The sequence below is a fragment of the Phytophthora cinnamomi genome (genome assembly GCF_018691715.1).
Source record: "Phytophthora cinnamomi strain GKB4 chromosome Unknown Contig104, whole genome shotgun sequence".
In the NCBI taxonomy this organism is placed as follows: domain Eukaryota; phylum Oomycota; class Peronosporomycetes; order Peronosporales; family Peronosporaceae; genus Phytophthora; species Phytophthora cinnamomi.
In genome coordinates this window covers 689159-825663 of record NW_027151037.1, presented here as the reverse complement: position 1 = coordinate 825663, position 136505 = coordinate 689159, and the positions used below count along the sequence as shown (strand labels likewise).

Sequence of the window (136505 nt, the reverse complement as noted above, 5' to 3'; positions counted from 1 at the left end):
ATTTTCGGCTGGGATTTTCGCGAGTTGCCTTCTTCGGAGTAGTCGGCAGTGGAAATGGAAGAAGCAACTCCGCACAGCCATTGGCGTGAACTTGTTCACTCTGGACGACTCGCTGAAGACTCGTGCGACTCGCGAAGAGGTCAATCCGGCTTGCGTACCGCTGCCGACTACTCCGAAGAAGGCAACTCGCGAAAATCCCAGCCGAAAATCCACGGGAGGGGTGTTTAGCGCGTCGGGGGGGGGGGGCGATCCCCGTACTTCCAAGAGTTCCACATGGTGACTGTCGTGTAGGAACACGCGCTAAATTGTATATTGGCACACTTTCCCCACCAACAACACCCACCAAGTCACCGAAGACTCAATGGGCTTGTTAGGGTTAGAACCTGATGGCCCAGGAACTTTCCCTTGCACCGGGTTGGTGTTTCCTCTGTGCACCGAACTTTCGCTAGTCGACCGACGGAAGACTCAGCGTCGCTAGCCACGAGCAAAGGCTAGCACGCTCTCACACACAAAATATACCTCGCAGGCCCTCAGAAGGAAGGGTCCCGGCCTTTACGGCGTGATATGAGGGTGCCGGAGCTAAACTCCGGCGGGAAGAATAAATGGAGTGCGCTCTCGCTCCTTCAATACCTGGTGATGACTCGTCGCTACCAATACACCGGCCACTAACTCTTGGCCCTGCCAGGGATGAACACACGCTACACTAGTAGATGTGCCCACCGACAGTCATAATCCTACCTACCAGGTTTACCTTGAGCTGCAGGTCGTTCACTGCAGGCACCGGTGTCGCCCTTGCGTGGTTGGGAGGAAAAGCTGTTCTGTTATTGTTGTCGGAAGACTTATCTTGTCTTCTCTTAAGTTTCCTATCGATCAATACAGATATCAAGTATAAGCGCGTCCGGTTTTGGACCTCCAGTTGTAACTCACGACTCTTCGGCGCTTTCTCTGCGACGTGGCGGCGCTACCGACGACTCAAACGGCCCTTGAAACGCCACCGACGACTGGGGACAGGCGCCGACGACTCATAAGTTCGGACCCTGTCAGTAGGTTCGCACCGTACTTAGCGAGCTGCAACCGCCCGCGCTTGACTTGGGACCGTCGACGAGTCATCGTCACCGACCAATTTAGGCAAATCAGCGATCGCGGAGTTTGGTCCAATGACTGGCGATGGGTTGTGACTTGCCAGTTGGCGCCGACGCCTCGAGTCTTCTACGCACCCTGTCTCGGCTGGATTTCTCGACACCACATGACTCCACCACACACGGGTAATTCGGACCGCGCTAGAAGCACCTCCGATGACTCAAAAACGTACAGAAGCACGCGAAGCAGTTCCAGACGGAGCAAGAGTCGTCGCTATCAATCCACCGACGACTCGTCAGACGAAGATGTGGACTTTACCGGTGATGGAGGGGCGGAGATGGGCGAATACCTGCATCAAATCCATGAAGTGCCCGAATTCAAGTTGCTGAACGCAACCCCAGGATCGAAGTGGCAACACCTCGATCACTGGGGCAGATCAAAGGGTTCTCGGGCACCCGGAACAAGAGCGAAAAGTCGATGCAATGGCTTCGCGTCTTCATCTACGAGATAAAGGGACGCGAGCATCGCCCAATGAATGGTGCATGCCTTTCGAGCTGAGGCTTCGGGACGGCGTTCTGCATTGGTACCGACAACTGCCCAAGAAGACTAAAAGAACTTGGAGCCTCCTAAGTGAGGCCTTCGTCAAGTACTACTGCTCCCAGTTCAGCCAGTCAGCGGAGACTCGCTACTACTCAGCCAAGCGTGAATACAAGGAACATGTCTGCGACTACCTAAACCGGCTCAATGGCTATGCCAGAAACACCGGGATTCGGTTCGAGAGCAACGACCGGAAAGCACGCGACCACGTCAAGTGGTTCCTCGAAACCTGCGGCGACCGAGGACTCGAGCGGCGCCTGTGCTGTAACGGGGTGACACGAAGGTTACCCGATAGCTACAGAGTGTGGGACACACAGGAGTTGTGGGTTCCACATCTTAACCTAAATCAGTAGGAACATGAGTAGGTGGCTTTATAGCCACTGGATATGCAAGAGACTAGGGCTCACTATGCTAGGTAGTGAGCGTCATACATTTACACCACGACAAAGAGAAATACATTCAGTTTTGGATTTACACTTAATGGTCTGGTGTTGACTCTTGGAGTCCGTGAGGTGTACGGACACGTACGTCGTTCTGGTATTAGAACGACTGCGATCCCTAGCTAAGACTCGGTGAGTCTAACCCGTCTTCCTCTGACGCAAAGCTACGGCAGCGTCGCTGCACTTGGTAGCACTTGTAGTCAATCCGACACCTGAGTCTGGAAAGACTGACCCTCTGTGAGGATGGAGCTGTTCGTTCATTAGCCCCCGAACCAGCAGGAAGCGCTTAAAAATCTTATGGCCTTGCTTGGCCTGGAGGGCGTGACGCAACTTGCGCAGCAAGGCCCCGACGCGGTGAACGCGCGTCTCGAGGCATTCTCCAGCTATGATAATACGCTGTTGGAGCACTATCAGTAGAGGATGGCCGCGACTGCGGCGCCCACGGCGCCCGCGTCGTCCTCCGACGCTGTTCCAAGACCCAAACCGCTCGTGGTGAGCGTGAAGACCTTTGAAGGCAAAGAAGGAGAGAGTCTCCTGTTGTGGACCCGATAGGTCGAGATGGCTATGGGATCAGCCATGCTCCCGACAGAGCAGCAGCGCGTGGCGCTAGCTATCTCGAAACTCGGTGGGCGAGCGAGAGAGTGGGTACGTGCAGGACGTCGGTCGACGTGGCCTTCCCGACGTGGGACTTGCTAAAACAGCAACTGTCCCGAGTGTTCGCCCCGTCTAACCAGGCGTATCGCGTGCGGTCACGTTTCCTGGCTACTCGACAGAGTAAAAAGGAATTGGTGGACTATGTCCAGGCGTTGAGGACCCTTATTGCAGGCATGTCTGCTAATCCTCTACCTGAGGCAGTCACCGTAACGGTGTTTATGGAGGGCTTGCGCACTGGCGTTGCCCGGACGGAGGTATTCCGTGTGCATCCCACCTCTTTTGAGGAGGCTGTGAACATCGCGTTGAACGCTGAGTTCAATTTTAAGTCGTCACGACTTGGGTGGAATGCGTCGTACGCTAACTACTCGTAGAGTGGTATGAAACCCATGGACCTCAGCTATGCTGAAGACGAGGAAACTGAGCTTCGGGCTGCTGAGCAGCGGAGGGGTATCCGCAGATGCTTCATCTGTGGTGACACCCGTCACCTGCGAGTCGGCTGTCCGCTGCGCAACCATCGTCAGGCTTCGACAAGCCATAGCTCCGCTTCGAGCCAGACCCCTGGTTCGTCTCGAGGAAACGACAAGATCCAGTAGGCTCGGGCGGCCTACTAGGGAAGAACTAAGTTCTGTTGAACCTCGGCGAGGTAGAGGTCCCCAGGGCTTAGCCCCGAAGAGAGCCGTACTCTCTAACACGGACTGTGTGTGCAAGCCAGGCTTGCTGGTCGTCCGGGCGACTGTGAAGGGCTTTCAGAAGCCATGGACGCTTTTGATCGATTCGGGAGCGTCGTGTAACTACGCCCGGCGCTCCACGATGGAAGGACGTCAGCTGTATGCTGAGGCGCTGGTAGCGCGTGTTGGTGGCATTATCACTGTTCGTCTTGCGACGGGCACTCGTGTCACGATGCCCAAGGTCCCGGTGGACCTGGACGTGAAGTTTTTGGATTTCAATAGCGTGGAACGCTGTCTGGTCTTGGACCTGGATGCGAGGTACGATCTCATCCTTGGCATGGCGTGGTTAGAACGCCACGAGCCTTGGATAGATTCGCGGTCCAAGACCCTTGGTGCTACGCACTTCTCTCCTGGTGGAGCTTTGGCGAGTCATGAACCCACCTCTGTTAGGAAGCAGAAGCGCTTTTGGCGCGAGCACGGGACCGATGCGGTCCATGTGCTGGATGTCGGAGTTTCCGAGTTGGTGAACAATGAGCGTGTTGAGAAGGAGTGTTCCGAGCGTGGCTCGGTCACTGTACGTGGAGCGGTGCGACTTCCGCTGAGCGGTGAAAGCCCGGAGGGCGAGACACCGCTGCGTGCTACTGAAAGCACGGTCGGCACGATACCGAGGAGCCAGAGGCGATACCCGGCTGAGGGATGTGGAGCGGCACTAATTCCGCTGAGCGGGAGCGCGCCTGAGGGCGGCGCCTCACTGCGTGCCAGCGTTGGCGCGGTCGGCATGATGCCGATGAACTGTGGAGTGGCACATAATCCACAGCGTAGAGACTGTGGATCGAACAGCACTTCGCTAGGTGTCGGTTTAGACACCGGAGCTCTTCCAGAGCTGAATGAGGTGGCAACAACTGGCGCCGGTAGAGGCGCGAATTTGAAGGTCTCTTCGCGACGGACCACGTCGGCAAAGAGGGGGAAGCGGCGCCGTGCGCTGGCTGCGAGGCGCAACGCGTCAGAACTCGCACAAGTCGAGAATGGCGTGTCGTGCGGGGGTGTTCCACGCGAGAGCGAGCAGCTCTACACACTCGTGAACGGAGTGACGGGCGACGTTGATGGGAATATCCGTCTCGACGCGTTGCCGTCACTCGAGGTTCTCTTAGAGCTGGACGAAATATCCTTGGCCGAGTTCGGCGAGGCTCTGAGGACCGGCGAATTAGTCGAGGTGGTCGTGATACGACCGGATGAAGAACTGAGCTCGTCATCGCTTCTTGATGAAGCTGTCCTCGAGGACACCAAGAAGGCGCTGAACGCGCGTAGCGGGTCTGCTATCCTGAAGGACCCTTCTGATCCCTTTTACCCGGTGGTAAAGGAGTACGAGGACGTGGTGTCCAAGGAGCCGCCCTCGGGGCTACCTCCGGATCGAGGTGTGCGTCATGAAATTGACCTTGTTCCCGGAACTAAATACTGCGTGACGAGGCAGTGGCCTTTGCCAAAGGAACAATGTGACGTCATTGACGCATTCTTCCGTGCGAAGCACGAGGCCGGTATGGTGCGTGAGAGCAAGTCTCCACACTCCACGCCCACCTTCTGTGTCAGAAAGCCGAATGGCAAGTGGCGTATCGTGCATGCTTTTAACAAGCTCAACGCTACCACCATTCCGGCACAGACGCCGATTCCTAGGAAGGATGTTCTTCAGAACAACGTGATGGGCTGTACCATGTACAGTGCGCTCGACTTGGTCGACGGATATCGTCAATTGCTCATGCGAGCGAATGATATCCCTCTCACGGCTGTGAGTACCCCGAGCGGGATGCTCTGGGAGTGGTTAGTGATGCCCCATGGGCTGTCGAACGCACCTGCGACGTTTAATCGTCTAGTGACGCAGTTGTTCAGACCCCGTCGGGCGTACGCCCAAACGTACCTCGACGATATTTTCGTCCACAGTCGTGCGGAGCACGGGAAGTCTTACGTGGAGAACCACGTGGAGCACCTGCGAGCGGTGCTCGAGTGCATGCGCACGAACAAGTTGTACGCCAACATTGACAAGTGCATCTTCGGTGCAGAAAAGATACCCTTTTAGGGTGCTTCATTGGGAAGCGAGGCCTGCGGGACGACCCGGTCAAGGTCAAGGCCATTGTTGATTGGTCGGTTCCCATGAACCTGAAAGATCTTCGAAAGTGGCTTGGCCTCGCCAATTACTTGCACAAGTACAGCGAGAATTACGTTGAGATGGCTCGGCCAATGTCTAACCTTCTGAAGAAGGATGCGGACTAGCGTTGGGATGCTGAGCACCAAGATGCGTTTGCGGCTATTAAAACGAGCCTGCTTCATGTGCCTATTGTGGCATTGCCAGACCCCGCTCGTCCGTTTAGTGTCGTCTGTGACGCCTCGGACTTCGCCATCGACTGTGACCTGCTACAAGCAGACGCCGAGGGGCACGAGCGCGTGGTCGCGTTTGAGTCTCGCCAGCTCAAGGCTGCTGAGAAAAACTACCCAGTTCATGATAAGGAGCTACTTGCGATGAAGTATGCGCTCGTCAAGTTCAGGGTTTACCTGTTGGGCTCTCAGCCGTTCGTGGTCTACACGAATGACGCGTCGTTACGCACTGCGACTCAGTCGCCTCACCTCTCGCAGAGAATGGCCAGGTGGCTTTCTTTCTTCGCAGAATATAACTTCGAGGTGAAGTACAAGCCTGGCAGACAGAATGTCCTCGCGGACGCGCTGTCGCGTAGGCCGGACTACGAGCTCGCTCACGTCACGACAGTGGCTTCGTCACTTCCGGATCAGATCCGTGCGGCTTATGCCAAGGATGACACGTGTGTCGCGCTGTTAAAGTCTCTGGGGAGCAAGGAGTTTGACGACTCGGGCGCCGGTTTGTCGGCGCGGCTGCGCGCGTGACTGCATCGCTATACCCTCGACGGAGGCCTGTTGTTTTACAACACGGGCCCCGAGGACACGCCTCGCGTTGTTATCCCTCATATTGAGGATTTCAAGTACCGTATCCTCTATGAGGCGCACGACACCCCGCTGAGCCGTCACCTTGGCCGTGAGAAGACCTACAGCTCGGTAAGCACCCACTATTGATGGCCGGAGATGTACAAGTGGACCAGCACTTATGTGCGCACGTGTGAGACGTGTCAACGGGTGAAGGCATCCCCCCATGGGGCGGCGCCGCTGGCAAGCTTGCCCGTTGCGGCGGAATGCTGGCGTTCCTTGAGTATGGACTTTGTGTTTGGTCTGCCGGCAGACACGGCGGGCAACACGGGCGTCGTGGTCTTCGTGGACCGGCTGAACAAGATGGGTCATCTCGCGGCTGTGCCGGACACAATTGATGGTAAATGTACAGCAACGCTGTTCTTGGATCGCGTGTTTCGGCAACACGGACTCCCGGAGTCGATTGTCTCGGACCGAGACCCCCGGTTTACGGGCCACTTCTGGAGCGCGGTCTTTGCGGTGCTTCGCACCAAGCTAGACATGTCCACGGCGGACCATCTGCAAACCGACAGTCAAACGGAGCGCGTGAATCGCATCGTGGACGACATTCTCCGCAGCATTTGTGCTGAAACGCCGAAGCGTTGGAGCACTATGCTTCCGCTCGTCGAGTTTGCGTTGAACAACGCTGTACATGCCTCCACAGGCTATACGCCGTTTTACGTTAACGGTCTGACCCATCCCCGTGTCCCTTTAACGCCGCCACGCTGTGGCACCGGGCTTGGTGGCCGACCTAGCCGATCGGCTTGCTGAAGTCAGCCCGGCTACTGTTCGTAAACAGGTTGACGATTGTCTGTCAACGCGTCGAAGTGTCTTACGACTCGTGCGTGACGCAATGGCTGGAAACCAATACAGGCAAAAGGAAAATGCGGATGCCAGAGGCAGAGGCAATGTTGACAGTTATGAGATCGGGGACCTGGTGTTGCTAAATGCAAAAAAACTACCTACACATGCAGTGTCATCCGTCTACAAGACGAAGTCGCACCCACGCTTCATCGGACCTTTCAAGGTCGTGGCCAAGAGAGGCCTAGCGTACACGCTCAATCTTCCGAAGAAGATGCGGACGCATCCCGTCTTCTCCGTGGGCTTGCTCAAGCCGTACCGTGATCCGGCACAGGTGCGGATGGAGGCGCCGCGGGCGTTGCGGTCGACGAGATCGAGGGAGCAGTCACAGGCGCCGAGGTCGACGATGTCGAGGATGCAGCCGCAGGCGTCAAGGTCGGCTAGGTCGTCGACACGGTCGGAAGTGTCGGCGACGGGAGTGCCACCGACACAGGAGTCGCCGGAGGCGCGCCTTGCATTCGGGCAAGAAGGTCGACCTGACCGCGGTGCTCGGCCACCTGGCGCTCCAGCGCTGCAACTCGCTCAGCTTGCTAATGCTCCCGGGAGCGAAGGAACTGAATCCAGTCCCCTTCGTCACGAGCAACCTGCTTAAGACCACCGAAGCGGTTCCATACCTCGTCGGGAACCTGGATCCAATCCACCCGATGGTCCAGCGCCGCGACGTCGTCGAAGCATCGGCTTAGACGCTGGTCAACGTCGCCGACGTGCTCGCGGAGCTCCTCGTAGCGAAGGTGGATCTTACCAACCTCTCCCTCGCTCACCGGTCGCCGGTCCGGCGATGGCGCGCCCGCCTTCCGTGCTGCTCGATGATCAGGGAACCTCCACTATCGTGTAGAGCGCCTCCTGGCGAAGCGGAAATGCCGGGGTCAAAACCAGTATCTGGTAAAGTGGCCAGGGTACCCGGAGTCAAAAAACCTCATGGGAGTTTGAGGTACACCTCCGCCAAGACTACCCAGACGTCATAGACGCTTTTGATCAGCTTGATCACCAGCGCCCCGAGGGCTCAAGGCCGGCACGCCGGCCGTACCGCGCTTCCCGACAATAGCTTGGGAAGCTGCTGGGTCAGCTACAATGCTCCGGGGTGACCCTGAGCCACAGCTACTCCTCCCTCGCGATGAGGAGAAGCTGGAGTTCTCAAAGGAGCGTGGTGCGTTGCACCTACCCGCGAATGAGACTGGAAGCCAGCCGACAGGTGACGCTTGGCGCGGAGCTTCGCGTACTCGAAGTGGAGTCGGCGTTCAATGCGAACATCCACTTCACTGAAGCTTGCTCGAAGAGCTTCCATCGACGGCAAATAACGGCTGCCCTCAGCCCAGAGCTCGAACTGAGCCTCGTACACCGTGGGGTCCTCGCTCGGATTGAACACTACGGGATACGTCCGCATCCGCGGCTCGGACTGGCGCAGGCCCTGGGGTCGCAGACGCTCGCGATACTCCGTCACCATAGTGGCCTGGGGAGTGCGCAGCCGCTCGCGGAGCGAAGTCCGCAATGCGATTTCGTCCGGCGTACGGGCCGGAGGCCCAATGACGTACAACGTCAGGCTCTGCGTCGCAGCTTGACGCGCGGCCTCGACCGGGTCGCGGGGCTGGAAGTTATAGTGCGCGCGCCGGTCGTGAGCAAGGGCCGGAGCTCAGGACGCTGAGAGCGCGGTGGCAGGTTCATCTGCGCCACGAGGTGCTCAGCCTGAGCTTCGTCCAAGTCGTTGGTAACGACAGCACCCTGTGTGGAACCTCCGAGTCCACGGAGTGGCAAGTACCGAGGCTCAGTGAGCTCCCGCGGTTCGGGCGGACGACGCGAGAATGGGTTCTGAGTCCGCAAAGGAGCACGCGGCTCTTGCGCTGAGCGCTCGTCCCCACGACGGTTCCGGGACTGCGATGGAGGCGTAGCGAGGCGGCTCGGGGAGCTAATTGTTGCGGGTGTCCCGACCCGCGTTGCGGCGATGGCGCGCGAGAAGCGCCACCACGGCTCGGCGAGTGAGGCGAAGCGGGTGACCCACCCTCTCCAGGCGGGAGCCCGTGTGTGACTCCTCGTAGTCGACTTGACCTTCTTCAAAGCTCGCCGTTGGCCCGTCTAGGCGGTTGGACCATCGCTCGAAGTGAGCTAGTCCTCTCGCAAAGCGAGCCGTGCCTGAGGCGATACGCCGCGAAGTACTGGGGCATTGAGAGCCTGTTAGCCGTCTGTGGTGTCGGCACCGCAGTGGAAGGCGCCGGTGGGCGATCGCTAGCACGGGGTGCTGTGGAACGAAGTGGCTGCGCCCTGGCGTGGACATGGTGCGCCGAACGACAAAAACGCGTTGTGACTGCGAGTCATGCGCGGGCGCTCAGCGCCGAGAAGGTTCTCTGGGTCGTCCACGAGATGTGGATTGACCAGCTCGAGAAAGGTTCTCGATGGAACAAGATCTCACGGTTGATACCGTTAAGCGCGGGCACTACGTGTTAACGGTTTGGTAGGGAAGGGTGTAACGGGGTTACACGGAAGTTACTCGATGATTACATAGTGTGGGACACACAGGAGTTGTGGGTTCCACATCTTAACCTAAATCAGTAGGAACATCAGTAGGTGGCTTTATAGCCAATGGATATGCAAGAGACTAGGGCTCACTATGCTAGATAATGAGCGTCATACATTTACACCAAGGCAAAGAGAAATACATTCAGTTTTGGATTTACCCTTAATGGTCTGGTGTTGACTCTTGGAGTCCGTGAGGTGTACGGACACGTACGTCGTTCTGGTATTAGAACGACTGCGATCCCTAGCTAAGACTCAGTGAGTATAACCCGTCTTTCTCTGACGCAAAGCTACGGCAGCTCCGCTGCATTTGCCACCTGCGCATCTCCGATATCCACGAATTAGAAGAAATTATCCAATGGATATTGAAGATTGGCGAGCGCAATTCGTCCCGCGAGTCGTCGCTGCCTCACTCTCGAGCTCGAGATGCCTCTCGACGACGTGATGATAGGCGCCGCTACGACTCGCGAGATGCTTACAGCCGTCGCGACCGACGCGAACGAGATGATGAGCGTCGTCGCGATGACTCACGCATCATGCCTCGCGTGAGCCTAGCCGAAGCATCTGTCGCCGATATCGTCGCCGAACTTCATGGACGGGACACGCGGGACGTTCGGAACGGCCCGCAACATCAACACCACCGATACAATGGCGACAGTAACAGCGAAGATAGAAGTGAACATGGCAGCGACGACTCACAGTGTTACGGCGAAGACTGGGGTGACAACTACTCATCAGATGGAAGCAACCACTACCTTGCAGCAGCCAACGCCAACGAACGCCGAGTCGCTGCCGAAGGCACGTACGCACGGTCTCACAACCGGCAACCCAGTGGTGACTCAGCGGGGCGCAGCCAAGGCCGGGACACTCGGCTCCAGAACCGCGGCTACCGCGACGAGAAACCTCGCCAGTACGGGCCGTGTGCAGCCTGCGGAGGCCTCTATCACTCGGCGCACTACTGTCGGCGCCGGTGCAAGCTGTGCAAGCAAGTGCACGACGCCGGAAAATGCGAAGTATTCCAAGAAATCACCAAGATCTTCAAGTCCAAGGTGGACAAGAAAGACCTCAAACCCGAGCTCCAAGAATTACTGTTTTCGGACCATTTAAACTAGGCAGCACGCCAACTTCGACTAGGTTGGTCCCAATCGGGCTGCCACAGTTAACCGAGCCCGCAATTGAAACCGAGTGTATCTTTTGCATTTGTGGGCGAGTGCGAATGGACGAAGACTGAACAAGATAACGATATGAAAACGAAGGAACTAGAAAAGGAGAGTGGCGACTGTCTCGGTGGAGGTGTATGGTGTGAAGAAGACGCCAAGGAAGTGATTGGAGATACTGCCGAAGACTGGCCGACAAGTGCAGTGCAAGAAGACACGCGTCGACGACTCGCTCCGGAAGTACGATTCTTAGCCGGAGAACGGATGGGATGGTGGTCGGCGCAGAAATTTGATAAGCGCGTAAGGATGCGGACATTGGTGAATGGAGCCGTGGACGACTCGCGTACGAGGATATTGCTGGACACTGGGGCAAACGTCAGTGTCATTTCCGAGAAACTTGCCAGGCGACTGAGACACCGCGAAGTAGTGGGGCATGGACGTTGCATGGATGTACAAGGAATCACCAAGGGCAAGATGATGACAACTCGCCGAGCGAAGGTGAAAGTCACCTTGGATGGGAGCGCGTTTATGTTTTCGAGGTTTGGATTATGGACCACTGCACCGGGGTAGAGGTGGTGCTGGGCACCGACTTTATGATCCCGACCGGTATCCGTCTAGACATCCTCAGCACGACGGCTAAGCTTCCGGACGAGGTGATGATCCCGCTGATCAAGACTCAAAACATGATGGACGAGGCCGAAGGAAGCCACGTCGCGTACGGTCGGACAGAAACAATGCAACTACCGGGCCACGAATGGGAGGGGTTCAAGCTACAGCGGCGACAACCCGAGCCGACGACTCACGTGCCGCGGATTCGCCGAACTGACACGTTCATCCCGACTGTCACCAAGTTCTACAGGGGACGTCCGGTCAGTATTCGACTAACCAACGCCACGGATCGGCTGGCGAGTTGTCGTGTACACTTCCCGGTGATAGTCTGGGTTCCGATTGGGTCGCTACCAAAGACTGAAGGCCATGTACAGATGGATTCTGCAAAGGAGTGGCAGGTGCTCGCATACGCTACCGCACGAGGCAAGACACTACACAAGTGGGAAGCTGAACTCTACCAACAATGGTTGGCCAGACAGCCTCCAGCGGTGGATCGACCGAGTTACCCGACGCCTACAGGTATCATATAGCGACCTGACGAAGACTCGGGCGAGAAACCCCACGTTAACAGCGAATGTGACAGTGCCGGCGACTCGTCGATGGATGACTCAGAATTGCTGGCGGAGGAACACTACCGACGACTTGACACTACTACATGCGACTCGACGGGGGTGACGACGAAGCCATGACTCCAGAGGCAGCTGGATCAGGACTAGAGACCGCCGAGCCGACGGTAAGCCGCGACGAAGGCCCAGGACTGGAGTACAATCCACAGGGGCATCCACCGATGACTCAGATTGCATCCAGCCGAGACGCCGGAGACATTTCAACGACTCTCGACCAGACGTTTATAGCAGTAATGCGCGTACTGGCCACGGAAGGTACCGTCGACGGAGACGACGAGACGACTGAGCACCCGGCGGCGGACATCGAACTGGAGGACTACGCGCATGAACTAGAATTCCTCCCCGATTTATCGGAAACAGTACCGACAACGCTCGACTACTCGGCCACAAACGTCACGAATCCCGAGTTGTCGGCATATCAGCAAGAGAATCTGACCGAGGTACTCCGACGTCATGAAAGATCATGATTGCAAACGGGAATGCTCTACCTCCACCACCATATGGCGTCGTCTGCGACATAAATGTGCAGGGGCACGCGCCGATCAAACAACGGGCCCGACGGATCCCATTCAAACATCTCAAGAAATTGTACGAACTACTCAAGGGACTGCTCAAGGCAGGGCTCATCGCGTTTTCGGACATCCCGTGGGTCTCGCCGATCGTCATTGTCCTCAAGAAGAATGGCCAGGACATCCGCCTCTGCATCGACTACAAGATGGTCAACGCGGTAATGGCGATCCTGGAGTACGCCATGCCACTCGTCGACGACTTGCTCACGGACCAGGAGACCTACCTGTGGTTCTGGTCTCTTGACGCGGCCAGCGGATTTTGGGCTATCCTGATGACTCTACGCGCGCACAAGTTTTCAGCATTTGTGTGTCCTCTGGGGCATTAGTAGTAATATACTGGTAGGTTTGAGGTAATTTTTTCAATTACCCAAAAACGTACCCAAAAGCCCCATCTCCCCCATAAATAACGAAAGGAATGATTTTAACTAAACCACCTCTCGATACCCTTTCGCGTAAAGGAGCATTCTCAAATTTTAATAACAACTAAAAGTAGGATCTAAGCACTCTGATGCGAAGCATGGAATTTACAATAGAAAGTCGATTGGTCCTGATAGAAGAATATATAAAGTATAATAACCACATATATACGATCAACCGATCCAACCAACCGACACATAACAATGAACACATACGAGGTTCTATCCAACTACAGCTTTGGCTACTACACTTTCATTGATCTCATCGACAACTCTATCGATTGCCTTACCAACTATGTGATACAAGAAATGGAAGTTGGTGAAGACGTTTATGATACTGAGTTTTTCATTAACTTTTTAAAGTATCTCCAGGATGAAAATATACTTAACTTAATTGCTGATTCCATTACCCACGGAAATGACAACCTCTTCGAAATATTAGATCGTGATACCTTCGATGAAATTGCTCAAGAAATCTTCTATTTTGAGGGTGAAAGACGCGTATGAGAAGCACAGCGACGAATGAATATCCTGTCGTTTCGTGTGTTTGATGCTTGGCGAAATGCAAACGTTGCTCAATACGGTATCGATGAGATCAGAGATGATGATGATGATGATGAATGATTCGAGGAACTTTTCGATGCGGCGCTTCCATGATTCGAAGAGAAGCCACAGTTCGTACATGTGTTTCTAAATTTGCTCATAAGAAGTTATTCAAATTGAGAATAGCTGAAGAACTCATTGCTTTCGCTCTACATCCATCTCGCATGATGAGGCAGATTCAAAGTTTAGATGATATCGAAGACTTCTCCAATTCGATGGGTTGCTAACTTAGTACACATATTTTTTTAATTTTTTGATTCTGATAGAAAGTCTTCTATAGTATATAGATACCATGACATACTCACCCGAACAGTACTAACGTAATAAGGAGGCGATCGCGCGTGCAGCGCAAGTATTACCTCAAGAATCGTGAAAAGATATTAGCTCACCAAAAGAAATATGATGATGAGCATCGCGAGCAAATCCGTGAGCGACAGCGGAAAGCGAAGGCTAAAGCCAAAGAAGAAGACAAATATATATATATATTGAATTGAGTTTGACTACTATGATATAAAATCATCCTGATACAAGGCTTCCAAATATAGAAAGTGTTTTACACGTAGGTAATACACCGAGGGATATATAGAAACTATGTTGGGATACGAACTCGAAGGACTGAAGCGACTTGGACTTAAGCCAATCCAATGGGGTACGAGCTACCGACTAAAGGTTCGAGGGCGGAGTGGTAAAATGGTTTTCATCTCGGATGTTTCCAAGCCAAAGAATCAGCGACTCATTGGCAAGCACTATAAGCTCAAAATGGAGCGCATCACTACGTACCTCTCACCGGAGTACCACCACGACCCCAAGTACAAGTTCAACCAAGGAAGTTACTCGGAGACTCACCTATATGAGAACATTCCCGCGGGGGATTTTACGATAGGCTCGAAAACGTATTAATGTCTCAAAAGAAGCCTTACAAGGTGAATCTCGCGTTGGGATATAAGCTATACGACCCGGTTAATGATGGTGAATTCTACTTCTATCCAAATATCTCTAATACTGATGTTTATGACAAACCATTCACTGTGAATAGTAGCTCCGATGCCAGAAAGGTGATATCCGATATCAGAATGAAGGAGTTAGCTGATACGCTCAATTATCCTAAGTCAAGCGACAAGCTCAAAGAGATTACAGCTTTCAAGATTTTCATCGACTATCGTGATCATGCTCTTGGAGATAGCAACGCTCTCGTTCCTGAGTTCATCAAGAAGAATAGATACCTTATCAACTTTCCGACGACTAACAACAAGTGCGTATTCTTCTGCATCACTTACCATCTTCAAGAGGAGAAAATCGGCGGAAGGTCGTATCTGATGTAAAGGAAACATTCCAGCGTTTTTGCAACTACAAAAGGCTCAAGTTCTCACTAAAGTCTCTACAAGAGCTTTAAACCGATTGATATACTTGAATTTGATCAGCTCGAGGAATGTTTCGAGCTAAATATCAACGTCTATGGACTTGATGTGGATACTAACGCTGTTGAGTGCATCCCACCCACCGATGGTAAGTATGAAAATACGCTTAACATTCTTTCACACGACAAACACCCCTTCTACATCACTAACGTTGACAGAGGTCGATCAAGATATAATTGCTCCAAGTGTTCGATGGTATTTGATAGTTCTGATCATATGTTAACTCACACCAAGAATAAATGCGATCAGGTCAACCTCGAGTCGTTTGTTTAGGTACCAACTATCTACAGTCCAGCTGAGAACAAAATCAAAAAGCTTCTATCGAAGTAGTCAATCAAAAGTAAGGACCACTATCTCGATCACTTCATCGTTTATGATTTCGAGCTAATACTGAATTCACAACCAAGCATATTCCTGTCTCGGTTAGTAACTCAGATGGCTTAACCTTTATTACCCAATGAGCCCACGCGTGGTCCGACTTTAAATAGATGCCCCTCAGCACCCAAGAATAGTTAGGCATAGCAGAGCTAACTAAAAGGAAGTAGAGATGCAAAGCCGCCCAGCGCCTTTTGTTCGATCGAAATCGGAGTTGGCGTCATGGTAAAACGTGCTGTTGGAGATCGAGTTCAAGGGAAAACGAAAGCTACAGCTAATAAGCGCGGAGTCGTCATTTCTGTCGACTACAGCACACGTCAGCCTTGGTACAATGTTCGCTGGGAGAGTGGACTTGTTGCGAGAGTGACTGGACGCTCACTGGGTCCCATAGTTGACAACAATATTGAGCCGTCAGCTACTACTCATGCGCCTCTTACTGCTGAATCACTAACAGCATTGCTGCGGAACACGGGTGCGACGTATGATGACTCATCGGCATCCGAGGACTCGGATGCCGAAGATGGAGATGAAGAGGATAATACAGCACGTGAAGTTCCATATTCTGGTATATCTGATGAGGGAAAGATAATAAGTCGTGGTAGGGTGTGGGAATTTTGTGCGGAAGTTCTGGTGGATTCGGCGGCAATGCAGCGGAAGCAAAAAAAAATTTCGCTGGCCTTCGGTACTTCAACTATGTGAAAAAAAACGTTTGTCAAATATTTTTGTTTGATGTACCCGTGGTCTGCTTTGCAGAACACAATCCAGCCCACAAACGCGCAGCTTGTAGCTCGCCGTCTGCGTAACCCCTTGAAGCCCATTCGACCTGTAGCACGTGGGCTCAAGCCTGCCGATGTGGTTTCTCCTGGAGAAATATTCTGTGTAGACGAGTGTATGAGCTCATGGCAGGGTAATGAAGGCAAATACTGCCACGACGGTATGCCGCACAAAACAAAATTTCCTAGAAAACCAGAAGGGGCTGGAGCCGAACTCAAGTCTGTTGCAGATGGAGATTCTGGCGTTTTGCTTGGTGTAGATCTAGTTGAAGGCGTTGAGCGTCAAAACCAAAAGGCGTACCATGCCCTTTTCGGAGAAGGAACCGCTGTTATCCTCCGTCTCACTGAGGTTTACAAGGGGACAGGGCGAACGGTAGTTGCGGATAGTGTTTTTGCGTCGGTCAAAACACTTGTTCAATTAGAGTAGCTGAATGGACTTTTCTTCATGGGTATGGTCAAACGGCATCCTGCGAATACCCTATAATTTTTTTGCCGATTGGTTTTCAACTGATCCTACGCGCGGTGATTTCAAATTGCTCCAGAGCTTAACCCCATCGGGGAAAGCGATGCACGCTCTTTGTTGGGCTGATCGGAAGCCTAAGTATATCATCTCCAACAGAGGGACGTCACTCCCTGGTAGCGATAGCGTTCGCCGTCGCCACAAACTGATCGTTGACGGGACCAGATATCCACGTTGCAATACGAACGGCGTATTCAACGCCCCAAAGGATGGAGCTGTTTTATTCAAAGTTCTCGTGTGTGGATGTCCACGGTCACTACCGACAAGGAAGCTTGGAGCTGGAGCGTATTTGGCATACGAAGTACTGACATCATCGTCTTTTTTCCACTTTGTTCAGTATGGTTGTAGTGGATGCGTACCTAGCATACAAGTACGAAGCGGTTGAATCAGTCTGTCTGTACTCAGCTATCGTGGACTTCAACTCATTCATTGCACAACTTGCCTACCAGTTCATTTTTAACGAGTACAAAATGGAGCGCTCGACCAGGGTTGGTGCTACAGGAGATTGCGTGCCAGCACCAGCACACACACACTAGTTGCTTTCAGCACACGCCCGCAGTACCAGCGCATGACTGAAACGATCTTGCGAGCACAACGTAAGTACAACGTGTGTGGCCGGAAGGCCTCGTTCTATTGTTCCGGTTGCTCTGAACCTGACCAGAACTCTTTCTTCGGCGTATGCGGGCTGAAGACCGGCTACGAGCGCCATTCGCTTCACTTGAGTATGCCATAGCTTAGCTAAAAAGGACTAACAACGCTATTTCTAATACATTTGTTTGCATTGATTATGATCCCACGCGTGGGATTTTTACCGAGCCTACCCGTGGGCTTTGATGCTGGGTAGTAAAGATTAATCATGAGGTTCGATGCTTCATCAATGAGGATCCAAAACAACTTGTTGAAGAAATGATTGTATTCATCAATGCGATACCAAGCCAGATTAGCGGATATCACGAGAAGAAGTTTGCATCTTTCTATAATAGCATTGCCATACGGATGAAGGTACTTGACGAGGCATACCCTAGTATCATGGAAGGTGTTTCACCCGAGAATAAGGCACGGAATCGAAAGGAAGACCCAGTACTCAATACGTACCTGATGAAGAAGGAGACGATCAAAAGAGACCTAAAACTAAACCACATTCTTGATCAGACGCCCGTTGTTGGATACAATACCGGGAGTTATGATATCAACCTCATTAAAACGAGCTGTTCCGAGTCATTGAAACCGATAATATCAAGCATGTAATCAAGAACGGAGGATACATGGCTATAGCCACCAACAGTTTCAAGTTGCTTGATATGATTAACTATGTTCCGGCAGGAACAAGCTATGATAAGTATCTCACTACATATCTGGGAGGTTGCAAGTGTGAAGATAAGTTCAGATGCACCTGTGAGCTAACGAAGGGTGTATTCCCATATGAATACATGACAAGCTATCAAAAGAAGGACTTTATAGTAGTCTTCGATGCTCGCACATCAGTGATGATGAGTACTGGCGCGCTCAATTCGTTTGGAATCATTATGGAATGAAAACCATCGAGGATTACCTGATCTGGTACAACAACCTCGATGTCGTCCCATTCATCAAGGCAATCCAGAAGCAAAGAGAATTACTCAAGGGATTTGATCTCGGCATGTTCTGTGATGGAGTATCTCTACCCGGATTGAGCGAGAAGGTCATGTACCAGACCCAGGAGTTGATTTTCCCTGATTATAAACTAGGCAAACCATTCGATTTCCCGGATAAGCGATACTCGGGCAACATTAAGAGGCTGGACGTGAATTCTCGATGGCTATGCAGCATCTTGATGAGCTACTCAAGAAGCAGAAGTACATCTGTGCATACTGCTGCATATCGCTTAACGAGGAGAATGTGTCAGCCGATCGCATAAACAATAAGGTTGGTCATGTAGATGGTAATATCATCATGCGTTTTGTTTCATGCAACTGTGCTCGCAAGGATATGAACATCAAGGCGTTCCGACACAAGAAGTTGCTTGATTTCAATGCTGATCGTCTGGTATTTTCGATCGATGAAGGAGAATCAGATATATACACAAAGATGAGAGCTAACATCGCAGGCGGTCCGTCCATTATCTTCAATCGACTTGCAAAGCGCAACGAGACTGTGATCCGTGGAGGTAAGATCTGTAAGAAGGTTATTGGATACGACGCTAATGCCCTCTACCTTTGGTGTCTTGGTAATGAGATATCATGCAGACGCTTGACTTCTACTGAAGCGTATGATGGTATTATCGACGAGATTATATCAAACAAGGTGTTTGGCTTTCTCGAATGTGAGATCGAAACTCTAGAACACTTCAAAGACTACTTTAGTGAGATGACTCCCATCTTCAAGAACGTTGAGATTGAGCCTACCGAGGAAGTCATCGGTAAGCATATGTTTGATTATAACCAGTCTCGTGGTAAGGATATGGCTAAAAAGAGTCGAAATCTGATTGGGAGCTACTTTGGTAAATATATACGCCTCTGCTGAAATGGTATCTCGACCTTGGGATGACGATAACTATGACAAACAGCGTCATCAAGGCTAATTCATACAAAGCATTTGAACCATTCATGAAAGCGGTATCCGATGCACGAAGAGAAGGTGATGCGGATAGCTCTAAAGCTATGATTGCTGATATGATGAAACTGCTTGGAAATGCAGCATTTGGTCGAAGTGGAATGGATAAGAGCAAGCATAGGGAAATTGAGTCCCTATCAGACGAGAAGTCCATCTACAACGCAACTAAACACTTCATTTTCAGCTCTAAAGTTGAGCTAAATGATAGTACCGTTGAGATGACCAAGTCCAAGCGACGCATCAAACTCAGGAACCCCATCCATTTATCGATTACTATCTATCAGCTCGCTAAACTGCGTATGATCCAATTCTACTATGATTGTCTCGATTTCTAATTTGATCGCTTTTACTTCCAATACCAGGAGATGGATACTGACTCTGGATACATTGCTTTCAGTGCTGAGAATCTTTTCCCTGATTTGGTCAAGCCCGAGCTACACAATCACTATAAGGAGCATAAGTATGATTGGTTCCCTCCACATGACACAACGGAAAATGCGGCATATGATCGCCGTACGCCCGGTCTATTTAAAGAGGTGTTTCGGTGTAATGCCATGGTTAGTCTTAGCTCTAAGAACTATGTTTGCTACCTATCAGACGAGATCGATAAGCAAGCGAAAAAGCCCAAGATCAAAATGTCCGCTAAGGGAATTCAGAAAAAGAAAAATAGCGACGTATTGACGCCTGAAAACTTTGAATCAGTAGCTAAAAATCGTTTAACATTCAAGGAACAAACAGGGGTTTCGGAATTTCTAAGGAAACTAAGTCAATTATAACGTACGCTCAAACCAAAATATGTCTGAATTACTTCTATGACAAGCGGCAGGTACTGTCCGATGGTATTGCTACAATTCCGCTAGATATATAAGGGGGATACATTGACAATTTTTTTAATGTAAAATAATCTTTTACATTAATTTTTTTTCAAGGTATCGGTCTATATTATAGACCATAGCTGCACTGTTAGAGAATCTCTACTATGACCCAGAAACTGGCTTCATATCAGCGCCTGCGCTCTACAAGAAGGCTAAAGAGATCGATTCATCGATCACCTTCAAGCTGGTAAAAGATTGATACAAGACGAAGCTGGATATTCAATATCATGTCGACCAGAGAGGTACATACGATGATTTCTGAATCGCATCAAACAATGCAAATTCATGGCAAATGGACCTCGCTTTCTGGGAGGGGAAATCGATATTAACCGCTGTGAATATCAACACCCGATTAGATGACCAAGAATAAGCGGGCTGACACCGTTCTGAACGCGATCAAAGAATTCGCCAAGGAACATAAGGTCAATGTACTTACGACCGATAATGGATCAGAAATTATGAATCGCAAGGCTACTACCTGGCTGAAATCACAAAAATATCTATTTTAACAATGGCCGTGGAGATCATGTGACTATGGGTAAGATGGAACGATTCAATCGTACATTAAAAATGAGGCTCATTCGCATGAATCGACCAAACACCGAAAATATTGTAAAGAGTGCCATAGTTAACTACAACAACACGTGACACTCTTCGATCAATAAAACGCCAAATCAAGTTAAGGGTGAAGTCATGGAAGATGATCTTGAGCACAATCGCGAGCTCAGTGAGCGAATGGAATACGAACTTGCAATCGGACCAACGGTACTGTATAGTCTCGCTAAAGGTACGTTTGATAAGGAGAAGGCACGTTGGAGCAAGACTATTTACGAAATCGTTGGTATCGATGGATATCGCGTACAATTCCGCTCTAAAAATGGGCACACACTGTATAAGGGACCTAATGATATCAAACTATTTGAATCGAAGGCTACCAATGCACCATCAGGTAAGAATCAGGTGTATGAAGTAGAGAAGCTACTTGATCACAAAAAGCTCAAATCAGGTAAATACAAGTATTTAGTCAAGTGGAAGGACTATGACGAGCCCACGCAAGTTACGCCAAGATTCCAAGAATCACCCAAGATACCAAGTGGAATCCTGAGTGTGAATGCGAAGCAAGTTTGGAGCCAGTTTGAGGCCAGTTTGCAATCAAGTGATGTGTGGCTTGAAGAACAGTCGAGAATCCACTAAGACCTGTCGACTCGACTTTTTCGAAGAGAAGAAGGAGAGTGCTCGCACTATACTGTAACCAAGACAACGAATTCGCTGCATGGTGAAACCAAGTCATTTGTTAACCCACGACAAAGGTGCGACGACCAAGTCGTCACTAGTCAGGACCTCTGAATCCAAGGTATACTGAAGCCAAGATATTCGACCCGGAGCATAGTGAACCGAAGACATTTGCCCGAAGAAGAGTGCAGAAGAGAGAAGTGATAGTGTAATCGATAACCAAAACAGAGTTCAATTTTCCCTGTAACGCGCAAGTGGCTTCGGCCAAACCTGCCGACGGAAATCCGGAGGACCCGATACTACGACCGCGGGACATTAAGGGCACATCGACTACAAGGACGAGTCGTCTGTGTGAGCTCCACCTACTCTAAGTCCAGTTAGGTGGTGACCAGAGACGCCTTGTGCTTCCTGGGGTGATCCATCTATTTCATATCCTAGTTGGGTCACTTGCTGTGCTCGTGGTAGCCCATTTCGTGTTCCCGGTTGTGTTCTGGAGTGCTAAGTAGTCGCCTCCAGGATATTGTATTGACTGCTGCGTGTGACGGGAAGGTTAACTGATAGTGATTGTATATTCCCTCTTAATTGAGGGTGGTGCGCGTATTGGCGAGTATTCAGGCAAGCTAGGCGCCTGGATTTCAGACTCGAGTAAGCCTAGTGTGTGAGTGACCCACCGTCCGAGGGTCCAAAAGAATAAGTGACGGCTAGTTGTAGTGTTGTATACTCTGTATTTGTTGGTTATCGGACTAAGAGAGCACTTGGGTAAGGTGCCTTCTGAGTTCCAAGCTTCACCCAGAGTGGAAGTGAAATCCTGGATCCTGAATTCGTGATATTCTGGGTTCGGGTGATTTGAAATTCTGGGTTGCCTTCAGCATCGAGGACGCGTTCTGGATTAGACGTGCACCGCAGCGCTTCTTCAAAAGCTACATTTACAACTCCGGTGAAGTGCCGTTCCGTCGAAGATAAACGAGCCGACAGGGATTACGCAAGGTACTCACGCCAAACAAGGAGGAGTGAAATTCAGGGATTGCTTTGCGGCACTCTGGATTGTATTCTTCTTCTGTTGACTCCCAGTATTTTCCTCGACTACGCTATACAAAACACCTCTGGGCGATCAAGGTTTCATCGGCCTCGCCTTAGCTGGTGTGCGTGCCCGGGTTCGATTGTCGAGGGTTTCACTGAGTTCAAGAGTTGAAGATCTGCTGAGTGCTCGTCAATTTCAAGTGTCGAAAATGCCTGGAGAACGAGGGGCGAAGAAGGCTGGACGTGATGACGGGGGACGCGGTAGTGCGGTGCGTTAGTCACGTTGTGTTCAAGGTTTGGAGCCTGAGGAGCACAAGGACCTGGAAATAGTCGTCCGCGATGCTCGGAAGGCGAGGGAGGCTTCTCGTGAGAGCGACGCAGCGCAAGGTGGGGAGGTCGAGGCGTCTTCGATTTAAGATCAGCCGGCTAACGAGCCGCCGACCCAGGATGGCCAAGCTTCGTCCAAAGTTCAAGGCTCATCGGAGGCGAATCCTGGGTCGCAGAGTGCTGACGTCCTGGAGGAGCACGCCCGCGAGGGTGGTGCTCAGGCGTCTGAGGGAGGCGCCAATGCGGTTGAGTCCCCGAAGGTGACGGACTTGGTTTCTGAGTCTTCATCTTCGGACGAGTCTGTGGTGTAAGTGAAGTCGGAGCCCGTGCGTGTGAAGGAGGAGGCGAAACCCCAGGATTCACTTGTGACGTCTGGGCCCGCACCACCTGAACCCAGGATTCCGGCCCCAAGTTCGCGAGCTACGCCAAGGACGACACCGGAAGGCAACGTCCAGGATGCTGCTGAGGCTGCTCCAGAATCGGGAGCACCGGTGCTGGATGGAGAGCGTGCGGTAATGTACGCGCGACGCGAGGTCCGACGCTGGAAGACGCGAAACCTGGAAAGGTGACGCCCCCAAGTGTCGACTACGAGTGGCCAACACCAAAACCGGACGCTAATGCGTATTTCGCTGCGGCCGGCGCCACCGGCGACTACCTCAAGTGGCAGTCGGCTCTGACGAGTCAGGATGATGCCTGGATCTCTGAATTTCATCTCGCCCGGTGGGGCGTTGGTGGGGCCCAGGATTTCACGGCTACTCAGATTCCTCTGAACGTCATGACGCCACGCGAGTGTGTCGCCATCCTCCAGACTCTGTTCGTTGAGACAGGATTCGAGTTCGTCAACTTGATTCCGGAATGGTCCACGACACGTGCATCCAGGATTCCAGACGGCATGGGGCGCTCTGTCATGGAGGAGATCCTGAATTTCCTCACGGCGGAGCTTGTCGAATGGAGACTTGTGGTGGCCGGAGTGCCTTTCAAGGTGAACGCTGCGCCTGAAGATCAACCTGTGGCAGAAGGACCGCCAAGACTGGATTACCACACGGAAGACGAAGACGGTGATTTATTGATGACGGATTACGACGCGGACCTACTCGGGCGACAGATTGTCCTGAAGTTCAGGGTGACTGGACTCAAGATTTCACGGAGCCCGCCAGGGTCGAGTGACAGCGAGCCGCAGTCCAAGCGCACTCAGCTTGGACCACCTCGGCCGCACGTCCCGACGGCCCCGTCCGCGTTGTCCACGCCATCGCTGTCTTCACTGCCGGCGTACAAGGCTTCGGCTGGTGCCTCGCGTCAGGATTCCAACTTCGGCACATCGCGAACTTCAGACGAGAGCTCCGCCTCAGGCGCGCAAGCGTCTCGCGGCAGCTCTTCATCCTCGTCGATAATGTCGCTTGGTCAAAGGGTCGGAGCCTTGGCGCTGGTTGCCCAGAATTCTGGCGGCGTCACGCTCGCTGGTGATCTTGGATTCCAAGTCACCCGGACATTCATCCCTCCGCGTCTTGTGCCGGTCGACCAGGATGACGTCGAGATGGCGCCGTCCGTGCACTCTGACGCTGACGTCAGGATTCCGAAGCATCGTGAATCCAGGATTCCAGCTTCCTCCGAGCCCGTCGACACTGGCGACGTCAGCGGCGATGAGCGGAGTCAACACCGAAGCTCTAAGAGCGAGGTGGGCTCTCGACGCTCGGTGAAATGCAGGATGGCGGCCGCCTCCAGTCGCTCGGGTGAATCCAGGCGTCTTGGGTCAGCTTCGTCCGTGTCCGCGAGGTCTGGGCCTGCCCAAATCCAGCTGAATGTCTTGCGACAAGAGCAAGAGTGGCAGGCCCGCATGGAGCAGGAGCGCCACGAGTTTCTGGCCCGGGAGCGTCTGGATGCGTTGGAGCGTGAACGCCTGGGGGAGCAGCGCGACTTGGAAGTGCGGCACCAGATCCAGGAGCTCACTGCCCGATTGGTCCAAGCGGAGATCGCCCGAGGTGAAACCGAACGGCGCGCGCAGATCTTACAGGTCCGCCAATCCCATGATGCAACGCGCACCCAGGGTTCGGCCTGGAATTCTGCCGAAGCTGCGCGCCTGGACGCCGCCTACTCAGAGCGCTGGCAGAAGCGCGAGGCCGAAGCCGACGCAGAACGCGGACGCTGGGCCTCGGAGGTTCACGCGACCTGGAAGGAACAAGTGTCTGCCCTGGAGAAGAAAGTCCAGGATGTCGAGGCCGAACGAGGCCTTGAGCGGGAAACTGCTCAGAATGTGCAACGGTTCCACGCCGGACAGTTGCACGACCTTCGTGCAACACTGTCCCAAGTTCAAGCGTTTCGTACAACGACCGCCCCTGATTTGGCAACTCGAGTCAGTATTGGTGGAATTCAGGACCCTGAATTCGCAACTGTGAGTCCAGTATCCAGTGGTGTAATCAGTGATGACGCAAGTGTCGCACGTAAGAGACATGCGACAGCTGGCTTGAAGAACACCTCCGAATTCGCGGACGCTCAACTACGAGCGACCGTCGTGCGGTCCACCGACATTTCGCGCCGCGCGAAGCACGTGAAGCAGGAGCATGGCGCGACGGAGGCCAAGGTGACGACGGAGGTCAAGTCAGCGTCTGTGACTGTGGCGAAGACATCTGCCTCCAGAAAGACAACGGACTCCGGTGTTCTGCAGGGCCGAGGCGAGGACTCTAAGCGCTCGCCGGTGAGGAGGCAGACGTCCAAGAAGAAGAACAGCCACGATTACGACCCGTCTTCAGACTCGGACCCAAGCTCCGAATCCAGCGACGACGACTCGTCTTCTGACAGTGCCGATAACAGCTCGAATGAGGTCCCCGGTGTGAACTTGACGACAGCAGCTACAACCAAGGGGAGCATTACACTCTTGACGTTCCGACCGTACATCAACTCGAACACTCTGAGTGAGTTCGATACCAAGGCCTCACTCAGGGAACGCGTACACTGGTGGGAGCGCTTTTCGAATATGGCTGCGCAAGGAGGATGGTCCACCAAGATGCGGATTCAGGAACTCAAGTTGAAACTCTCGGGAGCTGCGTGCGACTGGTTCAATCAGTTGCCGAAACACACTCGGCGTGACTGGAAGGAATTGTCCGCAGCATTCAGGAAGAAATTCTGCAAGGCGCGTTCATCATATTCTAAACGTTATTTCACGATGGAGATGAAGAAGTCTGAGAGGGCCTTGGATTTCTTTTACCGGTTGAATTCTGCGGCTGGCAAGGCTGAAATCGATTTCCACAAGTCATCGAAGCGCCCGGAGAAACATATCCGAAGGTTCATCACGAAACTCAGGGACACGCGACTCAAGACGTCGTTGCAAGGCCAGAGATTCAGGAGTATCGCCGACTTGGAGTACGCCTTGGAGCAGGACGAAGATGTTTGGAGTCGGAGTAACCAGGATGCACCTACATCCAGGACATGGGACTTCAGAGCTGACAACACCCCGCAAGGACGCTTCAGGTTAAAGCGCCCAGGACGAGCCTTTGTGACTAGGGGTGATGACTCTGACTCTGATGTCAACGAGGACTTTGAGTAACACCGTCACTTCCAAGATAACAACGCCGATCTCAGGATTCCGACCCAAGATGTCAATGTGAATTCGGAATCGACCCGCGAAACTCGTGGAGATGGCATTGTCTCCTCTGGGAATGGAAACGCTCCAGGTGTGAGCGGTGCTGAATGGACGCAGACTGTGGCGAACGAAGTCTATCGTGTAATGGATAACATGGGTTGGCGTCCACCTACCCATGCACCTGGAGCGAATTGTTGTTACCGCTCGCCGCGCCGCGACAACCCGAATTGGGACAGGTACTGCGAGAAGTGTGTAAAGTGGGGGCATCCAGAAGACAGCTGCTGGAAGGACATGAAGTGTGACCGATGCTTGGACGTGGGCCATCCGACACACATGTGTCGTGCCCAACCGTGTGGGAACGGTGGCAAATTACATCTTGGAAAAACGTGTGAAGACTGGAAGACGCTAGAAGCTGTGAAGAAACTCGCCGCCAAGGTGCACTGAAGGACATGCCGAGCCAAATCCTGGATAAACCCCTCGATGGCGAAGCAAATTCTGGGAGGCCGTTAAACCAATAAGCCCGCTGGGTGGGGACCCAGTACGCGCCGGGCAGAAGAAGGCCCCAGAGTCATGTGTTCTAGTGTACGTAGGCCCGGAGCTGAGAGCAAGGGCCCAAGATAACCAACAATGTATGGCTACTTTGATTCAGAATTCAACTACGTGTTCAGAATTTCCGCTACCTGATGGACCGCACCCTGATGCAGCTAACTCTGATGAAATTGTGGAGTACAAGCTGAATATTGGAGAGCGCTACGGGTGGTGGGAAGACCACAATCCTGACCCAAAGAAACGTGATGATGCGATGGTGCACGGTGCAGTAAATGACTGTCGGACGAAAGTCCTCCTGGATACCGGTGCGACTGTGAATATTGTGAGTTTCGACTAAGCGCGTAAGTTGGGACTCAAACTCAAGTCGCACAAACGAACCAAGGTTTCCGGAATGGGAGGCGTCCCGACATACATTGGTGCAAGTGCTGAGGTAAAAATCGCCTTCGGTCCGAGGGTGGTGTATATCCTGGATGTCTGGGTTACAAATATCGGCGAAGGGATCGATGTACTTCTGGGTATAAGTTTCATGTTTGAAGCTGGTTTGAGGATTAGCGTTCGCGAAGGTCTTGTGACACTTCCAGACGAAGAGACGATTGTAATGTGTGGATGGTCGCCTGGAGACCGCACAGGAGTTGACTTGCCGGTGAACCCCCAGCGCATTCTGTATCTGCGACCACGAGAAGATGCGGTGGTTCGAATTCAGGATGGCCACACCAATCCCCAGCGTGAGCTGGTGTGGGCTGGACGAGGAGATCGCTGGGTTACACAAATCATCTATGCAGCGAAATCCTGGCCAGTGGCTGTACGAGTGGTGAACATTTCGGATAAGAACGCCTGGATTGACAGGCGGACCCCTGTCGCTAGAATTGTGGAGTATGGGTTCTTCCCAAGAGCAGGTCGCTTTGTGCGTCCGGGGTCTTCAGCCTATCGGGATTGGCAAGTATCTATCCTAGAGAATGTGCCGTCCCCTGAAGCCAAGATGCGTATGCGACGACTCGCCGAGCTCCAGGACTCCACGCCAGAACCGCGGTGCACTCAGACGCCAACGTATCATTACCACTCAGAGTCCTACCTCGACCTGAAGGCGGTCCTGACAGAGCCATGCTGGCTGCAGTGCTTCCAAGGCCAATACTTCGGCGCGTGCGCGTTGCTCAAGATGCTGTGACTCAGACGGATGAAGATGCCCGTGAAACTGTCGTCACTCCACAAGAAGCCGAAGCAAGGCCAAGTGAGGCGGAGACCGCTGGAGAGGGCATTGTGGTGACAACTGGTAGTGAAGACGACCCTGAATTTACCGGCCGGGATCCCGGTGTGTCTAAGGAAATCCTGGATGTACCCGATGATGACGACGATCCGCTGCAGCCTCTGGATGAATACCGGGATATCCCGATCTCTGGCATGCCAGGAACCCCGCTCGAGAAGTTGAAGCAGGAGTACGACCGTTGCGTGAGGGTTACCACCGAGGATCTCGACTATGAACCCGCGGTGTACATGCGTGAAGGCAGTGAGCTGCTCTCGCAGCTGCGAGACCAGTTGGTTATGCTCCCTGAGTTGCAGGACCTGGCACCCGAGTGCAAGATCGAGGAGGCTGACGTCGGAGTTCCTGGGAAAACGACGCCTGAAATGGACGCACAATTGAAACGAATCCTGTAGTATCATCGGAAAATCTTCCTGGGTGACGGTAACGCGGCACCCGCGCCGGTCAGGGGCGTGGTCTGCGACCTGGATGTTGGCAACGCTAAACCTGTTGCCCAGCGCCCAAGGTCTATTGCACCTAACCTCTTGATGAAGGTGTTTGAACTTCTGAAGAAACTCCTGGAGACTGGGCTGATTGAGATATCGACGTCGGCTTGGGCTTCTCCGATTGACATAGTCCTGAAGAAAAATGGCGTTGACATCCGGGTGTGTATCGATTATCGCGTGGTCAACGGATTCATCAAGCTGTCCCATTACCCGTTGCCGCTCATCGACGACCTACTGATTGGATTTGAGTCCGCAATGTGGTTTATGAGACTGGATATGGCGAGTGGATTTTGGGCTGTCAGAATGACAGAGCGAGCTAAGTTAATCTCTGCGTTCATCTGACCTATGGGTCACTACCAGTGGATTCAAATGCCGTTCGGCTTGAAAAATGCACCCCTAATCTACCAGGCAGTACTCAACAACTGCTTGTGGGGCTTTGTAAGACTCTCGCCGGAAGAGGAAGCAGAAGTCGACCAAGATGTCCTGGATTTCCTGGGATTGAACTCAGGTGAACCCAGCATTTCAGCCGAACGACGCTTGACCGTCCGGATCTGACGGACGAGATGACGGTGTTTCAGCGTAATATCCCGGCACCACCCCAAATGGGTCCAGTACTTGGTCGAAGCTCGTATATCGACGACATTGCCCATGGTGCGCCCACGTGGGAGCAGTTGTGCCTGGATTTGAACACCCTGCTCTTCCGCTTGCGCTACTGGAATATCTCCGTAAGCCTTCCTAAGAGCAAATTTGGAAAGTTGTCTATCCCGTACCTTTCGCACGAAATTAGTGCCGAAGGAATTCGGGCGACACCCAAGATTGCCAAGGGAGTCCAGGGTTTACCTTTCCCGTCAACACTCAAGGGGGTGCAGAGCTTCCTGGGAAGTCTGAACTATTACAATACGTTCATCGAAGACCTCCCCGTAATCGCTACCGTCCTGTATGAGTTAACGGAAGATCAGGTGAAATCCAGGCGAGACTTGTCCAGAGCCAAGGAAACGTTCGAAATCATGAAAAGTTGCTGATGATTTCGTTCTAGATTCTCGAGAGATCCTGTATCCCTTGAGTCGCTCTACCAGGGATCGTCCCCAGGGACATGACCGACGAACTCAGGCTCGTTGTGCCAAGGGTTTTACGGCCTGACATCCTGCACTACGCGCACGAAGACTTCCAAGGTGGCCACCAAGGTAATACAAAGACGTATGAGAAACTGCGTTCTGAGTTCTACTGGTCCGGCATGTACGCTGATGTGGAGGTTTTCGTCAAGGAGTGTGTGGATTGTGCCAGCGGCAAGGGGCGTCCACCAAATCACGGACCGTCCCCAGGAAATATTGAGCCTAGGCACCCCCTGGAAGTCGTGTCCATGGATTTTGTGACGTATCTACCGAAGTCGGACCGTGGAAATACGTTCTTGCTCTTGTTCCAGGATGCTTTCTCAGGATTCGTCATGTGTAAGCCAATGAGTTCGACGATGGCGCAAGACGTGGCGGAAGCGTATGAAGAGCAGGTATTCAGGGGGCTGGAGCTAGTTCAATGCTGCGACACGACCAAGATCCAAGATTCATGAGCGAGGTGTTCACACGCTTCCGTTACCTTCTGGGCAGCAAGCAGCGGGCGACGTTGGCGTACCATCCCCATGCGAATGGGCAACAAGAACGGTCTGTGCAGACTGTGGTGCGCAGCATCCGAGCGTACATCGCCGAAGCAGACCAGAGTGACTGGGACGACCACGCATAACGCCTGATGTTCGCCTTGAACACGTCTTTCGACGCCACGCGTCTGGATACTTCTTTCTTTTTAGTGCATGGCTGGGACCCACACGGCACTGTGTCGGCTATGTTGGGACCCAAACCATCCAGCATCCAAGAGCGACAAGCGTATGAGTGGCGCAGGAAATTGCTGCGTGACTACAGTTATGCGCAAGCATGTGCGGATGACCTCCAGAAAAAGGTCAAACGTGCGCGTTGTGCTGAGCAGACCAGGAAGTGGCGAGAATTGTCAGACCGTCTCAAGTCAGGATTTGAGGCCGGGGATGCAGTCTGGTTATACATACCCAAAGTGCAACCGGGCCTCAGTCGCAAGCTGGCTCATATGTGGCATGGCCCTTTTCGAATCCTGGAGATCCACGATAAATTCCGTGTGAAGCTCAAAGTGGAGGATACAGGATATCGTGTGAACCCATGGGTCCACATGAGTCGGCTGAAGCCAAGGGCTCTGTTCCCAAAACGACCAACCGTGGAGATTGACGTGGACGAGGATGACGATTTCGATGCTGCGTTACTGCCCGAAGACAGCTGGGAACCTGATGTCCAGAATGACGAATATGAAGTCGAACGGATTCTGGATTTGCGCTGGACCAAGAGGACTAGGTCGTCAAGACGTACCCGCGAATACCTTGTCAAGTGGAAAGGCTATGATGAGACGGAGTGGCTCCCTGTGACTAGGCTGAATTGTGGCGCTCTGCTCTACGAGTTCAATCAAAGTGCGAGAGCGCGAGCCAGTTTCCAAGCAATGCAAGCCGTAGATGATCACCCAGGGATTTAATACCCATGGCATGTGAAGAACCCAGGATTCAAGGTAAAATTTAGGATGTGGCAAGTTCTGATGGCCTGAAATATTGGATGAAGATCGATGGACTGTGTGAATATTGGAAACAGGAATGTGATTTTTAATTTTTGATATGATAACGAAAAGGAAGTGCTACGACTGATGGCACTGAGGCATCGGCAGAATGGACGAAGCGATATCGCCCAGGGCAAGTGCCCGTGCAAAGCCATGAGGAAGGAGTGATCAGGGGAGCATAAAGTGCGGGACGTGCTGTGGATAATCACAAAGGGACAAGTGAGCAACGAGGGAAAATGAAGGCCATGATGACATGCAAATGAAAATCCTTGATTTTGTGGGAAGTTAACCTATGACAATGGGAAAGCCACGCGTCACGCCCAGGATTTCAGCAGCAGGGCCCGTCGGGGATACTTCGGAGACACTAAGTTGCGCTTGCGAACGTCAAGGGGGCGAATACGGCCTCGGACGTCCGATGGCACGTACTGGAGCCACTCATCATCATTGGCCGCGTACCACTGTACGCGGGCCGGCTCGTGGAAATCAACCTCCGCAAGCTGGATATCCAGGTCAGTGCATCGGGGACCGCCCAGGTCTTCGACATGAGGGTCCTCCCAGATCCAGTGTCAACACTTGTCCGGTATTTTCCACAAGCCCGGTTCATACAAGAGAGAAGACGGGAATCCTGGAGCATTGAACGCGCGATCGACAAGTGCCTTGTGCTGGCGCCGAAGCGAGTTGCGACGAGTACAGCGCTCAGAGTGGAATCGGATATCCTTGGAATTCTCCTGAGGAATTGGCACCCAGTGTCCCCGCTCCCAAAAGGCTTGGCCATGCTTGCGCATGTGTCCCACGAACTCGTTCAGCAACTTGTGAGCTCCAGCATCAAGATCATTCCACTCATGAAAATAGAGGACGTGGATGCGGCCGTCGAACATAGTCTCCCAGGGCTTAGAATCCAGGATTTTCTGATACGCGTCTCGATCCCAACGCGCGTGGACAAGGTCGTAAGCATACTTGTGGATCTCATACTCTGGGAATCCAGGAGTCTGACACGAGGAGTTCTTGGAAGAGCTTGCATACTGCACTAAGACACCGTGAATGCGCCAGGAAGAGTCGCCATCACCAGGAACTTCACTGACATCAGCTCTTCGACCGTCAAATCGTCATATGCCTTGCTCGCTAACACCGAAGTATTTCTGGAGCGAGACTTCGCGGGCGTACCCTGAGTTCCACGAGGTTCACTGGAATCCTGACGTCCTGAGGAGGCATTCTGTCACTGGCGTTTCGCGGGCTTGTTGGGAACAACAGTGGAGTTGTCGTCGGCGGAACGACTGCGCTTGACCGGACACATGGGTTTTGGAGCCGGCGGTTCGTCATCCATATTCGACTCACCCTCTGCGTCGCCTTGCCCTTCCTCGCCTTCGCCATCTTCCTCAGAGCTGCTGCTGCTGAGCGGACCGCCACCTGGGCTGTCCACTGGAGGCTGGTAGTCAGGGTCATTCTCTAGGTCATCTTCCGAGGAATCTGTATCTTCGTCGTCGTACACAATGTGATCATCTAGCCACCCCATGATGCTGGGACTTCGTTCCGTTGTAGACGTCGGTCCTAGCGGTCGTCAGCTATTGCGTAGTATGCCTCAGGCACGTACTTGGCCCAGGGTGTCGAATTCAGACGCCGCCAGTACATCATGCTCACCTGCATCTAGACCAGTTGTGGCTGCCGAAAATGCCCATGTGCAGCGCGATCGCTGCCGACCCAATCCATGGCTGCGTCGTACTTGATCCCTGCGAGCATGGTTTGGCGAACGTCAGGACGAACCTCTTTCCAGACGACGCCCCCAGGAAGAATCATGCGCGCAGCCTCCTTCGAGATGGTAGTTTTCTCGCCGGCACGTCGAACCGAGTCGAGGCTAGGCTTGTGATCCGTGGGGCGACGCTGCACCTTGTGACGCTTGGAATCCTGTGCTGACTCCGACGCTTGTGACTTCCTGGAGCTTTGCCTTATCTTGGAGTTTTGTGTTTTGTTTTCAGAATTCGCATTGCTGCTGGAGTTCGCTTTCCCTTTGGGCTTGCTTTCGGAACCGGTGAGATCCAGGGTGTCTGGGCGTTTCGGTGTCCTGGCCCAGCAGACGGAGGCAGTCGTTTGCTTTGTTCTGGATACGGAGATACTGGAGCCTTGCGCTTGTCCATCGCGGTGACGCTGATGACTGTGTCCCAGGATGCAGGAGTCCTTGATGCAGAGCTTGAACAAATCGTGGAGACGTTCCCAATTTCCCGTGAAGTCTGTGTGTTCGAAGTCGGAGAACTTCCAGGGGTCCAGAGTGGCATTTTCGAGCCGTGCTTCAAGGATTCGCGCTTGTGTTTCTGCGTCCTCGAGCCGGGCCTTCAGCGAAGCTCGCTCAGTTTCCAAAGCATCAATCTCGTCTTGGTATTTGCCTTCTGAGTCTGGAGCTCTATCTGGTGCTGGGTTTCAAGGTCCGCCGTCTTTCTCAGAGCCTCCTCAAGCTCGCGGTGCCAGAAGTCTCATCTGAACTCCCACTCGTGCTTGAGTTCCTCGCACTTGTTTTGAGCAGCGATGACATCCTGGATGGCAGACGACCCTTGGGCTTCACCTTGCGTGCGGAGTCGGCGATGGCGACCCAGGACACGACGCAGGAATCCAGTTGTCTTGAACACGCGCTCGGCCAGCCGCGAGCTATGGAGGTGCCTCAGAATGGAAGCGAATTCACGACGAGAGCCAATGGAATTCAGGACTCCGTCCAGATCGTACGCAGAAAGCGCCACACGCCGCGCACGCAGCACGCCATTGCTAGTGTCCGCGTCGCAGAGCTGTTTCAATTCCACGAGATCGTCATCCGAGAAATCCTCGAAGCCAACCAGAGTCGTGGTCCCGCCATAGCCGTCCATGGTGTAAGATCCATTGGGAACGTCGCTGATGGAAGCCGGTACACCCACGAGATACGCGTGACCCTCTGGATCCGGAGGTGAGGGGAGCTTCCAATGGGGCGGCAGCCCAGGTCGCAGGAACGCGGGCTGGTGGACCTCCTCGTACTTGATCAGACCGCTGTAGAGGAGCCGGTGAATGTCGTCGATGGTCGCGTGGCGCGGGACGTCGTACGCAGGCGCCCGTGCGATTATCGCGCGAATGTCAGCTGGAATGTCAGCTGCCACCTCCTCGGCTATTTCTTGCGCGCTGGAGTTTGGACGCCCTTGATCGAGGCTTTCGCTGCTTGCGCTCGTCGGATCGCCTTCGCCGCCTCTGCCAGCCTCGCGATCGGGCTGCGCACCTTGGCCATCCGAAGAAGTCGGCAGCTGCGCCGGTGGAGCGTGCGCCGAGGTGTCGCTGGGTGCCGAACCGCCCTCTGAAGGGTTGTCGGGCGCCATGTCACCCGCTGGAGTGTTGCCGTCGACGGCTGGAGTGTTGGAGATGGCCGCGGATGCGCTGCCCTCGCGCTGCTGCGCCGGAGCTTCCGCGTCAGCTGAAGGCGCCGCGCCGGGCGCTGGCGTCGCTGCAGGGGCGCTCTCCGTCATGGTGACGAGCTGTGAAATGGCGATGTGACCTCGCATCGCGCGAGTGATTTTGTGCTTTCGGGAAAAGTACCTTGAAGATGGGTTCTGACAACCAACCGTTGGGGAGACAGGGTGCAGAAGTGATTGAAATCCTGGAAGCCGACAGAGTGCAACGGCCGTGTCGAGCTCTACGCTGCGGCGCGCCTTGTGTGAAAGTGGCCTGGCCATGGTTCACCAGTTCAGAGTATTTTCCTCTATGATGGACTTGGACCAGGAGGGGCGGTTGACACATAGCGTCCCCAGATTTTCGCTGACGACGAACCGTCACTGGTTTGACTTGGAGTCTATGTTGAGTTGTGATTGGTGGAGAGAGAGAAGATGCGGCGCGGCCGTACCCGTGTGACATGAGTGGCGACAGGGATGGGGCGTGTTCTTGTGGAAGGAATCCTGCGCCTGACCGCAGATGGGCCCAACAGGCTGGAAGTGTGAAATCCTGGGCGTGCACACCCAGGATTCAACAAGTGCATTCAGTCCAGCCACCGGACTTTCCCTTACGACGAGTGCCTAAAGGCTGGCGGAAAGTGTCTCTGGAGAACGTATCCCAGAGTACACCTCGTCTTGCTGTGGTCCAGAGCGACAAGATGGATCAAGAAACACCCACTACCACCACCATGAGCACGCGCTGGAAGCCGTACAAGTTGATGTTTGTGGAGATATACGCTAGTCTGTGATGAAGAAGAGTTTGCACCCAGAGTGCACCACGGAAACCCAAGATTCACTTGTGTGAAGACAAGTGCCCAAGGATTTCAAGATGGAATCCTGGGATTAGACCGTGAATCCAGACGCCCTATACTAAAACCAAGTATCTCCCAAGCCGACATCCAAGATTCACCAAGTTACGCCAAGAATCACCAAGTTACGCCAAGATTCCAAGAATCACCCAAGATACCAAGTGGAATCCTGAGTGTGAATGCGAAGCAAGTTTGGGGTCAGTTTGAGGCCAGTTTGCAATCAAGTGATGTGTGGCTTGAAGAACAGTCGAGAATCCACTAAGACCTGTCGACTCGACTTTTTCGAAGAGAAGAAGGAGAGTGCTCGCACTATACTGTAACCAAGACAACGAATTCGCTGCATGGTGAAACCAAGTCATTTGTTAACCCACGACAAAGGTGCGACGACCAAGTCGTCACTAGTCAGGACCTCTGAATCCAAGGTAAACTGAAGCCAAGATATTCAACCCGGAGCATAGTGAACCGAAGACATTTGCCCGAAGAAGAGTGCAGAAGAGAGAAGTGATAGTGTAATCGATAACCAAAACAGAGTTCAATTTTCCCTGTAACGCGCAAGTGGCTTCGGCCAAACCTGCCGACGGAAATCCGGAGGACCCGATACTACGACCGCGGGACATTAAGGGCACATCGACTACAAGGACGAGTCGTCTGTGTGAGCTCCACCTACTCTAAGTCCAGTTAGGTGGTGACCAGAGACGCCTTGTGCTTCCTGGGGTGATCCATCTATTTCATATCCTAGTTGGGTCACTTGCTGTGCTCGTGGTAGCCCATTTCGTGTTCCCGGTTGTGTTCTGGAGTGCTAAGTAGTCGCCTCCAGGATATTGTATTGACTGCTGCGTGTGACGGGAAGGTTAACTGATAGTGATTGTATATTCCCTCTTAATTGAGGGTGGTGCGCGTATTGGCGAGTATTCAGGCAAGCTAGGCGCCTGGATTTCAGACTCGAGTAAGCCTAGTGTGTGAGTGACCCACCGTCCGAGGGTCCAAAAGAATAAGTGACGGCTAGTTGTAGTGTTGTATACTCTGTATTTGTTGGTTATCGGACTAAGAGAGCACTTGGGTAAGGTGCCTTCTGAGTTCCAAGCTTCACCCAGAGTGGAAGTGAAATCCTGGATCCTGAATTCGTGATATTCTGGGTTCGGGTGATTTGAAATTCTGGGTTGCCTTCAGCATCGAGGACGCGTTCTGGATTAGACGTGCACCGCAGCGCTTCTTCAAAAGCTACATTTACAACTCCGGTGAAGTGCCGTTCCGTCGAAGATAAACGAGCCGACAGGGATTACGCAAGGTACTCACGCCAAACAAGGAGGAGTGAAATTCAGGGTTTGCTTTGCGGCACTCTGGATTGTATTCTTCTTCTGTTGACTCCCAGTATTTTCCTCGACTACGCTATACAAAACACCCCTGGGCGATCAAGGTTTCATCGGCCTCGCCTCATCATTGCCAACCAATTCGGACGTGGAGCCTTTGTTCCTGGCTCCGCCTCTGCTGGTTTAGTTGCCGGAAGTTGGAACTATATGCTTAGGTTGTCGATACCATGTCATTCCTAAAAAAACTCTCTTTTTTAGTTCAGTTCCTTGAGTAACTTGGGGTACTTCTCAATTACGTATTGATTCTTTCGTAGCCAATCGAGATATCCTGGATCAATTCGACTGATCTGCTTTAGACTATTTCCTTTGTATTTCCTCCAAGTCATCATATACGAGTTATCGTTGTTTAGAAATCTTGAGTGAAGGAAAACCTTCATATCCTCACTGACGTTGAGACTGGGTTGGTTGTGAACCTAACGACAGTATCCAGGATCAGTCTTGAATACATCCTCAATGGACTGGTCTTTGTATTTTCCGAAAGATAGTTCGATCGTCATGTTATATGTGTGGGTATCTATATACATAGCCTCTTATTTTTTTTTTAGAAAAAAAAATTAATTCAGAATTTATACAGCCTTTTCGTTGATGTATCGCTTCTCGGGTGGTGTCTGAAAGTAATTATTATGATCCAGGAACATTCCGAGTTCATGGTATAGATCTCCTTCGTATGTATCTCTGTCGAAAGCATTCATGTACATCGTCTCATCGGTAATTGCATAGCCAATCATTTCAATGGCGTATTCATTTCTACACAGCTTAAAGAATACTGTTAATAGTTGCGCACAGATACCATTATCAATGTATTTAATCATAGATCGAGCATACTTTTGTAAATAGCTAATCGCTTCAGAAACAATATCGACATGACCAAGAAAATCATAGCTGTAGTTCTCAAATACTACGAACGCTGTGAGGTTTTGAATATTGTTATAGCCATTGCATTCGTAAAAGTTGAGTTTCCAAACATCACAGCCGATAGCTACCGCTGCTCGATCTTCGACTTCATCTTCAAACTCATCTTCCTCTCCTTCCAACAGGTTGTCAAATTCTTCACTGGATAATTTGTAGTTATCAATCTCCTTCCCAACTAGTTTTCTGACAGTTTGCTCGGCATTATTATTGAAAGTCATTATTGTTATGGTAGGTTGGTTGGATCGGTTGATCGTATATATGTGGTTATTATACTTTATATATTCTTCTATCAGGATCAATCGATTTTCTATTGTAAACTCCATGCTTCGCATCAGAGTGCTTAGATCCTACTTTTAGTTGTTATTAAAATTTGAGAATACTCCTTTACGCGAAAGGGTATCGAGAGGTGGTTTAGTTAAAATTATTTCTTTCGTTATTTATGGGGAGATGAGGCTTTCGGGTACGTTTTTGGGTAATTGATATTTTTTACCTCAAACCTACCAGTATATTACTACTGGCATTTCGAGTGACTACGAATGCTTTCGGCCTCAAGAATGAACCGATGATCTGCCAACGGAGGATAGACAACGCGTTATGGGGACTTGAGCTTCCGAAGGGCTGCTGGGATGCCTTTGTAGCAAAGATGAAAGCCGTCGAAGACTCGGCAGAACACTGCAGATGACTCGAGACGTCAACTCGCCTACCAGGCAGTACAGCGACGACTCGAACCAAGTTTGCAGCCGCCCACAATGACTCAGAGACGGCTGAACCCATTACTTGGCTCATTAGCAGCCCCGAAGCCGATATGTATACGACCTACGAAGCCGATGAGTCGTCGCTGGTGCCTGTGTTCGACCAGCTATCCTCTGTGGACGACATCTGCTTCGGTGGCGAAGACTTCGACATTTGCTTGGCGACGCTGGATCGACTCCACAGTCGTTTTGAAGAATGTCGGATCAGCGTCAGCTTTACCAAGAGTATTTTCGTGCAAGGGCGTGTCGACTTCCTGTCTCATGAAGTATCGAAAGATGGCATTCGACCCGACCCGAAGAAGCTAGATGCGATTACCAAGCTGTCCTTCCCATGAACGAAGAAGAGGATGCAGTCTTTCCTAGGTGCACTGAATTATTACAGCCGCTTCATCCAAGACGTCGCTGTCTATGGCGTGGCGCTGTACCAGCTCAAAGAAGACGACTGCGCCCCGGGGGGTGATGTGGTGTAGCAGAACGCACAAATTAGTCCTTACACACAGACACAACAATCACCGAGCTAGTCGGCGCTTATTGGCCTGCGCTAGTTGTCCCCAGCAGTCCGGCCCTTCCGAGACAGCGGTGGCGGTCCTCGCCGAGACCAGGCAACCAAGCCAGTCGTTTCCCCGGAAGTCAGCTGAGCTCACTTACTCCCGTTCCTCAAACCCGTGCCGTCCACCAAAGGATGGGCGACGGCACGCGAGCACTTTTACGGGCCACCGAGAGCAAAGGCTTCTCGGCTAGAAACGTCACGGCACCAGGCTATCCGGCGTACCGGCCCGCAGACTCGGCCGGACTTGTCCTTGGCGCGTTCGGCGAGTTCCTTGCCCTACCCGGGCCGACTTGTCTCTTGGCGCTACATGTCAAACCGCTCTCACTCTGAGACACCTTGATAGTACCGTAGCCGATCTGACGCTGAGACACCCGACCGCTCTCATTCTGCAACGCCTTCACTGGCCTAGGCTGCTGCCACCGGAAGCCGGTGTCGGGTCACACGCCAGTAACCGTATTTTGGTGTGGCACTACACCACAACTGCCCCGGTCACGTTACGAGCCGGAATGGTGAGTGACGTGGCCCATATGGTGTGTCCCACATGAGGTTGTCCGGTCCAGTCAAAGCCACTCCAATTCCCAAAATCGAAAGCGAAGGCGACCTCGACGACTTCGTCCCGGTAAGGTGAGGCTTCCTCGTGACTTGTCCGTTGGCACACACCTTGACTAACATGTGGTCTTGGTGTTCCGCTGTGTCTGTGCGCGTACAGATGTTTCAACCGCTGGAACCAAACCCAGCCGTCCAGCCAAGTTAGCGCTCGGTCACCGACTCCGCCCTGCTCCACGACGACCGGGACTGGGCGAGATGAAGTCAGTTGGGGGCCCCGCAGAAGACGGTCGTCCCGACCAAGGTGATGGCCGTCGGCGAGCTCATCAAGTCAGCGAGATTGGCCCTGTGGAAGTCTGGCTCATCGTCATTGCTGAGCGGGCCCAAGCCGACTGGCTGAGGTGCTGCTTGTACTCCATTGGCCAGGTAAGAGTCTGATATTTGTGCTAGTCACCTTGGGTGTAGCTGATTATGGTGGTGTCGTGCTCTAGGTCATTCAGGAGGTGATGGTGAACTCGGCGAGGGCCCGGTACTCCAACCGGCTTCGGAAGTTCGCTTGTCAGCTGAGTTCGACCTTAGCTGACTCCAGCCGAGTTGACTCGGCGACGTCGTCGAAGCCTCAGGTCTTCCAGTAGACTTCGGAAGTCGGCGTGCTTGTTGACTGAGCTCGCCCTTGTCAGACTAAGCTGAGCCGCTGCACACCGCCCGTCGGGATGCAAGCTTAGCTTGGTACGGTTAGTTTCCTCAACAACTCCATTTCGTAACTCATATAATGTATGCAGCTTGACGCAGTAGCTTTCTTCCGCTCGACTCGGCCTGGTAGTCTTCGCCGAGTCGGTGAATCATCATTTTGGTGCAATAACCTTTAACCTTCATCTGCACCTTGCACCATTCGCAGACGGTTTTCACTTTTCATCTGTTGCAGATAGTCGATATGCCCCAGTCGAAATTGGACTCTGCTGGGCTTGACCTCGGTGAAAGCTGCACTCGGCGAAGCACGGCTGATGTCAACGTTGACATGCCCCAGGCGAAGTTGGACTCGGCTGAGCTTGGGTTCGAGTCAGCGCGACTTGATCTGAAAGCCAGCTGAGCTCCGACACACCTCAGCTGAGTGGCGATTTACTTGTAAGTGGCCCATATGCTGAGCCCGTGCTCCGCCATTTCTTCAGTATATTCCATGCAATTTCAACAGTAGCAATTCCATTCCGCCGAGCCTGTTTATCACTCGGCGGTGGTCAACATGTGGTGCAGTAACTTAGCTCTCGTCTGCAACCTGCACCAATTGCAGACGAGTTTCACGTTTCTTGTAGTGCTCGTCGACCGACTTCTTCACGCCAAACGGTCTACGCCAGTGACGAACCAACTTCGTCTTCACGCGAGGCTTTATGAGTTTCATAGTCAACCAGACGTGGCTTCCTTCCTTAAATAGGTACCGTGTAGACTCGGCGGGTGGACATTTAATCGGCGTAGCCGTGTCAGTTGAGTCCCTCTGGGCTTCACATTTCATCCTGCCCAGCCGAGCTTCGGGTTTCTCGGCGCGCTGAGTTTTCTCAGCTATTGGGCCCTCTTTCAGGGGGAATTCTCGCTGGGCGTCGGCTACTCGGCGGGGACTGAGGTCGTTGAGTTCGTCTTCGGGTCGCACCTTCGAGTTGACACACTTCAACATCTCCGCTGCGAACTCAGCCGTCCCTCGTCGTCGCTCAGCTTGTGTTGTTGCTGAGGCGGTGCCAGCTGAATCCGGGAAGCAATTATCGTCGACTTCGGCTTCAACTTGGACCTCGGCACGGTGAATTTGTGCTGGAGCATTTTTCGACTCGCGATTGCTATACTTATTGGAGCTCTGCGGGATGAAGCTCGGCAAGGTAGACAAAGTTTCGTACTCGGCTGACATTGACTTCGTTTGTTCTGATTTCATGAAGTTCTCTCTGGAGCCTTCTTGATAACCATCTCCAAAGTGAACTCGGCGAGTTTGGTTCTTCGGCTTCGCGCTGACGCGATCTGCCGAGCCGTGGGGGTTGGATTCTCCGGAGTTGCTCTGTAGATGACCTCGGCGATTCGGTTTAGCTTCTTCAACTCGGCTTTTCGCTCCCGGCTAAGAATTACACGACCCGCCATGGTCTCCAGGGCTTCTGATGCGAGGGAGTCGGCGGCTGCGTTGTAGTAACGCACTACATGCACATAGCGAACCGAACTCAGCTTTTTCGTCAAATTCTTGCGACGCACCAGCTCAATTTGCGACTCTTCCTCCTTACAAGCCATCGCCCCCATGGTTTGCTGGATTACAAGCCGGGAGTCGGCGACGATTATCAAGTTGGCGACTCCCCGGGACAGTGCCGCCATGACACCATTGTTCATGCCGATGTACTCGGCGATATTCCCTGTAGTTGACGATAGGTACGCACTCGCAGCGATCTCAATGTCCCAAGCCGGTAAGCGCCACACAATCCATGAACAGCTACCGTAGCCTCCTTTTGCCATGGTCTTAGCTGATCCGTCAAATGATAGCACAAACCCCTCGAAATTGCGAGGAATATGAGCACACCGTGACTCCGTGTTCCCTGTGAGCGGCTTGGAGGTCACTTCGGTCCTGTCAGCGGGTGGATTGCCCGTGATTGCCCCAGCCGAGTTGTCGTTATCTTTGAACTCGGCGTTCAGCTGAGTGGTCGTGTCATGCGCCTGTTGGATCTCTGCGACCACTTCTCCTGCCTCATGAACTCGGCTAAGTTGGCGCAATGTCGTATCAATCTCAGCCGATTTGTCTGCACCGTTAATTCGAACCCGCCGCCTCGGCTAAGGGTTCGATGTAGCCACCGCGGCCATTTTGACTGACCCTATTGAGTCAGCTCCTGACGCTGCCGACTTCGTTGGCTCCGCCGACTCGACTGTGAGGCCACCGGCGCAAGTAAACCCGACTACTGCTGGGACGGACTGTTCCAGCAACTCGTGGCGCTGAGAGCAAGTTAACTCGGCTCCTCCGTCACGAAGTCGGCGCGGACTCCGCTTCATCACTCCACTCGGCGGCGGGTACGCTTTCTTCTCTACAGCCAATGGCTGCTTGGTTAGCCACTCGTTATATAGACTCTGCTCCTTCTTCAGTAAGTCCTGGTCCATCGCAGCTTCATACGCGAGAACCTGCCAGTCGCGATACTTCGCCGAGTTCAACCGGGCATACCCGTCGTCCGGGGGTAGCTCTCCACGCGGCATCCAAATGATCACGGAGAAGTGGGCGGGGAACCATACCAGCTTCTCACTCACATTCGTCATGAGAACTTTGGTAGGTTTATTCCGTGAACCGTGAACAACCGTGGCTATCCAATCTTTTGCTCTCGGCACCCATAGCTCGTGGGTATTGGAACTCGGCTGCCTGAGCCTCAGGGCGAACTCAGCGACCAGCCGCGGCTGAATACTCATCGACTCAGCTGGGCCGACGCTCACTCGGCTCTCATAGGGTGACTCATCCAACTCGGCGACTGGAGTGGTATGGCCACTTCGTTCGGCAATTTCGCAGTCGAGTTGAACAAATTCAGCCGCACACCGGCTGGGATCATAAAGGCAGTCCCGAGGATCACATCAACGCCAGTATAGTGTGGCGTAATCCAGATTTCAAATTCATAGACCAGTTGCCAGCCGAGAGTCATCTTCACCATGGCTCGGGCCGTCGTACTCGGTTTGCCCTTGTTGACACTTTGCACGTTAATCTGCGTGTCGTTGCTTGTAATTCGTTTCAATCGTAACGTCCAAGCGAAGGCCTCCGTGACCGCCGAGACGTTTGGCCCAGTGTCAAGCAAAATCTGGGTTCGCTTGTCATTCACCGCACCCATCACTAGGGCACGCATACGATCTCGGCGATCGTACTTTCTCGTCGACCACCACTCCATGCGCTCACCGGAGTGCAGTCTCATCGTCGCGGCGTGGTCTGGTTCATCGGTACTCAGCTGAGTCTCCCTTGCTATACTCGTAATAGTTTTTCGGCTGACTAAGGCTTTCTATGCGGCGACCGAGTCGCAGAACTCGACAGGCTCGCTTCACACACATATGCTTATTTGGGCGGATGGTATGCCGTCTACTGTTGACGATTATTACCGGATGTGCTCCTTGGATCGATTTCGCGCAGCCATGGTCAAGTATGTAGACGCTATTGCTTCTTCGAATGTCCCTCTCGACATTAGTTCGTGCCCATCGTGTGGACTTGGCACCATTTCACCACTAGAAATTCATCGCAAGGCGTTTAAAACACCTTGTCCCGGAGCCTGGAGACCGGCTATGACTGCGTGCGAGCAGTGCGGGCAGACGTTCGGGGGAAGTGAATTAATTTCGAAACACGCTCAACGACTAGAGCAACAGTATACAAACGCACCAAGCAGCGAAAACGAAAACACTTTCCGCCGCATTGCTAGCTCGCAGCCTCTATCAAGGGTATCGAATTTATCCTCAGTCGAAGCAATTACTACTGCTCATGCACTGGAGTTCTATCAACACCACCATTGGTTTCATTCTCGTTCTTGCTTCAAAACGACGAAGCGAACACCCCGTGGAGATGTTTGTCGAATGTTCATGCCAAAACAGACGTGTCCCCAGACGAAATGGACAGATGATAACCGAATTGAGACTAAGCGCTGTCCGGGAGACGAGTATATCAACACATACGTACCCGTGATCGACGCACTTTTCAAATGCAATCACGATATAAAATTCCTGAACGCTGGTGAAGGTGCGTTTTGCTGCTGCGAATGAATTTGTCATTGTACTCACATCTCGTTCGCTGTATAAGTACAGGACCCGAAAAAGCATATTATACCATTAAATATTCCACCAAACCACAGCAAGATATCGAAAACCCTTGGGCGCTCCATCTTCATGCATTTGATAAGGCCAGTGAACGCCTTCTTCAAGATTCCGACGATCCGATTGCGCTTGGTCGTCGACGCGTCCAATCAATGTGCTGTACACTGACCAACCCGCATGAAGTCTCGGCCCCCATGGCGTGTTTGTATATAATCAACGAATCCGCGATGTACTCGTCGCACTCGTTTGTGAAGCTACATCTGGTGACTATATTGCGAGTGTTACTTCAGCAGCGTGAGCAATTGGACGTTACACTTGAGGGTGACGGTAGTGGACGGGTTTTCAAGCCATCCAGTGTTTGGTTTGATTACATTTATCGCCCAACTACGCTGGAAGATTTGGATCTGATGTCTTTTGTTGCTCACTGGGAGCGAAAAGAAAAGTAAAACGGGAAAGCGCTTCATGGACAGTCACGCGCTGTACGAATCACACTCGCATTTCGGACTGCCAGCCAAAAAAATTGTCACTGTTTGCCACAAGCGTCTTCCTGACATTCGGCGTTCAGATTTATCGATTGACGAGCTGCTTCGATACCAACAATCATTGATGGCCCTCTTTCGTCCGTTTCGGAGTGCTAAGGATTTTGAAAAAAAAAGGGACAAGCTTTGATGATTTTTTTCAGAGATGGTTTGAAACGGAGGCACCACCTACAGCGTATACCTTCGTGAAGCACAACACAGATTACTACGCTTCGCGAGAACTATTGACAACACAAAATGATCCTGATGTCGACCGCTACTTCCGTTGTCAAGATGACGACGATGAACTTGAAGATGGATCCGTTCAAGATATGCTCGACAGTGATGAGGATAATCAAGCTGAGAACGAGGAGTACAATCTATCTGATGAATTTGTGAACGCACCGATTCAACCTACGAAAAATATTGACATGTTGGAGAAGACAAATATTTGTTCGAGGCTTGCCGCATTTTCTACCATAAATTCTTAACTTCCGATTGGAAATTTCACGATGAGTATTGACGATGTAGAGAAGAGTATGCGCAGTGAAGCCACCGCAGAGAGTTTTGCGATAGTGACTCCATCCAATCCGTCATTACTGGACATATACCCAGATTTGCCTACTCGTGTCAAATTACTTCAGATCGCCGTTAAAAATATTGAGCACCCTACGCAATCGGAGCCTACAACTCACCACTCAAACCCTGCAGAATTGCAGGATTTTCCCTCGGTTCAAAACGTGTCGTCGGCTTTCAACTGAATGAAAAACAGAACAAAATGTTCGCCAAGATTGGAACTGATTTGTTAACGTCTTGCCTCGTTGGCCACGGTCCGGAGAAGCAAACTATTGGCTTTCTCGGAGGGCTTCCTGGTGCTGGTAAGCGTCGAGTTATTGGTTTGATTCAGAGTCTTGCAGATAAGTGGAAATCATCAGATGCAGTGGTAACAGCTGCCTATCAAGGCGTTGCTGCTCAAGCAGTCAATGGGCAAACCATTCACAAGCTTTTTGGGTGGTCCATCAATAAACACAAGCGATGGACTCCGACGACAGCACAGAAGGAGCGGTTCGCAAAGGTGAAGCTGCTCATTCTAGACGAAATATCAACGTGTGACGTCGGTATTCTCGGTAAAGTAGATGCAACACTGCGCATACTGCTAAATTGTCCAGACAAATTATTAGGTGGGATCCACGTTCTCTTGGTTGGGGACTGGTTGCAGCAGCTACCGGTCGCAGGCCAACCTGCATTTCTCTCTCCTGGTGAAATTCTATCTTCTAGTGGACGTCCCAAAAAGGACACTCCCGAGTACTTGGATCGTATTCGGGGGATTACCGCTTATAGAGCCTTGAATTGGGTTGTTATTCTGACAGAAAATATGCGCCATCAAGGGGATCCAGTGTGAAGGTCGATTCTGGATAAATGGCGCGTTGGGAATTATGATCAAAAGGACATTGATCTCGTCGACAAAGTGGCTTATGAAGAGAATTGGGGCTCAGACCGTGCTACTTTAAAAGGTTATTGTCCAATTATTGTCACATCAAATGCACTACGCGTCGAGATCAATGTATCGGCCATTCGAGCTTTCTACGCAGAAGCTCAGGCCCCTCTGCATCGATTTGACCAGGGCTCGATATCCACTCACGCAGACCCAACGGAAGTCACTCGACTGCATTCGGGATGGCAAAACGAAAGGGATGCCTATCATCTTGGAACTCGCGATTGGGTCAACCGTACAGTGCACAAAAAATGTTTCTCCTTTGTTGAAACTGGCAAATGGATCTATTGGTACGGTTGTTGCCTTCTCGGCAGCAGAGGATGACGTTGTGCAAATTACAACGTCAAATGGTGTTGAGGAACACTTGCATTCTCATCCGCCTGATATTGTATTTGTTCACCTGAAGGATTATTCGTCACATCCATTTGTTGCGTCATTACTTCCCGGTGTGGTTCCGATCTGCAAAAGAAAGAAACGGCGGTCAGAGTCGCTATACGCAACAGATCATTTTCGTTGGCTATTTCACAAGCTCCAGTTGTGCCTGCATACTCTCTAACAACCGAAAAATGCCAAGGACTCACAGTACACAAAATGATTCTCGCTCCGCTCCGACATCCTACTCGCCGAATTCCTCAGACCTCGTCATTTTATGTGGCTGTCACCCGAGTCACTACCTTAAAGCAGCTATACTTGATGGCCCCATTGACGAAACAATTTTTAGAGTACTTCACTCCAAAGGAAAATGTCTTGCGAGAAAGTTTCCGGCTACAGACCATTGAAGAAGATCAAGTGCTATAACCGCCATATCCAGAGCTTCCCCGGGCACACCACGGCATTAGTCACGGCACCCGGGCTATCCGGCGTACCGGCCCGCAGACTCGGCCGGACTTGTCCTTGGCGCGTTCGGCGAGTTCCCTGCCCTACCCGGGCCGACTTGTCTCTTGGCGCTACATGTCAACACCCTACAAGCTATGCCTCTCGGGTGCTGACGGCAGACATAATCCAGCCCGCGCAGGGACTTACCGGACGTGTACGCTTGTTTTGGACTTGGAAAATTCTGCTCTGCTTGTTTGTTATCTCTCCGAAGAGCCGCTAGGACTCTAACCTACTTTCCCTGTGTCCTATACAAATACCTAATGAAATGAAGGGGTTTCGGATCTCAACTGACCCCTCACTGAGTCCCTATGTAGATCCCGCTGACTTCTTGACTCAGTGAGAAGTACCGTATCCACTCTCGCTTGGCAACACCGGACCGCTCCGACTTTGAAACACTTTAACCGACTTTGGCACTCCGCGGGAATTACCGTGACCGCTCCCACTCTGAGACACCAAACCGCTCCCACTCTGAGACACCAAACCGCTCCCACTCTGAGACACCAAACCGCTCCCACTCTGAGACACCAAACCGCTCTCACTCTGAGACACCTTGATAGTACCGTAGCCGATCTGACGCTGAGACACCCGACCGCTCTCATTCTGCAACGCCTTCGCTGGCCTAGGCTGATGTCACTGGAAATCGGTGTCGGGTCACATGCCGGTAACCGAATTTTGGTGTGGTACTACACCACAAGAGTAAGTGATTGTAAGCGAGAAAACACCGAGTGGCCTGGTGATACGTGGCACTCGGACTGTCTTGTCCTCTACTGACTGCTATCTTGCCTCTAATCTGAGTTTTAACATTAGCACAGGTCATAGCAAATCCCACCCTGCACCCTAGTCTCGTGTATCTCATTCTCAGTTTAAGACATCGACTTATTAATAACCAAAATGTGTGAAAGGCACAATAGTTTTTTAGTATTAATAGCGTGTTTTTTCTACTAAGTTTTTGTTAGTACTAACAACTATAGTTAGAATTTGTACTAATACTATAAGTTTTAGTACTGTAGTAGTAGAAGTGTGTAGTACTAATCAAGATTTTACTACCAATCCGGACTGTAGAACTCAAAATACAACCGAGCTTTCAACCGTTTACTACTTGCATCTATTCACGTCTCCTCGACTCCACTTACCAAAAGCGATGGACGAGAAAGAGATCGAAGACTCTGAGAGCGAAGAGGACCCTGAAGGCGCGGATGCGGACGCCACCCGAGTGTTGGAAAGGAATCCGTTGCATGGCTGCAAGTTAACTATTCTAATTTTTGACTGATTAGCAAACGCCTGACCGAATCGCAAATTCCCGGTCAACCACCTGACCAAATTGCAAATTCCCCGTGAATTTTCCGAAAATATATTTACACACTTTGCCAATCATTCACAAATGCTACAGCTGGTATCGTCGGCGCGGAATCACCTGCTGCGAGCGGGGGCCTTCCGCGCTGCTGTGGCTGCTGTGGGCCCTGCAGCCTCTGGCCTGGCTGTGGGTAGCGCCCCCTTTCAGCGTTGCTACCAGGTACATCGCTTCTTCTCTTCGTTCACGACAGGTCATGACGCACCCCGGAAAACCATCACTGTGTCCAATCCCGTGGCGTGGCAGGAGGCGGTTGTTATGTAGTAATGCACACACGACGGTAAATTGAGGAATGACATTAAGTTTTAACTGTCGCTAGCAATACCCTGTTGTAGCTACGTTCGCTAAACTAATGACAAAAACTTATTCTCAACTATCATTTGTCGAATTATCAATTGACGTGGTACCAATTGACAATTTACATATGAAGAAAATTCGTTGTGGAGAGCTTGGAGCGAACCGAGACAAGCGTGAGTTGGAAGAGCTGGGTTTCGTGTGGAATTTTATTGAGTCAGAGTGGAGTGAGCGTATCATGCCAGCCTTAGAGACTTTCCATCGCCAGAAGGGCCATTGCCGAATGCCAACGTCTGTTGTGGTTGCATCTGATGAAAATTGGCCAACACCGGCGTGGGATTTAAGGCTCGGAAGGGTCGTGCACAAGATTCGTGGCCGAGGCTCTTATAGCGCACAAGTTTCACGCGACAACTCGATTGAAGAATTGGGTTTTGTGTGGGATGCTTTTGAGTATGACTGGAGCGAGCGCATCATACCAGCTTTGGAGATTTTTCATGGAATTAGGGGTCATTGCCGGTTTCATTCCGCGTTTGTGGTACCATCGGATGAGAGTTGGCCAACATCGTCTTGGGGTCTAAAGCTCGGAAACGTCATCAGCAGCATCCGTAGCGATGACACTTACAGTGCGCAAGTTTCGCGCGACAAGACTCGATTGGAGGAGTTGGGTTTTGTGTGGGGGATCTCTGAGTATGAGTGGAGCGAGCGCATTTTGCCCGCGCTGGCGACTTTCCACAAAGTATATGGAGCGATCGAGTTCGACTCGAAGATCGCATTTTCCAAGTGGTACCAGCGTGTCGAGCCGATACTGGATACGTTCGAGCAGCTACACGGCCATCGCAACGTGTCACGCGACTTTGTGGTTCCGTCGATCTCTCCTTGGGAAGAGAAGGATTGGGGCGTCCAGTTGGGAAAAACTAGAGCTGAGAGAGTCTCGCCGAGAGAGGTAGCTGGCCATAGGACGGAATATTTGGTGAATTTGTGTCGGTAGAGAATGTAGTGGATTCGACCCTCGCATTTCCCTATCCGGTGGGGAAGAATTCAGAGGATGGAGCCACGAACGTTGGTGATATTACGCTTTAACTTTCTCGAAGGTAGAAACGGATAATAAAACACCGTGGCGACAACGACTCACAAAAATTGAAACGTCAAAGACAGCGTTGGCGCCACTACGTAGGGCAGACAAGCCACTAGTATTTAGACCAGCATGGAATCGCACCGAGTACCTACATAGCGAAAGTGGGTCGATCTTGCTCTGTTCTGTATATCCCTGCATCGGTTTCTCACGCGCCGCGGTTTCGGTGGTCGACAGTTGAACTTGACCATCACTCCCTCCTCTTCCCCGCACTACCGTCTCAACTGCAGAGCGATGGGCCGCAACGCCAAGCGCCGAGCTGCGTCCAGGCGCGCGGAGACGAGGAAGAAGAAGCCGCGTGCGCGTCCTGCCCGCCGCGCGGACGCCGCGTCGCTGCCGGACCTGGTGGCGCTGCTGCACCTGCAGCTGGTGCCGTTCCTGGCGCCGCGCGACCTGTGGCGGCTGCTGCGCGGGCTGTCGCGCCTCCTGTCGCCGGAGCTGCGCGAGTCGCTGGCCTCCGCGGGCCTCCGCAGCCTCTACGAGCGCCAGAGCGCGCACTTCGGCCAGCGCTGCAGCGCCGACTGGCACCAGCTGCTGCCCGCGGAGGCCGAGGGCGGCGAGGGCCCGTGCGTCAGCTGCCGCCCCGACGCGCCCAAGGACCTGCCGCTGCCCCGGGCGCGCAACGCCCGCGAGCACCTGCTGGAGGCCGCGTGCCTGGCCGCCGAGGGCTTTGGCGCCGCGTGCGACGGCGTGCTGCAGATGCACTTCGGCCAGTTCGCGTCGCCGCGTCTGGGCTCCATGCAGCCCGTGGTCTTCTCGCTGGCGGCGGCGCTCGAGCTGCAGCAGCAGCAGCAGCAACAGAAGGACAGAAGCTGCCGCAGACCCAACGTCCGCACATCGAAGCAGGAGGTGAAGGAGGATATTGAGGACATTGAGAACATTGAGGACATTGAGGACATTGACACGGACGACGTGGCCCAGCTCACGAGGTTCATGGACGCCGTGCACATGGGCGTGGGCACCCAGTTCTTCAGCAAACGGAAGCAGAACTGCGCGCCGACGAACGCGGTGGAGGCACATTGGCGCAGCATCACGGTGGACACGAAGACAGGAGACGCGACGTGCGGCTACTGCGAGTTCATTGCTGCGCACGCGTCCGCACATCGCTGCGAACGCTGCACACAAGTGTTCGCCCGACTGCTGCAGCAGCACTGCAGTGCGCTGTACCAGCCGCTGAAGAAGTTCATGACCCGACATCTCAAGCACGTGCGCTACATGAAGCCCTGCCGCGGGTGGAACTGCCTGGACGACGACTTCCAGGACGACGAATTGATGGACCTCATTGCAGGGTTCACGCCGGGTGGAGTGCTCTGCGGCGTGTACTTGACCGACCTGCGGATCCCACGCAGCATGGTTCGCGACAGATTGGCGCTGGGCGCGTTCAAGCCCGTCGCTGAACACACGGCAGAGGGCTAATAAGATCAGTTACAGGCAAGAGAGGTGAAGCAGGAGCACAATAGGGAGAGCTGATGATTCCAGAGCCGAGGTATGTTGCGTGAGGGCTGGATGGTTGAAGGTGCCTCATTGCTGGTTGCGTCACTAGCAACAAGATCGCGCTATTAGCTTGCTATTCGTATTCCTTTAAGCACTGCGAGAACGCAATACTCCAGGTGCATTGGTGCAGACCTTGTCCTCGTCGCAGCAGTAGCAGTAGATATAGTTTTTGAGCATTGATGGTGCCCTTCGTTGGAGCAGGGTTAAGTTGAAGCTCTTAGCATGTCACTAAGCGTTCGAATTCTAGAATAGTGACCGTTGAAGCTCGGTTGAAGTGCGTGGCGATCTTCCCTCACTTTTGAATTTGCCTCCAAGCAGCACAAGCGATCGATGCAAGCAGGAGCCACCAGGAAAGCGACGGCCAGAGAGAACGGGTGCTCATTATCGGATATTGTGGCGCTGTTGCCATTGGGTCTCTCGTCGTTCCTCCCGCCGGAGGACGCGTTGAGCCTCCTAGTGCACTGCTCCTCTTCACTGCCGCAAGATGTCCGCGATGCGGTTGCCACCCAAGGTCTCAAAACGTTCTACGACCGAGAGGAAGTACACTTCGGCAAAGGTTGCATGCGCGACTGGCATCGCTTGGTGCCTTCAAAAACGGCAGCTGGTCACCTCGATCGCTGCGGATGCAGTCACAACGCTCAACTGAGCGATCTGCCGCTTCCTCGCCAGCTCAATGCTCGTCATCACCTTTTGGAAGCCATGTGCTTAATTTACAAAGGCATCCAGCCGCACTGCTTCCAGATTCTTCAACTGGATCGGAGCTTTGAACGCAGACAATATGGTGTGCTTCAACCTGTGGGCTTCTCTCTCGCTGCAGCCGAGGGGGAACAGCTGAACTGTGAAGAACAGAGGGCGATCGATGTGAAGGATGTAGCGAAGCTTACGCGTCTGCTGGACAGCCAGGAGACGAACTTTGGCTCGCGGTTCTTCCATTCGTCCGGTCAACGCCGCAGTCCTGCGGGCATACTGGAGGCGCACTGGACAAACATTCACGTAGACTTGGCCACTGACACTACGTTTTGCCACTTCTGCGATGCAAATACGGGCAGCATGGTCGAGGGGCCGTTGAACCCGCAGTTTCGTGAAGCCGAGTATGAGTTCCTCATGCGCCAGCACTGCCGCGACGTGTACCAGCCGCTCAAGAAGTTTATGACGCGCCACTTGCAGCACGTGCGCTATGTGCGTCCTCCGCGCGGATGGAATGAGGCTGGCGACAATTTCCAGGGCAACGAGTGGCTCGATCTCATCGCGGGGTTCACGTCCGCAGGCGTGCTCTGCGGCGTGTACCTGACGGACGTCCGCATCCCGCGTGCCTGGATCTCCGACCGCCTCGCCCCCGGCGCGTACCCGTTCGACGAGAGTGCAATCGACCTCACCCGCCTGCGTATCGCGTACGAGTAGCAGTGGATTTCAAGGCGCTGCTCGATGTCCACGTGGCCAATTGACATCTGCGCTGGTGGTGTGCTTGTCGTCATTGCGGGGCTGGATCTTGCGATGACGTTCCTACGAAGTTGATGTAGCCATGTTAAAAAAATACAGCTCAGCTTGCCATCTGAGACCGACACGGAAGTGTACATAGCTCTTGGCAGGGTGACGTCACGGGCTCCAAGTCCTCATTCAAATGTGCAGCCGTTTCTCGCAGTAACGCTGGGCAAGCGCAACATCTTACGAACGGCACCGCCCATGCGATGCCAGCCGCCAAGTTTGACAAGTTGGGACAGTGGATGTCTGTGTGGAGTGGGGCTCTTGTCACCAGTGGCCAGCCCAAACCAAAACCGTCAGATTCAACGCCCCGCATCGTGCACTGTCGAGCTGCTCCTCGTCAGATTCCCCATGTGTTTTCCGTCACATCGCATCGCTGATCTTCTCCCATGCGAAACCACTTGCACGCACTATGCCGCCCAACTTGCACTATGTCCGTTACGGTCTGAGCTAATAGAGTGCGTCTCATTCCGCGACTTGCACGCCATGCTGCACGTCGCCAAGCGCCCGTTGTTCCTGCTGGCCGGCGGCAGCCTCAGTGCCAGCGCCGGCTTCATGTATCTGGGCGACGATGGCAAACCCCTAGCAATAGTCTCCGCACCCGATTCGGGTGCTGTCAATGCCGGTCACTCTAGTCGCACCATTAAACGACACTTGACGCGAAAGCCCCGCGCGCGGACTTTGAAGGCCACGTCGAGACAGGAGCTCGGGCTGCAGCAGAGTTTCGTCCGCGACGTGGCGTGCTGGGTCTCGTCCGCCTCCGTGACCTCCACGCGCCAGGCGTTCACGACACCGTACCCGACCATGGAGGCTGGCAAAGAGGTGCTCGAGTCCGCCGTCAAGAGCAGCCAGGTGTACCAGAATCTCGTCAAGTGGCTGCAACAGCTCTCGCCCGAGACGAGCGGGTGGGACCCCGACCAAGTGCTGGCCAGCTCCAGCTTCGCCATGCTCGTGAACCTGCTGTCCGACACGGAGAACAGCTTCTCGCTGCAGGAGGACCTAGAGGAGGAGCTGTACCGGGCCATGGGCGTCTTGTCCACCAACGCGCAATGCGCCCAGGCCATCGCAGAGCGAGCCACTCGCTACGGGAAGCAGGCGCTGCTCAATTTGGCCGAGGTGCACGACGACGACCCCAGGGTGGGGGACGCCCTGCATCGACTGGTAGCGCTCGACAGCAACGACTGCCACTTCGGACCGGCGAACCTCGCATCTCTGTTGTCGCTGGCTGTTGCAGATGTACCGGATCAGTACTTAGAGTTCGCTCTGTGGGGGTTGACGAAGGCAGCGACGCCCGAAGCGGTCAGCCGACGCTACAAGTTGCGAAGGGTGATTTTCGGCGACGACAGCACGGCCAAGACCCGACGCAAACTCATCGCCAACGACAAGTTGTGGGATGCATTGATTGAAATCGTAGAGGAACGGTCTGAACTGGTGCAGGTGCAAGCGGCGCGGCTTATCAACGAGCTCAGCAACGATGCTGCTGTGGCGCAGAGCATGCGACGTCACGGACAAAGTGCCAAGATGCTGGTAGAGTGGATGAGCTCGTCGAGTGACGACCTCGCCTGTGCTTCGTTTGAAATTGTTTGCAAGTTGGCGGGTGTCGATCACGACCTACAACGCCAGCTTGTTCAAGCGGGGGCCCTCGACACCCTGCGATCTCGCGTTCTTGAAGACTCCGATCGTCACGTGACGGCAAAACTTCTGGAGGCCATTCGTTGTCTTGCTGTTCCTACTACTGCGGACGCGCCGTTTGTTTTGGACCGAGACGCTCTCTCGTTTGTCAGCGACTCCGAAGACGGTGAGCCTCTTTATGACGACGACATCGAGAACATCAACATCGTGCTCAGACACGGATACGTCGACGGGTGGATCGAGCTATTCACTGCCTTCTTGAAAAGCAGCGACGAAGGCATCCGAGACGAAGCTGCACTTTGCCTGGAGCAGATCGCGACCTGCGGTAGCTTTAAGGACCAAGTCGTACAGGAATGGTTGATCGCCATCTTGGATTCGGTGCTGGACAAGGTCCCTCCAGAGGTTGCGAAAGGAGCGTGCAGCGTGCGCGAGGCTCGATCACGGACTTTGCCCATTCAAGGCCTCAAGACGGACACGTCGTCATATGAAGCATCGCACGCTAAGGCGCTGCGCGCGCTAGCATTCGTGATGGAGCGGAAAGAGTGCCAAGAGGAACTCATTCGCCGTGGCGGCATCCCAATCCTCAAGCTCCTACTGGACTCCGAAAACGGGGTTGTTCAACGCGAGACTGCACGAGTGCTAGCCAACTTGTTCGCGTGTGACGACATGACCGAAGCGCTGCAGAACTTCGCGATGAATGACTGCCAACTGGAAGCAGCTCTTGAAAAATGGACCCAGTCGGATGATATTAGACTGGAAGCCATGGCTCACCGAGCTCGTTCAAATCGACGGTATCAGAACTCACTCCAAAGAGGAACAGACAAGCACAACGAGGTGAAGTATCTGGACGGTATTCATCCGCTTCATCTGTCCGGCAGCACCAGCGCTCAGCAGAGCGACTACGATGTTGACATCGTCTTTGTGCACGGTTTGCTGGGCTGTCCATTCAGCACGTGGAGCTGCGGTGAAGAGGAAGGCACTGTATGGGCTCAGCAATGGTTGTTGGATGATATGAAGCAGGAGGGCCTCAATCCGAGAGTGCTGTCGGTTGGATACGACTCGCAGTTACTAGCTTCTGGGTCGGTCTGGAAACCAATGTGCTTTGAAGACACGGGAAGCGAGATTTTGATGCAGCTGAACGCAGCTCGTGTTGGCTGCGGCGATCGCCCTGTGGTTTTCGTGACGCACAGTCTCGGCGGTGTTTTGCTCAAGCAAGTTTTGCTGGCGTCGATGAACCCGGAAGCTGAGGATGACGAGGCCTCGCTCATTAACAACGTGAATGGCGTGGTCTTCTTTGGTGTTCCGCACCATGGCAGCCCAGTTGCTCAACGTATCCAAACCTTCAAGCCGCGGCGGATTACCCAACACCCCGTTACCGAGCACTTGCACGGTACGCCGCATTTGGAGATGCTGAACGATTGGTGCTCGGAGGTATTCGAGGAGAAAAACATCCCCTCCTTGAGCGTTGGCGAGAGCTTGCCCTGTCGTCTACCCGTGATCGGTGTGGAAGCCTTGGTGGTGCCTTCGGCATCGGCGAATCCTGGATTTGGCGAGTTCGTCCCGATTTCGGATGCGACCCACGTGGATGTGTGCAAGCCAGCGTCCACCGAAGACTTGCGCTACAAGCTGGTGCGCAAATTCATCTCCAAGAATGCGACTTCAAGCGCCACGCAGCAATCGACCGCAGCTTAAGACATTCAATCTTCATTTAATATTTATACAGTAGAGATTTAGAAGTTGTATCGATTGTTGAACAGTGAGATGTCCCGAGCAGTGTCATCCTATACAAAAGAAAACAATCTTAGCCTCTCAATTCATAAGCAAACGCATTCGCGGCACCATATAGCGTTCCAACCTCAACGTTTTCCAGGTCGTCTCTTGCTCCGAGGGAGGCTAAGTGTTGATACACATGTGGATGAAGATGCTTGGCGGCTTTGTGAGCTGGGCTCTCCTTTAGCACGCTTTCCTCGTGGAATTTCATGTCTGGAAACGTCTCCGAGAGAAACTCGACGCATTTGTAAGATCCGTGAGCAGAGGCGACATGCAAAACCGAGAACCCCTGGAACAGTGTAATTAGCATTGACATCGAACTTGCGCTGTAACAAAAACCTACGTTCTTCGCTTTCTTCCAGAAGTCTGCTTGCTTGGAGTCGTGAAGAACCCGAAGTACCTCAACATTGTCAACGGATGCGGCTAGATGTAGCGGGGTGTATCCTAAACGTGAATCCTTCTCGTTCATGCTCACGCCAAGATTTAGCAGTGCTTCCATGACATTGACATGGTTGTAAGCGGCTGCTACATGCACAGTCGACCACCCCTGGGTGACGATACACCACCAAGTGAGTCGCAACGTTGTGATTCAAATAAACCGAATCGACGCATTGATACCTTAGCGTTCTCGATGCGTGGGTCACCCTTGATTTGACACAGAATGCTCACGACCTTAGCTCGACCGAACGTCGCAGCCAATGTCATCATGGTCTCGCCCTTCACAATGATAACGTGACTCAAATGAATATGTGGAAAGGATCTCTAGCTGTCAAGACTCGTACCCGAGCATCTTTCCCGTTAACCTGCTGAGGCAGTGAATACGAGATCATGAGTTGTCGAGGTGTATGCCACAGAATTCCTTCCGCTGCAAAACTGCAGGCCTGCTCAAACGCTGCCCAGAATCCAGGCTCTGGGACGTTTCGCCCGAAATGCGTAGCGAAGGATGCCTCAATGAACTGATCCTTGTCACTAGGAGCAAGAATGGATCCCACAAGAATGCGTCGCCTGGCCTCGATCCACTCCCTGTCAGGCTGGGCACTCATGATTCTCGATCTTTCGGTTCTGTCAGTGTTGGCCGCGTGTTTACCACCGCCACCACTATCATTAGCGCCAACGTCGGTGTGAGTTTTTGGAGATCGCTCCTGCTTTCCGTGGCATCGCTATGATTCCCACTATTTTCAGCGAAGCATGTTCCCATGCCAAGCCCGTCTCTGGCAGTGTCGTAGTCCAGGAGCTACGGGGTAGTTTCTCTCATTTCCAACTTCCAACTGAAGGAATCGCCAGTGTTGTCGCTCACGCTCCTTAAGCTGTCGAACAATGACCACTCGAGGTCGCCCCGTTCTGACCCCGCTCCCTCCTCGCGACAAAGGAATAACCACCAAGACCATTTCAGGCCTGGAGTCTCGTCGTGATAGCAACGACGATGAGAACCAGGTGGTCCCGTTCTCCGCTGATGGCGATGACGGTGATGAACCTCACTCCAATGCAAAGCACAGTAACAACAACCGGAGACCCATTTTCGAGAAGAGACCATCACCAGGATCTACAGAAGATAGCGCCAAAGACGGCCGACAACTTGGCAAGCCCGAGAATGCTTGGGATGAAGCAAGTCGAGGGTCCGCCTACTCGTCGGATGACGACTCTGATGAAGATGAAAGCGACGAAGAGGATACCTACAAGTCTCGAAGAGCTAGTGAACGACCTGAGTCTCCTTCCCGACGTAGGCATCTCTCGCAGCAATCCGACGAAGAAGACTCGACCGATGAATCGAATGGCGAGACCGTAAAGGAATCAGCACCTCCTGTGCCTGCGCCAACTCCAGCGGGTGCAGCTTCGAGCGTAGATCTATCTCGGTTATCAAAGTTAGCTGTCTTCCCGGGAACGGAGACACACCTCGTTCAAGGACACATTCTGCGCGTGAAAACTATGCTGAGCTCACAATACCATTACTTCATCAACGGACAGCTTCTTCTCATGGCAGAGAAGCAGATGAAAAACCGCACTTCCAACTATCACCTCTTCGATATGACACGCTCCGTGGCTCTATCATCCAAGCTTTCGAAGAAGAGTGGCAACTACATAGGCAAACTGCGATCAAACTTTTCAAAGAAGAAGTGCGTCCTGGTGGGAAACTTCAGCCGTAAGACAGAACTGGGCGCGATGGTATTCGGCAGCTCCTTCAACTCATCGGAGCCTCGTCGATTGACCACCATCTTGCCTCCACTTTCACGGCGTCAAGAAATCGAGGGTCTGACAGTTGGTGACAGTTCATCTTCCTTCTCGATGCTGATTGATCTCCACCGAAGCTTGACTGACGCTGATATGGCGGTGGCTCACTCTGCACTCGCACCGGAGTCGCTCCAAATCTTCGAGAACAAGGAGCCTGTGTTTGAAAATGGCTTCTACCGACTCAATTTTAACGGCCGCGTCTCCGTTCCATCCGTGAAAAACTTCCAGCTTGTGCGGGCCGGACCTGGAGACGTACCGAACAACGAACGACCCATTTTCCTTCAGTTCGGCAAAGTAGATGACAAGAAGTTCCACTTGGACTTCCGCGCACCGATCACACCGATCCAGGCGTTTGCTACAGCGTTGGCGCAGTTTAACCTTTAGGTAGCTGAGGTGAGCTCCGAGATACTCCTTTTGCTTAATAAACGTGCTTAACTCAAAAGTAAAAAAGAAGTACCCATCCTGGTTGGTGATGCCCGTTCAAGCCTATCCAGCGTTGTAAAAACCATCGATGAGTCGAGGTCTGCAGATGAGCCCTCTGCCCGTCCCGTTAAGCTGAAGGTCGACGCTACCAGCAGCGATACCCTCGCCGTAAAGCAAATTCGAAGGCTTATAACCACTCGGCCTCGCCTGTACGATCGTCCAGCCCGTTGGCAGCCGGACGGACGTGTCGAACGTGCTTCAGGTGACGCACTATGTACTTCTTCAGAGCTGGAAGATCGCCTCGCAGTGCTGGTGGAGGAGCGGGGTTCACGTGCTGGCGCAAAACCTGCATGTCGTAGTGTATGCACTAAGGTCCACGTCGATGCCGTCCCAGTGCTCCTCCACGATGCCGTACGAAACACGCGCTTGGTGCGTCGTATCCGCGAAAAAACTTGAGCCGAATCCTTCCTCGGCAGTGTTCAGTAGTTGCGAGAGCTGCTCCACGTTGTCCGTCTCCTTCGCTTTCTGCCGGAGCCATTTCGCGCGTTTCCCGAGCTTTTGTTGTCGCTCCCGTCGGATAACGCAGAGCGTGAAGTGATCTTCCGACTCGGACTCGAAGAACCCCGACGCTTGCCGAACTGTCCAACAAGAACGGCGATTAGCGTTACACCAACTGGACCAAAAGTTATGTGCACCACATCATTCCCGTGTCCTCGTTATTGCTGGTCATTCCATCGAACCGCTCGCCATGGTGCGTGTGTGCTCTGCTCTCCCTCCTCTTCCTGCTGCTGCTTATCCTCCAACCCCCTCTTTACGACCTCCTGCAGGTGCGCATGCGCGAGCCGCAGCGCTTCCCGCTGGGCACGCGCGTGGCCAACCCGCTGGAGGGCCGCACGGGCGAGATCCAGGCCTACGACGCCGACTCGGGGCTCTACGCGCTCGTCTACAGCGACGGCCACCGCGACGAGCTGCCGGCCGCGCAGGCCGAGAAGTTCGTGATCCGCCAGACGCCAGCGCAGCAGGCGCAGGAGGCGCAGCAGAAGGCGGACGACCCGAACCGCTTCCTGGGCGCCACAGTCACCAAGAGCTCCACCAGCTACGAGGGCCAGACGCTCACGAGCTCGGGCCAGGTGACGCAGTACTTCGCCGACATCAGGCGCTTCCGCGTGCTCTTCTCAGACGGCCTGTACGCGGACATGACGCTGGAGGAGGTCCGGCAGAACGTGCAGGAGGCGGAGAAGAGGGCGGCGGCCCCCGAGGACGCGGCCCAGTCCCCGCCCAAGAAGAAGAGCAAGCACCACCACCACCACAGCCACGAGGAGGAGCAGGAGCGGCCGCTCAACACGCAGAAGTTCGAGAGTCGCAAGACCGCCTACACTATCTGTCGGGAGGTGCTGAGCATCATTCTGAGCCAGAAGAAGGTGAGCAAGCTGTGCACGGAGAAGCAGAAGGTGATCCTGAATAACAAGGACCTGCAGGTGAGGGTGGTGTCTCTGGTTTGGGAGGTATTACTGGGGAATGGAGAAGTAACTGGGTTTGGCGTGGTGTCTTGTTAGCCGAAGCGAGCGTTGGAGGCGTTTGTGGAGGCGGACGGACTGCACGCGCTGGAGAAGATTTTGAGTAATTGGTTCCGAGTCGACAGCACTCGTTCGGGATCCCTGCTCGTTATGAAGGTGCGTTTGGTTGGAGAATGGAATTGCTGTGGTGGTTTGCTGAGGCTGAACGGCTTGCTCGTTATTGCTGGATCGCGCGCAGGTTTTGGCGATTCTGCCTGGGGTGAAGGAAGAGCATCTGAGGAAGACTAATATCGCGCGCACACTGCGAGGTATCGAGAAACTGAGCGTCTCGATGAGCCACATCGACCTTGTGTTTGGTGATCTGGCTCATTGGATTATTAAGAAGTGGGCAAGGACGGCGATGAACCGCACTTTTAATCGATCAGCACGCGACCTGCTTCTTGAGCAACGGGCCCAGATTAGCCGTGCCGCTACTGATGGACAAGTGCATGTTGCCGCCCCATCAGCTATGAAGCAAACCCCGCAACAGAAAGAGACGGCTCGACTGGAGGCCCTGCGAACAGGAACTGATGCAGCTGAAGAAGCAAAGTGTGATCCGGGCGAGGAGGTGGTTGTGTATCTACCGCAGTTCAATTCACTGGGGTCGGAGGACATGCGTCGCCCTGTTCGCCAAACTAAAGTAGTCGAGTCTCTGGCCGAAAGACTTAACCGCGATTACGAAGACTCCTTGAGAAAGCACACGGATGATGACGATGAAGAGAAAAACGATAGCGTGACTCAAGGGCGGATGGTGTTCGGAAAGCCCCAGCTAATGCACTTCAGCCAGCATATTCCTGTCGTTGATCTGTTCGCGACGGCCCGGAGTAAACTAGTCGGGAAGAGCACCACTCCCGAAACCGGCGACGACGTAGCTTCGGTAGCGGTTGAAGGAGACGAAAATTCACCACCAAAGCCTTTGCCTCCGCCTAACAAGACAAATGCGCCGAGGAAGTCGATCCTCAAAGTGCGGGATGAAGTGATTACCCCGGCGTCGCAAGTGACTTGGGAGTAACAGATTTTATGGTGGAATTGCTAGCGGTGAAGATATTCTGAAGCCAGTGTTTATTGCTTAAGTAATCGGCAGAAGCACTGCAATGCAGCAAGAAAATGAACCGTTATCAAACTACCTATCTACTCAACAAAGTCGTAGAAGTAGCCGCTGATCCCGTAGCGGATGTAAAACGCCAGACCACAGCATAGCACCTGGAATGCAAGCAGCGCAAGAACGAGGTGGTTTTCCTTCATGGGGCCAAACACGACGAGGAAGAGGTTGATGATGGTGTAGTTTGACCGCGTGGACTCGGGCGTGATGGTGGACGGCTCGAGCAGACCAGTCTTCGCGTTGAACTTGGGCAGCCGGTGACGCGGGCAAGGAACGATCTTGAACAACTGCGGTAGCGAGTACAGGAAGTTGAGGACCTGCGGCAGGAAGAAGAGCAGAAGGGTCTTGCTGAAATGGCCCAGGATGCCGCACACCGCGAAGGTCATCCCGGCGTAGTAGCAGAAGGTGTCGCCGACGAAGACGCGTGACGGGTACCAGTTATGCTTCAGCAGTCCCAGCGTCGTGGCCAGGTACGGCACCATGAACATGAGCGACAGGTAGTGGAAGTTCTCGTTGTCATGGCCCAGCAGGATCTGCCACACATTCTGCACAACCACCGCAGCGCCGATCACGAACGACTGCCCCGCTTCGAGGCCGTTCACGCCGGCGTAGATGTTGATCGCGTTCGTGCAGAATACCGCCATCATGCCCATGTAGAGGTAGTAGAAAAGCCCCAGTTCCGCGATCTCTCCGCCTTCACTGAGCGGCACGATCGGGTTCAGCACCGAGTGCAGCAGCGTGTCCTTCTCGAACAGGAAGCGGACGGGCTTGGGCAGCACGACCGCCGTGAGTCCAGCGTAGTTGATGAGCAGCGGCAGCGACGCCAGCGGCGGGAACAGCAGCTTGTGACGCCAGCGCAGGTCCGACAGGTCGTCCGTGAAGCCCAGCAGGATCATGGACAGGATGCTGACGATGCCCCACGCCATCATGCGCTTCACGTCGGCGTTGTCCACGACCGTGAGCACCGTCACCACCAGCGCCGCGACGTACACGAGTCCCGATACGATTCCGAGCGCCTCCGGACTGCAGACAATGTCAGATGCACAGCGGTTAGTGAGCGGCATTGGTCCCGGCGTCGCGGATGAGATGTCTCGCCCTACATGGGGATATCTCCCGCGGGCGTGCCGCGCTTGCACAGGTCCTTGCCCGAGAGCTTGGCCGGCATGCGGCGGCCCACCGCGGGGATGAGCAGCGCCACGGCCGCGTAGCTCGCGAGGCCGATGGCCGTCAGCTGCAGCAGGTACAGCTTGAGCTCCGCCGGCAGCGGCACCAGCTCGTCCAGCGTCGCCAACATGGTCTCGTCGTACGTGGCAAAAGGCTGAATAGGTTTCGGGTCTCCCTCCAACACGTGGCGGATGAAACTGCACTACGGGATTGATAACCGCATGCATGATGGTAGGATACATAGTTTAAGAGTGATTTTCAGTTAGTGACTCATCTAATGGTACAATGTACCATTATAAATTACCAAAGGGATCGGAATAAATTTCGCTTTGTATAAATACGTCGAACTCCACGACTTACTTCCCTCCCTGGTCACTGCCTCCCGCGCTGCTGCTGCATGGGCTCGTTGACGGCGATAGGCGGCGGCCGCACGGGCGAGGCGTAATCTGCCACGGACTTGGAGGTGCTCGAGGACGTCGGCGAGGACGGGAACATGTCGGCGCCCTCGTGGCGCGGGGACGACGTCGTGCTGGACGTGGGCGGCGACGGCGGCGGCGGGTGGCGGAAGTGGTTGATGGGCGACGTGGAGTAGGGCCGCGACATGGCCGACATGGTGTCGCTCGGGTGGACGCGCAGCTGCGAGGTCTCGTCCGTCTCGACCGAGACGCTGCCGTCCTCGAGGATGTGCACGTCGTTGGACACGATGGTCTTGAGCATGAACTTGCCCTGGCACTCGTTGAACTCGAGCACGACGAACTCGCCGTTGTGGAAGTTCTCGAGCTGCTCGAACTCGCTGATGCGGTACTTGAAGTAGCGCGTGAGGATGACGCGGATGGCCACGCCGTGGGTCACGAGCACGTAGTTCTCCTCGGACGACTTCTCGAACATGCGGTAGAGCGACTCGAGGAAGGACGACACGCGGTCGTACACGTCGGCGGGGGACTCGCCGCTCGGGAAGCGGTAGAAGAAGGAGCCGAAGCGCCGGCGCTGCGCCTTGCACTCGCGGATCTTCATGGGCTCCTGGAAGTTGCCGAAGTCCTGCTCGCGGATGCGCGGCTCCTCGCTCCATGGGATGGACTTGCCCTCGAAGCCCCAGGCCTTGAGGATGCCGCAGAACGTCTCGATCGTGCGCACGTACGGCGACACGATGAACCGCTGCGCCCACACAAGCCACACAGAAAGCAGATCACGTTCTAACCGTTAGTATCCGCGGAATAACCTCAAACTGCCGGACGCCTCAGCCTCACCATGGTCTCGTTGCCCACGATTTTCTTGATGGACTCTCCGGCCGCCACCGCCTGCTCGTAGCCGAGCTCCGTGAGGTGCATGGCGTTGTCGGGCACGCGGCCGTACAGCAGCGGGTCGATGTTGCCCTCGGACTCGCCGTGGCGCACCAGGATGAGCCGCTTGGGGAAGCCCTTCTTCTTCTTGCGGCACAGCAGACACGTGAAGCGCCGCACCACGCCGTGCGCCGCGCCCTCCAGGGGGCACGTGGACACGCGGCGCGCGCCCAGCACGAGGCCGATCGCGGCGCCCGCCAGCGCTGCCGAGGCGACGCTCGCCATCAGCGTCGACGTCGAGCAAACCATGCGGTTTCGGTCCTGAGTGTTGCGTTCTTCCCGCGATTAGCGATGACTTGACTTGCGCCCGTGAGAGCAAATTCGATTGTGGCTCAGCGGCGGCACGGCGGCCTGAATGTTCGCTTTGTGAAGGGGCGGGAGCCAATCAGGCGGCAGGAAAAGTGAGATAGAAACGCTATTCGCGTTTTTGGCCGCAGTGCTACTCCCTGGGCTTACGGGCGGAGAACGATAAGAACATGCCGGGACTGTTAAACAAGAGGGCGGAACGCACTCGGCTACCAATACGAGTCTTGTGTAGATAGCAGCACCGGGTGGTTTGGCACTGTGACGGCGGTGCTGGTTGGAGACTAAAGCATGGTGAGGGGGAGAGGTTCGCGTGGATTGTGCCGGCGCGGCTGATGCCCCCACACTTCAAGGTGGTATCGGATCTTGGTGCTGCAAGTTGCACGGAGATGCTCGACTGCAAATCGGAGAAGTTATTACCGACACTTGTTTGCTGTTGAAGCGAGTCGGTCAGTGTAGAATTTGCACTCCAGACGTCCTGAAATCCATGGCGGCAGCCGATGGTCTGTGGTTCAGTCGTCAAATGAGTTTTATAAAACGCTAGCACGCGGAGCAGAGCACAATTCGGAGACCCTCGTGGATATAACTGTATTAACGTGCTGAACTCGCTCGCGCACACGTCGGACGCTCCCACGTCCGATTGTACCAAACGATGTCGATCCAGGCGTATCACCCGGCGCTGCCGTACTCTATGGCGAATACGCACAACGGCGCGACGCAGTGACGTGCTTGTTGTGAGTGAGAGCTGTGTTCATGTAGCGCATACAACGCGTCCAATTACCGGCGAAGCCGGTGCTAGCAAGATTAAAAAGCCCCGAGGCTCTTTACCTGGAGTGTTGGATTTCTAGCCCGAGGTCCATGTCCTTATCCCCAGGTTGAAGGCCCAATTGCGTGTGCGGTACTCGCAAGATCGAGCTCCCACTATCGAGTGTCGTTTGGCAAGGCAAGTGGCATCATGGACTCAAGGACAGTAGGTCCATGTCGCGCTTGACTCGGCCAAGTCCGCGTGAGGCAGGCCCCATTCGCACTACGGCCGCCGCTGCGCCCTGCCATCCAGTGATGCCGCGGTGGTGGATAGCGTCACAATCGTCGCCAATCCTCCCTCGTGAAAAAAAATGTGAGGCGACTGGGCAGGCGACACCACCGGACGATGGCATCGCGTGTTTCTGCTGAGATTGCGGCCAGTGGCAATCCGGGGCCGCTCGTTTGGCGACTGCTCCGTGTTGACTCGCATGGGCTTACCCGCCTCGTTGGCTGCATCGCATTCGCATCGAAAGCTGCACGCCAGCGGCCACGGCCGTGCAATATGACGACGCTATCTTAGCAAGCGACCTGCTCGTGGTCGAAGCAGAAACAGCCGTTTCGACCGACAGGTTTCAATTGACGCGGGGCTCTGGCACGCTGGTAAATGTTGTCGTGGTGCTGCAGGCGGCCCGCAGTAGGCCCCGACACAACAAATGGAGCTCCAAATTGGAGCTGAGCTTCAGTGAAGCCTTCACGTCCTGCGTAGCCCTGGCCAGACCCGTCTGCAGCCGTTGGCGTCGGGCGGGTTCATGCCGATGTTCGCAACGTGCGCCGCTACGAGCAAGGAGTTGCAAGTCGAGGCTTGCATGGGCTACCGCGTGCTCGACCTGGTAAGACGGTGACAGCAGGCACGGGATCGGTCCAGTGGCTATTCGCGCCGCCTATTTCGGCCCAGCTCTATTTTTCGACGGACGGACGCCACGTGAAGCCATCTGCTGACGGTCTCCAGTGCAGCATTGCACCGTTCGCTCGCACATCGGCCTCGATGCTGTCCCGGGTGCCTGCCGGGGACCACCTCCCCGACAAACTCGGCGGTCAGGACGTCAAGTCTCCGGTGGCAGTCGTTGCCCATGCAAACGCACTGGGTCGGCGTCACTCCGTGTGCGGTCTTGCTTCGGTCTCCACTGCTGGAGTCTCGTCAACGACCAGGACGGCCGTTGCAGGATATGCTGGTTTCGACGTCAACGGCTCGGCCTCGGACCCACGACTGCGTGAACTGCCTGTCCTGCGCGCGCGGTATGTGGCACGCGAAGTTCGAGTGCTGTCTGGTTCGAGGTGGAGACTCCATCGATTCCAGGAGCGCACCATTGTGCTGCGGACGGGAGAGAAGCCTACGCTCGCGATGTATGCTGCAGATGGAGGGGCTACTGCCTTTGATGTGGACTGTCCTGAAGTGCAACCGGAGACGACGTACGTGCTGGCGCTGGACACGACGTGCGAACTTACAGGTTCATCGGGCATTCAGCTACGGAGCGCAGCAAAGAACTCGGCAGCATTTCGTCTGCGAATTCGCTTTCCAACTACAGCGGATGCGAGTATCTGGTGTTCGATTGTTCGTGAGGCTCTAGCTCATGCGAGATGGAGTCGAGACGTCAGGCCAGTGCAGCAGGAACATGCCCCTCGAGGAAAAAAGATTCGCGTCGTGCAGCATGTTCGCTCGTCGAAGTGCTTCGTGGTCAAGACTCTGGCGCCTTCGGGTCAGCAAGGCGACTGCCATGAACTTCAGATACTCCGACGGCTTTACACGTCGTCGCTCGCTCAAGATGTGGATCTGGTGCGGGGGTATCGAGTTGTCGAGACGCCAGAAGAAATGGTTCTAGTCATGCCGCAACTTCCAGGTACGACGCTGCTGCAGTTTCTACGGCAGCGACGCAGGCGGGATGGCGGTCGAAAACTCAGCGAAGAAGAAGCCTGGCGATTGTTGGAGAAGCTAGTCACTTTGCTACAAGTAGTACACAGATCAGGTGTGGTTCACTGCGATCTGAATCTGGAGAATGTGCTGGTGACGTCGGATATTTCCCAAGCGTGGATCATCGATTTTGGTGGAGCTTATAGTTTGCTGGACGGCAGCACCGCATCAGGCCAAGCGATGACAGGTACGCCCGGGTACGTCGCACCGGAGCGTGTTCAAGATCCGCTGCCCCCACCTACTCCGCAGGCAGATGTGTTCAGCCTTGGTATTTTACTATTCCAAGCACTAACGGGGCAACACCCGTACCTCGATGCAAGCAAACGTCCGTTGCAGTTGTCGGACTCCCTGTCGTTGGACTGGCCTCGAGCTGAAGCCCTCCTAACAGCGCAGGTCGTGCCATTCGAGTTGAAAGAACTTGTTCGCAAGATGCTCGTTGTAGATCCACACGCACGAATCTCCCTGGACAAGCTACTTGAGACTCATAAAAGACAGTAGGAAACACACAAACACTAAGTTATTACTCTTTAACTCCTCTAAAGCAAATTGTTTGTGTTCATATCTTGACAAGGAAGGCCCCATCTTTCTACACGATATCGCTGGCATCAGCTTTCTCCCCAGCGACTTCGGACGTCGTCGACATTTCGACGGATGTGGTTGTGACTGAGCTCGTGACGCCACCACCCTGAGTTGGCACGGTGAACACCTTGCGATAGTCTACTGTTGAGCTACCGGAGCGGAAGAAAAACTCCACCACGTTCATCTTGAATCCGCGATCGAACGGATTCGACATGCCTCCAGGCGAAGTTTTCTTGCCGGCATGGTCGGCCTTTGACCCAGACGCAGGTGGCTGGGTCATATACGCGTATCGTCGCCAGTTCATCTGCTCGTTGATCGTCAGGTTCTTCTCGATGTTGTTGATATGTTGGTTAGTCATCATAGCGAGCGCCGCGAAAGCCATGAGCGACCAAACCAGCACCATGATAACGAGCAAGTGCTTGCTAATAAGCGACGGAATTTCCACCCAGATGTCCATAGCTGACAAACTGTCACTGCTGCCACTTCCATCCGTCTTCACTCGCTCGGCATGGAGGTCGTGCGTAGCATCGGAGAGTACGAGGATAGCCAGCGCAAAGTACACGCCCAGCACGATGCAGTGCAAAATCAAGAAACCGAAAAACAACCTGTGGTTGCTGTACCCGACGCATCGGTTAATCCACGCACAGTGGTGATCATGCCGAGCGATGCAGATCCCACACTGAGCGCAGTGTTTGGAGCGAATCGGCTTCATGACCAAACAGGTGCGGCAAAACTTAGTCATGTCCGGTGTCTCGGCCCGCGTCGCCTTGTCCAGCATTGTCTTGACGTCCTGCTCGTAGGTGGTAATCGTCCCTGGGTCCGTCGGACAGAAGAACGCCAGCTTTGTCCATGCCGCCAAAAACGCCACTTCTATTCCTCCAGCGATGCCAAGGAAGATCGTGTGGCTGTCTGCAAAGTCCTTGTATGACGAGTCGACCCACAGCACAATGTACAGCATCGTGAACAGGCCGACCCAAGCCATCCAAATGCCCATGGCAGTCTCGGGCTGGGCTCTCGTCAGCGTGTGCAGCCCAACGCTCGTCTCGTTCTTCACCTTTTTGCTACGAGCAGCCATGGCCGCCGTCGGGCCTTGCTCCAATTGCTCCAGTGAGACGTCCAAAGCCACGACCACGTTTCGCTTGGAGGGATGCAGGTTTGCCGCGTTCTTGGGTGCAGCCCCGTGGGAATGGCCGCCGTGGCCATGTCCGTGGCCCGGCTGACGGAACGCCGACAGCGACTTGCCCAGCACAATCAGAATCAAGGGCAGCGCGAGCCACCACACCAGCCAGTAGCTCGTCGAGAGGATCGCCAGCAGCAGCGCACCATGCAGCGTCGCCACAACGCCGCGCGTCTTGCGCATGTGCGTGGGCGGGTCCGCCGCCTTCGCCTTGCCCGTGAGCAGGTCCTCCAGCCAGAGCAGGTTGCGCGTCTTGGCGATGTCCAGGCACGTCTTGCCCTCGGCGTCGGCCTCGTTGGCGTCGAAGCCTCTCGTGAGCAGGTACTGCACCATGGGCTTGTACTCGCTCATGCACGCGTAGTGCAGCACGCTGCGTTGCTGCAGCGAGTAGCCGCCGAGCGTCGCCGTCTGGCCCGGCTGGCCCGTCTTGGCCAGCGCAGCGTTGCGCCGCTGCTCCGCCTCCAGCAAGAAGTGCAGCATCCAGAGGTGGCCCTGCGCCGCGGCGTGTTGGGCCGCCGTGTTGCCGCGCGCGTCCTGCGCCAGCAGGTCCACGTCCCCGGAGCGCAGCAGCGTGTCGGCCAGCCGTAAGTTGCCGGCGTGGGCGGCTCTCCTGCAACAATGTACAGCAGCAACATAAGGACACACAGCGTCAAGAACTCGGGAGGCGGCGCGTACATGAGCGGCGTCTCGCCTGCGGCGTTCTTGGCGTCCAGCAGCGTCGACGGCTCGCGGCCCGAGGCCTGCATCTGCTGCATGAGGAAGTGCATGGTGTCGCACGTGTCCTCGACGCCCGCCGCCGCGTAGTGGGCCAGCGAGTTCCCGCGCGCGTCCCGGGCGGCCAGCAGGTCCGCGGGCTGCGGCTGCACGGCCATGGCCATGCCCCAGAGCAGCACCACGAGCGGGAAGTCGCCGTTGGCGGCCGCGTCGAACGCCGTCTGCCCGTCGTAGTCCACGTCCATCGCGGAGGTGCAGCGCGCAGCAAGTCTCCAGTCCTGTAATGCGCAGCTATGTGGAGCTGTGCGCAGCAGGAGGTGCAGGTGCAGGTGCAGCCATGAGACAATGGAACCTTTGGTATCCGATGCTCAGCGTACCCATCTTCTCTATCCTCCGATACTGATATGATAACTGCCGACAAGTAGCCGTATATAGAGGTGAAATTGTGCAATTAGTCTGTCTATTTCGATGTCAGTGTAATGAAAACATTACTCTGTTCTTGGGTCGAATCCATATCTTGAAGGTGGCTAGGTCCCACCCCTAATTCGGATGTGCACCACACTCCAGAATCCACCGACACCAGTGTGGCACACACGAAACTATAAAGAACTGTTCAAAAACAGTGCGAGGGGGCCCTAGACACTTGGCAGCGCCAGGCACTTCGACATCAGCCAAGCCAAGCCAAGCCCAAGCCCGAGCCAAGCCGAGCCGAGCCGCTGACGATGACCGAGCTGACGCAGCGCAAGGTGGGCCCGTCCCCGGCCACGTCGCCGCCGCCCTCCAGCGACGGCAAGGACGCTCGCGCCGTGCGCGTGACCGAGTTCGACACGCGGCCCGTGTGCGCGAACGAGGCGCCGCGGCGCTACGTGCAGCACGGCGAGCAGCTGCTGTCCGCCGGCTCGGGGCGCGCGCCGTCCGCCGCCGGCTGCCTGACGCTGGCCGGGCTCACGCGCGAGCTGCAGGAGATGTTCCTGCCCGCGGGCTACCCCGACAGCGTGAGCGAGGACTACCTGAGCTTCCAGGGCTGGGACACGCTGCAGGCCATGTGCAGCTACCTGCGCGGCGTGCTGGCCACGCAGAGCGTGCTGCAGAGCGTGGGCGTGGGCGACGACAAGGCCACGCCGCTGGCCGCCGCGCTGCAGTGGGTGCTGCGCGATGGCTCGGGCATGATCGGCGGGCTCACCTTCGCCTACCTGGTGGGGCCCAAGTTCGACGTGAACGTCAAACGCTGGCGCCTGTTCGCCGACGTCATCAACGACATGGGACTCACGCTGGACATGGTGGCGCCCTACTTCCCTACGCTCGTCACCGAGGTGCTGTGCGTCTCCAGCGTGTGCAAAGCCATGTGCGGCGTGGCCGCGGGCGCCACGCGCTCGTCGCTCATGACGCACTTCGCCAAGAGGGACAACATGGCCGACTGCGCCGCCAAGGAGGGCTCGCAGGAGACGGCCGTCAAGCTCTTCGGACTCATGTTCGGCATGTACTTCGCCAACGCCGTCAACTCGTCGCCGCGCGCCGTTTGGGTCGCCTTCCTGCTGCTCACGATCATCCACGTGTTCGCCAACTACCACGCCGTGTCGTGCCTCTGTATCCCCACGGTTAACTGCTCGCGCGGGCTGATTCTGGTGCAGAGGTTCCTCTCGTCGGGCAATAAGCCGGGCAAGGAGCTTGTGGCCGACCTCGATGGACGGGTGAGTGTGAGTGAGGTGATCGGAGGGAATCATCTCGAAGTTGACGTGATTACGCGACCTTTTCTAACAATGTTGTTGTTGTTGTTGTTGTTATTCCGTGGGCTCGATGCAGTACTCTGTTCGCAGTGTCAACCAAGAGGAGTCAATTTTTAGAGATCCAGTACTGCCAGTGACGAGCCATTTAGTCATGGGGGCAGAGCTACACCAGGCCGTTCCGACCTCGCGCGACCTCGACCGACTGATGCAACTATACAGGTAGGTTGCTTTCCCGGTGCTATCCCTTTTCGCTTGAAGCACTCCTAATGCCTTTTTGGGTGTTGCTCTATTGATGCAGCGACGAAGCCTACTTGTTGACTGTGGTGGGAGACTGCGTGCACGTCATGTTCCAGGCAGAGGCGAAACCCAAAGACGAACTGCGCGCGTTCTTCCAGGCTGTGCTGGTGCTCCAGGCTCTGGCTTCGGTGCCTCCTACTGCATCACCGCCTCCGTCTTCGAACGGTGGCACCATCACGCATCAGCCACTGCTCGAGTCTACACTTCATAAGATGACGGCCGACTTCCCGCTCTTCCACCAAATGCTGCAGAACAGCGGGTGGCGAACGCACATGTTCCTGTTGAATACTTCAACCTGGCGGATCAAGATCAGCGACCGGACTTGAGGATATCTAGATGCCGCGCAACGGGCTTGCTTCTTTAACTTTTTTTTTCTTTGAGCTCAATACCATGTATGTTGTAACTAACCAATCGCTTTTTCGTGCGGTCCAGTGGTCATGATATGCTGCAATTTGTCGGGCGATGGTACGTTTCATATCTAGGATTAGACAACACAGCGTCCAGTACAGCGTCGTTCGCTGGGCAAATTTGTGGTCGCGAAGAATTCCATTCTTCTTCACTGGGACCCATGACGCGCGGAAGAAAGCGCCTAGCCACTTCAGCTGAGAAGAACGTTGACCAACGTCGAGGGGGAAGGAGAAGGCGCTCTACTACCAAGGCGAAGAAAGCAGGTCGAGAAGCCCTAATTGATTTGCCCAATTTGGTCACGCTTTTTCACTCACACCTCGCGCCGCTGCTGGCCCCGCAAGACGCCAACAACTTGCTGTTAAGGTGTTCACAATCGCTGAAGCAAGACGTTCGCGATGCAATTGCAACAGAAGCCCTGCTGATCTACTACAAAAAGAACAGCGCTCACTTCGGACTCAAATGTCATGGAGATTGGCATCATCTGATACCTCGTTCAGCACAGGGGGCTCGCGGTCGCTGCGCGTGCAACTGGGATAGGATCACTGCGACTGAGGTTGTACCAAGCGAGCTACCACTCCCAAAGATGCTTGACGCGCGTGCACATTTGTTGGGGGCTATGTGTTTGCTATACAAGGGCATTCAGCCCCACTGCTTCAAGGTGCTGCAAATGTTTAGAGGAGGCGGATACTTCGAAGCTGCTACAATGCAGCCGATCGTATTCTCGCTGGTTGAGGGCTTAGAGAAAGAGTGTGGTGTCGGCACGGAAAACACAGTACCAATCGACCCTGAAAACACAACAATGCTGTCAAGATTGCTGGATATCGTGCTGCCCGGCTTCGGTGTGGAATTTTTCAGCGCCAGAAATGCAAGGCGTAGCCCCGCACACGTCTTGGAAGCGCACTGGCGAGGTATTGCAGTCGACCTGGAGACTGGTGCGACTAGCTGCCAGTTCTGCGAACGCAACGCTCAGAGCCCTCTATTTCGCAGAGTTCGAGGCATTCCGATGGAGCAAAACGATGCGCAGCTACGAACTCACTGCTCAGCCGTCTATCAACCGTTAAAGAAGTTCATGCTGCAGCATCTCACGCACGTGCGCTACGTGCGACCTCCCCGTGGGTGGAACTACGAACCCAGTCGCGGGCACGAGCTGCTGGACCTTATTGCGGGTTTTACTTCTGCCGGTGTGCTCTGCGGTGTCTACGTGACGGACAGTGGAGTGCCTTCCGGTTGGATCAGAAGTCGCTTAGCGCCTGGGCATTTCGGGTACCCACGATCAGTGCAGGAGACATGAGAAAACCGGAACCATCGTCGCTGGTTGAACGAGTTTCCATACTACATGAAAGCTGTCGATTTTAAAAGCGCAGAGCTACATGTAACAACCCCACTGCAGCAACCTACACGCTTCGTTTTCGCTGTCGTACTACTTGTGGCATACTATTTCGGCAGCACTTGGAGACCGGTCGCTGCGATCTCTTCATGGAATCGGAATCTTCGTCAGTGCCAGACCTCTGCCTGCTGGTTAAGCAGCACGACGTAGCTCGGCTCCGCCACGTGCTGGAAGCCCACCCCACTCTAATCAGGCAGAATCGATGGGTAACGAGCGTTTTCGCAGAGGCTTTCGCTGGAAAGTATGCGCTGACCGCTTGCTTCTAGTCCGGCGTGACGGGGCTGCACCGAGCTGTATCAGAAGGTGACGTCGAGATCGTGCAACTTCTACTAGCTTACGGGGCCGATGTCAACCAGCGAAGCACCTGGGTAAATGAACCACCATCGTCGTCGTGCCCTACAGTAATTGACAAGATTTGCGAGTTTTGCTAGGGATGGTACGCACCGCTGCACTTGGCGTGCAAGACTGGCTCGGAGGAAATGATCTGGCTGCTGCTAAACCACGGAGCCAACTGGAATCTAGCCGACAAGGTAGGCAGAAGGTCGATGGACCCCTCGTTAGTTCCCCCACCTCATGGAATCTCTGGATGTCAGGCCAAGAAGACCCCACTTCAGTGGGCGGTGCGAGCCGGCAAAGCCTCCGTCGCCTACCGCATCGATCAACAGCTGCACGCCAAGGCCAAGCTGGCGCTGCAACAAGCGCGCGAGCAGCAACAACAAAACACTACCAACTCCTCGTTAACATTCGCAAAACTTTGCGGATAAATAATAGTTTAGCTCCCTACAATTCCTGCTCCTACAACAACAAATGGAGGCGGCGACGCAAGATACCCGTGTCTCGCCTTCGTCACCGCCTCCGCTCCTGGCCACCTGAGCTGCGATTGCTGGCCGTCAAACTGCTGAAGCTGCCGAAGCTCTTTAGCTGCTGCGGCGTGAAGGCGTTCACGAGCGACTTGGGCGTGGCGCCGAATCGCGTGGCACTGCGGCCACTGCTGGCAGAACTGACCTCGTGCTCGCTGGACTGACGCTCCAGCTGGTGCATGGCCCTCGCCTGCGCTTGGGCTTCTGCCAGCGCTGCAGCCTTCTCCTTCTCATAGGCTTCCAGCAAGTCCGTGTTCTGGAAGTTGTCCACGAACGCGTCGAAGTCGTGCGATGACGAGAACCACGACTTGATCTCCTGACGCTTCGAATGGCCGCTGCTGCTCGGGCTCTTTTTCTTCTTGTTGCCCTTGGCCTTGCGCTCCTTTTCAGCGCACAGCCCCAACAACTTGTCATAGAACTCACGGAGACCGCCGACGAACGCTGCGGCACACTCCGAGTCGTAATACTGTCGATCATCCAGTCCGTTCGGATCCGATGACGGCTGAGCTCCCTGGTAGTTGCTGTCCGAGTCAGACACGCCGCTAGTTGAGACTGGGGTCATCATCCAGCTCGATCCAGACCTGCTACTACTCATCCCGTCGTCGAAGCTGCGCAAAGTGACGTCCATCGGGGGATATGCCCCCACTGGCGACCGCATCGACTGTGAGGTTACACCGGACGCCGAGGCGGGTGTAGTGGGGCCCCGGCTGGACACGAGCTGCTGCGCTGAGTGTCTGCGGCTCATCTTCATTCGCATCTTGTGGCGCTGCTTGGTGATCTTGTCAACTCGCTCCAAAAACTGCCTGCGCCATTTCTTCGGCAAAGGTACAGCGTTTCGGAACGTTTTGTCCGTCACAAGCGAGTCCACATCCTCGAGATCAACCACCACAACACACGACCCAAGCAAGCGAGGATCGTTGCCGCATTTCTTCGAGAAGGTCAGGCAGCTCTGCCATGTGTCCGCCGTAGCGCCCATGAGAAACGGTGGTTCCTCCTCCATCGGATCCGAAGAAACTGCGGTTGACGAACTATTCCCACCTCCATTGAGACTGTCAGTGCTGCCCCGTGATGAAGAGTACGAGCCCGTAGCACTACCACTGCCACCACTGCTCCATGCGCGCCAGTCGTGCGAAAGCCTAGAAAACGATCTACGGCTCTTCGGTCGAGCCGCCAACTCCGCTTGCGCATGATGGAACGCAGCGTCGTGGAGGAATCGCCACGACGTCACGGGCACGAAAGGCAGGAAAGAGTGTTGCCAGCGGAACGGCTCCAGTAGTTTCAACAGGCTTGTGGTCACCTCTTGAATCTGCGGATAGGAATTACCAACCACCACTACAGAGTTCTCCAGCAACAGTACTCCCAGCAACTTCACCAGCAGCTTTGCGCCAAGCAGCCGCATTGTTCGCAATACTCCGGCACCTACAGCCGCTTCCTCGGCTTCCAGCATGTCGTACTCTGCTAGATACCATTCAGGTCGTGGGATCTCTTGACGCCACGCACTGGTGTCGCCCTCACGCACATCGAACACCTTGAATTGGAGCTTGGGATGAGTCCCAAACGGCGTTCGCACTTCTGGTGCATAGTCGTAGCCAATTGAAAGCACCAGCTGGCGGTCTTGAATCAGCGCATGCGAATTCATCCGCGAGACGTCGAAGTCCAGCATCCCATTCGGGTTGCCAGTGTTCACAGCAGCTGGCACTCTTGTTCCTCCAGGGGTCACAACAGAATCTGTTGACGAGCTATCAAGACCACCGAAGTAAAGCACCGCAATCTGTTGCGGATCGAAAGCATCCAGCAAAGTCCTTAAGTACCGCAAGTTTCGCGACCTGAACTCTGATGTCTCGATTTTGCCTTCAACGTACTTCACCTTCGCGTCATGCCACAAATTGAAAATCCACCACAACTTCTCGGACTGCACCTCATCGAAATCGCACAAGCCAATAGCTCCGTTCGAACTACTGCCTTCGTCGTGTGCAAACCCATCGCTGCGACCCAGGACGAAGTCATCTCCAGGCGGCAGCGAGCGAAGGTCTCCCAGGTCAATGAACTTCACGGATGAAGTGCGCTTCATAGAGCTATCACTGCTTTCTCCCGACTCGGCAAGGACCGGCATGCTTCCACCCTCATGAGGACGGCCTTCTCCAGTCCGTGAAGACGGCGCATCGGCTGTCGGAGATGGATAGTTCGGCACAGCAGGCTGGGGAGCTGAGCGCGATCGCTCTCGAGTATACCGTCGCGGCTTCCGTTCGCCAGCTTTCTTCACAGCGGTAGAATGACCGCTGTGAGCTGAACTGGCGGATTTCCCCGTTGCTGTTGAAGAAGGCGGTACATTAGGTCGCTCGCTTAACGAGGCCAAGCCTGTTCGAGGTGTAGCTGAGCTTTTCAGACCACTGGGAGCACCATACGACGCGGAGCCCTCTTGGTACGGCGATAAAGTGTTCGACGCCAGCAACTCCGATATCGACGACATGGACTGGTTCTTTTTGTGACCAGCTCGCTTTCCTCCCGCTACGCCACCAGCGCTTGGGGACGGCGTCGATACCTGCTTTCCACTGCCACTCATTTGTGGTGACGGCACGGGAATCACTGCAGAAAATGACGAAGATCTAGAGTTGCCACTGCCCACACTTGAGACAGACACGCTAGATCCAGAAGGCACAGCAGCGGCGGCGGCGGCCAAATTTGACGAGGAACCACTTGGAGGAAGTCGCTTGTGTGATCTTTGCAACGCCCGGAACGTTTGCAACTGGTGAACAATGCTGCTCAAGCACATCCGCGCACTCAACAGTTCGTCGAGATGCAAGAGCAGCGTTTCTTCAACGTACTCGGGTACACGCTCGAATTGCTGGATCTGGCATGCCGCAAGGATCAATTGCAGGGTCATAGCTTCCAGCTTGACAATGAATCCTTCACTGAAATTCAAGATGGGAACCACGCAGAAGCGGCCTTTGTTGAGTCCTCGTGCATACGGCATCGTAAAGTCGTTACTGAAGCCAGACGAATGAAGCACATTTGCATCCGCCACGTCATGGAATGCAACACGCCGGAAGAATACGCCCTTCATGATGCGAACGGCCTCCTCCCATAAAGCAGTCGCTTCCTTCAGATGTTTTTCGCTCTTATAGGATGCGATGCGCTCGAGCCAGACCCACACTTCACTGCAGAAAATCAGCGTTCGAAGGAAGCACGCGGGACTCGCCACTTGCTCAGCCAAATTCAACGCAGGACGAAGCAGCTTTTGCGCTTCCAGCAATACTTTCCGCGTTTTCTCAATCGTATCATCGCCACCAAGGTCCTCCAACTCCAGTACCGACGATTCTTTACCGGAGCTTCGACGGTGTAAGTGGGACTTGAGCATCTCGTCGTCCATGTTGCTACCAAGCGCGAAGAATGATCGCTGAATAGGTGCAAGCATGAAAGAAACGACCTCCAGGATCACCTTGAGCTGGTACAAGCTGTCGTCCAGCACGCGATACAAATCGAAAGCCGTCCAAAATGCATTTTGCGCTTGTTCCTTAGCCTTGTCCACGTCTCGAACGCACGTACCAAACAGGACCATGCGCTCATGTAGCCGCTGTTTTTCGTCCTTGTTTAAGCCATAAACTGATACACCCAAAGGCTTCAGCATTTCCTCCACCTGTGCCGGAGACACAACACTTCCAACAAAAGTGGAGCCCATCGAGCGTCCTCTTCGAGTACGTTCTTCACCATCCCGGCGGAGCTCCCACTCATACTCTTGCTGCTCTCGACAGAAAGCACGAAGTACCTTGCCATCAAGAACGTACAGTTGGGCCTGCTTACGAACATTGTCACGGTCGTTCTTCACGTGCGCCAAAGACAGCCAAGCAAAAGCGTTGCAGTAGTCACCCAGCTTGAGATACAACTTGACGCGGCAAACGATATAACGGAGAGTGAACGACATGTCGAAACAGTAGCGAGCTTCGCTACCCATGCCGCCCAAACTTCGGCCACCACCACTGCTGCTCGTTCCAGGTCCGGTGCCACTGCTACTTCCCGGTCCACTGAAACCCTTGATGTTCTCTTGCAGCCGGTCACAAAACGCTGTTGCCTCTCGTTCCATCAGCGAGAACATGTGACGACAAATGTCAAACATGCGCATTTTGAGTGCGTCTTCAGCAAGCAGCATACGCAATTGGGTGCGCTTTCCACGAGGCAGGCGAGTACTATAGTTCAGGAGGTGTTCGAGGACGCGCATGCCTTCCAAACACCGCCCACTGGAGCGGTACACGTCACGGACGAGCAAGTGCAGGTTAATATCGTGGTTCAACCAAGTGTCTACCTCGCTCGCGTTTCCGGTACTGCGCGACGAAAGGTGAAACGAACCCGAAAGCGACGACGACACCGAGCTCGATGTAGCTGTCATCATCGTGCCACTGCGGCTGGACGGTGCTTCACTGCTCGAATAACTCCCGTTACTAACAGACGACAGGAAGTGTGGCGGAAGCAGGTTTGTGTGGTCCCGCAGGAAATGACAGGCTGTTGCCAAATACTCTTCGGCGCGGGTGAAGTTGCCTTCACGAATCCACAGCTTGGTCATCTCCTGCGTTAAATACACATATACCGTGATATTTCCCTGTCTCTGCGCTGCGCTTGTCACCTTCTCGTGCAGTGGCAGCGCTCGGTGCACATCGTCGGCTTCCAGCGTTAGCTTGCATAGAAGCCGGTCCAGCTTTTCATACTCGCAGCCCTGGTTCAGAAAACTGAATAGGGCGCCTGCTGCTTCCAGACACAGGATGCCGTATCGGTATTTGTTGTTCTTGATCAATATGTTGCCCAGACCCTCAAGTGCCTCGCGGCCCAAGTCGGAAAGGAGTCCATCGTTGTTAAATATGCTGAAGTAGGATAATGGCACGGCCTTGTCGCGGCCACGCAGTGATGGCACTTTAGATAGCTTCGCCACAGCCTTTTTTGAGCACGTCTCCAGCAAGCGCAATGCCTCGTATGCTAGCGACTCCGCCACCCTCAGGTTACCGTGGGAAGTGGTGGAGGAAATGTGCATGGCGGCCAACACTGATGCGCATTTCGCTTTCACGAGCGAGAACTTAGCAGCTGATATTCGCTCGTAGAAGAAGCTCAGCGCCGAGTTGCGCGAACGAGATGACGGCCTCAGCAACTCGAACAGTTTGACGCTTGCGCTCCATCCGCCAAGCCCTTTCGAAAGATCACCACGTTCATATCCACTGTCGCGATAATCAGGGTTGGACGATGACGAGCTACTGCGGCTGTCACGGTTGTGCGGTAACAGCCCCACCAAGATGGGATCTACGGTTGCCTCGTCGTCTTCGAACTCAAGGAGTTCCTCAAGTGCAGGAAGCGAGATCTCAGCCAACGCACTTTTGCTGTCGTACAAGCTCTGGATATCACACAGGATGAGCGCCTGAAGACAGATGACATCCGAGGAGAGAGCAAAATGTCTTGCGTCCTCTGACGGCTGGTTTCGCTTATCACCAGACGACTTGTATCGATTGCTGCTGCGGCTTTCTGGACTTGTGTTCAGGTGCTGGAACAATGCGCCATAGTACTGGAGGACTTCGTTTACGATCTGCGAGGCCGAATCACCGACCACAGGTTCCAGTGGCAAGAACGCAGGTAACTGGTTGCATATCTGCCACTTGTACTCGTACTCTCCGCTCGCGAATCCAGCCAGGTGATGACACACGTATCGCAGTTCAATAAGTGCGACAACATTGGAGTGCTGCGGGAAGGCTTCCGCGCAGTGCACGAGGATGTCCTGGAATTGCTGGATCCAATAAATAGTAGTCTTGTTGCCTTGCGTCGATGCCGACGATGATGTGGACAGCATCGATAGAGAGAGATGCGTCGCGAGCGGAACCACGGGCTTTGGGCCGTACAGGCGGGCAGCCTCCTGCAAAATCTCTATGCTGGACCCCACCACAAACTCCAAATCGCTAGGTGACAGGTTCTGAGCCCAGTTCTCGTCGGTCATGCCAGTGGTCGACACCTTCTCGAAGTACATTCTCACGAGCTCGCGGTTCTCTTTGTCCTCGCCGAAGTACCGGTAGTGCGTGATCTGCTTGAAAAACGTGTTGACAAACTCACGTCCGAACGGCAGCGACACGAGCGCGTGGAACTGCTGGTTCTTCAACTGTCTCGGGGGCGGCAGGCGGTTGCGCTCCGCGTCCATGTGATGTGATACCACCGCGCAGTCCGGCACGACCAGATCCGCCAGCCATCGCTCATACTTGTTCTCGGTGAAGCTGGGGAAGTTGGCGCGGTCTCGCTCCAGGCTGCTGAACGTGCTGGACGGCTTGGGGTACCGTTCTATCCTAACCGCGTACGCGGACGAGTTGGCCACCTCCAGTAGCCGCAGTTTGTCCACGAGCGAGTACTCGATCGCGTTCGACGAGGACGCGGAGGCCGACGTCATACTCGAGCGTACGCCATCCACGCTGCCGTCCACGCTCGCTCCTGACTGATGGAAGTCGCTCCTTCTCCTCTGAAACAGCGGTTCGTCCGACGGCCTGCGTTGCCGCCGTCCAGCGCCGTCCAGGTTGAACGACACGCCGTCGGCGCTGTCGGCCTCGTCGTCGTCGGGCAAGCTCTCGCCGTCCAGCACCTCGTGCAGGTTGGGCAGGAAGAAGTTGCCGTTCTCGGCGCGTCTCCTGGTCGGGTCCATGCTGTCGGACGGCCCGAGCGCGGCGTCCGTCTGCTCGTCGAAGCCGAACTCGGCGTCCCAGTCCTCGTCGCTGTCGCTCGCGTCCTCGGGCTGCTGCTGCTGCTGCTGCTGTTGCTGGTCCTGCGCGCGAGCTGCTCCGCCTCTGGCCGCGTCCTTGACGGACGACGAGTACGAGCCGTAGAGCAGCGCGCGCGCGTCGTCCTCGTCGGCCTGGTACGCGCCTCCGCTGTGTCTGCCGGAGCCGCCGCTGCCGCTGGACGCGGCCACCTCGCTGCCGCGGCGGTTGCGCGTCTGCGCGCCGTTGGAGCTGCTGCTGCTGCGCCGCTTGTACAGCGCGTCGGCCAGCAGCAAGTCGGCGCCCACGCTGTCCTGGCGCCGCCAGCGCGCGCGCGGGGCCGCGGCCGCCGGCTCCTGCGCCAGGAAGTCGCTGCTCCAGTCCTCCACCTCGTCCTCCGTGGAGGCCGCGAGCCCCACGACCACCTGGTCGCGCGCTCCGTTGCCATTGCCGTTGCTGTGGCTGTTGCTGTGGCTGCTGCTGGCCGACAGCGCCGCGTGGCCCGCGCTCTTGTGGTGGTAGAGCGTGGCGGCGTGGCGCCGGCCATGGCCGCTATGCAGCGACGGGGAGGACGCGGACGTGGCGGCCAGGCGCCGGTCCTGCGAGGCTGCGGCGGGGGCGGCGCTGCTGCTGCTACTGCTACTGCTGGCTGCTGCTGCTGCTGCTGCTGCTGCTGGCGCGGGGGCCTCGCTCTTCTTCTTCTTGCTCTGCAGCACGCGCTGCATCTGCCGTCGAATGGGGTCTCGGAGGCTGCAGCGGCGGCGGCGACTCGGGCATAAGGCTGGCTGGCCGTCCGTGCGTGCGATGGGGGCCCCGCTGGCTGGCTGGCCGCTATGACGGACGCTACGCTCCTCCTCGGCGTTCGGTGGCGGTGCGGGGGTGCTGAAGTGGCTAGCGCTTCCGCCGCGTGCGCTGCATGGGCTGGGCCCCCGCCGCCCGCGGCCCGGCCATTCTGTGCAACAAACGTCGACAGTGAAAATTTCGGAGCCCTAATCGTTCATCGCAAACGGCCGCTGCGTCAGTAGATTTGTGGAGACGAATTAACCGGATTGAGGTCGAAGTGAGAAGGAAGCGAGGCGATGCACTGATTTGAGTGGCGTTTCAGCAGTGAGCGCGACCAAGTACTGACCTTGGATAGGAAAATCCGTCCCACTCTGCGGCGACTCTCTTGGTCCCAAATATAGCGCCCACGAAACGGCCGGGTCAACCCAAGTGTAGGTACCGGCGCGTTTTGACGCCTCGCGCACTGCGAATTGCGCGGCGACTTAGCCGGCGGGTGCCGTCTCCGCTCGCGCTCGGTCTCGCCTTCCGACGCCGGGTTTCGCTGCTCGACCACGCCCAGGTGCTGCGACTCAACTGCGCCGCCGTCGAAGCAGCTGGCGCGCCGACCCGCCGCTCCGTCGTCACCGTGGCATTTTTCGGCGCCCCTTTTAGGCCGGTGCACACCTCTAATTGCTGTCCTCCGGCTTTCCATACATTGGAATTTTGGCCCGAATTTTGAGAGTACCCATCTCGCGGTACGTACGCCGCCAACTTCAATTTCAGTGAGCAGCGCCGCGTCGCGATGGCCGCTTCGACGCCAGCGATCGATCGATCGGCCGCTGCAGCGCGGTGGCGGCACCAGCTCTCGGCCAGCAGCCACCAGCCGGCCCAGGCCATTATGACCGATCACCCGTCTGGCCGAACGTAAGCAATTGCACCAGCGCCCAGCAGGTTTGACAAGCATTGCCGTTTCTGTCCCGCCTCCCACGTAAGTCAGGGGTTTGAGAAGTACCGTACACGTTCTCTTATATCTGATATACATCACTTGAAGTACCGTGGGTTTGCTCTTATTTCCAACATAATGTACCCGATCACTCCGACTAGGTGCGACGCAGTCCTAATAAGGTTCGGTACCTATTTACCGAATTAGACCAAAAAAACGTTGATTTTGGTCAAAATGACAGATTTTGAATTTGATAAAATCCGCTATTTTCAGTGACCGCCATGGCTGTGGACACTGTGCTGGGCAGATTGTGCACGCTGCGAATCGCAAGTTGGGACAGTTCCCTACCCAACCTCAGACCTTTTTACTCTAAAAGCAAGTGTTTTAAACACTTGTTTTTTTTAGTATTTAACATTTGCAGTTAACATTTGGATATTTGTAAACGTTAAACAAAAGTTTACAATAAACACGCCGTTTAAACAAATAGAAAAGTTAACTTGGAATTTAGTGATATATAATCAACAGGCCAGGAGAGATCGTGATCTGGCCTTAGACCAAGCACCATCTCAAGCGCGCGTGGCTGCGCGGGACTTTGCTCCTCAGTAGCCCGAGCTGAGGGCTAACGCTACAAATCTGACACCCCACCTGAAGACGAGCCGACGCCTGAATAAATGCCAGCAACCCCACCTGGGAGGAGCGAACAAGACGACCAGTCCGACGATCAGGGTCCGACGACCCAGTCATCCAAGGAACGACAGCACCAAACGGGCGATGAACACATCCGGGGTGCACGACAAGACCTCGACGAAGGGATCGCTGCAACCGACACCGGTCCTGTGTTGTTGAAGGCTGTCCTGCATCCACTATCGCCAGCGGAGATGAAAAGGAACTGTGGCGCTCAAGGCGGTGGAATGCGATGTTCCTTCGAAGGCTGCAACTTGAGTTCGATCTGGTGTCGCCTGTGCAATCTACACGGTGTCTCCCCAGTCACATCCCCAGGGCTGGGCATAAGAGCATGAGGGCAAAATACAGTTTTTTCGGGACATACCTCGGACACGTCACTAGGGGTACCGTGGTTTTGCTCTTATTTCCTGCGCAATGCACCCGATCGCTCCGCCTAGGTGCGACGCGGCCGTCGCGCACGTGGCAGACGCCGCTTACTTCCTTCTTCGCTTCAAGCCGCGAGCAGCTCACTTCCCGCTTGACCGCCATGGACGCCCCAGCCGCCGCCGCCGACCTCGTGAGCCTCGTGGTGCGCAACGTGTACACGCCAGCGCAGTCGCTGGCGCTGCGCGTGGACCCGCGCACGCGCGTGGGCGAGCTCAAGCGCCGCCTGAGCCTCGAGTTCCCGCTGAGCCCCGCCGTGGCCGCGCAGAAGCTCATCTTCGGCGGCAAGATCTGCCGCGACGAGGAGCCGCTGGCGCAGGTGCTGGCGCAGGTGCAGAGCAGCCACCTGAAGGACGGCGACGCCGCCAGCGACGAGCCCGTGGTCTTCCACCTGCTCGTGAGCGCCCCCGCCGGCGCGCGCAAGAGCGCAGAGCCCAAGCCGCAGACGCACGCGGAGGTCGCGGAGGCGCAGGACTCGCCCAGGCCCAGCAGCAGCAGCAGCAACGAGGCCGCGCAGTCCCGAAGCTTCGACGCGCAGCCGACGCCAGCGCCCGCCTCGCAGCCGCCGACGCAGACGCAGCAGACGCCGCTCCTGTTCGGCCAGACGCCCGCCATGACCCAGCAGCAGCACAACCTGTACAGGCAGAGCATCCTCATGCAGCAGCAGGCCATGGTGCTGCAGCAGATCCAGTACCTGCAGTTCATGCTCGTGCAGCAGCAGCGACAGCAGCAGGCCCCGACGCCCGACGCGCAGAACCCGTTCGCGGCCCACTACGCGGCGGCGCCCTACGGCCACTTCTACGGCATGATGCCGCCCCAGATGTTCCCAGCTCAAGCGCGCCCCAACGTTGCTGCTGCTGCTGCGCCGCACGCGGCGCCCGTTGCGCCCCAAGCGGCCGCTCATGAACAGGCGCCGGCTGCGGTGGATGCTGCGGCGGACCCGCAGGACCGCCCGATGCTCGTGGAGATGGTGCGCGAAGTGTTCCCGCTGCTGGACTTCAGGATGGCGCTCAAGATGGCGTTCATGCTGTTTATCATCGGCCAGGACACGCCCCTGGACCGCATTCTCATGCTCGGGCTGCTGTCGTTCATCTCCTACCTGCACATCACCGGCATCTTCGCCAAGATCTACGAAGTGTACAGCCGACGCCGCAGTGCCAATGGAGAGGCAGACGCGAATGCGCCAGCAGACCCCAACGCGCCAGGAGCCGCGGCGGCTGCTGGGGCCACGATTTCAAACCGCTACGGGATGTTGACGCGTGTGCTGCGCATCTCGGCGGACCGTGGACTTGTGCAAGATGTCAAGTACTTCGTGGTGGGGTTGCTGCTGTCGCTGGTGCCAGCGTGGCACCCGCAGCCCATCCAAGGCGCGGCACCCATGCACGAAAACGCCATCCCGGATGACGTACCTCTCCAAGGTATTTAAAATGTGGATGTGATTTTGGAGAATGCTGTCAAGCGAGCCAGAACTCACCGAGCAGCAGTGTAAACTATTGGAACGGGTGGCAATGCATTTGCCACCTTAGTGGAAAGAGGAGGCGATACAAGGGTACGGGTGAATAACAAGATGTGTGATTTTTTTCTTGCTTTGGTTAGTCGTTCCAGTTTTCATGTGTATGCTAGTTCACTAGCAAGTGTTGATCACTACGCAGAGCCCAGTGGGGCTTTTTTGGTGCGAGAGAAACTCCGCTTGATAGCGTCGAAGAGCTTCTCCTTCGGTCGACTGAGTCGTCGTTGCCGGGCATCCTGAGCAGTGTTTGCCAGCTTGTTGGATGGTAGCTCCTGTTGCTGCTCCGGGACGATCTCCACTTTGGATTCAGGAGCTTCAACCACGGTTGTGACGGTGACATCATTTGCCAAGCTCGCAGCAGGGTCAATGACAGACTTGTGTTTCGGCTGAACAACGACGCGAGTAATGATGGTGGGCCTCTTTGCTGGTGATTCCCGACCCTTGTTCAAACCATTGTCCAGCTTCACCGCAACGGAAAGCCGTCGCCGTGGCGTCGATTTGCGAAGAGGGATCTCCGCTGATGCGGTGGAATCGGTAGAGATACTTTCGGGGTGCTGAAACTTCGAAACTTCGGCTTCAGACGTTTCTGGATGAAGCTCTTCATTGCTGTGCTGGTCCTCATCTGCAGTAGCCTTTTCAGGTTGTTGGGACTTTAGGCCTTCCATTTCGGGTGTCTCTGGGTAGAGTTCTTGTTTGCTCTGCTGATCCTCGTCATTTACATCTTCAGATTGATTTTCTTCAACTGCTTGTGGTTGATCACCACTCGACGCGAGGTCCTGTTGCTGTGCTTTGGCGGGTGACGTAGGCAGAGGAGTTTCTGCAGTACTCAAAAGCTCTTCGTGCTCCTGATCGACGTCCACACACAATGGCACTGGGGCTTGTGTGGCCAAGTAGATACTTTTGATGACAGCTTCTGCCGCTGTGAGCGCTGGAGTCCGTGGATTGGACCGGCAATTCGCATTCGTGCAGCCGTCACGCTTGCAGCCCGCTGTCAGCATGACAAAGTACGCTTGCACAAGTTGTCGAGCATAGACGTAGTCGGTCGTCGATGCTTCCTCCACGCACGCATCGCTCGACCCAGACACGGCGCCGACTTGGTCGTGATCCATCCTGCGACACAGTGAGCCTTGCCACGCTGGACACGATGTGGAAGACTCGGAGATCAAGTACAGGGGAAGTTCACAAGCAAATAGCCTATTATTTTTACACTCCGCGTCGTTGTTCATGCTAATCTTGTCGACTTCGGGGCGTCTACGGAGGCTTCCTCCTCCTCCTAGCGACTATCTGGCTGCGCTCGACACCAAACGTTCACAGCTGAGGCTCGCCGTGCAGCTGCTGCGCCACTTGTGCCCAGTTGTCGAGCGTGGCCAGCGCCTTGCCCGACGTCAGCTGCTTCTTGGCCATCTCGTAGCCGCTCTTGATGCTGTCCGCCAGGCCGTACACGTAGAGCCCGGCGCCGGCGTTGTAGGCGATCGTGTTGCCCACGGGGCACTCGCTGGCAACGCCGCCACTGAACACCTTGCGCAGAATGGCGGCGTTCTCAGCAGCGTCGCCGCCCTTGAGCTGCTCCAGCGTCACCGACGGAACACCCACGTCCTCCGGACGCAACTCGTACCGGCGGAACGGCTTCTCAGCGCCCTGACGCACCTCGACGACGTCCGCCGGGCCCATCGAGTTGAGCTCGTCCAGCCCGGCGCAGTGCACGACCAGTCCGTGCTCCACGCCGAGGGCCAGCAGCACCTCGCCGAACACGTCCAGCAGCTTGGGCGTGTACACGCCGATGACCACGCGCTTGCAGCCGGCGGGGTTCAGCAGCGGGCCGAGGATGTTGAACATGCTGCGGATGCCGATGGCCTTGCGCACGGGCGCCACGTAGCGCATGGCCGGGTGGAAGTGCGGCGCGAACATGAAGGCGATCTGCGCCTCCTCGAGGCACGCGCCCACGTGCTCGGGCTTGAGCATGGGCACGCCCAGCTCCTCCAGCACGTCGGCCGAGCCGGACCTGCTGGACACCGAGCGGTTGCCGTGCTTGGCCACCAGCGCGCCGCACGACGCGGCCAGCACGGCGGCCGCCGTGGACAGGTTGACGGTGTTGGCGCCGTCGCCGCCCGTGCCCACGATGTCGAGCGTCGGGCGTCCGGACTGCAGGCCACAACAAGGAATAGGGGGATACTGTCAGACGGAGAACGCGTTGCACACCCAATTAACCGGCGATGGAACGCACCGACACGTGCACGGTGACGGCTTCGGAGCGCATGTGGCGCGCAAAGGCCGCGACCTCGGCGGCGCTCTCGCCCTTGGCGGCCAGCAGCGCCAGCAGCACGCCCACGGCCACGGGGTTCTCGGCCGCCTTCTCGGAGGCGATCTGCTGCACGGCGAACGTGGCCTCGGCGTCCGTCAGGTCCTCGCGGCGCGTCAGCTTGGCCAGCAGCGCGCTCAGCTCCATGGTGGTCATTGCCGCAGTCTCTTGTGGCTGTTTGCGGCTTGGGGAATGACGTGTTGTGGGCTGGGCAACGGCTGAACTGAAGCGGTGCCACCAGAAAATTCCCGTCCGTCTTAACACGCGCCGATTGGCTGGAACGAGCGCTGGCCAATCAAAAACGGTTTACGCTGCGATTATTGTGCAAACGTGGGACGGATGGGCTAGCAAAAGTTGAAGTTACGGGCTCGTCATCGTGATTGAACGCCGCATTTGCCCTGCCTACTCTACCTTCACGCCCTCCACCTGCGTGCCGGCCGTGAAGTGGCCGGGGGCCAAGTGGTTCTTGATCCATAGGCGCGGGATGCCGACGCTCGTCACGTACACGCCGCAGAGCACGCCGCCCGAGGTGATTCCGGCGATGAGTCCCATGAGTCTCCCGCTGTCAGCCGTCTTGGTGTTCCAGCCGCGAGGAGGCCGCACGTAGCGCACATGCTTGAGGTGCCGCAGCATGAACCGCTTCATCGGCTGGTACACCGCCGTGCAGTGGAGGCGCATCATCTTGTCCGTGTCGGCGGCGCTCTCGCCCGGGTTTCGCGCGAACAGCGGACTGTCGCCGTAGTGCTCGCAGAACCGGCACGATGTCGAGCTGTTGCTCTGGTCCACTTCGATGCCTCGCCAGTGCGCCTCCAGGACGTGTCGTGGTCGGTGCCCGGGGTCGCTGGAACTGAAAATCTGCGAGCCGAATCCAGGCTCGACGACGTCCAGGAGTCGAGCCAGCATTGCGATGTCGTCCGTGTCAATGGCAGAGCACTAGCTCGTCGTTCGTGTCTCTTTGATTCGAGTCCTTCGGCGAGGGAGAATACGACCGGCTGTAGTGTTGCGGGCTTCCCCGAACACATTGAAGCAGTGGGGCTCGATGCCTTTGTAGAGCAGGCACATGGCGTCGAGCATCGTGGGAAGCGGGAGTTCGTCTGGCACAAGCTCCTCACTCAACTGCAAATCGAAATTACAGCCGCAACGACCACGAGCCCCGCGTATACATTGCGGCACCAACTGATGGAAATCTCCTGGGCGTTTGTCCCCAAAGTGGACGCCGTCGAACTCGTAGTAGTACAGCAGCGCCTCTGTGGCAATGGCGTCGCGGGCATTTTGCTTGAGCGGTCGTGAACAGCTCTGGAGAAGACTGCAGGCGTCTTGAGGATCCAGCAACAGCGACAACTGGGTGCACACAAGTGCCACCACGTCTGAGAATGTAATTGGGGTTTGGTTGTTCGAGTTCTTCATTATTTTGATATCAGTAGCGTTCTTCCTTTGTTGACCTTGAGCTACCTGTCGCTTCTCGCCGTTGGGCATGACTCGCACGAATTGTGATTCCGCAATGGCAGTTGAACTCAAAACACTCCGTTGGAGATGCTAGTGGGCTATATTGGTCGCTTGCTGTCGCAAATGGAACGTTGCTGGGCTATATTGGTCGCTTGCTGTCATACATGAAACGGATCCACGACACTTCAACCCTATGGATCGAGTGTCACTCGGTCGAGGGAATAGTGCCCTTGATTCGGTATCTTTCCGTCGCCGCGTTGACAGTCGCAGCAATGGCTCCCCCCTGCAATGACGACACCAACAGCCTGCAAGTTGCAACCTCATGCAATGCACTGCCCATTGCAAAGCCAACGCAATGGCAACGCACTCTCCCTCCCCACACCGTAGCTTGACAAGTGTTTTTATTGTAACTTTACCATTTTCCATCCAGCTGCAGCCGCCCAGGCAGCCAGCTGCAGCTACTGCGTAGTGCGCAGACACCTACGAACTACGAACTACCATTACGTAGTAGTATCACACAGCGGCCCGCACGCTCCGCCTTGCTACACTTCCCGTTGCTAAGCTTAGTCGCGGGCGTCGAACACGGACAGCAGCAGCTCGCCGTAGTCGCCGCTCACCTCCTCGGCGATGCGCTCGCGCAGCTCCTTGCCGTACTTCTTCTTGTACACGGGCTTGATGTCGCGCAGCACGATGTGGTAGCGCACCACGGCCGAGCTCAGCGCGTCCTCGTCCGTGCCGAAGCCCTTCATGGCGGCCTCGAACAGCTCGGCCAGCAGATCCAGCGGCTCCGTGACCATGCGGATGAGGAACAGCACGGCCTTCTCGGAGTGGCCGCTGAACTCGTGCGCCGCGGCCTTGACGAGCGACTCGTTGTACTTCTTCTCGTAGGCGGCCGCCACGTTGCGCAGGTGCTCGGGTGGACTGGCCACCAGCACACCCACGAAGCCCTCCTCGTCCGTGCCCAGCTTGCCGCGGCCCGTCTTGTACAGCTTCTCCACGTCGGCGTCCACCTTGGCGGCGTTGTGGACGTTGGCGTCGTACGGCACCAGCGAGGCCTGCAGCGACGCCAGGATCACCGTCTGGAAGTCGCCGTGCAGGTCGCCGTCCAGCACGGAGCCCAGGTCCTCGCCGTACACGTCGTAGTACGTCTTCTTGAGGATGTTGATCTCGACGTTGGTGCGGCCCACGACAACGGGGTAGATGAGGTCCTCCTTCGTGCCCAGGCCCTTGGTGGCCTTGCGCAGGATGCCGGCCTCGGCCTCGGGAAGCGGCGACGCCAGCAGCTTGAGCAGGAACCGGTAGTGGCCCGACGTCTCTTCGCCCACGAGGTCGCGTAGGCTCTGGTTGTGCAGCTCCTTGTAGCGCTTGGCGATGAATCCGCGCTGCGTGGCCGTCTTGCCGCCGAGCGCCTTGTTCAGCTCCTTCTCGTTGGTGCCCAGGCCCTTGGTGGCCTCGAAGATCTCGTTCACGGCCGAGTCCGTGCCGGCCGGATACGAGGGCGCCTGGCCGTTCCAGGCGCTGTGCGTGGCGGGCGGGTACAGGTTCAGCATCTTGGTGGAGGGGGGAGGGGGGGGGGTCTTGGCTCTTGACTTGCGAGGCGCGGAGCAGATTCGGGAATGGCACTCGGATGTAGTGAATCACTACTAGTGATGGAAGATTGGGGCAACTTCAATTGGATACTTGCCCCGTCTCTGGTTGCCACGATCGACTGAATTTTTGTATGGGGAAATCTGATTGATGCACTCGATGAGATTCTCCATCCGATGGCCCAAGCACAGCCTAACCAAGATGCCGCGTTGCGACGCGGAGGATATCCAGCCTGCAGTGTATAGGAGATGAATGGAGGGTCATCAGCAATTGGGTGGCTTGCTGTGGTGTTCGCTAGGCTAGCGGCTAGCCTGGTCATTATATAACGTGCACGCCATGGCCACGTCAATTGGCAAACTGTTTCGCACCGGGAAAACGAGAGCGCTTCACTGGCGCTAGCAGGTGCGGATGGCGAAAGACCGCGGCTCATTTTGAGTGAGTGCTCACTGAGCATAGCCGTAGATGCTGAGCAGTGCTCAGCATCGACGACTGTGAATCAGTTTGCTGTGACCAAATCACCTGAGCAACAACACGCGTCTTGCTTCGTCGATACACCACGTCAGTCAGATTTTGTGGCCGTATACGTCCAGCCGCATCGAGCCTCATATATCATCTTCCTCGGGATATCCGATATCACAATGACAATCCAAGCTATTTCTCAAAACCGTTATCGACATTTACACAGGTTACTGTATTTCAAAAATTGTATCCACCCCGTATCCATCCTCATTCGTCACTCGGCTTACATACAAAAAGCAAGTCAATCCGCAGACCAATTTGAAGTTCCAACTGCGAAGGGAGGCGATTTTCCATTGTCATTTTCGAATCTGCTCCGCGCCTCGCAAGTCAAGAGCCAAGACCCCCCCCCCCCCCCCTCCACCAAGATGCTGAACCTGTACCCGCCCGCCACGCACAGCGCCTGGAACGGCCAGGCGCCCTCGTACCCGGCCGGCACGGACTCGGCCGTGAACGAGATCTTCGAGGCCACCAAGGGCCTGGGCACCAACGAGAAGGAGCTGAACAAGGCGCTCGGCGGCAAGACGGCCACGCAGCGCGGATTCATCGCCAAGCGCTACAAGGAGCTGCACAACCAGAGCCTACGCGACCTCGTGGGCGAAGAGACGTCGGGCCACTACCGGTTCCTGCTCAAGCTGCTGGCGTCGCCGCTTCCCGAGGCCGAGGCCGGCATCCTGCGCAAGGCCACCAAGGGCCTGGGCACGAAGGAGGACCTCATCTACCCCGTTGTCGTGGGCCGCACCAACGTCGAGATCAACATCCTCAAGAAGACGTACTACGACGTGTACGGCGAGGACCTGGGCTCCGTGCTGGACGGCGACCTGCACGGCGACTTCCAGACGGTGATCCTGGCGTCGCTGCAGGCCTCGCTGGTGCCGTACGACGCCAACGTCCACAACGCCGCCAAGGTGGACGCCGACGTGGAGAAGCTGTACAAGACGGGCCGCGGCAAGCTGGGCACGGACGAGGAGGGCTTCGTGGGTGTGCTGGTGGCCAGTCCACCCGAGCACCTGCGCAACGTGGCGGCCGCCTACGAGAAGAAGTACAACGAGTCGCTCGTCAAGGCCGCGGCGCACGAGTTCAGCGGCCACTCCGAGAAGGCCGTGCTGTTCCTCATCCGCATGGTCACGGAGCCGCTGGATCTGCTGGCCGAGCTGTTCGAGGCCGCCATGAAGGGCTTCGGCACGGACGAGGACGCGCTGAGCTCGGCCGTGGTGCGCTACCACATCGTGCTGCGCGACATCAAGCCCGTGTACAAGAAGAAGTACGGCAAGGAGCTGCGCGAGCGCATCGCCGAGGAGGTGAGCGGCGACTACGGCGAGCTGCTGCTGTCCGTGTTCGACGCCCGCGACTAAGCTTAGCAACGGGAAGTGTAGCAAGGCGGAGCGTGCGGGCCGCTGTGTGATACTACTACGTAATGGTAGTTCGTAGTTCGTAGGTGTCTGCGCACTACGCAGTAGCTGCAGCTGGCTGCCTGGGCGGCTGCAGCTGGATGGAAAATGGTAAAGTTACAATAAAAACACTTGTCAAGCTACGGTGTGGGGAGGGAGAGTGCGTTGCCATTGCGTTGGCTTTGCAATGGGCAGTGCATTGCATGAGGTTGCAACTTGCAGGCTGTTGGTGTCGTCATTGCAGGGGGGAGCCATTGCTGCGACTGTCAACGCGGCGACGGAAAGATACCGAATCAAGGGCACTATTCCCTCGACCGAGTGACACTGCACGAGTCGAGAAAAGCGTCGGCAACATGTGCTGCGTACTTTGGGGTGTGTATTATTGTGCTTCCTGGACAAATTTGCCTGATTCGAAAGCTTACTAACAACATGACGGCCCGAGGTCGGTCCTGCTAACGTTAAAAATTCAGGTTTCGATCGGAAAAGAAAACTGCGTTTCAAACGAATTAACAGTAACCTACTGTTAGCTGCGGTAGCTTGTTGCACCGCGTATTTGGGCAATAAATAGTGCTGCCGACGGTACGTCACTTAATCGATGTTTTGTCGGGCAAGTACGAGGGTCCTGCAGTCAAAGACGATCGGATCCGCACTAGTTACTGGGTCATGTGGAAACCTAGCAGCAGGCGAGTCAGGATCAACTACAGCCCCAGTAGCTAGGACGCGCTCGATTCGTGCTGACTTACTGCTCCGCCGTGTTACTGGCACTCGACAAGCAGTCTGTGACCGCCAGACACAGTATGAACTGCGTTCCGGAGTACAGTATCTAGTCCACTGGTGCGGGTTTCAATTTTAAGGCCCACAAAAATTCCCCAGTCGCCCAATTTCCTAACCTCGACTACTAGTGTATATCAACCCCTGATTTTCACTATCCAGGTCTCTTCACTGTTGCTGCACACCCGAAATGACGATGTGCGTCCATGGCTCAGGTCCCCGTCATTCGCAAGTTGCGATTCGATAACGGGAGGTGAAACTTCAAAGATACGCCAATGTCAGTTTTCCGAGGATCGTCGCATAAAACCGACGGATATGTGTGGCGCACACAAGCGACACCGCCAACCTTCGGAGCCGCTCATTACTGCCGGAAGATGCTGCGCGCCGGGTGCCGAGCCGCGTTGCGCCGGCCGCTGCTGGCGTCGCGCCGCCTGTCGTCGCTGGCGGCGTCGCAGGCCATCGCGGGGGAGCGCGCCGTGGACGACGAGAAGTGGATCCGCCTCATGCAGCAGACCAGCCGCCTGGAGACGTCCGTGCTGCTGCCGCTGAACGAGAAGCTGCTGGGCCCGCTGGACCGCAAGCACCGCGAGGAGAAGCTGCCGTCGCTGCCCTTCGTGTTCCTGCTGGGCAACCACTCGTCGGGCAAGTCCTCCTTCATCAACTACCTGCTGCAGCGCGACGTGCAGTCCACGGGCGTGGCCCCCACGGACGACGGCTTCACCATCATCGCGCCCGGCCGCGAGGACCTGGACCAGGACGGCCCGGCGCTCGTGGGCGACCCGGACCTGGGCTTCTCCGGCCTGCGCGTGTACGGGCCGGCGCTCATCCAGCGCACGCAGCTCAAGGTGCGCAAGGGCATCCAGGCCAACTACATGCTCGTGGACAGCCCCGGCATGATCGACTCGCCGCGCAGCCCGCCGCACCACTCGCAGTTCAACTACGGCGGCCCTAGCGGGCGCCTCTCCACGCAGCAGCAGCAGAGCAACAGCTTCAAGGGGCAGGACTCGGACAGGGGCTACGAGTTCCCCGAGGTCGTGCGCTGGTACGCCGAGCGCGCCGACGTGATCCTGCTCTTCTTCGACCCGGACAAGCCCGGCACCACGGGCGAGACGCTGTCCATCCTGACGCGCTCGCTGGTCGGCATGGACCACAAGCTGCACCTCGTGCTCAACAAGGTGGACCAGTTCCGCAAGATCCACGACTTCGCGCGCGCCTACGGCTCGCTCTGCTGGAACCTGAGCAAGGTCATCCCGCTCAAGGACCTGCCCCGCATCTACACCATGTGCATCCCGACCAAGGACAATCAGGTGCAGGCGGCGGAGGGACTGGGCGCGTCCATGAAGGACCTGGACGCCATGCGTGAGGAAGTCGTGAGCGAGGTGCAGCGCGCGCCCGAGCGCCGAGTGGACAACCTCATCACCAACCTGTACGACTCGTCGCGGCTGCTCAAGATGCACGCCGAGATCTTCGAGGACCTGCGGGCTCGTTATGCTAGTGAGAAGTGGCGGCGCTCGGCTCTCGTGGCGGCGACGTTTGTAGGAGGAAACGCCGTCGCTGCTTCGGCGCTGGCGAGTGGTGTCCCCATCGAAGCGGCTGCGGGACTGTCCGTTGCTAGTGCACTGGCGTCCGCTGGTGTGGTGTGGCACAACTCGACGGTCATGGCTCAGCTCGAGCGTGACCTGCTGCACGAGGACTCGCTGGGCGAGCTGTTCCGTCGCCGGTATGGCCGTCAGTTGGCAGAAGGAGACGAGTATGTGCTTTCCCTGTGGAAGCGCGTGCTGCCGTCACTCCAGGTTGCGGCACACACGCTTGGCTTCAGCAAGCTTCCCAAGCTCAAGAGCTCGGAGATCGCAGCGCTCGACAACATCGTGAGCAATGAGATCCCCGAACTGCGTCGCCAGTGCGCGCCTACGGACAGCAGCCTGGCCCACCAGGTTGCCAAGATGTTCCGCAGCTAAGACGACGACTAGACTTTGATGCACAGGAATCTCCGAACACAATATACCGGCCTTGGCAGCAAGTGCCTCGGCCTTGTTTTTGATTGTCTATCTGGCGCCCCAGTGTAAATGCAGTCTAGTCGAACGTGATCTTCTTGCCACTGAAAGCGGTCAAACTGACCTTTTCCTTCTCCTTTTGCTTCTGCTTCGCCAGCCACGACGGGTGTGCAGCTTCCACCGGTGCAGCCGGTGCTGGAGCAGCACGTTGTTTTTGAGGCGCCGCCTCCTTCGAGCTCGCACGCGGCTTCCCGCTGTTCGAAGCCTTCTTGTCTCCTTGTTGTTTGCCCGACTTAGCCTTAGGCTTGGCTTTCTTCGGCCGCTCTGACAGTCCGTACTTGCCGACCGCCGCCGAGTTATCCTTGTACGGAACAAATATGCCCTTTGCGCGGTCCTCCTTGCGCTTAAGCGCCTCCTCCTTACGAATGGCCTTCATGCGTCGCGCCATCTGACCGGGGCGGTTCTTCTTCTTCTTCTTTTCGCCCAGGAACTCGGCAATGTCGTCGTCCGCGCCAGCCATCGTGCCGTACTCGTCCATGCCCATATCCAAGTCGTCCGTGCCCCCACGACCCGACAGAGAACCCAGGAACAGCGACGTGGGCACCACGCCACTGCGTCCGGTGTTGCCCACCAAGGACTCGTGGCGGCCGCGCTTCAACGCGCGTTTCTCCTGCGCCCGCCGCTTCTTCTCCGCCTCCTTCTCCTCCTTCTCCACGAGCTTCGTGATGGCGTCCAGCAGCGGCACAATCTGCTTGTGAGCCAGCACGCGGTCCATCAACCGGTTCTCCAGCTCCTCGTCCTGCTTGGCAGCAGTGGTCTGCTCAGCATCCTGCTTGGCTTCCTGCTCAGCAGCAGCATCTTCCTCCTCCTCTTTCTCCACCTGCTTCTCCTCCTCAGCAGTGGCAGCCTCACGCTCCTGCTCTTCCTCAGAGCCGCTGAGCTGCTCGTCCTCGCTGTCGCTATCGCTGCCTTCCTCGTCCCAGTCCTGCGCCTCCTCGTGCTCGTGCTCGTCGATCTCCTCCGCCGAGAGCTGCAGCTGCGGCTTGTCCAGCCCCGTCTGCGCGCGGGCCCTGGCCACTAGCTTGAGCAGGTCCAGCGTCTTGAGCGCCGCGTGCTCGCGCTCGAAGCGCTCGATGCTGTGGCGCAGCTTGAGCTCGCGCTTCTGGCGCTTGGCCTCGTCCGCCACGGGCTCCGCGAGCTGTTGGCGCAGCTGCTTGAGCTGCTGCACCGCCTTGCGCACCAGGAACGTGCGCACCTTCTTGGCCTCTCGCTGCACTAGCGAGCAGCTCTTGTGCACCAGCTTCTCGTGCGCCGAGAAGGCGTCGCCGCGCTTTCGCTTGCCCGCCATCTCCGTCCACGGTGTTCGTGTATGAACGACTGGCGTCCACCGAATGGATACATTTGTGTGCTGCACCACAAATAAGCGTTTAGGTAGGTGAGTGGTACAATGTACCGCCATCGTGACAGGGTTCTATTTTTAGTGATGGGCAAAAATAGAACATGGCTACACTTGTTGCTGCAGTGTGTTTTGGGCAGAAGAAGGATAGATCGATGACTGTGAAGACACCTCCGACGCAGCACCGGTCGACGGCGACTCGGCTGGCCGGGAAGGACATCGCTGGCGTCACGCGCGTGGTGGCCAAGAGCGACCTCGAGCAGATCAGGCAGCGCGCAGTGATTCTGACGGATGCGGCGGCCAGGCAGCTCAAGCTCGAGCGCGAGGCGCAGCAGGCAGCCACGAGACACGAGTCGCAGGAGCGCAAGCGCCGCATGATGGAGAAGGAGATCGCGGTGCGCGCGCGGCGAGAGCAGTCGGCCATGGAGCTGGAGCTCGAGGCCGACCGCAAGGCTGTGCTCACGGGCAACGAGGTGGCCAACAACCAGCACCTCGAGTCGCTGCGCAAGATCAACTCGCTGGCCATGGCGGCCACGGGCTACCAACTCTGTGACGCGCTGAGGGAGCACCAGCAGGAGCGACAGATGATCGAGGCGCGCTACAGCAATATCCACGACAGCATCATGGAGCGCGAGCGCCGCCGCGACATCCAGAAACGCAAGGACGAGGAGGTGGAGGCGCACGCCAAGCGGATGGAGGCACGGAAGGTGCTGGAGGAGCAGATCGCAGATCGACACAAGAAAGCCATTCGAGAGGAGGAGGCCAAGGCTATTGAGGCGCAGAAGATCCTCAAAACGTACAAGCAGTACGAGGTGGAGGAGCAGCGGAAGATCGAACAGCAGCGCGAGAAACAGCAGGAAACAATGCACCAAGTGGCGCAAACCAACGACCGCATCAAGCAGATGAAGGAGGAGATGGCCATCCGTGACAAGAAGGAAGAGATGGCGGCGGCGGCCTACCTGCGCAAGAAAGCGCTCGAGGAGGAGGCTAAGCTGCAGGAAGAGGCTCGTATTCGCAAGTCGAAAGAGTTACGAACAGCCAAGCTGCGTGCTCAGCAGGAGAAGGCGCAGGACAAGCAGGCCATTCAGGACGAGTTCCGCGCCAAGAAAGCCTACGAGGAGACCGAGAAGAACGCGCGCCTCAAAGAGAAGCGCGACAAGGAGAGGAAAGTAGCCATGATGCAGTCGATCCTGCAAGACCGCAAGAAACAAGAGGCCTTTCACGCAGAGCAGGCCCAGCGGCTGCGCGACTTGGACTCAAACATGGATCGGATCGGGTACCAGCAGGTAGAGCGCGAATATCAAAACCACAAGGCTGCCGAGGCAGCGGCTAAGGAGCGAGATCTCAAGTACGGAGACCTGTTGCAGCAGCAGATCGAGGCGAACGAGCAGCGCCGAGTGAAGGCCAAGATGTTCGAGCAGAACGACGCCAAGTTCCTAAAGAAGAAGGCGTTGAAGGAGAGTATATTAGCCGAAAAGGTGAGGGTGGACACACTACAGAGGCTACAGAAGAGGGGGGTGCCAGAGGAATATCTTCGGGAGCTTAGTCGCATGAACATCAACGAGACCAACGCATAAAAGGATAGTGAATCAATAGGCGCCAGACCATTTTATTAGCGATCGCACTGCGATGAAGATCAGCATGAAATTCAATCGATGTATCATTCGAGAGCCGGCAAGTGTGGCGTCCATTTCGTCTCGAACATCAAGCTGCACTCGTAGACCAGGTGCAACGCCTTTCGTTGCAGTTGTTGACTCTACACGCGTCCTGCGTTACGGTTTCGCGTCTTGACAGCTCAGCAAATGGACGCACATCTGGCAACTCTATCATCGCGATGTAGGCCAACGTGACATGAAATTCTCCCTGGAGTGAAAAAGACGTGAAAGTGGCAGCAGTGCCTTCTGTGGTGAGGTTCTGCATCATTACCGCTCGATGCTACTCTACAGATGCGTGACACCCGTTCAAGACATCACCCCGTGGCGTCGTGTTTGCGATCGGCACCTGTCTCTTGTAGTAGTGTCCACGATCTTCAGTGAGTCGCTGCTGTTGAAAGCGCCCACCCACAGCGAGCTGTCGTTCACCTTTTCGCACGTGGCTCAGGACACCGTCACGCCCGTTCCGGCTGTCGTGCCTGCAAACGCCAAGTAAATTTGATGCGGTTAGTAGTTGACGACTTCTTGACGCGCCAGGACTCACTCCGCGTGAGAGCGCCAGCGATGTACTTGTAACGCTAAGCGCGGATGGCTGGCAGCCGAGTGAAGAGAGCGAGTAGCTCCACACACAGACACTATCGACAGTCTCAGTAGCTACCGACGCGACAGCAAGCACCAAGAAAACCAGCGCACAGACGTTGAGCATGACAGTGACTTGTTCTTGAAAAGAAAGTGATAGAGCGCAAGCACAAACAGCTCGGCGATCATGGACGGCGTACCGGACGGCTACAAAATATACGACAACCCCCAAGCACCCGTGCATATCTTGACAGGCGCTGTAAGCAACCTGGAGAACTTGAGGTACGCTCCCTACGGCACCGCTTACTCGCACTTTGGTTTCTCAACACTGGAATCCAACTGCACAATATTATCGTGGAAATACCTGGCCAGCTTGGACCTGTCGGTGCAAGACGAGTTCGTAAATTACAAGAGCGAGTCTAGGTAACAGCGTTGTAGCAGCCATACATTATTCAATTGAGAGTAGCTAACACGGAAGTTCGGTGGTACGTTTCATTCGTGAAGCGACAGCATCGTGGTGGCTTTGAGGCTTTGAGGCGTTTTGCCGATGCAATCAGCGAAAATCCCGCAGCATCACAACGTTGCACTACAGCAGTCACGCCTTTGTCAGCGTGCGGAGCATCGATGAAGAGTATCCACCAGCGCCTGGACGACGCCGTCAAGGTTGCTGATTTCACGACACAGTAGTCGTAAGTAAGGCAATCACATTCCCAAAGAGGTCCAATACTGTGCATCGTTGCAGTTGACCCCGTCTCAATTGAATCTTCGCTGTGTTGCTTGCAAGGTCAGCACACCTCCGGCCTAGACGATCCGTACTAGTAGCCTAGCGTCTAGCGGAGGCGTGGCCATTCTTCAATCCACCGCCCCAGCCTCAGAGCCCCTCATCATCCTGTCACTACCCCCACCAGTCTGCTCAATGAAGACGTTCGCCTTTGGTTTGTTGGCACTCACCGCCGGTTCCTGCGTTGCTACCACCGTTCTCGTCGACGATAGTGCTTGTGTCTGGAAGTGGTCGCCGGTTGGATGCCAGCCCTCTTCGCTCTGTAAGTACGAGTACGAGGTCGGAGACGTCACCCTCAGCGAATCCTGCCGCGTCAAGGACAATGTCGATCTCTATCCGCAGCAGTTCCATCTTGCCTACGCTGGGATCACGGCAGGGACGGGTATGGCGGTGTCCTGGGCAACATACGCAGCAGTGAATGACAGTTCGCTGTGGGTTGGAAGCTCGGAGGACTCGCTGGAGCTGGTGGACACAGCGGTTGAGACGCTGGAGTACTACCACGATGATGACTACACGATGTTTCACCACCACGCCACGGTCACAGGGTTATCGCCGCGCACCAAGTACTATTACAAGGTCGGTAGCGAGGCTCAATCAACGTACCAAAGTGACGTCTACTCCTTCGTGACAGCACGCTCTGCATCGGACACTGGCACCTTCAACATGGTCATCTACGGAGACGCGGGTGATGGCGACAATTCTGTCGACACACTCGCCTACGTGAATACTTTAACGGCGGATGACATCGACATGATCTACCAGATCGGGGACATGTCCTACGCCGACGACGACTACCTGGTAGCCTCGCAGACGGCAGGCTTCTTCTACGAGGAAGTGTACAACAAGTGGATGAACTCGCTCGTTCCGGTGATGAGTGTTGTCCCGTACATGGTTCTTGTCGGCAACCACGAGGCCGAGTGCCACTCACCTGCGTGCCAGCTATCGCAGACCAAGAAAGACATGCTCGGCAACTTCTCGGCCTACAATGCCCGTTGGAAGATGCCGTACAAGGAGAGCGGGGGTGCGTTGAACATGTGGCATTCGTTCGACCACGGCCCGATCCACTTCACGCAGTTGTCATCGGAGACCGACTACCCGGATGCACCTACCGATGCGTACACATTGACAAACAAGAACGGCAACTTCGGAGACCAGTTGATTTGGATCGAGGCTGACTTGAAGGCTGCGGCCGCCAACCGTGACGACGTGCCGTGGATCTTCGTCGGCTTGCACCGCCCGATCTACAGCGTGGCCGGGAGCAACAACGGCGTTCCTACGGACCAGAATGCCTACATTCAAGCTGCGTTTGAGGCTCTTCTGATCAAACACAAAGTGGATGTTGTGCTCATGGGGCATGAACACTACTACGAGAGGCAGCTTCCCATTGCAAACAATGTGGCGGTGACGGATGGTGTCTCGGCTGACAACAGGACGTACACGAACCCGCAAGCACCCGTGTACATTTTGTCTGGTGCCGCTGGCAACGTGGAAGGCATCAGTGCTGCGCCAACGGGCACAGCGCCATGGAATGCCGCGCACGACTACACCAACTACGGATTCTCGACTCTGGAAGCGAACCGCACCATGCTGTCGTGGAAGTTCGTCAAGAGCTCCGACAAAACGGTGCTGGATGAGTTTGTCATGTGGAAGACCGCTTAGATCGAATGGTGTTCTAAAAGCAAAGCAACACACCGTTCAATCCAATCGACAACCCGCTGGCCTCGCCTTTGCTTGAATATGCCTTTCTTTCCGGGGTCACAAGGATGTGGCCAAGCTACTAACGTCGCTCGTTCAGAAGGTTTCTTTTCAGCGTGGCCACAGGTGATATCGTATCATGGATGGCAGGAAAGAGGCCCACAGCGGTGGAGATGATCGGGTTGATGGCACTGCCATCAACCCGATCATCATGGCACCCCAGCATTGTTCATGGTACTCCAGCATTGTTCAAGTCTGGTTGTGTCAAGAGGACTGGGCTGGAGAGCAGCATCTTCCAGGTGACCAGAGCTTGGCAAAATATAAACACTCAGCGAAATCAAATCATCAATCTATACTTCGACGCCAGAGCAAAAGTCAAGACCTGTCAAATGCCATCAACACTTCTGACATGGATAGTGTCGCCTCTCTCAACGCGGATGGAGATTCTCCTCGTGCAAGAACCACGCCAAGATTCGAGGTAGCCTTGAATGTTAAATACATGCCACCCCAGTGTCACGCTCGATTCCCATCAGTAAGGTTACACTCCTCCACGGGCAGAGACGCTGGCTGTGTGAAATAATGAACGCTCCCAACTACCAAATCCCATGTCGTCTTTACGGTTCCGGGTTCTGGAGGTGAGGTTGACAAGCTCATTCCTCGATCTACCAAGTAAGCCTCAAGACTTCGGCCGACACCTGCAATGAAGACTCTCTCTCTTGGGCTAATCGCGCTCAGCGCTGGCTTTACAAGTGCTGCCGTCCTGGTCGACGACTCCATCTGCGTGTGGAGTTGGTCGCTATCATCACTTGGGTGCCAACCTTCAGCTCTCTGTGAATACAACTACAATGTTGGCGACCTCACTCTGAGCGAGTCCTGCCGCGTCAAGGACGGCGTCAACTTCTATCCGCAGCAAATTCACTTGGCGTTCGCGGGCACGACAGCCGGATCGGGTATGACAGTCTCGTGGGCCACCTACGAACAAGTCAATGACAGCTCCCTGTGGGTTGGGGCCTCGAAGAGCTCGCTCTCACTCGTCGATACTACGGTTGAAAGCGTCAACTACTACCGCGACGACACCTACGACATGTATCACCATCACGCCAAGGTCTCGGGTCTGTCCCCGCACAAGAAGTACTACTACAAGGTTGGCAGTAAGTCTCAGGCGACGTACCAAAGTGATGTGTACTCGTTCGTGACAGCGCGTTCAGCTTCAGACACTTCAACGTTCAACGTACTGATCTACGGAGATGCTGGTGACGGTGACAATTCGGCCAACACGCTCAAGTTCGCCAACATGCTGACGGCGGATGACATCGACCTCATCTATCACATAGGTGACATCTCGTACGCCGACGATGACTACCTGGTGGCTTCGCAAGTGAGCGGGTTCTTCTACGAGGAAGTGTACAACAAGTGGATGAACTCGTTGGCTCCCGTTATGAGCGTCGTCCCGTACATGGTGCTGGTCGGCAACCACGAGGCCGAGTGTCACTCACCTGCTTGCCAGGTATCCAAAACCAAGAAGGACATGTTGGGGAACTACACAGCGTACAACGCCCGGTTCAAGATGCCGTACGAAGAGAGTGGTGGTGCCCTCAACATGTGGCACTCGTTCGACCATGGTCCGCTTCACTTCACGTCGCTTTCGTCCGAGACGGATTACCCGAACGCGCCGACCAACGCCTTCACGTTGACCAACAAGAACGGCAACTTCGGCGACCAATTGAGCTGGGTCGAGTCGGAACTGGCCAAGGCGAACGCCAACCGCGACAACGTGCCGTGGATAATCGTCGGTATGCACCGTCCTCTGTATGACGTTGCTGGGTGCGATGACAACGGGGTACCAACCGACCAGAACGCGTACGTGCAGTCTGCGTTCGAGGCGCTCTTTATCAAGTATAACGTCGATGTGGTACTCACAGGGCACCAGCACTACTACGAGCGCCAGCTACCCATAGCGAACAACCAAGCTGTGATGGATGGAGTGTCGGATGACTTTAAGACGTACGACAACCCGAAGGCGCCGGTGTACATCTTGACGGGCGCTGCAGGCAACGTTGAAGCCCTGACGGAAGCCCCCACTGGAACTGCTCCGTGGAACGCCGCGGTGGATTACAAACACTTCGGATACTCAATGCTGGCAGCAAACCGCTCCATGCTATCGTGGAAGTTCGTCTCGGCCTCTGACAAATCAGTCACGGACGAATTTGTCATGCACAAGTCGAACTAAGCTAATGTTTTTGCGGTTTCGTGAGCAAAACGTTTCAATACCAAATAACTTTCGTCTTCAAACGGTGCTTTGAGTTGATGTAGTGTAGCCATCTCGAACGGATCCCGTCGGCTATCTCGCTTGGTTGCACCTGGTTCCCGACGAACAGAGAAATGCCCCGGCGTGCATGTCAAGTGGCCATCAAAGGCCATTAAAGCCTCGATACGGAGGCTTCAGCACTCTTTGGGATGGGATTGCTCTCCGCACTTCGCAATTCGAGTTCATTGCCGTCGCGTCGAGATGAGCGCTCTCTCGCTGTGGCTGCTGGCGCTTGTTGCCGCCGCTTCCGTCGCGGCAAATGTAATCGTGGACGACAACACGTGCTACCGCAACAAGAAGCGAGGCGTGTGCGAGCCCGAGAGCCTCTGCGAGTACAATTTCAATATCGGAGACCTCAGTTTCAACCAGTCCTGCCGGGTCAAGGACGGCGTCAACTTCTACCCGCAGCAGATCCACCTCGCCTTCGCTGGGAAGAAGGCGGGGACGGCCATGACGGTATCGTGGGCCACGTTCGAGGACGTGACCGACAGCTCCGTGTGGGTCGGCGACTCCGAGGACACGCTGGAGCTGGTGGAGACGCCGGTCTCCAGCTTGAGCTACTACAGCGACAAGGAGTACAACTTGTTCCACCACCACGCGACCGTCACCGGCCTCAGACCGCGCACCAAGTATTTCTACAAGGTGGGGAGTCGGAGCGACGAGAAGTACACGAGCGATGTGTCCTCGTTCATCACAGCGCGCCCAGCCTCAGATGACAGCACCTTCAACGCTCTGATCTACGGCGACCTCGGGGACGGCAAGAACTCGGTCGATACGATCGCCGACATCACCAAGTTGACTTCGGATGATATCGATCTAGTCTACCACCTCGGGGACATCTCGTACGCGGACGACGACTTCCTGACGTTGAAACAAGCCGCGGGGTTCTTCTACGAAGAGGTCTACAACAAGTGGATGAACGCCATGATGCCGCTGATGAGCCGCGTGCCCTACATGGTGCTGGTGGGCAACCACGAGGCGGAATGCCATTCCCCGAGGTGCCAGATCTCGCCCAAGAAGTGGAAAGCGCTGGGCAACTACACGGCGTACAACACGCGCTTCAAGATGCCCTACGAGGAGAGCGGTGGGGCGCTGAATATGTGGCACTCGTTCGACCACGGGCCGATCCACTTCACATCGATCTCGTCGGAGTCGGACTACCCCGGCGCGCCGACGAACCGCATGACGCTATGGGTCAAGAACGGCAACTTCGGGGACCAACTGAGTTGGCTCGAGGCCGATCTCAAGAAGGCGCATGCGAACCGAGCCAAGGTGCCGTGGATCTTCGTCGGGATGCATCGCCCCATGTACAGCGTGCTCAACTCGAAGAACGACGTGCCCAACAAGCAGACCGCGAGCATCCAGGCCGCGTTCGAGGAGCTGTTCCTCAAGTATGAGGTGGATGTGGTTCTGGCGGGACACAAGCACTACTACGAGCGGGAGCTGCCGGTGGCCAACAATAAGGCCGTAATGGACGGGGTTTCGGATGACTACGCGGTGTACGACAACCCGCAGGCGCCCGTCCACATCCTGACCGGCGGTGCCGGCCAGGTCGAGGGCATGTCCAAGCCGCCGAGCAACAAGGCGTCCTGGAACGCAGCCTCGGACTACGAGCACTTCGGGTACTCGACGCTGGAGGCGAACCGCACGACGCTCGTGTGGAAGTACATTTTGAGCGCGGACCAGTCCGTCCGCGACGAGTTTGTCATGTACAAGACCGAGTGAATGAATAGAGAGCGATATGTTATTATTCTGTGTGGTACTCTTCTTCGGCCTTCAACGTGGGGTAATGGAAGACATTCGTCTGAGACACCGAGAGCGAGTCTCGCAGATTATCCATGTCACCTCCATGCAGCCGGAAGTCGATCACTCCACTTCACTTTCAAATCGTCGGCGTCGGTCCCAGGCAGCAGCTCTTCGAGCGGGTCAAAGCGCGATGCCTCCGCTCACTGCAACGCCCAAGGCCCTGGAGCCGCGCGTGTTGGCCCCGACCGACCTTGGCGCCCGCGATGCCTGGATCGAAAAGGTCTTCGGCCCGCGCAAGTGCCAAGCGGAGACCAAGGTGTCACGTGAGACCCAGCAAAATTCCGTGCATCGGCAGCAGAAATCGAACCACAATGGAGATGAAGCGTGCAGCTACAGCGAGGAGCTGGCGAAGCACATTGCCGACTCGTGTGCAAATTGGCGCAATGACGGGGAAGAACCTCTCGACGACTCGGACGAGAGCAGCTCGGACGAAGAAACGGAGGGCAGTGACGACATCTTCGCCTTGGCCGAGTCGCAGCCGGCGGACAAGTACGTCGAGCCACCTGTGGACGTCCCGCGTACCTACCGTGCGCAGGACCTGCAAGGAGGCATGCTGGTGGGCGGCGACTGTGTGGTGTTCACGAACTGGGCGTTCAAGCGCCAACTCCGCCGCATGAGGCGACTCGCTCCGATCCCAGAGCGCGGAGACGCTGGCGAGTTCGAACAATCGCCGTCGGATGACGAGAGCAGACCGAGAGGAGTGTACTCGGGCAAGGTCGTTGAGCTGTAGTGCAAGTAAGATGTATAGTAGTACGTCGGTGTATTTTCCTTAGTTAAATATGAAATGGCCAAGTGGAAGCCCTATCTCGCGACGCGCACAAGCAGCAGTCATGATGAAGTGAAGTGAAATGAAAGCGAACTCATAAAGTATTACGATGGCTGTCAGCGCGGCTTTTTTCGATCCGTTTTCGGCATCTCCTCGCTCCGCGAATTCGTTTTCTGAACATTCGGTCATCTCGAATATCCCAGTTTGTAGCTGGAAAGCTAATTTTTGTAGCTTGAAGGACGAACGTAGTGGTTTTCTGTCGATAGTAGCAAGACTCGAGGCTTTTTTGGTGTATCCAACCCACTACATGTAGAAACCCGTTTTAAACTTCAACGTCAACACGTGTAACGGGCGAAACCGCGTTTTAGGCAGCTGAGTCATCACCAAAACCTGGCTTCACGTTTCGTGAAAGCTCAACTGTTACTTGCGACTTGGACTCGCGTCTTTCTTCACCTCAGTCGGTTTGCGCCAGCAGCTCTGCTTCCGCTCATTCCCGAACTCTCCCCAATTTGGCCGAACTACTCGTCGTCTCTGCCTCCCAGCGAGTACAATGTTGTCCGCTTGATTTGTCGCTGCACTGGTGTCATCGGTCGCAGTTATCGCATATGCTGGTGATCCGTCCTGCGGGTTGCAGTATGTGGCCATTAACACCATTGGCGACGTGGTGGGAACCGTCCTCTATCCTGCCAGTCCAGAAGTCTGCTGTGCTAACTGCACGGCTAACCCAGACTGTCAGTTCTTCGTCACCGACGATGGCGGATGGAGACACATTCAGCCCAAGTGCCTTCTCATGAGCAAGGCACGGACGATGAATGACTATCCCCACACGGCAGCTACGGCAAAAACACCGTCGTCATCGCTGGCCGTGACGTTCCGGCTTGGGGGAAATGTGGTGACCAAAGCGGCTTCAAGCTTTTGCACCCAGGGCTTTTACTGCCAACGTTGGGACTCGAATTATTACCAATGCATCGAGAAACCCAGCAAATGCGAGGTTTACACCAACGTGGACCTGTACGGTAACGACATCAAACGGATTCAGGGAATCAAGCCTGGAGAGTGCTGCGATGAGTGCGACAAGACCATGGGCTGTGTGGGCTACACGTACGTGAACGATGACCCTCGAGGAACTCAATGCTACCTGTGTCGAAGGATGGACGAAGAAAGTTGGGGTACACTCAGGCACCATGCCCAACCTTCCGGCTTGGTCCAAGTGCGCCGACTACTCCGGATTCCGGCCTTGCATTGACTCCTTCTACTGCCAGCCATGGGATTGGAGCTATTACCAGTGCATCGAACGCCCTCGCTGCTACGTGGAAACCAACATTGACTACTACGGAAACGACATCAAGAGAGTGACGGGCATAGACCCGGGTGAGTGCTGCGAGGAGTGTGGCAAGACACCAAGATGCGATTCGTACACTTACATTAACGATGACCCCTCTGGCACTCAATGCTACCTCAAAAGCAGTAACGCTGGGCGTACCACGAAGATTGGTGCGGTCTCTGGTATTGTCACGCCTGTAATGAGGTCAACATAAGCAACATTTGCTTCATCGGCACCTGAGAAAGATGCACAAATATTTGTAAATCAGCATACCTTCCGATTAAGCCAAACCTGTTTCTAGTGGTGTGCGCGTGCCTTGATACCTCACGCTGCAAGTCCTTTCGCGCAAAAGCAGCAGCTGGTGGTTTCTACTGTGTCTACTTTTTCAGCCGTTCTTTCGTACGCTGGACTGCTTTCTGGAGAGGACGCTTGACCACCTCTTCAGTGCGCTTAACGACCGCCTCGGTACGCTCTATCACCGCTTCCGTACGCTCCACCGCTTTGCGGAGTGGCCGCTCTACCGCTTTCGGGAGGGGTTTGAATGCTCCCGTCTTGGTCATGTATCCATACAAGTACTCGAATCCGGACAGGAAAGTGGTCGTGCCAACAATGCCGCTGCAAATACGCACAAGTAACAGCAGTCAGTGTTACCATAACAAAAACTGCCAGTACCAGCAGCTAGTTGTAGACGTACAAGAGCACGTTGAGAGCCGGGTCCGGAGGAATTTGCCAGGCCGCGTTCGTCAGCGCGAGTCCAAAAACCGACAGCTGCAGAGCCGTGTTCACCTTGCTCAGCATCGACGGCTTGACCTGAAAGGCTCCGCTGTCGGACGTATCAAAAAAGCCCGAAGACTCGTCCTTGGTCTTCAGCCGGTGGTAGAACGTGCCGCCAATCAGCATGCCGTCGCGGCCCAAGATCAGCGCCGCCAGCGGCAGCGGCAGCAACCCCGTCCACATCATGCTGAGCGACAAGGTGCCGATCAGCAGTTTGTCCGCGAACGGGTCCAGGAACGAGCCGACGATGGATTCCTGGTGGAACGTCCTCGCGATGAAGCCGTCCAGCCAGTCGGAAACACCAGCCACCGCCAGCACTGCAGCACACAAAGATTATTCACTAATTAATGCCTGAAAACCCTCGGACAAGCAACAAGCAGCAGCTGGATGGTGCGAACGTACAGCCGATGGCTGAGACGTGGTCTCCCTGGACAATCAGGTGCGCCAGGTACGGCGTGGCCAGGATCCGCGCCGTCGTGATGACGTTCGGCACGTTCACCACTTGGTGCATCGCCTGTCAGCACAGCCTCTCGTTAGAATACAGCCACAAGCCTCCAGTACAGTCCACCCAGCGATCCGTACGAGGCTGCGGGCCGTCTGCATGTCCCTCTTGAGCTTCTGCTTGAGGATCCTGGCCGCCGTCTTGGCCTCCAGTTCCCGCCGTTGCTGGTGCTGCTGCTGCTCGTCCGACGCGCCCGTGCTCATCGCTCTGCGCAGTTCCAGCGCCGCCCTCGCGCTCTGTCTGTCGCGCGTCAGCAGCACGGAGAACACGCGGCAGTCCTGGCGCAGCGTCTGCAGCGACAGCGCCCGCCAGCGCCCCAGAGGCCGCCCAGAGACCGCCGCCAGCAGCCACCGCGGCGCCATCGGCGTCATCGTCAAAAAGTGTGGGGCTGATAGCGCTGTGTCGAAATGATGGATGCAATATGGGGTGCCGAACACCAAGTTGTGCAGTGACGTCACCCCGTCCATGGATGGGTAAATCTTTATGGCGGTGGTCTGTAGTGCTAGCTAACTTACAGCTAGCTGCTAGACACCTGTGTGTGTGTACTGTTGAGTTCCCTGATCGCTGCTGGGCCCGTCGGACCGTCGGCTGGCTGGCTGGCAGCCGTCTATTTGGCGTTCTTCTTGCCCTTGTAGACCTGCTTGCCGTGGTCCCACGGGACGTAGTTGTGCTTCCACATGTGCTTGATCTGGCGCTTCATGGTGAGCGCAAAGAGCACGACGAAGTAGATGAGCAGGATGGGCCAGAACACGGGCACGTCGAAGGCGCTGCTGAGCGTCATGAGCAGCGACACGATGGCGGCCTTGAACGTCGAGTACCAGAACTGGAACTCGGGCACGCGGCGCGTGAACGGGCGGAACTCCTCGCTCTGCTTGTGCGGCAGCAGCGGGCCCTCCGACTCCATGTCAACTTGCGGCGACAGGAAGCCGATGAACAGGTTCAGCAGGTAGATGCCCAGCCCGTACGTCACGATGTGGAAGGCGTTCAGGTAGAACACGCGCAGCAGGTAGAGCGCCAGCAGCCCCAGGGCCACTCCCCAGCGTGCGTACACGTGGATGGTCGACTTGTCCAGCAAGTACTGCCATTTCCTGCAGCGGCGCACGACAATTGGCTAGTCAGCCACAGCAGCTAGAGTAGAGTAGAGGACAGTAGCTAGAGCCCCCTCTTGTGTCACAGCGGCAGATGCAGGACGCACCTCTTGATGGAGACGCTCACGCGCGCGATGAAGGGCGGCTCCGTGAGGCTGCGCGAGTCTCCTCCCTGCATGGTCTCTGGTGCTTCCCCGTGTCGGTCGGAGGATTGTGTAAAGTGAGAAAACCGATATTTTATTATGGAATCTCGCGGGTACGCCACATATTATTGTGTACGAGTGGTGTGCTGCGACGTGTGCGGCTTCAGATCGAAGCGGTCGACGGACGCCTGCAAGCTGTGCAGGATCTTCTGGATGCTCACCATGGCGTCTCGCACGAAGAGCAGGCCCTGCAATCAGTGCAGATGACGCTGTCAGTTGGTTTTGCGGTAGGTACTATGGTCGAGGAGGCGAACGCACCTCTTTCTTGCTGCTCGACGCCTTTATCCGCTCTTCCAGCTGCTTGCGGTCCGCGTCAGCTGCGTCCACTTCAAGTTGCAGGTGCAGACCCTCCACCTTAATCATCTCGATCGAATAGGCCTGTCCAGAGAGGAGTAAGCGAGTTAGGACCGTAACACATTCGCGTTTTATGCCACAGTAGGCTCACCTTGTCCAGTATCTCCCAGTCTTGGCGGAACTGCTCGTGCGTCTCCACGAACGAGTCGTAGTCGCTCTCGTCAAGAATCACAGACCGCCCGCGGTAACTGGCCAGGCGCTGGCAGATTTGTACGACGGCGGAGGGGAAGAACGATAGGTCGGGCAGCCGCGACTGCTTCACGCGGTCAGACACGAGGGCTGAGCGTACGCGGGCACGCTTGACCTCGATGCCAGAAGATGACGGCTTGATTGGCTTCAAAGCGTAGATATCCACCCCATCACCACTCGGTTTGCTATGAGCACGTGTTGCGTCGTGCAGCCCTTCGTTACTGGTAGAGCTCTGGACTGCGGCCGTCTTCGGTTGTGCTAAGCTGTCCACCTCGGTATCGGTTGCTTTACCGCCCGCATCTGCTGCGTCTGTGCTCTGACCAGAGCCCGAATTGGTTCCCACTGCAGTAATTGTCGAGTCCCTCATCACCTCCTTTGCAGGTTTCTTCTTTGATTTTCGCAGCACACGCGGTCGACTTGCTCCAGTGTCTTCGTCATCCGAATCTGACGAGAAAAGGGCGTTGAACTCGGCCTCACGTGCGGCAGCGGCGGTTGCCTCGCCAGCAACGACTGTCGGGGGCTCTTTAGCTTGCTTTTCTTCTGTGTCGGAGCTAACCTCCTTCTCTGTTTGTACTAATGGCGGCTCCTCCACCTCGACTTCGAATCCTTTCTCGATCCTCTCTTTCGCCTCATTGGCCTCCTCCTTCGTCAGTGCAGAAGGGAGCACCAACTTTCTAGTCCTGTAAAATACCGAATGATGAGCTCGCAATGAGAAGCATATTGCAGCATTCAACGTACCGCTTGCGGCCTGCAGCAAGCGACCACGCGCTGCCGCCTGCAGTCGTTCTTGTGCTCGGCACACTGGACAGTCGTGTCACGAGCCGCTGCCTCTTCGTTGGCTTCTCCAGCTCCGAGTCAATGAGCTTCGAAGAGCGCGACTTGGACGCCAGCACCGACTTGGCGTGTTTGTCCTTGATGCGGTCCTTCTCCGTGGCGTCAAGCAGTCGCTGCACCAGCAGCTTCTGGTGGATTGCGCCGGTCTTGTAAACATGGTATCCCGCAGCAGAGTCATCGTCCCGCTCGTGGCGAAAAGTGCAGACGTGGTTGATGCCCGGGTCCTCCGGAAACGACAGCAGCTCGTACTGCTCCTCCGTCTCGCCGTCCGCCATGGCGACGGTCATGAGGCTGGTCTTCTTGCTGCCGCTCCGAGCTGTCGGCGCTCCGTCACCAGCTGCCACATTGAGCTTGAGCAGAACCTGCTCCGGCGACTGGCGGAGCTTGTCCAGCAGCTCAGGCGTGAGCCGCACGCGAGCTGCCCAAGCTGGTGGCGCGGATTCACTGTCGTGCAGTGCGTACTGTGCAGGGCAAGCGTTGCGAAATGTGGCACGTTAGACAAAGAGAACGGTGGGTGTATTGGAGGTGCTGCTTGTACTGTCGAAGCAGGCTCTGGCGGCGAGCACGAGGGCCGGAAGCGCAGCGCACTGGCCTACCTGCGCATTCGCCTGCATGCCTTCGAATTAGCACAAATTATGGTCGGACCAAATTTTAGTCCTCGCAGTGCCAATTGGCAACTTGGCTGTTTTGTTGTAGGAACTTGCCGTGACTACAGTCCAAGGGGCCACACGGACTGCTGGGATTACGACCGGGGTCTTGGTTGATTGTGGCCATCGATGACAAGCCAGAATGGTTGTCATTTTGTTGCAGTTGCACCTCACGATCGTTTATACGCTGCAACACCGCCTTCTGCGCTGAACGCTTAGGTACTCGACCTCTACAAAAACATTAGCCTGCGTCACCTTGACACCGATCTTATGCGAACCGGAATGTTGCTCATAGACTTGCAGGAGACTGGCGCACGCCTGTGAGTCAACGCTCGACAACCATACTCTTGAGTTCTTGAAAACATTCCCGTCATTGTGCGATTTGCCTCGCCTCAACTCAATCCTCGACCTTCCCCCTCAAGTCGACATGCGTGAAATCATTTCCGTTCACCTGGGCCAGGGCGGCATCCAAGTTGGCAACTCATGCTGGGAACTCTACTGCATCGAGCACGGCATCGAACCAGACGGACAGATCCCACATAGGCCCGATGCCTTGGGAGACCACTCGTTCTCCACTTTTTTCTCAGAGACGGGCTCAGGAAAGCACGTGCCGCGCGCCGTGTTCGTGGACCTAGAGCCAACAGTGTGTGACGAGGTGCGAACGGGGGCGTACCGCCAGCTATACCATCCGGACCAGCTCATATCGGGGAAAGAGAGCGCTGCCAACAACTACGCTCGGGGCCACTACACGATCGGCAAGGAGATTGTAGACCACGTGCTGGATCGCATTCGCAAACTTGCTGATGGATGCGCAGGTCTGCAAGGGTTCATGATCTTTAATGCTGTTGGTGGTGGTACTGGGTCGGGTCTGGGCTCGTTGTTGCTTGAGCGTTTGTCGGTGGACTATGGTCGGAAGAGCAAGCTGGGATTCACCATCTACCCTTCGCCACTGCTTTCATCGGCAGTCGTGGAGCCTTACAACTCCGTGCTGTCCACTCACTCACTGCTAGAGCACACGGACGTCTCCATCATGCTTGACAACGAGGCCATCTACGACATTTGCCTTCGCTCACTCGATGTAGAGCGCCCAACATACACCAATCTAAACCGCTTGATCGCCCAGGTGATCTCGTCGTTAACCACATCACTGCGCTTTGATGGGTCGCTAAACGTGGATATCACCGAGTTCCAAACAAACCTGGTCCCGTACCCGCGAATCCACTTCATGCTCAGCTCCTACGCCCCAATCGTTTCGGTCGCGAAAGCATACCACGAGTCTCTATCTGTAGCTGAGATCACGAACAGCGCATTCGAACCGACATCAATGATGGCCAAGTGTGACCCGCGCCACGGCAAGTACATGGCGACATGCCTCATGTACCGGGGAGACGTTGTCCCGAAGGACGTGAACGCCGCCGTCGCGTCTATCAAAACCAAGCGCACGGTCCAGTTTGTCGACTGGTGCCCAACAGGATTCAAGTGCGGCATCAATTTCCAGCCACCGTCGGTAGTGCCTGGTGGTGACCTTGCCTGCGTACAGCGAGCTGTAACCATGATCTCTAACACGAGTGCCATAGCAGAGGTGTTCTCGCGCATCAACCACAAGTTTGACCTCATGTACGCCAAGCGAGCGTTCGTGCACTGGTTCGTGGGCGAAGGCATGGAGGAGGGAGAGTTCTCTGAGGCCCGCGAGGACCTGGCTGCTCTGGAGAAAGACTACGATGAGGTGTCGGCGGAGACGACGGAAGGTGACGGGGACGATGGGATGTACGGGGAGGAGTATTAGTTTTGTGGCATTGGAGCTAGCTACACACACGGCAACACAAAGGAAGGAATCGCCGTTTTGTAAAGCATTTCGTAGAATGTCAAGCTTGATAAAATTTGCTCGGCTACTGAACTCTCTTAAAGTGACATTTAATTCACAGTCGTTTGCTTCGAAAATGGTGGTATTCCATCGATTCACTTTCAAATGCAACGTCATCATGTTGAATTGAATTTGCTGAAGACGTGGTGATTAGAAACACCTAGCGAAATCCCGTCGAGGCATCACTAGATCGCAGTAGCTCCGAGCACTTGGCCGTCCATTTGTGTACTTTGTTAGAGGGTTGTACGAAGTATTCCGCAAGCACTCTATCGATCTGTCGATGAAGCGAGAACCCTCGAAACACAATTTTCACTGAATCGATAGTTGAGCTCAGGCCGTTCAAGCGCCTGATCCAATCTCCAGCCACCGTCACCACCCCATTGAGACAATCCTTGAGTTCTTTCTGGTATTTGCCATCATATAGATCCTCTAGGCGATCGAACAGCAGACTATAGATTTCACGCGGCAAGTGTCGATCCGGTTCGGTGACGTGCTCCGACAGCATTTCTCTGGCTTCTTTGATGAAATTACTCGCTGACTGCTTAATTTCAACAGATAAATACTGGCTGGTCACTGCCTCGGGGTCACTAGCAAACTGCTTCAAGCGCTGGACCACCACGATGATGTCCAGTCGTTCAGAAGGTTCGGACTTGCACATGCTCTCCACGAGCGCCACTGAGAGTTCGTGAACTCTAGAGGTCTTTGTGGCAATTTTCCGCTCCTTACGCGCGTGGGTACGTGCAAGGTCACAGCTTGAATAATGCACATTCCAAACGAAAAAATGTCTGAAGCAAAAGTCGCTTGTTGTCCTTCAAGACACTCAGGGGCCACCCAGTTAGCTGCGTCTGAAATGTATCCTTGATTCTCTTCACTAGCAAAAGTACTCAGACCAAAGTCTGTCAACTTTGCTTTGTCGTCGCTATCGACAAGGATATTATCGCACTTTAAATCTCGATGAATGATACCACGAGCGTGTAAATATTCGAGACCCAACGATGCTTCGTACAACTTCAGCCAAACTCCATCCATACTATTCGTTTTTTCCCTCAGCTTCTCCAGGTATTTTATCAACGAACCATGTTTAGCGTCCTCACAAACGAAATATGGTTTCTTGCCCAGGTGACTGCCGCCGAAAAGCTTCACGACATAAGGGTGGTTCAATCCGAACCATTGCGCTATCTCGTTGAGAAACAAGTTTTGCCACTTTTCGTTGCTCGAGCCGTTTTTCATCCTTTTCACAACAATAATACTGCTGAGCCATTGGCTCTCGACACTTCACTGAACCCCCAAAAGCAATCGGCATCTCGTTCTCCAGCTCGTTTGGTCCAATAAACCATTCAGGAAGTGATTCCCCCAATTCAACTTCTGGTTCCGGTTCCTCGGCGTAGTGAACGCTCATCTCGGGCCAAAACATTTCTATCTCCCGACGTATTTTAATCGGAACCCTCAGCACGTCCAGCACCTTGCGCATTTGTGTGACGAAGAACCTAAACGACGAATTTCCAACGCAACTATATGCGTAACTTGCTTTCGAGTTTTTCGACAGAGAAAATCGTTCGTCGATAGCATGTAGAACATCCTGCAGAATGATGATTGTGTCCTCGTGATTCTCTGGTGCAAGGTATTGCTCGCAAACAGTTGCTAGCCTCTCAAATATACCTTTGAAGCGCTCATCGTTGATTTCATCCACAACGTCCTGTAGCTCCCCAAGGGTATCGGGAACACGATCTCTCGATACAGAGTGGCTTGGATTTTTCGCGGCCAGCAAGTCAACTTAAGGCTTTCATTCTTGGGATGGCTTCAGCAATGGTGAACGGCTCGAAATCATCACGTCTCATATCGTACGATAGTCACCTCCATCCAGCACGAAATTTTGGATCCAGTCCGAGCGGTGGTATAGACAAGTCAATGGTCTGCATACATTGCCCCAACACGAGCACGTCGGAGGCTTTCTGCGACTTCTTTCGGCGTGTCTTCTCAACGCTTGGGCTCGACGAAATGCTTGCCAATTTTGCGATACCATTGCTAGCGATCAGAATGTTTTCCAGGCGGACATCTCCGTGAACTATTCCCCGCTCATGTAAATATTGCAGACCTAGAGCTGCCTCGTATAGGCGCTGATACTGTAGGCGTTTCGAACACTGCTTTTATTCCATTCCGACCACTTTTTGGCGATTTATACCTTAAGTGATCCGGCCGTCATGTGCTCACAAATAAAAAGACCATATCCTTCGCAGACCGCGCCGTACAGCTTCTGAATGTTCGGGTGTCGAAGGGCAAACCCACGGTCAACTTGCTCCCTAAATGGTTCAGTCGAAGGCACGTAGATCTTGATGACTACCTCGGAGTCCAGCCAGGCTCCAATACAATCTCCTCCAATGTCCATTTGCGATACATAGACCCCAATTTCGATTTCTGTGGCAGGAATAAACCACTTCGGGGCTTCTGTAGAGATGATAGATTGTAGCTGAAAGTGGCTACTGGACAAAATCAGCTCACGGACTTGCCTGTGGTCATTCTCCGATGAATATTCCAGTGCTTTTCGCTTAGTCTTGTCCGTGATATTCACATCGGCGTTGAAGCTCAGCAGCAGTCCCACCGCTTCAACATCACCTTTTATGGCAGATAGCATCAGCGGGGTCCGTCCTTCTTCATCTTGTGCATTGACGTCATCGCCGTAGTTCGCCAAGAGTTTCACAGTGTCAGCATCGATGTCCTTGGATCCACCACATAGATATATCAGCGCTGTTCTCCCTCGTCGGTCTCGTGCATTGACGTCGTTTTCGCATCTTTCCACCAGGTATTTTGCCATTTCAGCTCTGATGCACAGTGGCGCATTAGCCATCGGCCTCTTCGGTACCGCCCATTTCTCGGAGCCATTCAGCCACCTTAGTATGACCGTTCCTCACTGCTAGCCACATCGGTGTTTTGCCATCTTCGTCGGCCTTGTTGACATTCGCATCGTGATCCACGAGAGTTTGCACGACCTCCAAGTGTCCATTCATCGCCGCGAGCGCTAGCGCAGTCTTCCCGCTCCCCCACTCTTTCTTGTCTACCTCCGCGCCCTCGTCCAGCAAGAAGTCCACGATAGCCATGTGACCATTCTTGCTGGCCAGTATTAGAGGCGTGCACCCCGTGCCTTCCGTGTCCTCGACATCCACGCCGTCTTTCCACAACGGCCACGGACAACTAGCGTCCCCGCTCTCGGCGACTTCGAGTAAACTCCAGCAACTCATCAGAAATGCCAAGCATATCCAAGACTGATCCCGAACAGGGTACCTCGTCGGGGAGAACCTCCTTCCCCGGAAAATACAGAACTGGGGTGCACAGCAAATTACAAAGCCATTAAAATGACGAAGTTTCAAATAACCATTTTAAATGAAGCTTCACAATTTTAAAATAATTTTATGTTCAACATGCATATTTATTGCAATTATTTACATATTGGAATATGTGATATACATGAATTTTGTAAAGAAGGACAATACTGAACTGTTTTTCAAATAATTGAACTGGAGATTCTCTTGAATTTGTCTGCGCCGCTCGCTGGTTTTATATCAAATCTTCTGCGTCGAAAACCCACTTGAGTGGTCGAGCTGTTATTTCTGGAGTAATCCAGAATGCTCAAGAATTTGTCGCGTCTGGCGCAGACAAACAGTACCGTAAAAGTCGCAATTTTGACCGTAGGATATCGCCGCAGCGAGTGGCATGTTATGCGGTCCTTAAGCTGTGCAATGACATTTATATTTCCGAAGAGTGCGTTCTGACGAAGAGGATGGTTGAATGCAATGTGCACGATAAAGAATCATGGTGATAAACAAGTGATGCGAGCAAAATTCTTGAGTGTGTAACAATCGTGTCGGTAGAGAAGAAAAACAGCGAAATTGCATTTTGAATAGTAGCATCGACATTGGAAAAGAATGGAGGTGGCATAGCGAAGCCGGTTTCTTCAAATGGTAATCCGCCAACGTATCGACCCATAATCATGTCGCCGGCAGCTTCATACCGAGTGTATCTATCCTGAACGCCTGGAAGAGTCTACCCAGCTCTTATGCATATTGCCGCTGCGGAAGGCCCTCCGTTGGAAGAAGAAGAGACATATGTGGCAGAACCTTTACGAGCCGACTGTGTTCCAATAGCTATGTAGCAACATAGATGGTTAATGAAAGAATATGACAAATTTCTGGTACAAATGGATTAGCGTAAACGTATCGGGCGTCGCGAGGCCGTGAGCCATCTTGGTCATTCTTCATGTGCCCAAAACGAATGGCTAACGAGTCTCCTTCCTGACCTATATGACCAGAATGGATTGATGCCGTATTTCCAGCTCTGCACAATAGATTCCAACTGATCAGTAGAAAAGTATAGGCAAACACGAGCTCGGTGCCTTTCACACATTTTGGCCAAGTCGAGGTCGTAAACCGGGAATAAGATAGGCGAGACTAGGTGTAGGGTGGGATTTGCTATGACCTGTGCTAAAGTTAAAACTGACATTAGAGGCAAGTTAGCAGTCCTTAGAGGACGAGAAAGTCCGAATACCGCCAATCACCCGGCCATTCGGGGTTTTCTTGCTTAAAATGACTTACTCCGAAGACTTCAGGTGGAGGGCTGTTATTTTGCTCTATGCGTACGACATTCCGGTACATATGATATCTGTCGTGCTCGGCATTGCAGAGCATACTCTTCGGCGGTGGCTACTGCGTTTTCAATCGACTGGTAATGTTGACAAGAAGATCAGAGAGAAACATCGCACATCTCGATGGCCTCCCGAAGTACTCGACTTCGACGACGACTATGTAAAAGCTCACCCCTGCTTTATTTTGAAGAAATAAAGGCGTCCATCACGGAACGTTTCCCCCAGCTTGACAATGTTTCGGATGCTACTGTATGTCGAGTGCTTCGTTTTGATTTGGACTTGTCGAGGAAGAAGTTAACCAAGCGGGCTCGAGAAAGTATTCCTGCAGAACGAAAACAATACTTGGCACGACTAGCTCCATTTTACTCATGCCCTGACCGACTTGTTTTCGCCGATGAAACCACGAAGAACGGGCGATCTATGCTGCGCCAACACGCCTGGTCACCTCGTGTCCAACCTGCGATTGTATCGCTTCCATTTTCACGTGGAAAACGGGTTTCATTACTGGCAGCAACTGATATCACTGTTTTTTTTGCTTGGAGGCATGTTGAAGGCACATTTACCCGAGCAGCATTTCACGAAGTATTACGCTCGAAGATTTGCCGTTTATGAATCCTTGGCCACTCCCCCGCTCAACTCTGATATTGGACAATGCCCGTATACACATGTATCAGCGAGGAGCTCGTGCATGTTGCTATCTAAAGTAGTTTTGATTGCTAAAGTTATTCGGACCGACGTCCGTTTTGCAGTTTCATAATCTAATTTTAGCACCATTGTGATTATGCTCAAAGTCCGATTAAGAAGCCCTGATAGGGTGGCAAAATTAGTGAAAGCGGCAATACATATGACTATGGAGTCCAATAATGTATATTTCCACACAAATAATCAGTGATTACAGTTCAATAAATATTTTCCTGAGGTCTGCAGTATATGTAGTTCTGGACGCCGCCGTCGTTGGTAAAACTTGAATGCTAACAGCAGTGTGGAATTGATGCAGACAGCTAGATGTGTCATGCTCTTCTACCACTGACGGTGTTTATACGCTACGCCGTGCTACCTTGGCGGGGCATATTGATGGCAAGCGAAATATCTAGAACATCCAGCTATGGTCTCCAAATGGAAAACTGTGGAGGCTCGGGAGGCTCGACAATGATGGGATATACATGTAATCTGGGGGGGGGCTGTCGATATTATATCACATAATTTGCGGCACGGAAAGTCGTCACGGCCCTTGATCCCTTCACACTAGAGATTTAAGCCACCAGAACCCACACACCAGGCTTGAGGCTTGCTCTGGTGGGGATGCCTGTGGCTATCCGACCCATTTCGGGACCGGGTCCTTCACACTAGAAAGCACAGCGTGCCGCACATCCAGAGAAATAACATTTTATTATTACTCTTTGGCAATTGACATTGAAAGATATTTTTGCCTCAAAGCAAACTGTTCTTTATCAATGCCAACTGCATCTTTCTCGTTACTGGAATGGGATGAGCTTGTAAACTTGGTGAGGAAGCTGAACGAGCCCAAAGAGAGGAGGATTCCGCGTTCTGGGTAATAAACAGTGGGCTTGTGCCGCTTTTCCCAGGGCCAGTTCGGCTTTGACGCACGTTATCAGCCTTCGGGTCACGACAGAATTGCCCTCATGTATATGTGTCGAGCCACAATGCATTGATCCCTTGTCCAGGCTGATTCCTTTTCCAGGCGCCACGCCAACAAGGTTTGCTCCGATGGTAGTCACGCACCTGACACAAACTCATTTCTTTTTACGCGTCCCGTAATCGTGATCACTGCAGTGTTTTGTACTGCCCAGCCCGATTGTTTTACTGTAATCCGACTGGGCAGTACAAAACAGTAGCAGTACTATTGCTACATGTAGTGATCGCGTGATCTGCAGTGTCAATTCCGTGTCGAGACTACTTATAATAGTGCACCACTTTCTGTAGACAGAATGACTGGAGGTCAGAGCACGAACACGTTGAATCCAACCCCAGTTCATAGCCGAACTGATTCACGTAAAAGAGAGAGAGTATAAATTGGATGGCCCCACCCTTTCTCTTTACCTTGTCAAGATCCCCGCGAATCAGATCGCTTCGAAAATCGCCCTCCAAATCCTTAATCCTAACGTACGCCACACGAGCGGCTCACTTCTCGACTGGATCTCTCTCGGCCACGTACCCCAGAGATCCGCGTCGCCCCGCCTCCGTCTCCGCTCGCCATGACCACCGCCCGCGGCCTCTCGACGCTGCTGCTGCTGCTCTGGAGCTGCGCGCGCTGCGCGTGGGCCGTGCCGGGCGCCGAGCTGACGCTGCAGCTGCCGTTCCCCGTGGCGTCGCACCCGCTGCAGCTCTCCAGCAGCCTCTTCGCGGCCTCGGAGCGCCTGCCGCTGGACGCGCGCGTGGCCAACACGTCACACACAGCACAACCCAAGCTGCTGGCCGACGTGCCGTTCCCCACGGGCGCCTGGTGGACCAACCTGGTGCTGGCCGAGGGCCAGAGCCCCGTGGCCTCGCTGCCCTACGTGCACCGCGTGCTGGACGAGAAGCTGCACGTGAGCTTCCCCTTCCGCGTCGTGGCGCCGCGCGAGATCGTGGAGGGCTTCATCTCGCAGATGGTCGTGAGCTCCAGGGCCGCGCAGGCGACGGCGGCCACAGCGGCGACGCCCGTGGCGCACCACGTGGTCAACTTCGACGCCTTCAGCACCACGCTGCGCTTCAGCCGCGGCCAGACGGAGGAGTTCCGCGTCTACCTGGTGCGCGGCTCGCCCTACGTCACCATGGAGTACGCACACAGCCGCCCCGTGCTGGAGGCCATGGACGGACTGCAGATCACGCGGTTCAAGAAGCTCGAGGGCCTCACGCTCATGAGCGGCCAGGCCGCGCCCTTCGCCACCTTCGCCGCCGAGCTCAACAACGGACAGACGTGGTACCTCTACGCGTCGGACGCGCAGCTCAAGCTCCGGCTGGACGCGAACGGCCAGGTCACGAGCGATGAGCCCTTCACGGGGGTGCTGCGCGTGGCGCTGTGCCTTAACGCCAAGGTCATGCCCTACCTGCTGGAGTCCGCGCCCGTGTACGCGGTGGGGGGTGATGTGGCCCACTCGGTGCACCCGGACGACGCCGACAAGGCGCTGCTCCAGTTCCGCTGGAAGACCAAGAGCTTCTCGACTTTCCATGGCGAGGCCGAGCAGGTCTCGGAGAAGGAGAACAACAAGCTGCTCATGGTGGCGCTGCCCCATCACATGGACGTGATGCAAGTGCAGAAGAGCGGCCAAGTGCTCGAGAAGGGCAAGAACAAGGTGCTGTCGGACCTGAGGTACACCAGCATCCGCGGACTGATGGAAGGGGTATACGGAGCGGTGTGGCACATGACTGAGACGTTACCATCTGTCGAGTGGAACTACGCAGACGACGGTCTGTTCAGCGACGACTTCAGCGGCACTTTGGAGGACGGGAACGAGTTCCGCGCCGATGACCAGCAGCTTCGACTTGATATGCGCGAGAAGGCGAAGCAGGCCATCCTGAAACAGCTCCCACTCGATGTTGATACGTACCCACTGCCGTTGAGCCCCGACTCATACAACTTTGGCAAGCAGGTTGGTCGTGACGCACGGCTACTCTTGATTGCCGACAAGTTCAGCCAGGAGGAGGTGAAGCAAAAGCTCTTGGCGAAGGTCGAAATGGAGATTGTGGAGTGGCTGGAAGCCACGAACGCCAACCACTTCGTGTACGACCAGACCTTCGGCGGTGTCATCACGAACGATGGATGGCACGACAAGGAGGCTGACTACGGCAACGGCTACTACAATGACCACCACGTACGTTCGCACATATTGGCTTGCATTGTTGGAATTTGTGTTGACTTTCCCACTCTTGTTCCACTCGTTATGTAGTTTCACTACGGATACTTCATCTACGCGCTTGCAGCGATTCGCAAGTTCGACCCGGCTTTCATCGAGAAGCACGCACAAGCTTGCGCTCTGCTCATGGGTGACATTGGCACGCCACTGCTCGATAGCAACACGACGTTTTTCAATGACCTCCCGGTGCGACTGCTGTTCCCTACGGCGCGCCACAAAGACTGGTTTGTGGGTCACTCATACGCTAGCGGCCTGTTCCCAATGGAAGTCGGCAAGTCCCAGGAGAGCAGCAGCGAGGATCTCAACGCCTATTACGCGCTTGCGCTCTTCTCGTCACTCGATGAAAAGGCCACCGAAGGCCAAGGGGACAGCTCGTACCACCAGTACGCGCGTCTACTCTTGGCGACGGAACTTCGTTCAGTGAAGAAGTACTGGCACATGGCGGAGAACTCCAAAATCTACGAGCCCGTCTTCTCGAAGAACGCTATGGTGGGTGTTGTGGGTGAGACGAATGTTGTGTACAACACGTGGTTTGGGGACCGCGCCGTTTACATCCACGGTATCAACATGCTCCCTTTCACACCGTTCACGCCGCACCTGCTCGACGAAGAATACGTTGCACGCGAGTACGCGCTCTTGAGCCAGGATCTACCTGACCTGGGCCAGTATGACATCTGGCGCTCCATTGTCGTGATGGACCACGCCATTTTAAACGCAGCGGACGCCTGGGACGAGCTCAACAACACCGTCAAGGCTTTTGACACATGGTCGTCACGCACCAATGCCATGCACTGGATCGCTACTCGCCCGTCATGGTTCGCCCAAAAGAACCGTCCCGCGCTGAGCAACCCCGACCTGGACGCTGATGACAAATGCTTCGGTTTCCCGGCTTGTGCGTCAGCGGGAGAAAACGGAACGGCGCTTATGTGTTGTGGCACGTTGCCTGGCTGCTGCCCAAGTAACCTAGGCTGCTGCCCGCAGGAAGACCCTGCTCTCTTGCCAAGCAACGCTTGCTTTGGCGAACACGAGTGTGCTGTGCTGGGACTGGGCTGCTGCAACACCATTGATGGCTGCTGTGAACCTGACCCGATCTCGGGAACCGTCTTGGGCTGCTGCAAGAACCAGCACCCAGTCATTAGCAACACGACCCATAAGGCAGTTCACGCGGCCAAGGACTCCGCGGTCTGCTATGGCGAGCCTCTTTGCGCGGCAGCCAAACTCGACTGCTGCGGTGCACCTGGAGGCTGCTGTGCAGGTTCTGGTGTCAAACTGGATTGCTGCTCGTCTGAGGCTACCGTGTCGGGTTCGTCCAGTCCGTCGCACTCGAGCAATGCAAACACTTGCCAGGGACAGCCGAAGTGTGGAGCTGCTGGTCTGGACTGCTGCGGGTGGGATGGAGGCTGCTGCAAGCCTGATCCGGTGACAGGCGCCAAGTTGGACTGCTGTCAAGACGAAGCGAGCGATGAACCTTCCACCGAGGCAATTCCTATCCGTAACGGCAATGGGCACCACGAAGATCATGATTCAGACGACAGCGCCGCAGGCGAAGGTCTCGGTGACACAGTCACCCGCATCTTCATTGGTCTCGGTGGAGCTGTCCTGTTCATTGCTGTCGTGTACGCGGTGGGCCTGTGCTACAGACGCCGCGGTTACGCCAGCATTGACGGTGACATGCGAGCGATCTACTGCGCCGGTATGATGGTTGGCGTCATTGGCTTCTTCATCTTCCTGATCGTCACATCTTAAGCGCGCCACTGACGAGATACCCCAGAGCGCAATCTTTCCCAATCGTTTTTGTCGTCCCTAGGCGATTTAACTTTTTGAAATGAAATCCACGTGCACCCACGCTCCCGTTGATGCTTACTTGGAACTAACACGCAGCTTGAACCTCAAACTCTGACGGGATGTTACGGCCGTTAGAATTGCTCGATAGCACGGCCTGAATCCATCCATCACTTGTCTTGTCCCATCAGAAACGATGATTGACTAGCTTCATCTTCACGCCTGCGAAATGTTCCATGCCTTCTACAGCACGGTAGCCAGACTCTACAGTGCCGCCGCTCTCACATGCCTACAATTGTCGCCACCACACAAGACAGCTTGAGAACGCTTTGGACATGCTGGTCGTCTGCCGGGTCTTCTGCGATAACCGGCGGGGAAAATAGCAGCAGAAGGACGATCGGCCGTCTGTTCAGAAACACAACGACTGCTCTCGCTGACCTCGCCTTGCGTTCAACTCGAACAACACCTCATGACAGCACGACACCACGTATTGAATGCAGCAACACCTCCCACGAACAAGCGCCAACTCTGGTCCAGATCTCCGGGTCCCCCAAGCTCTCTTTCTCGTCTCTTTTGAAGTCTCCCGGTTGTTAATACTCTCGAAAAGCAGCAAACAATGCAGAGCCGCTCAACGTATCGGCCGACGTAGGTAAAACAAGCAAAATCGGTCTGGTCTGGTCTGGTCTTGGTTCACGTCTGGATCCCTGCCTCTCTGCTCGTCCTGGTGGTCGCCCTGCTGTCTGTCTTGGCAGTTCCTTGGCTTGCACTCTCCCAGCACGTCGACGGCGGCGGCAGCAGCAGCTGTGGCTTCACTTAGTCCCGACGAGGCGGCGAGGCGCTGCGGCGCGGCGAGCGGCTGCGCGGGCGGGGCGAGCGGCTCCGGCTGCGCTCGCGGCCAGCGCTGCTGCTGCCACGGTCGCGGTCGCGGCGGTCCGGGGAGCGCGAGCGCGAGCGGCGGCGCGGGCGGTCGTCCCGACGGTCGTCGTAGCGGCGGTCGTCCCGGCGGTCGTCGTAGCGGCTGCTGCGTCCGCGGTCGTCTCCGTAGCGGTCGCCGCCTCCGCCGTAGCGGTCGCCTCCTCCCCCGTAGCGGTCGCCGCCGCCGCCGCCGCCGCCTCCACCGCGGGAGTAGAACTCGCGCGGGTTGTCGGGGCGGCGCTGCTTGGCGAACTGCACGCGCAGGTCGCGGCCCTGGAACTCCTGGCCCTCCATGCCGTCGATGGCGTCCTCGGCGTCGCGCTTCTCCATGAAGCGCACGAAGGCGAAGCCGCGCGACTCGTTGGAGCCGCGTGCGCGCGGGATGTACACGTCGCCGATCTCGCCGAACTTGGAGAAGAGGTCGCGCAGCTCGTCGCTCCTGCGGACAATTGGGGGGTTAGAGCGTGTAGGGAGGAGGACGGAGGGCAGAGGGCAGAGCGGAGCAGGGCGCACCCGATCTGGAACGGCACGTTGTCCACCTTGAGCGTGAACATGTTGTCGACGTTGGGGGGCGCCATGGCTGCCTGGGCGCGCGTGACGGACGGACGGACGGACGGAGCGACTGGCGGGTGGCGTCGGGTCGGCCGGTTCGGAAGTGGCCCAGAGCGCGCGGAAACGGACGTCATCGTGTGGACCACGTGGGAAGTGCCACACATGGACAGCATAAAGGCAGTAGTGTGCTGTTAAGTACGATTTGGATTGAAGAGCATAAAGGATGGTCCAGCTACGACACTTGGACAGCATAAAGGCAGTAGAAGCGTTTCCAACGTTAAAACGCCTCAACGAACGTTAAACGTTTTTTGCACAAACGCTTGTAACAAACAATACTCTAGCCACCGAAACAGTATCCCTTGCTCAAAGCTGCAAGTGCTTCTAAAGAGCAGGCACAGCGGCATGTCGGCTGGTACAAGCCATGTCGCCACCAATACACCAACCAAAGCTCGCGCGTCGGCAGCGCTCAAGCGGCACTGTTACTTGGGCACCCGCTGGCTCAATCAGCGCCCCGAGGAACCTGTCGTCAGCCTCGTTCTCACGCAGGGTGTCAAGATGCTGCGTCAGTGCGCTGGGTGACCCGCAGTGTGCACATTGGGGCCGTGCGAGTCGTGCTGGTGGTTAGCCACCTGTGGCGGCGGCTTCTGTTTTTTCCGTTGTTATTGTTGTTGCCACGTCGTTACTTTACAAAGGTTAAATGCGCACAATACAATATTGGTTAACTATGTATATCAAGGGTATCCAAAGCCCCGACACCCGACAGTTTTTGAAAAACCCACCCTTCGCAAAAACTATGTGAATTTCGCTCGGTGGCGATGACGGGTTGTTTATTCTAAGTTACTCTAAGCTAAGCTGTTTGATTTATTTTGAATAAAAAATGCAGTGATAACAATGTAATAATTGTCTTTAACAGGAGGATCGAATAAAATACATTAAATGTATTACAAATACTTTTAATTGATATGACAATTTAGTTTGTTCTAGCACTGGCATATTATTGATAATGGGAAATTGTGTTTCGGGTTTGTTATTTTAAGACAATTGTGAATCGAGTCCGTTGTTGTCAAACTACATATTCATATGTAGTTTAGAAAAGCTGAGCGTACCCTGCATTTAAAGCATAAAACGATACCCTATCGCCAATGTGTACCACGTAGATCAATCGCACCTACTATAAGCCTACTTCTCACCGTTATATGCATGTGTACGTGACCAACGTTAAAACAGATTCATTTAAACACAGGATAGAGAGAGCTAATGTAAATTAAGGCAGGTTAAAAATAATTGGTTGATGTGTTGGATAAGGTGATAACTATAATAATATAACTGTTACGAAATATGAGTATATTTTACACTATATTATATTTTCAAAATTGGTTTCTAAAATTGTGCGTAGTAACGCTCTATTTCAGCTTGAAATTATTTTTAAGTGGTGTTACGGTACAGTTTAGGAGCAGGGCACAGTTTGAATACAGGGTCCACTTTAGGTACTCGTTCAGTTTAGGTACAAGGTACATTGTGGATACGGTTTTCTAAACTTTTGAAAAATTTCACGAAGCGTTTAAATTGAACATAACGGACCCAAATCGTAATTACTTTGAAATATCGGACCCGAAACAGAATTTCCCCAATTGGAAAAGCATTATCATTTCTACATTGTTTTTTTGATATTTAAGACCCTAACTTGACTAATTTGATAACGGATAATGCCAATTTGTATACGGTACACAATTCCTGTATTATACCTTCAGTTACCAAAAGGTACTCAAATTGGATCGGTACACTAATTCTAGTCGCGTCGTAAGCTCATCGAAACAGTCCTCACTGAGGGCACCTCCGTTGTCGCTCACGTCGTTACCATTTTCTCCAATGCCCTCCTTCCACTTTGAGCAAAAGAGCCCACATACCAATCTCCAAATCTTGGAGAAAACCCAGCTGCTGCCACGGAGCGCTCAACGACGTCAGCTGAAACATCGCGCCAAGCGACGTTCACCCAGTTCGCCACGGTCTCAACCGATGGCAGCTTTGGATTTCCTCCACGAGAGCAGAGCACATCATCAGACTTCTTCCAGCTGTCAGTGATGGGCGACAGTTTGTCCTTGAACGACTTGTAGATCCCGATATCACCCGCTTGCACGTAGAGTGTCAATCCGCCTGGGATGACGAACACCTGCACCCCTTTCGCGGTGCACCGAGCCTTCACCATCTTGGAGATGTGTGCACGCAATGCTGTCCCAGACCAGCGCTTTTCCCTGCGAACACGTGTCGAAAATGGGGGGAAACACCAGATCCAGCCAACGAGTGAGAAGGGCCGAGTCGACCCATGCCTTGGGTTGGTTCACGACGTAGACGTTGCCGTAGCGCTCGATCTTGCCATCCTGCTTGGCCCCTTTCCAAACAACCAGCAGGGCAGATTGTGGCCGGTTGTCGTGACGGCCAGCACAGCCGTTACCCGCATGGCAGGGGATACGCACACAGTCTCCGAGTTCAAGTGTAGTGGGTCTAACTTGACTCACTACTTTAGCTTACACGTCGCGCTGCGTGTATGAGGAAGCGTAAGTACTTAGTAATTACTTAGGTTAATTATATTTGAATACACAAATATAATTTAAATCAGAAAGACACCAAAGCTATTAGTTTAGGTAAATTGAGAACTGTATTGTTTGTAAATTGATCTTCCTCCTAAATCTGCTAAAACTGTTTATCATCTATGAAAGGGGTTGACAGCGGCTGACTGTCAGAGCCCCGCTAATATGCACGTCTCTAATTGGTAGAAAGATGCTGCTTTCTACCAATAGGATCTTTGGGTAGGTGTGGACCACTCATTGTGGTGGCCCACTTCAATGTATCCATTGGTGTGACTTACACCAAGGTGAGGAAGTGTCTAAAACTTTTAACAAATATCCTATCTGTTAAATTCACAAGTGACTTGTGGCCACTTGTACGTGTAACCCCGTTACATCAAGTTTCATAAACGCCCCTAAACTGTGAGCATTATTGACAGTCTGGCGAGACTGTTGACAGTCTGAGCAGATCCACACTATCAGCTCTTCCATATGGTGTACACAGCACGGCCCGTATTGCGCAGATGCGTACCTCGGTAAGGCTGTAGCAGCGAAAGACAAGTCTTCATGCAACTAGTTACTACCAACTGTGCTAACTATTATAGTTTTACCGCTTGATTCTCTAGAAGCTTCCGTTATCGATCAGCGAGAGCAGACCATCCAAAATTAACGGTTGCATACCTCTCCATCAGTTGCGCCACGTTTGGTAGCACGGCCGTAAGGCCTCCGCGCGATATTAACCGCAAACACTAAGCCTAATGTGCTAAAGTAACGAAATGGTCGTGTTTGCTTTACTACTTCCCACTATAATGCCTTTCAGCTTTGGTATATACGATATAAGGTTGGTGTGGTGCATGATATGACTAGTCATTAGCAACAATATTTCTAGTATACATCAAATACCAAAAGTGTTGTAGAATACAACGATCTTGTAACAATGAAGCTCGTATTAAGTTCTCAGCTATGTATTTCGCGTCTAGTCGCTTTCGTTGTGCTCGTTACACCATCCCCCCTTAAGGTTAGACGCGCGGGGTCTCCGCACGTCAATCTTCGGAATTGACCATTCGTCAATTCTCCGCGTTTGGAGAAGAAATCCGCGCTCATTCAACGATGAGCGCGCCTCAAGAGAAGAAGACTTCAAAGTCGGTGGAGAGTCATCTCTCCATCGATGACTACTTCGAGCGCCAAAAGGCGAAGTATGGCGACGTCGTCGATTTCGACGACGACGATGAAGATATGGAGGGCGAGGAGGACTCGCCCTCTAAGCACAAAGACTCAGTGTCGAGCGAATCGCTCGACCCTCATGCCAAGAACATTCGCCCGCGTGAAGGGGACGAATCGGACACTTCGAGTTCGAAGCGTTCGCGAACTGAGAGCGATACCCCACTCGCTTCCGCTGGGGCTCTCAGTACTCCGCGCGCTGCGCCTGCAGCGCGCGATCCGTGGATGCCGTCCGCGTCCGAGATCACGGACCGGTATGGGAACTCGGTACCTCCGAATGAGGTGCCGCTGTACGTATGCAGCGCCATCAAAGATGACGCTGTGGCTGCCGAGCTGCACTTTGATGCGGAAATGCATCAAAGGCGCGATTACTACATCGGACTCTTTCATGAGCTCCGATGGTTTCAAAGCAAGAAGACCTCTTCTCGCAGCAAAGTGCCCGAGTGGCAGGCACTTTGTCAAAGTTGGAACGCCTGTGTTGAAAACTTCAACAAGAAACCGAGTGCTTACCGTGAACGGATTAAGCAAGCGCGTGATCGCTTCGAGACGTACTCGAAGCGTGGAAAGTTGGAGCAACTCCACGTTGCTGCGGAGGAGGCTAATGTGCCGTACGCTGTGCCCGAGGGCTTTCAGTGCACGAAGTGCTTCCCAGGCGCGGTCCGCTTGAACGACCGCGACCTGAACGGGTGCACGTCGTTCCGTGTGCCCGAGAGTCTCAAAGAGCTCCGTGCTAAGTTCTTAGCACGTGAGGGTTCTGGCGCTAGCGATGATCGCAGCGCTCGTATTACTTCCGCTGCGCCAGCGCGTACTGCTCCTCGTACGCCCTCACCATTTCCGGAACGTCCTCCAGCAAGACGTTCCGCGGCTCCCATGTATCTTGATGGGGAGGAAATCCTCTCCAACGAATACGAAAACGAGCCCCTTGAGGGTTCGTTTTCGGGATACTATGGTCAACAATCCGCTCAACAATCCAGCGGGTTGAGCCGCGGGCGTCACGGATCGGCGGTGGCGGGGGTGGGAACACGTCCCGGGTATGATCAGCCCCGGGCTGATCAGTATGCGCCTCTCCACGACCGGGTGACCGCCGTGGAGCGTTTGCAGGGCGCTGAGTTCGCCGCCCTGAAACAGGAGCTGGCGAACCAGAAGGCCCAAGTCGCGGCGGTTTCGCAGACCGCCTCGGATATCCAGGTCGAGCTGGGGACCCGATGAAGGGGTTGCTCCAGCGCGTCCGCGCGCTGGAGGAGAGGCTGCTCGTCGCCGAGGCCAAGGCTTCCGCTTCTGCCTCGGCTCCTGCCGAGGCTTCGGGTCAGCCGAGCTAGATGGCTCGTGCTGCAGGTATGGCTTCAGCCGTCCGACGTAAAAGGTCGGATGGAGGCGCATGCTAGACGGTATGTCTAGCGTGTATGCGTTGCCGTGCCGTGCCAACACAGTGAACGGCCCGATGAAGCGCGGAGCAAGCTTGCTTGCTCGGAAGTCCGAAACTGCATGTTTAGGCAGGTTTTGTGTAGCTAACAAAACTAATGAACCAACTTTAAATTCATTTGTGTTGCCTCTGCCCGCATTGTCTGCGTTCAGCTTCTGTTGATCAACAGAAGCTGCTATTGTGTCTTGGACAAACCGAATCACGGCTTGTCTTTTGGTGATGAAACTGATTGCATCCGAGCTGAAGTCATTCAGCTCGCTCTCCGCTAGAGGCCCGGCCTCTGCGTGGTTCTTTGCGGTGTCTGCGCCCTGCGCAGACCCGTGGTCGTTGGCCATGTTGTTGGGGGAGTCTGCGCCCTGCGCAGACTCACGTGGTTTGTCCATTGTTGCAGCTGACACTGTGCAAGTGTCAGCGGTTTTCTGCGGCTGCTGTATTGCAGTCGTAGATCCTCCCCCACTTAAAGTGGGAGCCATCACTCCGAGTAAACTCGGTAGACGTGGATGCCGCATGGCATTCACGTAGAACGGTGTATGCCCGGTCGAGGCATGCACTGAGTTATTGATGGCAAACTCTGCCATCGGTAAGCACTCGCTCCAGTAGTGGAACGAGTGAGCGTAGCTCTTCAACATATCGACGAGCACGCGATTCACGCGCTCGGTTTGACCGTCCGTCTGCGGATGATCCGCTGTCGACATGGAAAGCTGGCTCCCAAGAAGTGTAAACACTTCTTGCCACAGGTGCGCTGTGAAGCGCGGGTCTCTGTCCGACACGATGTCGGACGGCATGCCATGGTGTTTGAACACCATGTCGACGAGCAGACGGGCCGTCTGCTTCGCGGTCACCTCTGCTGGCACCGCAGCAAGATGTACCATCTTGCTGAAACGGTCTACAAAGACCACAACACCGGTGTTCCCTCCGCTGTCCGGGGGAAGACCAAAGATGAAGTCCAAAGACATGGACTTCCAACACTCCGACGGAGTCGGTAGTGATTGCAGTGGAGCCTGCGCGAATGGCGCAGGCTTTACGCGTTGGCATACCTCGCAAGCACGGATGTACTTGCGCACCCACTTATACTGGTGGTGCCAGTAGAAGTCGCGCGTGAGAAGGACGTAAGTCTTCTCACGTCCGAGATGTCCCGCAGTCGGGGCATCGTGATACTCGTACATGATCCTGAGTCGCAGGTCATGGTCATTTGGCACGACAACGCGATCCGCGTTGTCGTCGACTGCGTTGTAAAGTAGCAGTCCTTCGTGCACACGAAAGCGGTGTGCACGTGCTCGAAGGTGCTTGGGCAGCTTCTGACGGGACTTGTCAGAAGGCGCTGTGCCATAGGCCAGCAAGAGCTTCGCGTCCGCGTCCGCGTCGTGCGCGTACGCGGCCTTCACATCATCCAACAGAGATGATGTGTGTTTGCTCGATCGCATGGCGTCAATGGCATTGACGTCAACAGCTCCTGCATAGTCCGGCCGACGTGATAACGCGTCGGCCACCACGTTCAATATTCCGGGTTTGTATTCGACCCGGAAGTTATACTCCGCAAAGAATGAGAGCCATCTCGCCATTCTTTGTGAAATGTGTGGCGACTTCACTGCGGTGCGCAGTGAAGCATGGTCGGTGTAGACCACAAATGGTCTACTCCCAAGCAAGTACACTCGGAACTTTGCGAGTGCATACTTCATGGCAAGGAGTTCCTTGTCATGCACCGGATAGTTGCGCTCAGCTGGCTTCAGCTGACGCGATTGGTAGTAGACGACACGATCACGGCCCTCGTGATCGTGCTGCATTAACGCGCATCCGATCGCGAAATCGGATGCGTCACACACTACGTGAAATGGGCGATCTTGGTCAGCCACTGCCAAGATCGGCGCCTCAGTCAAGCCCCGCTTGACTGCATCGAATGCCTTTTGGCAATCGCGTGTCCAATTCCACACAGCTTCTTTCTTAAGAAGCTGTGACAGCGGGCGGATCTTGCCCGCATAGTCCTCCACGTACTTGCACAAGTACGTGGCCAAGCCAAGGAACTGCCTCAGTTCCTTGACACTTGAAGGCGTTGGCCATTCGTTAATCACTCTGACCTTTTCCGGGTCAGGGCGAACACCATTTTTCCCTACGAGACACCCGAGGACGGGTATCTCGCTTGCCCCGAAGATGCACTTCTTCAGGTTCGCGTAGAGCTTATGTTTTCGCATAAGCTCAAGTAGCTTCCGGAGATGCACCCTGTGCATCTCTATGTCGGTCTTCCCGTCCACAGCTCGGCTGTAGATGAATACATCATCGAAGTAGCTCGGCGCGAAGTCGCGCACCGAGCGCAACAAGTGCGTCACGCACCTGTTGAAGGTCGCAGGGCGTTCTTAAGCCCCTGCAGCATTACTAGCCACTCCCAGAGCATGCCGCTTGGCGTGCTCACTGCCGTGAGAGGAATATCGCTCTCACGCATTAGGATTTGATAAAATCCGTCTCGCAAGTCGAGAGCACTGTAAACGGTGCTCCCGGCCATCGAATCGATGATAACATCTTTTCGCGGTATCGGCGTCTGCGCCGGTACCGTCGCATCGTTCAGCTTGTTGTAGGCATGAACGATGCGCCATCCGCCCTGTGGCTTCTTGACACAGAACGTCGGAGCACTGTGCGGGGACTTTGATTCCCGCACTTGTCCTGCCTTACGACGACTTTCAAAGAAGTCGTAGATCGCTTTTACTTGTTCTCGCGGCAGTGGCCACTGCCGCGTGACACAATACTTCGTGCCCGGCACGAGATTGATCTCGTGCTGAATGCCCTTATCCTGCGGAAGCTCTGCAGGAATCTCTTCCGGGAGTACGTCTTTGTACTCCCTCAACAATTCGTAATAGGGACTCGACTTCAGCGAGTCCCAACCTTGTTCCTCAAAGCGCTCTCGCTTCGTCTTCGCACTGAGAGTGTCTTCACTCTCAGTGGTACTTCCCATGAAGAGCTGCCTCAGCTCTTCGCTCTCGCTCGCCGTTCTTCCGCTGTCCGAAAGAACGCAGACTTGATCGATGCGTCCATCGTGCAAGTCGCGCGTGAAGCGATTCCAGCTCATGGCTGGAAGCGAAGTCAACTCCGACGCCGTCGTCGGAGGACTAGCGAGTTCCATGTCACGATACTGGAATCCAGTATCGGTGCGCGTCAAGACGCTTAGCGTCTTGACATTCGGTGTCACCGCCGCAGTCTGCCCAGCAGACTGCTCTTGTTGCGTCTCGGTCCCGGACCGAGACTTGCGCAGCGTTTTTCGCTTGCGCCGTCTTCTTGTTGTGCGGAGCCGGGCTCCGCACAGTTGTTCTTCTGGTCCAGGCCCGGCCGTGGACAGTTGTTCGCCGGCGGACCCTGTCTGCGGGCGCGCGATATCAAGCCCGGCTTGATCGCATGGCGCTTCGTCGTGCAGCCCGGCTGCACGACAGCATGCAAATTGCGTCAGTGCGGTACGTTTGCAACCGTCCGCACTGTTTGCAGCGTCAACTCCCGGAGTTGACACGCCTTCGTCACCTCGACGCCATTCATTGGCGGAGCCGCTCATGACCGAGGGTGCGTCGGCTCCCGGAGCCGACGCGTCGTTGTCGACCTGACCGCTTCGGGTCAGGGACTGTCCCTTGCACGCTTGAACGTGGGTGTTGGTTCCCGGAACCAACACATCTTTTTCTTCCGACGTCGGCAGCATTGCCGACGTTGGTCTCACTTGTGCGCGCCCTCGCGCACTTCTTGGGCACTCTGGGACAGCAGCATAAAGCGCTGTCTCGACTGGTGAGCCGCGCGCACCTGCTGGTGCGTGCGCTGCGGTAACAGGGCCATCGCTCTCTGTTCCGCTGTCGCGTCCAAAGCGCACGAGCGTGCGCTTCTTCCAGTCTATCACCGGATCATGCCGTGCAAGCCACGGCATGCCCATTACTACGTCGAACTTATCGTCCAGGTCCAGGACGATAAAGTGTTCGACAAACATTCGTTGTTTGTACGAGAAGTGCACGTTCACGACGCGCTTCTCAGTCTTCACGATGGCACCTGTTGTCAGTCGTACCTCCAGAAGACTTCGAGGTACATTTACCTCCTCGAAGTCAAGTCTCGGTAAGCTCCGCAGTCGAACAAAGTTGTTCGACGCGCCTGAATCCACCAAAGCTCGAAGAGAGTCACTCGCTCTCTTCGAGTAAACCTTCAAGATGACTAGGTTCGGCCTGTCATCTTGTTTCTTGTAGTGAGAGCTGGTCTCACTGGGGACTGCAGTCCTCAGTGTCGCGTGCCCGATGTCGGCACGCGCGACTGCATTACCAGTAGGGCGCCCCGCGCCTACTGGATGTTCGCGTTTTTTGTTGGTCCGCGGCGATGCCTAGCATCGCCACGACGGCCACCTCCAGGGGGCATGGGAGCTGTGCACTCCCGTGCAAAGTGACCGATCCTTCCGCAACGGAAGCATCGCACGTTACCTCCCTGCTGCTGGTAACCAGCAGTTGTTGCGCTCGAGAGGTCCATTGGTTCCGGACCTCCCGTCCTCGCTACCGGGCGTGGTTGCGGCCTCGGCACGTTCACATGCAGTTTAGCCTGCCGCAGGCTAAACTCTTCTTGCATGGCAAGAGTAATCGCAGCTTCGAGAGTACTCGGGTACTCTCGGAAGAGATAGGTCTTCACGGGCCCATCTCTAAGTCCTTTCATGAACGTGACGACCTTGGTCGCCTCGTCAATCGGGTTAGTCACGATATTTGATACCAAGTATCGTGCGCGCTGCGCGTAAGCATGGACGTCATGCTTACCCTGCTGAAGGTCGAGGAACTCCGCCCTCGACCGGAACTCGTTTTGCGGGGGCTCAAACGCTTGTTTGAGCTCCTCCTTGAATACTTCGTACGTGCTGAAGCACGTAGGATCGGAGAGTCGGCGTCCATACGCCCAACTCCTTGCGCGTCCGCCAAGGCAGGACATGGCGAACGCGACCTTCGACAGCGGGTCGACGATGCGTCGAGCCGCTATGGCTGTGTCGAGTTCGACAAGCCATCGGAGGAGAGGCTCGCCCTCTCTTCCCACGTAATTGCTTACGCTCAACTTTAATGGTTGAGCACGCGGTGTCGTCCCTGACGACGCCGTCACTGAGGAAGCAGCGTCACGCTGCTCCTTCATGATGAACCCCAGAGCAACACCATGTTGCTCCGTCGGCGATAGTGTACGCAGCATTGTAGCTATCGCCGCTTCTCCAATGACTGTT

At 55.0% G+C, this 136505-nt stretch overlaps 32 protein-coding genes across 38 annotated transcripts; 16 read left to right on the top strand and 16 right to left on the bottom strand.

Moving 5' to 3' along the window:
* Positions 1–50431: 50431 nt before the first annotated feature.
* On the top strand, positions 50432–51613 carry IUM83_06061 (uncharacterized protein; the record flags this gene model as incomplete). The annotated part of the gene is made up of 1 exon (XM_067930240.1): positions 50432–51613. The coding sequence occupies one exon, from the start codon at positions 50432–50434 to the stop codon at positions 51611–51613; it is 1182 nt and encodes a 393-aa protein (XP_067782753.1).
* Positions 51614–52021: 408 nt separating this feature from the next.
* IUM83_06060 (uncharacterized protein) lies at positions 52022–53092 on the top strand (the record flags this gene model as incomplete). The annotated part of the gene is made up of 1 exon (XM_067930239.1): positions 52022–53092. One exon carries the CDS (start codon positions 52022–52024, stop codon positions 53090–53092), a length of 1071 nt encoding a protein of 356 aa, XP_067782707.1.
* A 567-nt stretch (positions 53093–53659) lies between these two features.
* On the top strand, positions 53660–56497 carry IUM83_06059 (SERAC1 protein; the record flags this gene model as incomplete). The annotated part of the gene is made up of 1 exon (XM_067930238.1): positions 53660–56497. The coding sequence occupies one exon, from the start codon at positions 53660–53662 to the stop codon at positions 56495–56497; it is 2838 nt and encodes a 945-aa protein (XP_067782624.1).
* Positions 56498–56535: 38 nt separating this feature from the next.
* Positions 56536–57618, bottom strand: IUM83_06058 (Ankyrin repeat, PH and SEC7 domain containing protein secG-like; the record flags this gene model as incomplete). Its single annotated transcript, XM_067930237.1, has 5 exons — positions 56536–56586; positions 56661–56864; positions 56919–57122; positions 57194–57292; positions 57358–57618. The coding sequence occupies 5 exons, from the start codon at positions 57616–57618 to the stop codon at positions 56536–56538; spliced, it is 819 nt and encodes a 272-aa protein (XP_067782805.1).
* A 274-nt stretch (positions 57619–57892) lies between these two features.
* IUM83_06057 (Tubby-related protein 2) lies at positions 57893–59188 on the top strand (the record flags this gene model as incomplete). The annotated part of the gene is made up of 1 exon (XM_067930236.1): positions 57893–59188. One exon carries the CDS (start codon positions 57893–57895, stop codon positions 59186–59188), a length of 1296 nt encoding a protein of 431 aa, XP_067782862.1.
* Positions 59189–59554: 366 nt separating this feature from the next.
* On the bottom strand, positions 59555–59977 carry IUM83_06056 (uncharacterized protein; the record flags this gene model as incomplete). The annotated part of the gene is made up of 2 exons (XM_067930235.1): positions 59555–59865; positions 59968–59977. 2 exons carry the CDS (start codon positions 59975–59977, stop codon positions 59555–59557), a joined length of 321 nt encoding a protein of 106 aa, XP_067782863.1.
* Positions 59976–61795, top strand: IUM83_06055 (NADH dehydrogenase 1 beta subcomplex subunit 7; the record flags this gene model as incomplete). Its single annotated transcript, XM_067930234.1, has 4 exons — positions 59976–59978; positions 60055–60705; positions 60784–60900; positions 60983–61795. 4 exons carry the CDS (start codon positions 59976–59978, stop codon positions 61793–61795), a joined length of 1584 nt encoding a protein of 527 aa, XP_067782629.1.
* Positions 61796–61914: 119 nt separating this feature from the next.
* Positions 61915–63179, bottom strand: IUM83_06054 (UDP-N-acetylglucosamine-dolichyl-phosphate N-acetylglucosaminephosphotransferase; the record flags this gene model as incomplete). The annotated part of the gene is made up of 2 exons (XM_067930233.1): positions 61915–62908; positions 62986–63179. 2 exons carry the CDS (start codon positions 63177–63179, stop codon positions 61915–61917), a joined length of 1188 nt encoding a protein of 395 aa, XP_067782806.1.
* A 242-nt stretch (positions 63180–63421) lies between these two features.
* Positions 63422–64638, bottom strand: IUM83_06053 (Phosphoglycerate/bisphosphoglycerate mutase; the record flags this gene model as incomplete). The annotated part of the gene is made up of 2 exons (XM_067930232.1): positions 63422–64204; positions 64297–64638. 2 exons carry the CDS (start codon positions 64636–64638, stop codon positions 63422–63424), a joined length of 1125 nt encoding a protein of 374 aa, XP_067782861.1.
* A 3353-nt stretch (positions 64639–67991) lies between these two features.
* IUM83_06052 (putative palmitoyltransferase) lies at positions 67992–70120 on the bottom strand (the record flags this gene model as incomplete). The annotated part of the gene is made up of 2 exons (XM_067930231.1): positions 67992–69771; positions 69837–70120. The coding sequence occupies 2 exons, from the start codon at positions 70118–70120 to the stop codon at positions 67992–67994; spliced, it is 2064 nt and encodes a 687-aa protein (XP_067782627.1).
* Positions 70121–70597: 477 nt separating this feature from the next.
* On the top strand, positions 70598–72225 carry IUM83_06051 (uncharacterized protein; the record flags this gene model as incomplete). Its single annotated transcript, XM_067930230.1, has 3 exons — positions 70598–71566; positions 71679–71821; positions 71901–72225. 3 exons carry the CDS (start codon positions 70598–70600, stop codon positions 72223–72225), a joined length of 1437 nt encoding a protein of 478 aa, XP_067782628.1.
* A 1948-nt stretch (positions 72226–74173) lies between these two features.
* On the top strand, positions 74174–74458 carry IUM83_06050 (Patatin phospholipase domain-containing protein 5; the record flags this gene model as incomplete). The annotated part of the gene is made up of 2 exons (XM_067930229.1): positions 74174–74224; positions 74288–74458. The coding sequence occupies 2 exons, from the start codon at positions 74174–74176 to the stop codon at positions 74456–74458; spliced, it is 222 nt and encodes a 73-aa protein (XP_067782825.1).
* An 82-nt stretch (positions 74459–74540) lies between these two features.
* Positions 74541–81992, bottom strand: IUM83_06049 (DENN domain; the record flags this gene model as incomplete). 3 transcript variants are annotated; one of them, XM_067930228.1, is made up of 2 exons in its annotated part: positions 74541–76293; positions 77380–81992. In XM_067930228.1, the coding sequence occupies 2 exons, from the start codon at positions 81990–81992 to the stop codon at positions 74541–74543; spliced, it is 6366 nt and encodes a 2121-aa protein (XP_067782700.1). The 3 variants fall into 3 exon arrangements, with proteins under 3 accessions (XP_067782700.1, XP_067782701.1, XP_067782702.1); XM_067930227.1 differs by lacking the exon at positions 74541–76293 and having other exon boundaries at positions 78746–78789; positions 78899–81992; XM_067930226.1 differs by lacking the exon at positions 74541–76293 and having other exon boundaries at positions 79747–79755; positions 79827–81992.
* Positions 81993–84182: 2190 nt separating this feature from the next.
* IUM83_06048 (Ubiquitin domain) lies at positions 84183–85505 on the top strand (the record flags this gene model as incomplete). Its single annotated transcript, XM_067930225.1, has 1 exon — positions 84183–85505. One exon carries the CDS (start codon positions 84183–84185, stop codon positions 85503–85505), a length of 1323 nt encoding a protein of 440 aa, XP_067782699.1.
* A 1392-nt stretch (positions 85506–86897) lies between these two features.
* IUM83_06047 (Anthranilate phosphoribosyltransferase) lies at positions 86898–88044 on the bottom strand (the record flags this gene model as incomplete). The annotated part of the gene is made up of 2 exons (XM_067930224.1): positions 86898–87731; positions 87814–88044. The coding sequence occupies 2 exons, from the start codon at positions 88042–88044 to the stop codon at positions 86898–86900; spliced, it is 1065 nt and encodes a 354-aa protein (XP_067782819.1).
* Positions 88045–88290: 246 nt separating this feature from the next.
* On the bottom strand, positions 88291–88791 carry IUM83_06046 (uncharacterized protein; the record flags this gene model as incomplete). The annotated part of the gene is made up of 1 exon (XM_067930223.1): positions 88291–88791. The coding sequence occupies one exon, from the start codon at positions 88789–88791 to the stop codon at positions 88291–88293; it is 501 nt and encodes a 166-aa protein (XP_067782663.1).
* A 1106-nt stretch (positions 88792–89897) lies between these two features.
* IUM83_06045 (Annexin (Annexin) Family) lies at positions 89898–90884 on the bottom strand (the record flags this gene model as incomplete). 2 transcript variants are annotated; one of them, XM_067930221.1, is made up of 1 exon in its annotated part: positions 89898–90884. In XM_067930221.1, the coding sequence occupies one exon, from the start codon at positions 90882–90884 to the stop codon at positions 89898–89900; it is 987 nt and encodes a 328-aa protein (XP_067782847.1). The 2 variants fall into 2 exon arrangements, with proteins under 2 accessions (XP_067782847.1, XP_067782846.1); XM_067930222.1 differs by having other exon boundaries at positions 89898–90131.
* A 921-nt stretch (positions 90885–91805) lies between these two features.
* Positions 91806–92792, top strand: IUM83_06044 (Annexin (Annexin) Family; the record flags this gene model as incomplete). The annotated part of the gene is made up of 1 exon (XM_067930220.1): positions 91806–92792. The coding sequence occupies one exon, from the start codon at positions 91806–91808 to the stop codon at positions 92790–92792; it is 987 nt and encodes a 328-aa protein (XP_067782705.1).
* A 1181-nt stretch (positions 92793–93973) lies between these two features.
* On the top strand, positions 93974–95557 carry IUM83_06043 (rme1-like gtpase atpase without a c-terminal eh domain protein; the record flags this gene model as incomplete). Its single annotated transcript, XM_067930219.1, has 1 exon — positions 93974–95557. One exon carries the CDS (start codon positions 93974–93976, stop codon positions 95555–95557), a length of 1584 nt encoding a protein of 527 aa, XP_067782818.1.
* Positions 95558–95672: 115 nt separating this feature from the next.
* Positions 95673–96941, bottom strand: IUM83_06042 (Choline transporter protein; the record flags this gene model as incomplete). The annotated part of the gene is made up of 1 exon (XM_067930218.1): positions 95673–96941. The coding sequence occupies one exon, from the start codon at positions 96939–96941 to the stop codon at positions 95673–95675; it is 1269 nt and encodes a 422-aa protein (XP_067782652.1).
* Positions 96942–97144: 203 nt separating this feature from the next.
* On the top strand, positions 97145–101660 carry IUM83_06041 (the record flags this gene model as incomplete). Of its 2 annotated transcripts, XM_067930216.1 has the most annotated exons (2): positions 97145–98467; positions 100251–101660. In XM_067930216.1, 2 exons carry the CDS (start codon positions 97145–97147, stop codon positions 101658–101660), a joined length of 2733 nt encoding a protein of 910 aa, XP_067782634.1. The 2 variants fall into 2 exon arrangements, with proteins under 2 accessions (XP_067782634.1, XP_067782635.1); XM_067930217.1 differs by lacking the exon at positions 100251–101660 and having other exon boundaries at positions 97145–98566.
* A 1831-nt stretch (positions 101661–103491) lies between these two features.
* On the top strand, positions 103492–103926 carry IUM83_06040 (calcineurin-like phosphoesterase; the record flags this gene model as incomplete). 2 transcript variants are annotated; one of them, XM_067930214.1, is made up of 2 exons in its annotated part: positions 103526–103556; positions 103619–103926. In XM_067930214.1, 2 exons carry the CDS (start codon positions 103526–103528, stop codon positions 103924–103926), a joined length of 339 nt encoding a protein of 112 aa, XP_067782703.1. The 2 variants fall into 2 exon arrangements, with proteins under 2 accessions (XP_067782704.1, XP_067782703.1); XM_067930215.1 differs by having other exon boundaries at positions 103492–103926.
* Positions 103927–104205: 279 nt separating this feature from the next.
* Positions 104206–105729, top strand: IUM83_06039 (Calcineurin-like phosphoesterase; the record flags this gene model as incomplete). Its single annotated transcript, XM_067930213.1, has 1 exon — positions 104206–105729. The coding sequence occupies one exon, from the start codon at positions 104206–104208 to the stop codon at positions 105727–105729; it is 1524 nt and encodes a 507-aa protein (XP_067782560.1).
* A 211-nt stretch (positions 105730–105940) lies between these two features.
* Positions 105941–106540, top strand: IUM83_06038 (Calcium-activated potassium channel subunit alpha-1; the record flags this gene model as incomplete). Its single annotated transcript, XM_067930212.1, has 1 exon — positions 105941–106540. The coding sequence occupies one exon, from the start codon at positions 105941–105943 to the stop codon at positions 106538–106540; it is 600 nt and encodes a 199-aa protein (XP_067782665.1).
* A 1737-nt stretch (positions 106541–108277) lies between these two features.
* Positions 108278–109547, bottom strand: IUM83_06037 (Cardiolipin synthetase; the record flags this gene model as incomplete). The annotated part of the gene is made up of 4 exons (XM_067930211.1): positions 108278–108515; positions 108595–108991; positions 109077–109188; positions 109257–109547. The coding sequence occupies 4 exons, from the start codon at positions 109545–109547 to the stop codon at positions 108278–108280; spliced, it is 1038 nt and encodes a 345-aa protein (XP_067782562.1).
* A 236-nt stretch (positions 109548–109783) lies between these two features.
* IUM83_06036 (Protein RER1A) lies at positions 109784–110442 on the bottom strand (the record flags this gene model as incomplete). The annotated part of the gene is made up of 2 exons (XM_067930210.1): positions 109784–110264; positions 110372–110442. The coding sequence occupies 2 exons, from the start codon at positions 110440–110442 to the stop codon at positions 109784–109786; spliced, it is 552 nt and encodes a 183-aa protein (XP_067782563.1).
* A 90-nt stretch (positions 110443–110532) lies between these two features.
* Positions 110533–112458, bottom strand: IUM83_06035 (RER1 protein; the record flags this gene model as incomplete). Its single annotated transcript, XM_067930209.1, has 5 exons — positions 110533–110655; positions 110726–110845; positions 110913–111690; positions 111749–112305; positions 112441–112458. 5 exons carry the CDS (start codon positions 112456–112458, stop codon positions 110533–110535), a joined length of 1596 nt encoding a protein of 531 aa, XP_067782559.1.
* A 460-nt stretch (positions 112459–112918) lies between these two features.
* On the top strand, positions 112919–114277 carry IUM83_06034 (the record flags this gene model as incomplete). 2 transcript variants are annotated; one of them, XM_067930208.1, is made up of 2 exons in its annotated part: positions 112919–113952; positions 114032–114041. In XM_067930208.1, 2 exons carry the CDS (start codon positions 112919–112921, stop codon positions 114039–114041), a joined length of 1044 nt encoding a protein of 347 aa, XP_067782666.1. The 2 variants fall into 2 exon arrangements, with proteins under 2 accessions (XP_067782666.1, XP_067782667.1); XM_067930207.1 differs by having other exon boundaries at positions 112919–114277.
* Positions 114278–117192: 2915 nt separating this feature from the next.
* On the bottom strand, positions 117193–117591 carry IUM83_06033 (ankyrin repeat domain-containing protein 50-like; the record flags this gene model as incomplete). Its single annotated transcript, XM_067930206.1, has 1 exon — positions 117193–117591. One exon carries the CDS (start codon positions 117589–117591, stop codon positions 117193–117195), a length of 399 nt encoding a protein of 132 aa, XP_067782558.1.
* A 3616-nt stretch (positions 117592–121207) lies between these two features.
* On the top strand, positions 121208–124594 carry IUM83_06032 (putative endo-1,3-beta-glucanase; the record flags this gene model as incomplete). The annotated part of the gene is made up of 2 exons (XM_067930205.1): positions 121208–122806; positions 122882–124594. 2 exons carry the CDS (start codon positions 121208–121210, stop codon positions 124592–124594), a joined length of 3312 nt encoding a protein of 1103 aa, XP_067782561.1.
* An 849-nt stretch (positions 124595–125443) lies between these two features.
* IUM83_06031 (serine/arginine-rich splicing factor 2-like) lies at positions 125444–126123 on the bottom strand (the record flags this gene model as incomplete). Its single annotated transcript, XM_067930204.1, has 2 exons — positions 125444–125984; positions 126059–126123. The coding sequence occupies 2 exons, from the start codon at positions 126121–126123 to the stop codon at positions 125444–125446; spliced, it is 606 nt and encodes a 201-aa protein (XP_067782697.1).
* A 1725-nt stretch (positions 126124–127848) lies between these two features.
* IUM83_06030 (Pogo transposable element with KRAB domainlike) lies at positions 127849–128303 on the bottom strand (the record flags this gene model as incomplete). Its single annotated transcript, XM_067930203.1, has 2 exons — positions 127849–127980; positions 128055–128303. The coding sequence occupies 2 exons, from the start codon at positions 128301–128303 to the stop codon at positions 127849–127851; spliced, it is 381 nt and encodes a 126-aa protein (XP_067782557.1).
* Positions 128304–136505: the final 8202 nt, after the last annotated feature.